General features: G+C 33.5%; 6 protein-coding genes and 4 pseudogenes across 12 annotated transcripts; 6 read left to right on the forward strand and 4 right to left on the reverse strand.

Moving 5' to 3' along the window:
• The first annotated feature begins 11,005 nt into the window (after positions 1-11,005).
• Positions 11,006-16,326, forward strand: LOC110635948 (alpha/beta hydrolase domain-containing protein WAV2). Of its 3 annotated transcripts, none has more exons than XM_021785457.2 (8): positions 11,006-11,397; positions 12,116-12,151; positions 12,289-12,367; positions 12,501-12,555; positions 12,651-12,767; positions 14,351-14,515; positions 14,864-15,107; positions 16,011-16,326. In XM_021785457.2, exons 1-8 carry the CDS (start codon positions 11,160-11,162, stop codon positions 16,025-16,027), a joined length of 951 nt encoding a protein of 316 aa, XP_021641149.2. In that variant the 5' UTR covers positions 11,006-11,159; the 3' UTR covers positions 16,028-16,326. The 3 variants fall into 3 exon arrangements, with proteins under 3 accessions (XP_021641149.2, XP_021641148.2, XP_021641147.2); XM_021785456.2 differs by lacking the exon at positions 16,011-16,326 and adding an exon at positions 15,331-15,699 and having other exon boundaries at positions 11,010-11,397; XM_021785455.2 differs by having other exon boundaries at positions 11,054-11,397; positions 15,955-16,326.
• Positions 16,327-17,137: 811 nt separating this feature from the next.
• LOC110635950 (PHD finger protein ALFIN-LIKE 4) lies at positions 17,138-20,709 on the forward strand. 3 transcript variants are annotated; one of them, XM_021785459.2, is made up of 5 exons: positions 17,138-17,562; positions 17,705-17,737; positions 18,829-19,057; positions 19,922-20,057; positions 20,196-20,709. In XM_021785459.2, exons 1-5 carry the CDS (start codon positions 17,466-17,468, stop codon positions 20,424-20,426), a joined length of 726 nt encoding a protein of 241 aa, XP_021641151.2. In that variant the 5' UTR covers positions 17,138-17,465; the 3' UTR covers positions 20,427-20,709. The 3 variants fall into 3 exon arrangements, with proteins under 3 accessions (XP_021641151.2, XP_021641152.2, XP_021641150.2); XM_021785460.2 differs by having other exon boundaries at positions 17,141-17,562; positions 20,202-20,709; XM_021785458.2 differs by having other exon boundaries at positions 17,165-17,562; positions 20,166-20,709.
• Positions 20,710-21,554: 845 nt separating this feature from the next.
• Positions 21,555-24,183, forward strand: LOC110635945 (phenylalanine ammonia-lyase-like; annotated as a pseudogene).
• Positions 24,184-24,329: 146 nt separating this feature from the next.
• LOC110635976 (protein PLASTID MOVEMENT IMPAIRED 1-RELATED 1) lies at positions 24,330-28,763 on the reverse strand. 2 transcript variants are annotated; one of them, XM_021785483.2, is made up of 4 exons: positions 28,649-28,763; positions 28,499-28,558; positions 25,911-28,186; positions 24,330-25,805 (listed from the first exon to the last, which is right to left on the reverse strand). In XM_021785483.2, exons 3-4 carry the CDS (start codon positions 28,181-28,183, stop codon positions 24,728-24,730), a joined length of 3,351 nt encoding a protein of 1,116 aa, XP_021641175.2. In that variant the 5' UTR covers positions 28,184-28,186; positions 28,499-28,558; positions 28,649-28,763; the 3' UTR covers positions 24,330-24,727. The 2 variants fall into 2 exon arrangements, with proteins under 2 accessions (XP_021641175.2, XP_021641174.2); XM_021785482.2 differs by having other exon boundaries at positions 28,499-28,741.
• Positions 28,764-35,904: 7,141 nt separating this feature from the next.
• Positions 35,905-44,470, forward strand: LOC110635946 (glycerophosphocholine acyltransferase 1). Its single transcript, XM_021785453.2, has 8 exons — positions 35,905-36,134; positions 36,245-36,364; positions 36,536-36,593; positions 36,687-36,787; positions 37,204-37,299; positions 37,391-37,484; positions 43,546-43,786; positions 43,915-44,470. The coding sequence occupies exons 1-8, from the start codon at positions 36,045-36,047 to the stop codon at positions 44,306-44,308; spliced, it is 1,194 nt and encodes a 397-aa protein (XP_021641145.1). The 5' UTR covers positions 35,905-36,044; the 3' UTR covers positions 44,309-44,470.
• Positions 44,471-45,535: 1,065 nt separating this feature from the next.
• Positions 45,536-60,464, reverse strand: LOC110635947 (myosin-17). The gene is made up of 39 exons (XM_058145955.1): positions 60,051-60,464; positions 58,348-58,476; positions 57,926-58,069; positions 57,646-57,791; positions 57,420-57,576; positions 57,237-57,295; positions 56,547-56,706; positions 56,285-56,434; positions 56,082-56,218; positions 55,830-55,976; positions 55,596-55,697; positions 55,463-55,520; positions 55,268-55,369; positions 55,051-55,088; positions 54,752-54,878; positions 54,501-54,671; positions 52,933-53,064; positions 52,679-52,788; positions 52,494-52,554; positions 51,292-51,469; positions 50,696-50,901; positions 50,401-50,520; positions 50,225-50,323; positions 49,920-50,141; positions 49,289-49,428; positions 48,822-48,939; positions 48,690-48,740; positions 48,512-48,592; positions 48,171-48,341; positions 47,883-48,038; positions 47,584-47,790; positions 47,322-47,459; positions 47,156-47,226; positions 46,924-47,023; positions 46,786-46,842; positions 46,632-46,688; positions 46,431-46,511; positions 46,207-46,289; positions 45,536-46,118 (listed from the first exon to the last, which is right to left on the reverse strand). Exons 1-39 carry the CDS (start codon positions 60,051-60,053, stop codon positions 45,995-45,997), a joined length of 4,593 nt encoding a protein of 1,530 aa, XP_058001938.1. The 5' UTR covers positions 60,054-60,464; the 3' UTR covers positions 45,536-45,994.
• An 8,432-nt stretch (positions 60,465-68,896) lies between these two features.
• On the forward strand, positions 68,897-77,161 carry LOC110635961 (threonine synthase, chloroplastic-like; annotated as a pseudogene).
• LOC110635963 (WD repeat-containing protein VIP3-like) lies at positions 76,143-78,451 on the reverse strand (annotated as a pseudogene).
• A 1,474-nt stretch (positions 78,452-79,925) lies between these two features.
• LOC110635953 (UBP1-associated proteins 1C-like) lies at positions 79,926-83,507 on the forward strand (annotated as a pseudogene).
• Positions 83,508-84,277: 770 nt separating this feature from the next.
• LOC110635967 (60S ribosomal protein L18a-like protein) lies at positions 84,278-87,600 on the reverse strand. 2 transcript variants are annotated; one of them, XM_021785474.2, is made up of 6 exons: positions 87,437-87,600; positions 86,355-86,419; positions 85,864-85,980; positions 85,061-85,187; positions 84,866-84,983; positions 84,278-84,690 (listed from the first exon to the last, which is right to left on the reverse strand). In XM_021785474.2, the coding sequence occupies exons 2-6, from the start codon at positions 86,362-86,364 to the stop codon at positions 84,634-84,636; spliced, it is 429 nt and encodes a 142-aa protein (XP_021641166.1). In that variant the 5' UTR covers positions 86,365-86,419; positions 87,437-87,600; the 3' UTR covers positions 84,278-84,633. The 2 variants fall into 2 exon arrangements, with proteins under 2 accessions (XP_021641166.1, XP_021641165.1); XM_021785473.2 differs by having other exon boundaries at positions 85,061-85,211.
• Positions 87,601-101,807: the final 14,207 nt, after the last annotated feature.

Genomic DNA, 101,807 nt, shown 5'->3' on the forward strand with positions numbered 1-101,807 from the left:
ATTGCAATAGGAATCTTAATTTTCTTATCATCCACGAATATTGTATAAATTTTATTCTAACCCAGTACAAGGCAAAAATTGAGTAATGTAGAGTTCGAGTTTACCTATGCCAAATCTGACAATTGGTACGCGTCTAGAACGTCTGAAAATGGTGGGTAGCCTATAATCTTGACTCGATTCTGAAATGGTTCCAGCAACTTATCTGCTCGGCCCGAAATTGCAGATCCGGGCGACGATCAAATTTCCACGAAATGAAAGTACATACGCGAAGTCCACAATACCAGGATTAGAATAAAATATATATTAATTATTTGAAAATTAGGGATGTTACATTCTTCCCCCTTTATAGAAAATTCATCCTCGAATTTTACACAAGGTAGAACACATAGTTGTATATCAAACTTATGATTACCTGCTGCGCATATCCTGCTCTAACTTCCAAGTGCATTCCTCCATAGATTAACTCATCGACAGGACTAACCATAGGGATTTGCCTTGATCAAAGTTGTCTCATCTGATAATCTACTATGGCTACTAGTTACTCCTTAAAGATCAAATTATCATTTAACTCCACTGTGTCTGGTCGCAGCACATGAGAATGATTGGAAACATACTTTCTAAGCATGAAAATGTGGAATACTGAGTGGACATGAGAAAGATTTGGTGGCAACTCTAACTGATAGGCAACTGCTCCCACTCTGTCCATGATCTTAAAAGGTCCTATATAATGGAGTGCCAATTTGCCTTTTCTTTCCAAATCTCATAACCCTTTTCATAGGAGAAACCTTCAAGAACACGATCACCCATTGCAAATTTTACATCTTTCTGCCTTGGATCTGCATGGATGGTTAAAAATTTTTATGTCTATCTACGCCCGTCGTGGTATGTCAACTACCATCCTCCTTTTGAGTCTAAACCATCACATCTGACTACTCGTTTACCCCTCTTTTTTTTTTGTCATCTCTAGTACTCATTATAACTCCACTACTCTCAACTTGATATCTGATAACTTTAATCAACTTTGGCGCTTACCTCACTTTTATTATGCCCTAACGTGTCTCTTGGTGACTTCAGTCCTCATTCCTTTATTTCAATAATCTTTGTTTCCCAAAAATATGACTTATGTTCCTTACCCTATAGTATCCTATGAAATGCTTTCCTGTAGCACCTATCATATACATCTCGTTCAAAACCTTTACTTGTCCTATGACCTCAATGGTCAATACCTATAAATCTTCTCACTCCCATGATACTTCAAATTTTCAATCTCTTTTGTGTCATTACTAAGGTCCTTAGACAAGCTCTTGTCCATCTTATGTAACTAGTTATGTAGAGCTTCATCCAAGTGTCAAGCGTACCCTACACCACTTATCAATATTGGAAAGTGAACTGGATCTCTTCTCTTATAGGACAAATGTATTTGTATTCTCTGACAACCCAATTAATGCAACTTTATCGTTTCCCACTTCTTCTCTGGAATGGAAATATCTAGACTTCTTCCTAAAGCTTCTTAGTATATGGCCTACTTTCGACACATTGGCACTCAGATCAAGGCTCTACTACTCCTTTAATCTATCATCTCATAATAACTTATTTCAAACATCTCTTAGTGTGTTCCTAGCATACCTATTCCTTCTTATTCTCATCATTATAACTAGCTCTACCGAGCTTTCTTCCTGTCCTTTGGATCTTATCCACTTTCTTTTCCTATTTCTGCTATTGTTGATATCTTTTCAACATGCTGTACTTATTCCTTAATCTTAGTCCTATCTCATCCTTACACCTTTTCCTTCAAGGATGTCCATCCCATCATCAACTTTAACTTTCTTTTTTTTTTTTTTTTTATTTCTTAGTCTTATCTTAATTACTAGTTCCATTACTTTAAGAATTCTAACTTTACGATTGACTCCTACCAGCACATTCTTCACATTACGTAACACTTGTAATTAACCATAGAAAATTCTTTTTGTATCCCCTTTCCCAACTTACCTATTAGAACATTATTATTCCCTACCAGCCTTAGTAGGAAATTGCTCATCCCGAATGGATAGAAGCCCCAGAAATTATAAGTTCCGTTTGAACTAACACGGCTGTGGGAAATATGTGCCATGCCTTAATTCTGAACAAGATACTTCACGTGTTCATTCTCCTTAATATAATCACATATACTGCCCATCGCTTTCCAAACTTCAGCCTCAACTTTTCCCATTAGCAACAATTTCATTCGCTGTAACTCATTAGCAAATAGCACTTCCTCCAGCTTATAGTTCAAAAGGGTTGTAAGCCCTAATAACTAGCTCGATTTAACTCTTGTCACCTCTTTGATCATTCTTTCATACTTAACATTAGGTACACCATTATCGTCATTTTCGCCTCAAAAGATTGGATATGTACTAACGCCCATCAAATTTTCAATTAATTAGGTCACTTTGACACGACCTCTCTTCTTAACATAGTCTCCTAGAATCGAAACACGAGCCAATTTGAAAAGAATGAGAAATGTTCTCCCACCATTTATAGTATACCATTGTTTGATAAACAAGATTTAGCTCATACCCCTTAGTTTTCCTTTTTAGTTTCATTATTTCTTTGTAATTATTGTGCGTTATTACAAGATATCAGTTGTATCTACCATTTGTTATACTGTTGTCCTGCCTGACATATCATCTTCGAATTTACTATTTCTTTTTCACTCTCCATTTATCTTCCATACTTATAATTATTTGTCCAATGCTCCTTATACTTAGTTATATTCCAGAAGACAAAAGCACTCACAGATTCTTTCGGATCTACTTCAATCTTACCAACAATCACTCCTCTAATCTATGTATTTCTCAATATCTTATAATTACACCTATACCTATCTTGTCCTATTCTAACTGTTATTAGCGTTCTACTACATATTATCATACTATTATTTATTTATTTATTTATTATTACTCTTTTTTTTTTACATAATTATTCTATCGATCACACTGAAAATATATGTCTAACTCCAATTTTTGACTCTAGGTGTCACCTCTCTAAATTTTAATATCAAGCATCTGTGACATTATTCCTCATCTTGCATATTTATATCCCTTATGTTGACTTTTATCCAACTTACTCCTACTGATCTTGCTTCTTTATCTGATAATACAATTCAAGTTACGACAACACGCTCAACAGTTACTACCTACTTTGGTCGCACACCTCACCTAATTTCCATTACACTGTCAACAACCAAAAGGATTCTTATGTCATTGCCCCATTATCCTACCTTGGGGGTAGAAAACAGATAAGGTCTAATCCAGATCCTGTAACTCTAAGCTCTAGGCTTAGGCTCGTAACACTATATCAATTATGACCTGCTCTAAGTCCTGTACTTCTGGGTTCCATAACTTAACAATGTCTTCCTAATGCCATCCTTTTCTACGCTCTCTATCCTTATTTTTTTTTGTTTATCTCGTTTACCCTTCCTAGAATCACATTCACCTCCTCGGTATTTTGGCTCTATTCTTCCTAATCTTATCCTAATCTATTTTTCCAGTTTATTCTTTAACCAACTCTTTTTATCTTACCTAAATCTGAACTTTCACTCTTCCATCCTTTAGCTCTATTTTCTTTTTGAATATGATTGTCATATCAAAAACTTTTACCTTTCCACTATCTCTACCACATCATTTAAATCTCAATGTTACTCAGAATTGATCCTCTAACTACCCTAGCTAGACTTCTACTGGTATTCAGGCTATCTCTCCTACTGCATTTGAATCGCACTCCATATATATATATATATATATATATATATATATATATATATATATATATATATACATATTCTATGATTTATCGATGCTAACTTTTGTCCTTTTTCTTTTACTTTATTTGGATTATACTTTAGTTTTAAGCATTAAGAAGCTAAGGATGAACTTAGGGAATAGCAGTCATACTTCTCCTGCGTGATCTCTATTCTTACCCTTTTGGACTACATACTATCCCCTACTACCTTAGGGAGGGGATCTGTAGCAACTCTAATTTTTCATATCCATTTAATTAGCTGAAACTTCAAATACTAGGTATCCAAACCCGTCATTCAATTTAAAGGCTTACATACATCTTGATCTTACATCTTATAATTCCTACATGGAATTGTACCCTCTCCAGAACACCTAAGCTAACAACTCTCTATCTCACGCTACAATCTCATTTGGGATACTACTCCATAAGTCATCATTATCAGTAATAACCTTCGATCCCTTCTGAAAAGATAGGACTATACCCTAACTTACTACAACAAAGGTACTACATTTACCACCTTGCCAAAACCATATCAAATTAATGACTCTCTTATCATATCATAGCTCTGCAAATCATCAATTCATAGTATCGACCTTCCCTAGGTAGTAGGGTTGTACTTTACACCTTGCTAATACATACAAGATATACTATTCTCACTAAGCTCTAAGCAAAACATCTGTCGTACTGTAAAAACCATCCAAAATTCCATACCGAAGACCAGATGGTCTCACTCTATAGATGTCACCATTACTTTACAACTAATCTACAACCTCTGGTCTGATGGCAACTCTTGATGTAAATCGAGCTCATACTAGGGTAACCGAGTTACTGACTCTAGTTACCACCCAACTGTGACCTTTCAATATTCTAGCTATAGATCCCTGACCAGGAGTTCCCAACTCCTCTGCAGATATAGAACTCTGTTCTTGCATAATTGTACTAAAACAGAGGCCATCAACAAACACCCTCATTATGGAGCACCACGGGGATGCACGCAACTCTACACAATAATCTCATGTCGGTACTGTAATCTGCAGCTTACAGAGCAGACATCGAGAATATTATATAGTTACTATGATACGTCTTGACAGACTAGGTCTCCTAATCTCTTATCTCTCTTGAATCTACTATTATCATAAACTTACTCTGACTGGGTCATCCATTAACGACTGCCAGCAGTGGTATCCTATCTAGTGTAATTATACTATCAAAACTCACCTTTATGTACTTATGCCTAGCACCAGAGAGGCACAACACTTAGACCCATACTGATAGAAATATAGTGTTTCTTGGAGAATGTATTTCCATGGCAGACCTCAACATATCTGCTAACTCTATTTTACACTTCTATGTACTTCACAAAACTGAGGTGCTAAACTAAAGTACTCTTATATTAACTGAGGAATAACGCATAATATAGAAAAGAAGAATTACAGAAAAAAGACGAAACAAAATCCTATACTCTGCATGTGACAACTCTAGGTGCACACTTTCCCATGAATATAAAGCCTAAGCTCTGATACCACTTTTGTCACGACCCAACCTATTGGCAGGATCGACACTAGGACCTGGGCCAGCCTAAAGCCCCTTAGGCCCGTAGTAAACCTAACTATTTCTTAACCCAACTTTAAGGCCCATTTGGGCCCAATTTCAATAATTCAACCGGACAGAGTCCGACCATAAAATGGACCATTCACCGGAGAGTTTTTGACTCGCCCGACCTGTAAACATAATATATAATAAATTGGGGAGCTCAGCTCACCCTCCACATAATTAAAATGTCATAAATCAAATAGCAGCTCAGCTCCCTCATCCAATCCCATCATGCATACAGTTAATAATTTTACAAGTCCAACATAACTTTTATAATATAGGCCCAAAATAAAAAATAAGTGCTTCTAACACATGCGAAGTCTAAAATTTAACTCAATTGTACAAAATATATTAAATACAAATAATGGACCTGCGAAGAAGAAGAGCAGGTTAGCCACAATAAATAATCCTTCTGTAGCCTGGAAAAATAGATAAACAGGAGTGAGCGTTCAACTCAGAGAGTAAAATATCAATTTTAATCATAATCTCTATAACTATCTAAAACTAATGCACCCTGTGGAGTGAAATGCAATATCGTCATAATTTTCATATCATAACAACAAAAAGGTAATTTGGAACACTCACACACCAAACACTGTAAAGCAATACATATATGGGAGCTGATCTCTTATACAACCCTTTTAATCCAACCTCTGCCAGCGAGTGTCTCTCAAGCCGAACTTTCGCTTAATAAACCAAATGCGGGGTCCCAGTGAGTGTCTCTCAAGCCGTGTCTACCCATCCTGTCCATATCCAATACCATACCACACACACTGCTCCAAATTACCACAAACAACATCCATGGCACTTCAACAATTATGAATGCAATATAAAATATGTCTAGTGTTTAACTACATAGATACATATTTATAAGTGATGCATGGACATGCTTGAACATATAATAATATCGAAATTATAATTAAAATTAATATTTTACTCACAAACTTGAATCGAGATTACTGCGGCGGCTGGGTGGAGGAGGAAGGCTGTCCTAGCTCACCTAACAATTTCATTACAATTATTTAATATATTTGACTCAATACAAGTTTAGCAAAGACCAAAGACATCCTAAGTTGTGCTGAAAATCCGGCAGAATCTCCCCTATACCTATGACCTATCCAACCTGCAAAATGGTTCAAATAACACTTCTAAACTCAACCCATATCTCATCATCATTATATGGCCCCTCCTGGGCCCTCCAAACCAAGAAATAATCACAACATCAGACAACTCAATTATAAGACTCCAAAAATAATATTTTTCAAAAACTATCCAAACTAACTTTAAAAATTCTATAAACCTGCCCGGCGATCCTTAACAATATTATAAGGCTATTGAAATAGGAATCGTAATTTTCTTATCATCCACGAATATTTTATAAATTTTATTCTAACCCAGTACAAGGCAAAAATTGAGTAATGTAGAGTTCGAAATTACCTATGCCAAATCTGACAACTGGAACGCGTCCAGAACGTTTGAAAATAGTGAGGTAGCCTATAATCTTGACCGATTCTGAAATGGTTCCAGCAGCTTATCTGCTCGGCCTGAAATTGCAGATCTGGGCGACAATCGAATTTTCACGAAATAAAATTACATACGCAAAGTCCACAATATCAGGGTTAGAATATGAATATATATATATATATATATATATATATATATATATATATATATATATAATTATTTAAAAATTAGGGATGTTACATACAAAAACTATATAAAGTTATTAAACTTTCTCCTATGATTGTGTCCTCCCATCAATCCATTATAAAATGTTATGAAAGAGATCACTTCCATCCCATTTCATGCATCTAGATTCAGTAACAAGCATAGATGTCTAAATTTAAAAATTACAACTCAAAACAAAATATAACAAAAATATTTACCTCTTAGGGGTGACGGGAACGTTTTGAGGGAGGGATTTTTTTCATTTAAATTTGATTCATCATTGATCCAAAATATAAGATGTATAGTTGAATTCACTTATTAAATATATATGAGTTTCATATGTTTGTATGTTATGAATGGATTAGGTTTAGATAAAAATTTCTATAGAGAGAGAGAGAGAACATTTTTATTTCTTACAATAGTAAAAGTGTGAGACAATGAAAATATGAGTACAATTTTTTAAAAATTAAGAGAGAATGCAGGGTCCCATAGAGTGTCTCTAAAGCCGTGTCTACCCGTCCTGTCCATATCCAATACCATACCACACGCACGCCACGCACACATACTGCTCCAAATTACCACAAACAACATCCATGGTACTTCAACAATTATGAATATAATATAAAATGTGCCTAGTATTTAACTATATAGATACATATTTATAAGTGATGCATGGACATGCTTGAACATATAATAATATCAAAATTACAATTAAAATTAATATTTTACTCACAAACTTGAATCGAGGTCACTGCGGCGGTTGGGCGGAGGAGGAAGGCTGTCCCAGCTCACCTGACAATTTCATTGTAATTATTTAATATATTTGACTCAATACAAGTTTAGAAAAGACCAAAGACACCCTAAGTTGTGCTGAAAATCCGGCAGAGTCTCCCCTATACCTATGACCTACCCAACCTGCAAAATGGTTCAAATAACACTTCTAAACTCAACCCATATCTCATCATCATTATATGGCCCCTCCTGGGCCCTCCAAACCAAGCAATAATCATAACATCAGACAACTCAATTATAAGACTTCAAAACTAATATTTTTCAAAAACTATCCAAACTAACTTTAAAAATTCCATAAACCTGTCCCGCAGTCCTTAACAATATTATAAGGCTATTGCAATAGGAATCATAATTTTCTTATCATCTACAAATATTTATAAATTTTATTCTAACTCAGTATAAGGCCAAAATTGAGTAATTTAGAGTTTGAGTTTACCTATGCCAAATCTGACAACTGGAACGCGTTCAGAACGTCTGAAAACGGTGGTGTAGCCTATAATCTTAACTCGGTTCTGAAATGGTTCCAGCAACTTATCTACTCGGCCCAAATTACAGATTTGGGCGACGATCGAATTTTCACGAAATAAATGTACATACGCGAAGTCCACAATAACAAGGTTAGAATAATATATATATATATATAATAATAATTTATTATTATTATTATTATTATTTGAAAATTAGGGATGTTACATACAAAAACTATATAAAGTTGTTAAACTTTCTCCTATGATTGTGTCCTCCCATCAATCCATTATAAAATGTTATGAAAGAGATCACTTCCATCCTATTTCATGCATCTGAATTCAGTAACAAGCATAAATGTCTAAATTTAAAAATTACAACTCAAAACAAAATATAACAAAAATATTTACATCTTAGGGGTGACGAGAACATTTTGAGGGAGGGATTTTTTTCACTTAAATTCGATTCATCATTGATCCAAAATATAAGATGTATAGTTGAATTCACTTATTAACCATATATGAGTTTCATATGTTTATATGTTGGGTGCATAACGAATGGATTAGGTTTAGATAAAAATTTCTATAGAGAGAAAGATAAAACATTTTTATCTCTTACAATAGTAAAAGTGTGAGACAATGAAAATATGAGTGCAATTTTTTAAAAATTAAGAGAGAATTTTTTTATGTGTATTCAGTAAGTCTTTTTTGTATCGTGTGTGTGTTTTCTTAAAATTAATTAAAAAAAAAAAGAGAACGTTTTTATCTCTTAAAAAAATAAAAATGTGATTAAGGTTTTTTAAATATTAAGAGAGGACGTTTTTATCTCTTAAAACAATAAAAATGTGAGTATGTTTTTAAAATATTAATTTCATTGATTAATTTGTTTTTTAATTGAATTAATCAAGGCGAATTAAAAACTAATATTTTTAAAAAATATAATATAAATTAAATTAAATAAACTAAAAAGTTAAATTAAATAAATTTAATTTATTTTTTAGTAATAACCGCTACCTACATTCTTCTTCTCACTGATAAATAATAATTGTGCCAACTATGCAAGTGATTGCTTAAAATTTGTTTGTTATTTTACATTTTAATTATTGTGCTCATTTATTTATGTGTTTGATTGATGCTTCAAAGAAATATAAATGGACCTTTGCCCAATTAGGCTTGTTTGCTTGCTTCTTTACAGGCCGAGTAGAATTCAGTTTAAATCAAAAAATTGAATTGAATCAAATTAATTCGATTTAATCGGTCTGATTTTAAAATTTAATTAATTCGATTCGATTTTACTTTATAAAAATTTCAGTTATTTTGATTCGGTTTGATTTTGAAGAGGAAAAAATCGATTAAATCGAATCATATCGAATCGAATAGTAATTTATATATTCAAATCAAATCAAATCGAATCAAATTGATTTTTGTATTGATTTATTTTTATGAAAAATTTATGAATTATATTTAATTTTATATATATTAATTGTTTAATTTTATTGATTAATGGTTATTAGGTTCAAACCAAAGTCAAAATTAGACCAAATAACTTGAAAATCAAATCTAAATTAAAAAATTAATAAAAAATAAAACCGATCAGTTTAAACTAAATCGAACCGAAATAGAGCAATTCGGTTCCATTCAATTTTTCATCCATTTCAATTCGGTTCGATTTTTAAAATTTAAAATTCAATTTTTATAATTTGATTCAGTTTGATTCGGTTCGATTTGATTTGATTCAAACTGAATGTTCACCTCTACTTTTTTATGCCAGAAATTGTTATTGGTAATTATTAAGACTTATAGTTTGGTTGGGTAAATTACATTTTAGAACGAATAAAAAAATTTATATTTAATTTATTTGTAAATTATTTTTATTTTAAGGAAAGGAAGAAAATTGATAACCTACATTTCTTTAATTAAATACAATACAATTTAATAATTTATTCTTTAAATTATATTATGAGTGTAAATGATGATCTAAGGAGTTAGCAGTGATGACCCCTTAAAATTTTAATTTTTAATTAAAAATAGATGAAAAATGAGCATATTTATAATAAATTTCATATTTATTCTCTTAAAAAAAATTTTTTAATATAAGTTTAAAATATTTATATTTATTTATTAATTTAATTAAATAAAAAATTTAATCAATTTATATTTTAAAAATTTAAAAATTATTGTTTATTGGTTAAATTAAATAAAAAAAATTAATAGTTATATTTTTAAATTTTTTAAGTAATAAAAAATAAAGTATAAAAATGCTCAAATTAGGAATGAGGTACATTAAGGTACACCTAATTTTAGATGTTATATTTGTTGCTAGTGCCATTGATGAACTTGCGTGAGAGATTTATTTTTTACAAAATAAATTTTATTTTGCCAAAAATTAAGTGTTTTCTATAAATATTTTAATTTTAATTTACTTTATCTGTACTTTGTACGTTTAACTATTAATTTAAATTTTAATAATTTATTTAATGGTAATTATTAATAAAATAAAAATAATAACAAAACTCCATAAAAATTATTATTAAATAAATTAATAAAATATATAAAATATAAATAAAATAATTAAAATTAAAATAATCATGAAGGGACCCACCTTCGTAACAGGGGACCCACATTCATCCCATTGGTTTTTCATTTTCCCATAAAGTTACCGCTTTTCTCAGCTGAGAATAAACTCAAAAGAGAGGGACAGACTCAGCTCAAAGGCAAGGCGTCACCAGCAGCGGTTCTATTGCCCATTAATACTTTGCCAGGAGTATTTGCTAAAGCATCAAATCAAACTCAAATCACGAGAGAGAAAAAAGAAAAAAGAAAAAAGGGAAAAAAGATCTAAACGGCAAGCTATCCCAGAATATGGTGTCGTACGTCAGTGCGTTGCTGTACGGAGTGGGCGGCATAGTGATGGCAGGGATGGCGCTGCTCGTGGCTTTCCAAGAGAGGTTAGTCTACGTCCCTGTCTTGCCCGGTCTCACCAAATCCTATTCTATAACTCCTGCCCGCCTCCGACTCCTTTACGAAGACGTTTGGCTCAGATCCTCCGACGGCGTTCGCCTTCACTGTTGGTTCATTAAGTTCTTTCCTGAATGCCGAGGTTTTCATTTCTTTGTTCAATTGTGAATCTTTTGATCGAATTCGTTGTGATTTGTTCTTTTTCACTGAGTTAGGGTTTGTTTTCGGACTGAAAGGTGAAAGCTCTGTTTGGGGGAAGTCGAAATGGAATTAGATTTTTTTTTTTTTTTAATTATGTAGTGATGTTCACTTTACCGTTTGGTGTGGAATTTGGGTTCATGGACCTTAAATCTGCTAGAATACAATTAGCGAAAGCTGAAATTTAAAAAAAAAATTGTTTAAATACCGATTTTATTTTCCTGCAATCAAATGCAGTCTTAGCTTATTATGATTATGTGCAAATGGAAAATTCAGCGCTATCTGGCTTCTTTTTCGCTAAAATTTCATTCAAAGATGAGAAAATCAGAATTAGGCTTGATGTGATCCCTAGTGGATTTGATGTGTTGAATGTTTGTGATAATTATTTTGGCATGACAGATCTATTGCACAACTCTTTATGATGCTTGTCTGATTTAATATCAGTTGTGTAGATGTTTGCACACATATTGAATATTTTTATATGCGTGATCTAAGATTTTTCCTGTCCATAAATTGATGCTGAAAGGTGCTTTTTTAGTTAGTTTTTCTTCTGAAAATTTTTTATTTATGAATCCTCTTTCTTCAACAATATGTTTTTTTTTTTTTTTTTATTTTTATTCCTGTTTCCCAAAGCTTAGATAGTAATGCCATTGGTATTGCAGGTCCAACCATCTTGTTTTTCCAGGAGAATGCAGGAAGTATCCTTATCATCATTTTTATTATATGGATTGATCAGCATTATGTTATGTAGTCCTTCAATCACCAATTATTTGTTTCTATTATATATATGTTTGTTCCAAACTCTCTCCTAGCAGCCTTAACTAGTATTCTGCAGATATTGCTCACCGTCTTGAAATGATTCGCATCATGATACAGAGGTTGCACTGCAATGTGTTCATGCTTTCATACCGAGGGTATGCATTTGCTCATTGTGCTTCAAAGTTTTCTCATTTATGTTATATATTCTGGATGTGAATCCATGCATGTGTACTTCTCATCTAGCTGAGTAGAAAAAAAAATGCTCCATTCCTTTTGTGATCTACGCAGTTATGGAGCAAGTGATGGATACCCTTCTCAACATGGAATCACAAAGGATGCTCAGGTCTGCATTTCTTTTACATCTTTCTCTTTAATAACTGCTGATTGGATTCTAGCTATGTTCTGAATTGGTATTTGGTATGCCTTTTTCTTTGGTAGGCTGCATTGGATCATCTTTCTCAGAGGACTGACATTGACACAACTAGAATAGTTGTGTTTGGGAGGTCACTTGGGGGTGCAGTTGGGGCTCTGCTGGCAAAAAACAACCCTGATAAGGTACTATTACACTTATCTTGGCTTTAGTTTACATTCTTTTGGTGAAAAATAAGGGTTTGTTTTCTTGTAAAACAATTTTTTGTTTTTCATTTTTTAAGAAAACTTCAGTTTTTATTTTTCATGTAAAATAAGGAAAAATATGGAAAATGCGTTCACTTGTCAATAATAGAAAAGAATTTCTAATTCAAAAAATTATTCATATCTTTCATAATTAAAATAAATCATTATAAAATATATTTAAAAATTTATTTTACTTTTAAAATTTTTTAACATGTGTAATTCATTTATTTGATAATAATTTGATTAATTTTTTATTATTGTAAATAAATATTTTCTTAAATAATTATCAAATTTTAATTATGAAAAGTTATAGTATAGTTTTAGTTATAGATTTTTTTTTCCATTTGGAAAATAGTTGGAAAATGTTACAAAAGAAAAAGTTATTTTCCAAATTTTAGTTAAATTTTGGAAAATTGAAAAACAAGTTTTCCAGTTCTCCCTTTAGAAAACTAGAATATGTGAACGCAAAACTTTATTTTCCAATTTACTTAGAAAACTTTTCCAGAAAACTGCTTTAGATTTCCACAAGTGAATAGGCTCTATGTATTTCCCTTCTTTTTACTTTCTAAGACTTTGTCTCATCTCATACGGCATCTATTATCGGGTTACGAAAATCTTGTTGTATACTTTTACCATAATACTTCAACATGTTGTCCTGCTTGTCAAACAGCCCCTTCTGTCTTTGATTAGTGAGTCTTCCAAATGACTTCACTTTGCTCTTAGCTAGTTATGGCTTTTCCCAGTGCAATCTTTTTCCAATTGCCTTATGGTGCATATACTGTAAAGGTGTAAGAGAAAAAGAAGGGGATTATTTGTATGCTTGGTGAGTGGTGACCTTTGAACTTGAAAAATTGACTCTACAGTTAATGGGCATTGAAAGACAGTATGCTTTTTCTTTTTCAACTGAAGGTTATCAAACGATGGTAAATTGGACTGGGTTTTGTTAATGTTTTGTTTGGTTTTAATTTACTTAGTAAGAATGGCCAAAGGCTCAAATTGGCTCCTAAACTGTGTGAAAAACAAATTCAATTTGACCCTTAAAAACAAAATTTGGGTTCAATTAGGCCCCTTAACTTCTATTCAAGCTCAATTTATTTTAGCCCCAATTTAATGGATTTAGTTACTTTTCTGTTAACTAGAGTATGTGGAACCCACAAAAATAATAAAATATTATCAGGAAAAAAAAAATCAATCCCAGATTTGTTCTTAATCCAAAGAAAATCTTCCCAAAAGAAGAAATCTGCAGAGCTGGAATTGATCGTGAAGGGAAGGATTTGAAAGCCCCAATCAGCGAGGCTTGGGCAAACCATAGAATCTATCACCATCGGCCTCCTTTTCTCACATCCTCCCATGGAGCAATTAATTTTAGATTCTTGCCATTTATTGCAATTGCATTCTCGATCTGGTTACCTTTGTTATTGTTTTGTAGGATTTTATTTGTTTCTAATTTCAAGGTCATCAAGTTAACTGATAGCATAAGAGGCTTTTTCAGATTCATCTGTTAACTTATCTTTGCTTGGCAGGTTGCTGGACTGATTCTGGAAAATACTTTTACGTCTATTCTGGACATGGCTGGAGTGCTACTGCCTTTCTTAAAGTGGTTTATTGGAAGTAGTTGTTCAAAAGGTCCTAAAATTCTTAATTTTCTCATCCGTTCTCCATGGAGCACCATTGATGTCATAAGCCAGGTGAGGCTACATGTTAGAAGGTCGCACAGTCGATTCTAAACCATTTTTAAATTTGTTGCACTGGTGCATCTAAATGAGTGGAAACTATGCTGTGCATTTTCAGTTGCCCATATATATTTTTAGTTATAGTTACAGTTATCCTGTATACCTTTCTAGGTGAACTAAAACTAAAGCAAAAATGTGTTAATACATACAACACAGCTTTCTGATGCTGTAATGGCTATTTCCCGAATTGCATTTACGATATTTGGAAATGATAAGTACAACTTGGTGATGCTTCCTTCCCCTCTTCTTTTCTCTACTGTTCTTTCTGTGCATAACTCGTGAAATTGTCCTTTTTAACTGCAGGTTAAGCAGCCAATCGTTTTTCTCTCTGGATTGCAAGATGAAATGGTACCCCCATCCCATATGGAAATGCTATATGCTAAGGCAGCTGCTCATAACAAGGAATGCATCTTTGTGGAATTTCCTACTGGCATGCACATGGACACCTGGCTGGCCGGTGGTGATCATTATTGGAGGACTATTCAGCAGTTTCTTGACAAGGATGTTCCCGAGAAGAAGGAAAATGAGTCACACCACATAGACCGAGGTAATCCTTTTGCTTCTGAATGATGCCTTGTCTTGGAAAAGACAAAAAGATGGAATATAATGTAGCTAACATGGTAATTATGTTAAAAAGAAAATTAGGGAGATGAATCACATTTTCTTGGGTATACTTGGGCTCCTGATTTGGTTGGGTTCTTAAAAGTCTTTTTCTTCACCGAGTTGATTTTCTGTTGCGGCTTTTCAATGACCTGCATTTGGCCAAGAAGACAAACCCTTTATAATCTGACGCCGGTGCCAAATCTCGTAGAAGACTGCTCTCCTTTTCTGCATGACTGTACTCTGTAACTGGTAAAGCGAAGAGAAACTACTTTGGTGATTTGAAAGGCTGTTTCTTTGATGTGGGACTTGAATTCAGAAACCATAAAATTGTGAATTGTATGGTTTGAAAACAGCCACATTCTGAAAATGGTCATTCCCTAAAGCAGATGTCTTATACCAATAGTCATAAAATCAACTAGGTAAAAAAACAGCTGTTTTTGGTTTCAGCCACATTATGTGGTGGTTTGATATATATTTTTTTTTGGGTGGTTGTGCAATAGTAGAAGTTTATATCTGTGAAAAAAGAGTTGAGGAAACGAGTGAAAGCCACTTTTTATGACAACCAATTTTTCTTGTTAAGACATCCGAGTGACAAAAAGATACAAGTTCCAATAATATAATTTTTTAAAACTACTGGACCTCCAAAATCCAAAAAACAGTATGGATGGTGAACGGGCCCTATAGGCAGTCATCATAACATTGTTTAGTGAGAGGTCAAGGGTAAAATTTATTGTTTTCTAGATGTAAAATTATAATCTTGGAATTTTCTTTCCCTTGTGCTTAAATTGTAGGCAGCCTATATTGCTCCATCACTTGGTTAATGGCTTCTTTATTCTTCTGCTTCCAGAATTTGAGGGGAGGTGATTTCTTGCATGTAGAATTTTGAGATGTTAGATTGGCTCACCACAGGACCTCAAAGTATTTGTGCCTTTTGTTTTTGAAGCTGCATCAATTAAAAGCTCTATGTGAGCAATTGCTGCTGGCTGAGACCATCCAGCACATTCTCGTTTACTCTTCGGCAGATGCCAGAAAAATGTGAATGCCTTTGGTATACTGTACAACTTTCTGACATACATCTTTGTTAGTTAGTCAAGTCTGACCTGTTCTCATTGTACGAATAAGAAATATCTGAAATTTGAAATATATAATTTGATTAAATGGACTGTTCGTATCTTAATAGACAATTAGGTCTTTTTAAAGTTGACCCAATTGATTGATTTTCTGTATTGCCTGGGTTGCATATTATAATCCACCAGGGGCCTTGGACAATGTTTCACCACTAGAGGGACTTGGAGAAAAATGCTTGGATTGGTGTTGATGGACGAGTATAGGCCATTAATACTAAAATTAAATTAATCCTGTAGAGACCCACCGTTTTGTTTTTCTCTGACCAAAAACCCACTCATTGAGTATAAAATTTGCTACTACTACTAGTAGAGAAATTAATGTTTTTTATTAATGGCAAAATCGTCATCTGACAAAAAGATTCCTTGTTTCGGAGGCTCTATAAATGCCCAACCGTGGACGACGTACTCCTCCACTGTGCTTCCTCCTTTAAAATTAATATTTGATGCCTCGATATGGAGAGGCGCTCGCTCAACACTTTTCCATTTTCGGCAAAGCTAATGCGAGCCACGGGTGCCCACGTTAATATTCCTGCGCACCCTCGTCGCAGATGATATAATAGAATAGAGTGTTCGCTCTGTCGGTGCACCCAATTGCGGCTCATCATCACCACCACGACGGCCGATTTTATGATCAACAGACCCGAAATGATCTACACTGATTAAGGCATGGCTCCCATCAATTCCTGCCCAAAAAAGAATACTACTACACCCTTGGCTTGCTTTAACTTCCACTCTTTTAAACTCCCAACATGAATCCACCCACGTCGCAAATCTTAAGCCAAATGGTGGATGCCACGTGTTTGAATATTTTAGACTTCTCCTCCCCTGATCTAAAGAAAAAAAAAAGAATAAATATTTGGTAAGTTGACTCTCAGGGTGTGAGTGGGTAAAGAGGTCAAGCAATAATCTATTTGGGAATGGTCATGTTTGTCTCTGTGCATTTCATTTCCCTCTTCTTTTATAAAAGAGAAAACCCAAAATTATCCACCAAATTTCTCTCTCTCTCTCTCTGCTGCTATCAGTGAAATGTTTGTTGTTGTTTTTGGCTTTCTCTAGGCAACAGTATCTCCTCCTTAGTTGCCCCTTTCAATCTGTAGATTTTGCTTTTCCTTCTCCTTTCTCTTTTCCTTTGTTCTCTCTCTGTAAACGAACTTTATCTTGAGGGTTTTTCTGACATGGACGGAGGGACACAGTACAACCCACGAACAGTAGAAGAGGTTTTCAGGGACTTCAAGGGCCGTAGAGCTGGAATGATCAAAGCTCTCACCACTGGTCTCTTACTTGCTTCATTTTCTCTTAATTGAGATTATTGTTTTCTTCTTTTTTGCCAGTTGGGCTTTTTCTGTTGTTATTTTCTCTTTTATCATAGCATTATAAAGTCTCCATTTCTAATGGGTACTCTTTTTTGTTGCAGATGTGGAAGAGTTTTATCAACAGTGCGATCCTGGTTAGGGCTCTTGTGTTTGTAACTTTGTTACGTTAAAGTTTTTGTTTCTTTGTTACGTTAAAGTTTTTGTTTCTTAGCTGGTCAGTGATTAGCTTATATGTCCATGGAAGCTCCTACGTGTGCTTTATTCAACCTTTATCCAAGTTATGAAATTTCAACTTGGAGCTTCAAATTTATACTTACAATTTCTTTATACTTGCACGGCTTAATTTTGATTTCCCTTCTAACAGTAGCACTTTTGGCATTTGTTTATAATTATTAGATGGCTACCTTTAATAGAAATCTGCGTAGAATTTTTTTTTTTCTATATAGTCATATTAATTATTAGGAGTCTACTTATGCCTTTATAGCTTCACAGGTAGTTATAAGAACATAACGGAGATCAAGTTTTAGCATTTCTTTTAAGTTAGTCTCGAAGATGAATTGACAATTGGTGATTATTCAGGTCAATTCTTCTTTTTTGGGCAGCAGGTTACATGATTCTGTTATATTGGTATACCTCACAGTTAAACTTGCTACACTTTTGTGTGTTTCGTTGATTCTACTTTACAATGCTTCTTTTAAGTGATTTAATTCATTTGAAATATGAATAAAGCAGATTTAGTCGTTTTCATTTTCAATATTATTTCTAAAAGTTGGCACTCTAGCTTGTTTCCTTTTATTTGCTTCTTTTCTGAAGACCAAAATAAAAGTGCACTGAGTTTCTATTGACAATATATTGAAGAGAATCTAATTGCAGCTAGAAGAGTAAAAATTCAATTAATTACGTCTGTTTATAAATTTTTGAACTAACCATTGATGATCATCAGTGATATGTGTTAGTTAAGCCACTGTGATTAATGAAGCTATGTTTCTTTCTCTTCAGTGTACATATTAGTTAGTGGCATCTCTGAGATAAAATACTCCTCAACTCTTGCAGCAGCATATGAGTTCAGGGCATGTTGCTTGTATTACCATTTTCTGGTGCTCTTATAAAATGGGTGATGGTTATTCCTTGTGGAATAGGAAGTTGTTCCAAATATACTCTAAATGGATTCATTATGACAATAAATTTCTTTTAACGCATAAAATAAACCTGTGCACCTGTACAGAGAAGGAGAATGTTTGCCTGTATGGATTGCCTAATGAACAGTGGGAGGTCAATTTACCTGCTGAAGAAGTGCCTCCAGAGCTCCCTGAGCCTGCATTAGGTATTAACTTTGCCAGAGATGGGATGCAAGAAAAAGACTGGCTTTCATTAGTTGCTGTTCACAGCGATGCATGGTTATTTGCTGTGGCATTCTATTTTGGTGCTAGATTTGGCTTTGATAAAGCTGACAGGTACCACCTTTTTTCCCCAACCTCTTCCAATCTTTGTATTTCAACTGGGGAAATTATCTTACCTTTGCAAATTACATAAGTGTCCAACAACCAAAATATCTGCAATTTGTGCTTTGATTTTTTATGCTTGCCAATCCTTTTTACTTTACTTTTTTGGCATTTTAGTCACACCAAATTCCATTTATGTAGAAATTTGATATAACTGCTTCATATTGCCTCTATAATGCGTGTGACAGTTTCAAGGAAAAAGAAGGGATATGTAGTTTATGATAATTAGCTATTTGTTTTTGGTCTAGTGATTGCAAGGTCTGTTACGTTGAGCATGAAATCATGAAGCCTAATACGTAAACAAACATTTGGGAAGTTTCTTTCTTTGAAAATTCTAAATTTTATTCAAATCCTTCAGATTTTTAGGCTTGATTTCAATTGTCTAGTTTAGTATGTATCTATGGTAATTTTAGCAAATAAGTCATTCCTTGATTGAAATACTTACTACATGTTGATGCCTTAGCAATCTCTTGTATGAGCTTTTTGCTGTTGAACCAGTGTGTTTTCTTCTTTGTGGTAGTTGATATTTTCAAGTTAGTAGGACTGGTTATAAAGGGACAGTGGCATGGGTTTGATGTTGTCTGTCCAATAGATTAGTCGATATTGAGTAAATGAAATACTAAAAAAAGAATTTCGTATAAATTAGCAGATTCTGCTTGAAGATATGTCCTCCTGGCAGTGCTTAGAAATTTGTGCTATTACTGTAGAGCATATCATTTACTGGTTTTTCTTTATAATTTATAGTAACTGAATGTGTAAAGAATTATGCTTTATAAGTTTCATTTACTGCAAAATAAAGTGTGAATTCTGATGCAGGAAACGTCTTTTCACTATGATAAATGATCTCCCGACGATATTTGAGGTTGTGACTGGGACTGTAAAGAAACAGTTGAAGGAGAAGTCATCAGTCTCAAATCATAGCAGCAACAAGTCCAAGTCTGGCTTGAACGGGGTAAAGTCAATTTCTTTTTTTAGTTGAATAGTCAATTTCACTAGTTGTCTTTTATAGGTTTAGCTGTCTTGTCAAACGCTAATAACTACTTTAATGACACGAAAACAGCAAGGATCTGACACTGGCAAATATTTGAAGGGGCAGCCAAAGGATGATGATGAAGGACTGGTTAAAGAAGATGAAGAAGAGCACGGGGATACCCTATGTGGGGCATGTGGAGAGAACTATGCTGCAGACGAGTTCTGGATTTGTTGTGACATATGCGAAAAATGGTTCCACGGCAAGTGTGTGAAGATCACTCCGGCCAGGGCTGAGCACATTAAGCAATACAAATGCCCATCTTGCAGCAACAAGAGAGCACGACCATGAAATTTATGGGTGGGGTGAGCTGTCACCTGTGTACTTCCCTCGTGTTCATGTCATCTAATTATTTAGTTAGGTTTTCTATGTTGTGCTATGTTGGTGCAGTATATGTTTGGGAATTGTTAGTTGTGTATGTTAGCATTTGGTAGTTTGCATAATCAGATGCGTCTACTGCTTGATTCTTAACATGGATATACATCAATTCCACTGTGTAGGAAGTCATTTTTCCTATCAAACACAGAATATCCAATTATTCTCATCTAATATCTGATCTTGATGTTTGAAGGCATTTTTGGCTTAGTGTTGTGGGCATCCACCAGTTAGTCTAGTGATGATCTGCAGCTGTGTCCTTCGCCATCCTAATCATGTCTTTTATAAGCTTGGGGTGTGGAGATCCTTGTTCCCAGTTACCCAAGTTTGACATTGATGTTGGATTTGCTATTGAAAAATTCATCAAGGTCATTAAAAATAGATTTTAAGGGTAAATTTAATATATTTTAGATATAAGAATTTCAAAATAATTAATTAATAATTACAAATCTTGTTTTCTACAAAAATGATTGAAAGAGTTTAGTCATGAATCTTACATCTTTAAGTATTACATGATTTAAAAATATTATATATTTTTAAAAATTTAATTCAAAATTATTTAGAGTTTAGAAAGAGTATTCGTGATGAAGGTTTAGTTGAATTGAGTTGAGTATAGTCATGAACGCACATCTTTAAACAAATCTGACCACAAGATGCAAGAAAAAATAAGGAAAAAAAATAAAAATAATATAAAAGTTATTTTATTTTTTCTTGTTTGTGACATTAGAGAGAAAAATAAGTAGAGAAAATAATATTTTAAATAATAAAATATCTATTTTACTTATTTTATTTAAAATTAAAATAAATAATTATAACGATAAAAAAATAATTTTATAATTTTTCTACCCATTCTCTCTTCAAAATGGAGAGAAAATAAATAGCAAATATATACTTTTTTTTCACCTTTATTTTTACTCTTTTCAGTTTTTCCTTATTTTCAAAAAAAAAAAAAATATTTATTATCCTTCATGATTTTCTTTTCTCCATTATTTTTCTCTAACCCAAACATAGCCGTAATTGCCACAAGCAAAAGCGTTTCCATTTCCCGGTGATGTAACTCTAACCTACAAAGACCAATCCTGCTTTGACACTTGTTCCACACTCGCTAGAGAATAAAGAAACAGCACAAATATCACCACCAAAAAAACCTTCAATTTTTACTTGTGTTGTCAATGGCTACACAAGGATTTGCCTCTCCCTTTGATAGTGAAAATCATCACCCCTTCTGTAATCCTCTTGTGTCATCATCCCCACCACACTGGAAGAAGGCTACGGAGTCTCTCCAATGTGCCCATTTCGATGAAGTCTCTCAAATGGTGTCGCAATTTGCCATTGCCAAAACCGTTGACATCCAGGGCACCACCCTCACTGTTGCTCGTCGGGGTGAAGTCAGGGTTCTCCTTGATGAGGTTGCAGCTCGTGACCGAGTAGCGAAGAGCGCCAATTGTGTTGCTGTGAATATCTCTCGTGGGACTGACACTTATGGTGTTACCACTGGATTTTGTGCCACTTCTCATATGCGCACTAGTAAAACTGGTGACCTTCGGACAGAGCTCATAAGGTTCCTCAATGCTGGGGTTATTGGCAAAGCGAATCTTCCTACCAGTTATTTCAAAGCAGGTATGCTCGTTCGCACCAACACACATATGCAACGCTATTCTGGTATCCGTTGGGAGATTCTTGAATCTATTGCCAAGATTATGAACGAAAATTTGATCCCTAAACTCCCTCTCAGAGGGACTATCACCGCTTCTGGAGATCTTGTGCCATTGTCTTATATTGCTGATTTGTTAACTGGCCGCCACAATTCCAAGGTGGAAACCCCTCAAGGGGAAGAGATTACTGCCAAGGAAGCTCTGAAGAGAGCTGGAATTCAGGCTCCATTTGAGCTACAAGCCAAGGAAGGATTGGTTCTTGTGAATGGAACGGCAGTTGCCTCAGCTGTAGCTGCAACTCTTTGTTTTGATGCCAACATCTTGGCTCTCCTAGCAGAAATTCTCTCTGCTTTGTTCTGTGAGGTCATGCATGGAAAGCCAGCGTACACAGACCCACTTACTCATGAGCTTAAGCACCATCGAGGCCAGATTGAAGCAGCCGCTATCATGAAACACCTGTAAGATGAAAGTGACTGCATGAAAGAAGCAAAAATTCGCCATGAAAAAGACCTTGCCCTTCAGATATGCAATTAGAACCTCTCCACAATGGCTTGGTCCACAAATTGAGGTTATTCGAGCAGCCACTCATTCAATTAAGAGGGAGATCAATTCTGTCAAATGATAATCCGTTAATTGATGTAGCTAGAGACCTTGCCCTTCATGGAGGAAATTTCCAAGGAACACCCATTGGCGTTTCCATGGACAATCTCAGGATTGCCATTGCAGCAATTGGAAAGCTCATGTTCGCTCAGTTCTCTGAACTTGTTTGCGACTGCTACAACAATGGGTTGCCTTCCAATTTGAGCGGAGGGCCTAATCCAAGCTTGGACTATGGGTTCAAAGGTGCAGAAATAGCCATGGCCGCATACTGCTCAGAGCTTCAGTACTAAGCAATTCCTGTAACTAGCCATGTTCAAAGTGCTGAACAACACAATCAAGATGTGAACTTACTTGGCTTGATTTCAGCAAGAAAAAGCGCTGAAGCTATTGAAATCCTAAAGCTCATGTCTGCGACTTTCATGGTGGCACTTTGCCAGGCAATTGATCTAAGACATTTGGAGGAGAACATGAGGGAAGTTGTGAAACAAGTCCTGCCCAGGTAATAAGGAAAACCCTTTACATTGCTGAAGATGGATCGCTACTTGAATCTGGTTTCTGCCAGAAAGAACTCTTGCAGGTTGTTAAGCATCAACCTGTATTCTCCTATCTCGACGACCCAACAAATCCTTCTTATACACTTCTGCCTAAACTGCAAGAAGTACCCTAAATCTGGACGTGCTGATGAAAATGGCTGCACAATATTCAAGCGGATACCAGTTTTCATTAAGGAGTTGAAGGCAAGACTACGAGAAGAAGTGCCCAAAGCGAGAGAGAGATTTGATAGTGGAGAATTTGCTATAGCAAACAGGATCAAGAAATGCAGGACTTATCCAATATATGAGTTTGTGAGAAGTGAAGTGGGGACTGAGCTTCTTAGTGGGGAGAAGAAAGTGAGCCCAGGAGAGCACATAGAGAAGGTTCATGAGGTATTAATGAAGGGAAATTGGGGGATATTTTGATGAGGTCTTTGACAAAATGGAAAGAGACATCTGCAATGTTATGCCTCTTTCTATGGTTATTGAATAGTGCAGTAGTATGAGATCCATATGCGAATTTGATGTTCCCTAGTAACAATTTTTTATAGGGTAAATTATAGGATGACCCCTGAGATTTGGTAAAACTCACAAGTGGATCCTTGTTTGAAAATGATATAATTTGATTGCTCGAGTTTGAATTCTTCAATAAAAATTCCTTCCATTCAAGAAGTAAACAAAATCATATGTTAGTCAAATTAAAAAATTAAACATAATATAAAAACTCAAAAGCACCATTCTTTGACTCATAATAATAATATGAAAATTAAAAAATAAATAAATAAATTTGGCCTTTGATTGTGAATATTTTCAATTTTAATTGTGTTTCTTGAATTTCTTAGTGGCCAACCCATTAATCATATGCATCATTCAAATTGATCGTTAATACTTCAGAAAGCATGAGATCACGGAACACAAAACACACAAGTTCTATCTGTTCTTTCAAACGGGAAAAAGACCAAACCTTTTTATTACTCCTGAAGGAAAATTGTGCAGCAACTGATATTATTACCTGAATTGACAATGGGACATAAATTACAATGAACATGTATTATTACAAACATGAAGATTTACAAAATGGGAATATAATTACAGCAAACTCATCAATTTAGTTTATTTTGTATCAAATGAACAAAAATTAGCAGGCTGTATCAAAAGTAAATATACAAGAACTCCTCAAGCAGAACTTATAAACATCACTGGGACTCAAGAATCATCCTGCCTGCTATGTGTATTTGCTCAGCAACCCATAACTAGTTCAAATCTACGCATTATAAATCTGAGAAAAAACAACGAAGAGATTCCTGCCATTTTCCAGTAACATGGTGAAGAAAGTCCTATGCAAGGTCAACTCACCTCAACCTATAGCAATTTCATTAGGGAATATTGCATTTGGATTCTGCTTATGTGGATTAAATGCCACCAATTCCTACTTTGAACCACTACCAAGAATATGAGATGAGATGCTCCATATCTTATCACCGCACTTTGCATATTTTGTCAAAGGGGTAGCAGGTTTAATAGAAATAGTCTTTGACTTCCTAAAGGGTTGCTTATTGCTCTTCCCCATTCCATTAGCAAGCAGCCAACGGGAACCAGATTGTTGCTGAGCTGTGGTACCCCAAAGCTTCTTCTTGCTGGGCTCAGTCTTGAGACCAGTAACATGTGCCTCACTGATGCAGAACTGAGGAATTTCTTCCTCTTCAGATGCTTTTTCCTCATCCTTTAACTTTTCCTTCACCACCAACTCCGACTCATCATCACCCTCATTGTCATTTCTTACCTCTGAAACCTTACAGTATATTTTTGGTTTTGGTGGAACAAACACTCTCTCTACTTGAATGAGAGCAAGCATAGGTGTGCCAACTGGCTCATAGTTTCTTAAAGGATCACGAAGCTGCACCATCAACGCAACAGTGAAGTTATTCCCCAGTAAACCACACTTTCTACCTGATCCTTTGCCATGCCTTCTCTCTCCTTTTGAACCCCCACGTATCAAGTCCAAGGAGCTGGCATGATGGGCAGCAAGTATCTTAGAAGTCTGCTCACTTATTTGATCTTCATCACCAATATCACCAGAATCCAGCCGCATCCATTCATCAAGAGTCAGTGACAGATCCATTAATCCATCAATATCATTGCTGCTGTCCTTTATGTCCAACAATTGTAAACCAGCAGCTCCCTCCAAACCTAGGGACCCACTGAAATTGATGCCCTTTCCCTTGAAGCTTGAAATTTCACCAATAGACTCTGCACTGATGCTTGAGGCTGCATCTTCATCTGACAAGCCAGATTGTATTCTTAATCCCTCAAAGGAGAGTGCCTCAATCTTATCCATAGCCAAGGGAGCAAGATCTTCGAAAGACACATATTCTGAGCCCATCACATTCCCTATTTTGCTTGATTTCAGCCTGTTGGATCTGGGTGCAGATGATCTCTCCTTCACGTTCTTTTGCTCACCAGATACATCTTGCCCAATCTCCAATTCATGCTGCAACGAACTTTGCCTGTGCAAAGGAAGAAACAGTACAATTGATACAAAGTTTACCAGAAGAATTAAAGAAAAAATTCATACCATAATTTCAGCGAGCAAGTTATATTCAGATACAAACCTCTCAGGTCCCTCTAGAGAAGCTGCAGCTTCCCATGCTACTTGTTGCATTGTTTTTCCAGTGATATCTTCCAAAGGCATTAACTTATTTGCCTGCATAGAGAGCTTTTCAATCCCAACCGAAGCCAACTGCTGCAGTATATCCATTATACCTGAACCCATTTCTGCAGGTACCACAACAGGACTAGAAACTTGCATGATCAAGATCCCACCGCTTTTGGCACTTCTGAAAAGTGAAGGATTCATAGATCGCAAAAATCCACCATTGTTTGTCTGCAGAAATGAACCCAATCCTTCTCCAAGAGGTGGCAATTCAAGTGGCTCTTCAGGGGACAAATCAATGGGGCTCCCAAAGCCACCCGAGTTCTCAGGTGGGGAATGCCGAAAAGCCTCATCACTCAAGCCCCATTCACGCATTAAAGTTTCTGTCTCCAAGTCTTCCAACACTTTTGCCCTTGTCTTGCCACTCTCTGCCTGAGTTCTCATCTGCTGCTCCTCAGGATCTTGGATAACTGATAACAGATCAAAATCCTCAGAAAAGTTCCCCCACTCAGATACAGTTGATGTGTTGTGGTCACATTCTATTTGGTCCTCAATGTCAACACCAAAATCAAACATGGAATAACCCCCAGCTAGGGCATCCTTCTCAAACTGTCTTAGTAAGCGTTCCCTTGGCGACTCAGGTTCACTCTCTGAACTCAAGACTAATGGACCGAGCTCAATCCCCAGCATGTCAAGAAAGTCATTTGCCACAGACTCAGTAACATCATCTAAACTAAGTGATGACTCATTCCTATTTGATTCATAATCTGTTTTGATTTCCATGTAATTTTCTTTCTGTTCAGGAGAATAGAATGCTTGAGTTTCCAAATTTGTCACATTACTCAATGCAGCTTCCAATTCTTTCATCACATACTCTTTTGAGCATATTTCGTCCTCCTTAATATTGCAATCATGCACCATAAGCTCATCTTTATTACTAGCATTTCCTTCATCATGGGGATGAAGCCTACCAACCTCTTGAGAACTTATATGAAAACTACCATCGATTTTATCATCTACTAAAGAATCATTATTAGCCTTATCAGCAACTTCCAATGGTTTCTTCTGTTCCTCTTTTAACAATTCCACTCCCTGTTCAATCACAGAAAATTCACCATCTTCACACTCATTTTCAACATTGTCTTGCCTGGATTTAGACACAGAGCAGTAATTTGACTTCATGGGGTCAAGACATTCAGTGAACGCATCAAGCTCAGGCTTATAATTAAATGATGAATCCAACTTTTCTTCATTGACTTTCTCATACTGCATAAGTACGGCAAGTTGCGACTTTGATGTTGGCAATAACTCATGAAGATCTTTTACATCTTTTACAGATCCAGATGAGGCATAATGCTGGTGTTTCAAAGCACCAGGAAGACCTTCAGTGTGACGAATTGTGCTCTTCCGATCACCTTGACCAAATTTAGGAACCGGTTTCACTGTTTTCGCATTATTCTGCTTCAAATTAAACAACTCCGGAACATTCTGGTTATTTCCAAGTGGAATTTGACTATCCCCAACCACAGTATACCCAAAACTAACATTCATCATGGCACCCTTTGCTTCTCCTGACAGCTTAAAACTTGTAGTCCACTTTCCTGAGCTCTTTTCATCCTCCAATTCCACCAGTGTAAGAGGAAGCAGCCTTGTGAGGTCAACCCTATGCTTCCCCAAATCAAGTTCCTGGACACCAATTACACTTGCATAAAGCAAGAAATGTTTCGCCTCATACTTTGCTAAGTGGTGAGGTCCAGTCCTACTCCCATACACCAAGCATGTATGTGTCAACTTCTCCTCAAACTCAGCAATACCCTCAAAAACCTTCACAGGACGCGTAACCAGCTCCCCATCCCGCCTCTTCCAGTGCACACAAATGCTAAGATTTTCAAAACTTGAGGGAAACCCTTCAATGGAGTGGACTAGGAGAGAGAAACAGCAATTGAACTTACGGTTCCTAACATTTGAAAGGGCTTTCAATGGTTTCCAATTCCAAAAGGATTTCTTGTCCTTTTGTGACGAATCTTCATTGCCATCAATTATCTTCGATTTAGGATCAAGTAACTGGGATTTTCTAGTTGGTTTTGATCGATTACCAGGCGCAGAAATTGAGGTCCTGGAAGGGTTTTTCTCTAGGTAAAGAGCTTTGCTTATGGTTTCTATCTCGCTTAACAACTTCACATCACCTGAATTCTCTCCAATCTTTTTCCTAAGTTCAACTTTGGACATCATCACCTTCCATAAATGCAAAAATTAAAACAAGAGAAAAAAAAAAAACGTATAAAAAAAATCAGACAAGAAAATCAAAACCCACTATTATAATTAAAAGAGAGAGAGAGAGAGAGAGAGAGAGAGAGAGAGAGAGAGAATTCATAACTTCACGTGATAAACTAAAATTTCAAGTATTCAGATTCACAAGGCAATCTTCAAAATTTCACGATAACCTAACAAGAAATTAAATAAAACCCACAAAAAAACAAGAATACAGATGCAAAATTACCAAAAATTGAATAATTGATTTATCACGTGAAGCCTAGAAGAGCTTACCTGTAATCAGAAACTCTTTTCCAAGCGAACCCTAAAACATCAACGACAGCGTCTCTCTATCTAAAATTCAAATTTTCGATTAAACTGAGAAACCCAAAAAAGTATTAGGAAGAACACTGAGCTGGACGAGGTGGATAGTAAGAGAGCTACCGTGTCTGAACAGCGTTTGTGCTGCCAGTGTTTTCTCTTCCTCTCCTTCTCTCTGAATTGCCGCTGCCTCTTTTTATTCCAAGTTTCAAACCAACCGCCAAGCAATAGCATAAGGCATCATTGGCTGCTGTACTTGATATTTGCCATTTGTGCTCATATCTTTTCTGAAATTATTTGTTGTGCCTGATACTTTTTGTTAATTTCGTTTTCAAGAATGCTTGCCTGTTTGAAATTTAAAATTTTACATGAATTCCATTTAATTTATTTTTTTATTAAATGAAGAATTTAATTTTTTATAATTTTAAAAAAATTATTTTTAAATAAAAAATTAAATATAATTATATAAAAATTTAATTATTTTTTTTATTTTAAATGAAGCCCTAAAGCATTAAATTTATGCATATCAAATGTTAGAGTGATTTAAATGGAGAGAAAAATATTATATATTTTAATTAATAATTTATAAAAAAATTATTTTTATTAATATTTATATTTTATAAAATTTAATAATTCTATAAAAATATTTTAATTTTATTTTATTTAAAATAAAATATATAAATATTATAAATATTATTATAAAATATATATATATATATTTCTTTTATATTTAATTAAACATTTATATACAAATACTTAACATATAAAAATTTAAATTTAACTCAAAACCGTCGTGAATATTATTTTTTAAACTCAAACATATTTTAAATTCAATTATATATTATTTAAATTCATTTTATTAGAGTTTGACTGAATCAAATATCTACAAAAATTTAACCTGTTATCATTTTTTTCTTTTAATCATCAAGAAATGTATCCTAATTGTTAAATAATTAGAATAATTATCTTCGGAGTCTCTGTAATAGCCTGAAAATTAAGAGAGTCGGATAGTGAGTTATAGGATCTCGGATCAAACAGTATACTTATAGCCCTTAAACTTAAATTTAATATCTCTTTTAAGTCTATATCATCATTAATTACTAGACTAATAAATTACTTGTATTGTAATTTCTAATGAGAGTGTAATAATTTATAAATAGTGTGGACAAAGAGTAATATAGCCAAACATTTAGGATGAAAACATAAAAAAGCCAAAATAAGATATGTTTTTGTCTCTTGTTTGGACTTAAGAGCGTTGAGAAACGTACAAGGCTTAGCTGCCCCACTTGCTCTCTCTCTCTCTCTCTCTCTCTCTCTCTCATTTAAAAGGAAAATATTTTGCTTGCGTCTAACGAGTTACACGGTTTTAAGACAATTTTTAGGATTTTTCCATTGAATAAAACATTAATTTCATTTACAATTACTTAATTAATTAATTATTTGTTTGCATGTAACATAAAAAAAATAAGATAATTTAATAAAATTTTATTAAATTTTATTTTATCACTTGCAAAATATGTATTCCACTATTATTTTATTTAAAACAAAGTAAATATTATTTTATCATAAAAAAATAAGATAATTTAATAAAATTTTATAATTTATCTAATTAAATTTTTATAAAATATATTTTTTAAATAATTAATTAAAAAAAATTTTATAAACTTAATAAAAAAATTTCTTTGATGTATTAAATTATTATTTTTTCACAGCATCTTAAATTTTAATCCAAAATAAGTATATTTTATTTAATTTTATTTATAATATTTTTTAGCATTATTATAAAATATTATATACATTATTTTATGTGAATAAATTTTTTTTGTTAAATTAATGAAATTTTCTATAATTGACTATTTTTATGAAAAAATGATCATTTTACAAAAATTATAAAATTTCGTCTAAATATTTTATTTTCTATAACAAAATAATATTTACTTTATTTTAAATCAAATAATCATAGAATATACTATTATTTAATTTACCAATTATTTGCTTGTATGTAACTTATTGCACGGCCTTGGGTCGTAAATTATTTTGAAAAAAAAAAAAATTTTGATTTTTGTCATTTACAATAATATTAAGTTTTATATAGATATATATGAAATTAATTTCCCACATAAATATATATAAAATTAATTAAATTTATTATTATTTTATTAACTTTATTAAGAAATTACAGTAAAGTTTACAAAATTTAATAAGCTGAAGATAATTTTTATTTAAAATATTATGCATTTTGGTGAGGTGTATTTGAAATGTTAACTCTATTCAATTATATTCAGGAGATGAGTTTTTTATTTTCATACTTATAAATTAAGTGTTTATAAATTAAATTAATCAAGTATTTTATTATATTATCTTCATTTAATTTTATAATTTTATTATATGTATTTATTGTATTAATTCTCTTATTCACACTAAAAAAATTATTTTCCTGTAATATTTATAATAAACTATTTCCATTGATTTTAATACATTTAAAAAATATTTATTTATTTATTTTAAAATTAAATTATATTATAATATAATTGAAATATATTTTGATAATATTATAATTAAATATTGAGATAATATAATTTATTATTTAAGAAAATAATTTAACAAATTTTTTAATTATTTTAATAATAAATATATTTATAAATTATTTTTTATTAAACACGTCAATTATTTATTTATCACTTATAAGTATTTTAATTAAATAAACCTAATTCAATAGGTTAGGAGGTGCTTGATATTTATTAAAAATAAGATTAAAAAATACACTAAAATAATCAAAACTTTTATTTTTAATTAATAAATCAAGAACAAGAACAAGCAAAACACAAATTAATTAACCGATTCTTTTATTAACCAATCTAAACACATTTTAAGGTCCAATCATACCTCCCTCTATTATTATTAAAATTATTATTAGGAAAAATATTTTTTAAATATATCAATTAAAAAATAATTTTAACGTGTTTTTAATTAAGGAATATTTAAATAATGATAATTTTTTTAAACCGTTTTTTAACTACAAGGAAAATTATGTTTTTCCTTTTTACATTGGAACTTGACGTGTCAAATGGGCCTATGTCTCTAATTGTCATGTTTGCAAGCAGTGCTTGAATCTTCATGGCAGCTTCCTACAGTCTCTCAAGCTAAATCCGATCAAGTGATGACTCAGAATTCAACTAAAATCACACCAATTTAATTAGACTTTAATTTGAATTCATCAAAATTAATTTTTTTAATAAAATTTAAATTTGAGAATTAAATTATTATTAAAAATAAATTAAAAAATAAGATGTGAATTTTATTATAACTTTATCTAGAGTTAATGTAAATTACCCAAATTACAAACCCTAGTTTTAAACCAAAAAACTGAATCGAACCGAGTCAATTCGGTTCAATCAGTTTGATTTTAAAATTTAAACGGTTTAGTTCGATTTATAATTTTTGATAATTTCTATTACTTGGTTCAGTTCAGTTATTTTCATAAAAAATAAAAAAAGCCGAACCGAATCGAAATTATTAATATATATATCAAGGAAATCAAAGAAAACTGAACCCGACCCTAAGATTTAGGTTTGATTGATTTAAAATCGAATCAAACCAAATTGGAAATCAAATGCTCAATTTATAAATTTTGGTTTGATCGATTTAAAACCGAACCGAATCGATATTTATCGGTTTAATTCGATTCGATTTTCTCTTATTAATCAGTTTGGTTTGATTTTTAAAATTTTTTATTTTTATTTTTCAATTTTATCGATTCGAAACCGAGCCGAGCATTTGCACACTCCTAACCCCAGTTATCCTATACCTACTGCATCCATTTAACACACACACACACACATATATATATATATATATATATATATATATATATAATTGCGCTTTAGGAATTTTTGAGTTTTTTTCTCTACCTTTCTATATTTTGATTGAACAAAATAACATTTATATTTTTTAAATTTAAAAATTAATATTTATTTATAATTAACTATGATGTTGAAAATTTTACCATATTTTTATTTTGTAGTTTTTAATATTTAAAATTTTGACTGATGTAAATATTATTTTAAGAGAATGTTTTATATCAAATATTAAAATTTTAATTATAAATAAAAAATAGAAATATATTTATAGTTAAAATTCTAAAAATTAAAAATTACAAATATATTTATAAATAATGAAAGTTCATTATATATTACTATTTTTTTTTATTTTGTAATTTTTAATATTTAATATTTCAATTGTTATGAAATATTTAATATATAATGAAAACCTGCATAATGAATATATGATACTAACTTTAAGAAAAATCAAGCCTTAAATATCAAATTTAGCGGACGGCATGGCTTCCGGAGAAAGGCAAATGGGTTCAAATTCAAGCCGAACAATTGCAATTTCCTTAGAGGCTATTTGTCATTTTTCTTCACAACGGAGTCGCTTGCCTTTCATAGCCCATTTGCACAACCTTACTTACTTTGGCAATCGAACCTTGGGGGTTAAACTTTAGAAAAATTCAGGGACACATGAAGAGCTAGTCCTAGTGGTGCTTATGGGCAGACTGATAATGGGATTTATTTATTGATTTATTATTATTATTAATTGTTCAAGATAAAATTTTCATTCATAGCAACAGAATTATAATACCCATGGCCCAAGTATAATGGAAAGCTCAACTCTACCCCTGCAATGTTAGTCCAAAAAGACATGCCAGTAAGCTCTTAAACAACAAGAAACGCAAAATGGGCCTTCAACTCAGAAGAGAATAAGGCAGTCTCCAGACGCCAGTGCTGCACATCAATCCACGAGCAGGGGCCTCTCCCAATCGGCGGCCATGCAAGGTGGAGAAAAAGAAATAAAGCCTTAGCTAAACAAAGGTGTCTCTAAGCCTACCCTACTAGATACGGTTGAACCAAGGACCCAATTGAGCTCTAGAGAACCATTCGTGGCTTGAGGGTCAGCGATCTAATGTTCACATACCCAGAATTACCACCATCACAAAGGTCCAGACCCTCCATGCCATACCCAGAAATAATATATAAATAAAAAAGTATTATAAATAATATGATAAAAAATATTTATATGCATAAAAAATAATTCTATTTTTTTAAAGCTTATAATTTCAAATCTTATATGTGTTGTATAATAAATTAATAATTATTTATCTATTAAATAATATAATATATACTCTTATCAATCATTTTATATTTCAACAAACATTAATTAAACATAATTTATAAAACATTTAGAATATATCAACTACAATTAGCTATAAATTATCAGCTATCAATGCAATTGATAATTGATAGCTCTTGTTGTTGACTAATAGTTAATAGCGGTTTATTTATGTTAAGTATTTTTTAAAATTATATATAATTATTAATTTATTATATCATATTATTTATTTAATTTTTAAAATAAATATATGATTATTAACATATTATATCATAGTATTTATTGTAATATTAAAATAAATATATAATTATTAATTTATTTTGTTATTATGTTATATGATTTTATTTTCCCTATATGCAATTGAGAATATTTGTATGCTGAAAGTGAAGGGCGTGATGGCGGCAAGTTATGTAGATTGTGGTTCAATGATACCCTCACTTTTCTAGTTTGTAGATTTAGAATATACTGTAAAAAAATGCTTGATTCGCCTAGTTCAATTTAATTGGTAGAAATAATTTCTTTTTTTTTTTTTTAAGAAACATAATTATAAAATAATATAAAGATTATTTTTTGTTAAAAAAAAGTAACATTATAGGGTTGATACTTGATACAAATGCTGCAAATATCACCTATTTTTTAAGGGTAATTTATATTTTTTTTTCTAGGTTTTGTCTATATTACACTTTCATCTCTTGATTTTAGGAAACTAATTATTTAATCTCTTAAATTTTATACCATATAACACTTAGTCCCTAGACTTTTAAAAATTATTTATTTAATATTTGAATTTTACACTATCATATTTTAGTTTATATAATTTTAATATATAAAATAATAATTTAATTTTACACTAAATTACTTTATTAATTTTTAAATTGATTTATTTTTATAAAAAATTTATGAATTATATGTAATTTTATATATATAAATTATTTAATTTCATTTATTAATAGTTATTATATTTAAACTAAGGCTATAATTAGACCAAATAATTTGAAAATCAAGTCTAAATTTAAAAAATTCATTCAAATTCAAAAACCAATCGATTCAAACCGAACCAAACCAAAATAAAATGGTTTGGTTTGATTAGATTTTTCATTTTTTTTTATTCTATTTGGTTTCTAAAATATAATAATTTGATTAATTCGATTTTGATAATTCGATTCAGTTCGGTTTGAACTGAATACTCAGCCTACATTTAATTGCTAAATCAAAAGCCTTTTAAAACCTTACCAACCTTTTATCATATCAACTTGTTTATGAATTGAAAGAATAAAAAGGGTGTTTGGTTTGATTTGTAAGTTGATTAAACCTACTTATAAGAAAAAGTCATAAATAAATTAGCATTTAATTTAGCTTATAAATTAAAAAATTAATAAAAATAAGTTAAAAGTTATAAGTAATAATACCTTATTTATGACTTATCTATTTATTTTAAAACTATTATTTGACCAAATAAAAAATTATATTATCATAATAATTTTCATAAATTTCAATATTATCCTCATTTTAATAACTAGAACACTTAATTATTTATTTTTTTAATAATTTAATAAATTAAATTTCTTTTAATACATTTTAATCAAATACTTAAATCATTTAAAAGTTATTTTTAAGTAATTTTATTAAATAATTAATTAATTATTTTTAATTTGACTCATAAATTAAAAAAATATATTTTAAATTAAAAATTAAATATAAATAATTATAGTCTATAAGGACCCATACCCTTATTAATAAAAGAATAATTTTCAATGCCTATGAATTGACAATGTATATTCAAATACAGAAGAATAATAGAGTCTCAAGCATGATTTGTTAGAAGTACACGTACATAAAAGTACATATGAGCAGACGAATTTTCAATGATAATAATTAAGGATTTTTTTTTTTATTCTATTTATTATAAATTTAATATATAAAATAAAAAAATATATATATTTTTTGAAAATAAAATATGAGAGTTCTTTGAAATCATCCGTTAATATTTTAAATTTAATTTAATTATTAAATAATTTATTATTATTATTATTTAAATAATAATAATATTTAATTAATACATTAAAATAAAATAAAATTATTTTATTAAATTAATTCATATATTTATATATTGATTCGATAATTATAAAAATTTTTCATTGATTAATAGGACACGTTATTAAAGACATTAAAAAAAGTACAATCAGAATATAATTTTGGTCCTAATCTCAATTAAAAAACAATGCTTTGACATTTCTTTATTTCTCTTCTGACAGAGATCTGTGTCCTCTGCAAGCCCCTCCTTTCCCCACTTTACGTCTCTTGCGCTCCTCTTTCAATAGCGAGGAAGAAGAAGACGAATAACAAGAAAATGTCTAGCAACGAAGACTCGGGTGAGGAGATAGTTTCCAATGGAGATTCATTTGGGAAAGTGAAGCAGAGGTTCAAGGCCCGATCAAAGGTGCGCTTAGTATCTGATTTCTTTTGTTGGTATTAGCCTCTCTGCTTGGTTTTTCTTTTCGGGGTGTTTTTGTGTGGTTTTATTGATCTTGGTTTCTGGTTTTTCTGCAGAAAGTGGCTCAAACCAAGGAAATATTATCAAAACAAGCGAATCAGACCAAGGAGATATTATCTAAACAGGCAGTTAAGATCGCAAAACAAGCCGAGGAACACGAGAGCTTTCTTAGTAAGGTTGGTCATTTTCTGGGATTTGTATGATTACTTCTAATGGATCATGTCGTTGAATTCTTGTTAGTTATAAGTATGTCCTATAGTTGTGCACTTAGTGTTTGGTTATATTGGCGTGTTAAAACTATTGGTTTTAAAGTTCTTTTTTTTTCTTTGTTTTGTTATTGTGTTTAGGTAACTCATCTTCTTGGTGTTCTTGGTTTTGGGGGATTTTGCTTCCTCTTGGGCGCAAGTGAGTATAATTTTTGATTGATGGAAGGATTACTACGATTATGGTCTAGAATTTTACTTTTTTTTTTCTTGCATTCTGATGTTCTTTGTGCAGGGCCGCAAGATATTCCTTATGTATACTGTTTGTTTTATGTCATATTTGTTCCTCTTCGGTGGATATACTATAGGTTCAAGAAATGGCATTATTATCTTCTGGTAAGCTTTTTGGTTGTGTAGTTGCTCCTTATAGGTACCTGAATATTTAAAAAAAAATGTGGAAATGCGTACCAGACAGATTTTAGGAATCATTTGTTTGAGTTACATGGTTGATATGTTCAGTAACTTTCTTATTACTGCAATATGAGGTTAAGGCTATGGATCATGTATTAGAAAATATGGCCTCGCAGATAGAGTGGAATCTTATAACAGGATCATGTTACTGAATTGCAAAAGTATGGTAGAAGCATTAATCAGTTTGCTATGCTCTTAATTTTGAGTATGCATGTCACAGTAACATAGATCTTTCAGAACATTTGAATACCTATCTTTCAAAAGTTTTGCTGCTTGTACTACTTTGTAATCATCTAAAATTGAGAAATGAGAAAAGTGACGTAATTGTTCTTGTGTTTCAGGACTTCTGCTATTATGCCAATACTATCTTCTTGGTTGATCTTCTTTTATACCCAAAAAATGAAAAGCTTTTCATGGTTTGCTTTTCATTTGCTGAAGTAAGACAGTAGTGCTGGGGTAGTTTATATTTTTTTATTTGATGAATGCTTTGTCTTCTACTCTTTTTGACTTATTAAAATGATGCTGTAGGGGCCATTAGCTTGGGCATTGATTGTTTGGCGTTGTAGCTTGGTTTTTAGTTCTGTTGACAAAATTGTCAGTGTCCTTATACATCTTTTACCGGGTGAGTTGGTCATTCCTCTATTGAGTTACTTAAAATATATTTTAAAAAGGTATGAATATCTTTTTTCAGGAAAATGATTTAGTCTTTTGTAAGGTTAAGGGATTATTCAAGATCAATTTCTGTTAAATGTTGCCAAAGAAGCTCAAGATGGTTTAATTGTGCATGTATTGTAATGAGATTATTCAGAAGCCAGTGATAACTATAATTCTGTTGAATTTGAAGCTAACCATTTTAGCATATTTCAAGGGAGAAACATATAATTCCATCATTGATTCATAAATCAGAATCTCTCTATCCAAACTTGCTGTTATAATCCTGTATAAAACCTTGTTAGGTTTGGCTATCTTAAGTGTTGTTGGCTGTTGATAAGATCTATGCTAATCTTCAACAAATTTTGTATTCCTGTCCTCAAGTGTCATTGTAAGTATGAAGTTTGTACTGCATAGGTACCCACTTGGGGTGATTAGTGTTCTACATTAATGCTGAAGAATCGTATTTCTGGGTTGGTTGAAGATTTTTGAACGGTGTTTGGAATATAGCTTCTTTTGCTGACTTTTAGAGAGATTACCAAACTACAAGCCCTGCTAGTCCCCAAAGATATAAAAAAAAAAAATAGTGAATTAATAGTAGTTTTGTAAGAAAAAAAAATAGTTAATAAATTATTTTTCAAAATTGGCCCCCCAAATAAATAAATTTGTTCTACGATCATTAAGTTCAACATATGGAAGTTTATTTTATTAAGCATTTATAATTTTTTTTTAATTTTATGACAATTTTATGTATATCCAAAGTGTTAATTATAGATCCTTCCCTGTGTATGTTTTTGTGTTGTGACATCAGGTTGATCTTTGATATAATTTAATGCTTTACTTCCAGGCTGATTTTCTCCACTGATAAAGCTAATTTTTGCATTATAAATAAAGTAAGAGGGAAAAGATAATATATGACAATTTTTTCTTAGATAAACTGAAAATAGAGTTTGTGACATTTTTTTTTTCTTTTTTACGGGTCACTAAATCAAGTGTTCATCTTTCATTAAGAAAGGAGCATTTGTATGGGCCTCAAGTAAAAATTCTAGTTTTTCAAAATAGTTCAGTTCTGTAGAAAGAGATGATTCTCATTGATTTCAGTTAATCTGTACATGGGTATATATATACAATTGATTCCTATAATTGTGTTCTACTAATTAGGAAGAAATCCTAAATATGAATACAGAATACAGAATATACAGAGAAATAATATAGTGATTGACTTTCCATAACACTCCCCCTCAAGTTGGAGCATAGATGTTAATCATGCCCAACTTGTTACAAATGTAGTCAATCCTAGCTCCATTTAGAGCTTTTGTGAAAATATCTCCTAACTGCTCTCCAGTTTTGATGTGTCCTGTTGAGATGATCTGTTGTTGAATCTTTTCACGAATAAAATGACAATCAATCTCAATATGTTTGGTCCGCTCATGAAACACCGGATTAGAAGCAATATGAAGAGCAGCTTGATTATCACACCACAATTTCGCAGGCAGGGAGGTCTTAAAACCTGTCTCATCTAGTAATTGAAGTATCCACATTATCTCACATACTGATTGTGCCATGGCTCTGTATTCGGATTCAGCACTAGATCGAGAAACTACACTCTGCTTCTTGCTTCTCCAAGACACTAAATTTCCTCCAATAAAAACGCAATATCCAGTAGTTGACCTTCTGTCAACCTTAGATCCAGCCCAGTCGGCATCTGAAAAACATTCAATATTCAAATGCCCATGATTACCATATAGCAAACCTCTTCCTGGAGCGCCCTTCAGATAACATAAGATTTGTTCCAAGGCTTCCCAATGAGCAACAGTTGGGGAAGACATAAACTGACTTACCACACTAACGGCATAAACAATGTCAGGACGAGTGACTGTAAGGTAGTTCAATTTTCCTACCAATCTCCTGTATCTCTCTGGATCTTCAAACAACTCACTATCCCCTGCTAACAGTTGTAAAGTTGGAGTCATTGGTGCGCTACAAGGCTTAGCACCTAATTTTCCTGTCTCTGTCAATAGATCGAGGACATATTTTCTTTGAGACAAGAAAATACCCTTCTTATTTCTCATAACTTCGATACCCAAGAAATACTTTAACAATCCCAAGTCTTTGGTCTGAAACTGAGTTTGGAGGAAGGTTTTAAGAGATGAAATACCTGCAGAGTCACTCCCAGTGATGACAATGTCATCCACATAGACTACCAAGAGAATTAGACCAGCCTCAGATTGCCTATAAAATACTGAGTGATCACACTTACTCTTTTGCATACCAAATTCCTGTACTGCTTCACTGAATCTCCCAAACCATGCCCTAGGACTTTGTTTCAAGCCATAAAGAGACTTCCGAAGCCTACAAACTTTACCCAACTCCCCCTGAGCAACAAACCCAGGTGGTTGCTCCATATACACCTCCTCCTGAAGATCACCATGAAGGAAAGCATTCTTGATATCCAATTGATGCAGGGGCCAATCATATGTAGCTGCTAAAGAGATAAATAAGCGAATAGAAGTAAGCTTAGCTACAGGAGAAAAAGTATCAGAGTAATCAATCCCATATGTCTGAGCATATCCTTTTGCTACAAGGCGTGCTTTTAACCTAGCCACAGAACCATCAGGATTTACCTTTACTGTAAATACCCATTTGCAACCAATAGCTTTCTTACCAGTGGGCAAAGGCAATAGTTCCCATGTACCATTAGCATCTAAAGCCTCCATTTCCTCTTTCATAGCATCACACCAGCCAGGATGAGACAGTGCCTCACCAACAGTATTAGGGATAGGAACAGAGTCTAAAGAAGTAACAAAACACCGAGAACAAGAAGACAATTGATTATAAGAAACAAAAGAAGAGATAGGGTAAATACATGAACGTTTACCTTTACGAAGAGCAATGGGTAAGTCTAGATCAGAATCATGATCAGTATGAGGTACAGAATCTCCCAACGAAGTAGCTGGTAGAGGATCTGAGTCAGGAATCTCCAATCTCCTGGAATAAACATGAACAACGGGAGGTCGAGTAGGTCTAGAGACAGAAGGAACAGGCTGTGGGAGAGGACTAGACATTGGTTGGACAGTATATATTAAGAGATCATCCTCCTCCCCCTGACTCTCATACACAGATGATGGAGGAAAAAATGGAGTGGACTCAAAAAATGTGACATCTGCAGAAACAAGATAACGATTAAGAGTAGGAGAGAAATAACGGTACCCTTTTTGGAGCCGGGAGTACCTAAGGAAGACACATTTGAGAGATTTTGGATCAAATTTAGTAACCTGTGGACGAACATCACGCACAAAACATGTACAACCAAAAATACGGGGTTCAATAGGGAACAAAGATTTTGTAGGAAACAAAGCAGTATAAGGAGTATCCCCATTAAGGACAGAAGACGGCATACGATTGATCAAAAAACATGCCGTAGAAACTGCATCCGCCCAAAAGTGTTTAGGTACTTTCATATGAAAAAGAAGAGCACGAGTTACCTCAAGAAGATGCCGATTTTTTCTTTCGGCCACACCATTTTGGGATGGGGTATCCACACAGGAAGACTGATGAAGAATGCCATTTTGTGTCATATAAGACTGAAATTGTGCTGAAAAGTATTCTTTGGCATTGTCACTTCTTAATATGCGCACAGAAATATTAAATTGAGTTTTGATTTCATTACAAAAGGCACAAAAGATAGAAAACAACTCAGAACGATTCTTCATTAAATATAACCAGGTAACACGAGAGTAATCATCAACAAAAGTAACAAAATAACGAAATCCAGTTTTAGAAGTAACAGAACAAGGACCCCAAACATCAGAATGAACTAACTCAAAAGGGGATGAAGCCCGTTTATTGACTCTAGACACAGAAGGCAAACGATGATGTTTTGCAAACTGACACGACTCACATTCTAGTACTGATAAAGACTGAAATTGAGGACACAGCTTCTTCATAGTAGACAAAGAAGGATGACCCAATCTACAATGAGCTTCAAGAGGTGTTAAGGTACTGGAGCAAACAAGCGATCGCGGTACATGATTTTTCAGAATGTAGAGACCACCTGACTCGCGTCCTCTACCAATAATCTGCTTCGTCGTAAGATTCTGAAACAAACACTGGTCAGGAAAAAAGAAAACAGAACAATTTAAGGTACGAGTAAGTTTACTAACAGAAAGTAGATTAAAAGAGAATTTTGGTAGACACAAAACAGAAGACAAAGAAATTGACGAAGTCGGGTTCGCAGTTCCAGAACCCATGACACAAGAAGTAGAACCATCAGCTAAAGTAACAGTGTTGGAAGTGAGATTAGACTGAAAAGCAGATAGAAGACTAGAATTACCTGTCATGTGATATTACCAACCAGAATCAATAACCCATTTGGATGAGGAAGACACAAGGCATGTAGTGGATTTACCTGACTCAGCGATCGCAGTGACAGGGGAACTGGTAGGCTTTAGAGATGCCTGATACTGGGAAAATTGTGCAAAATCATCTGCAGATACCAAAATAGTTTTCTCAGAGGAAGATACTGTAGAATTCTCTGCTGCCATATTTGCCATCTGTGATCGCTGATTTTTCTTCTGAAGTTGCGGACAATTATATTTTGTATGGCCAGGCTCATGGCAATAATAACAAATGACTCCTCTTGAGTCCTGATTAGAACTAGCCTCTCCATTACGCTGATTACTTCTGTTGCCTGTAATTCCTCCTCTACTTCCTCTTCTATTACCCTGTTGTCCATTTGGATTACGGCTAATAAGAGCACTACTGGCAGGCTGTGAAGATTGAGTACTCTCTGTACGAAGGACCCGTGTGAACGTTTCATGCAAAGAGGAAATCTCAGAACTGGAGAGAATCTGAGATTTAGCAGTCTCATACTCTGAAGGAAGGCCTGCAAGAAAACTCATAACAGCCAGTTGCTCCCGTTGGGCCTGCTGAACTTTCACATCAGGACTAAAAGGCAACAATATATTAAGTTCCTCATACACCCGTTTAAAATCCATAAAATAAGCCGTGAGAGACTTATCCTATTTCTCAGCACGGTAGAATGCCTTACAAACATCATAAATACGGGAGATATTCCCTTTACCAGAATACAGAAAATCTAAGTAATCCATCAATTCCTTAACAAATTCACAGTGATTAATTAAACTAATTACCTCACTATGAATCGAGTTCCGAAGCTGTAAAAACAACCGAGCATCCTCCCTTAGCCAAGTTTGTCGTGTATCATCAGTGGGTGGATCTTTAGTAAGGTGATCATCCTTATCAATGCTACGCAAATAGACCCTAACGATCTTACTCCACCTGTAATTCGAACCATTAAGTTTGTGTTCCGTGATCTTAGTCATCACCGGAATCACATCAGAAATAACATTCTTATTGTCTGCCATTTGTTGAGACAAAGAAAACTAACCGAAACGCTAATCCAAAGTGCTTATAGCAGCAAAATAATCCAAAATCACAAATCAAGCAAATACCGAAATAGGATCTGAGAGCCAAACCTCAGAAGTCCTTTAATGGTGTACTGGATCAGGCAACAGCACACAGTGGTGGAATGAGGGGGTTGAGACGATGCCGACGATGTTGATCGGGGTTGAAACGGCCGATCGGCGGCCAAGGTCTCTCCTGAGCTGGGTAGTGAGAACAAATAGTCACCCTAGATTGATGACCTGCTCTGATACCATGTAGAAAGAGATGATTCTCATTGATTTCAATTAATCTGTACATGGGTATATATATACAATTGATTCCTATAATTGTGTTCTACTAATTAGGAAGAAATCCTAAATAGGAATACAGAATACAGAATATACAGAGAAATAATATAGTGATTGACTTTCCATAACAAGTTCATAGTCCTTGTCCAATGATGATTCCAGAGAATTTAGCAAATTACAACCTATCTCAATGCTATTTGTCATGGATAGTCAGTGTAATAAGAGCAGAAGGGCACAACTTTTGTAGAATAGATCTTCAGTCAATTGTCATTAACTTAAAGAATTCCAGGTTTTCTAACAGAATAGTTCTCTTTTCAGGTTTAGTTTTCTTCACTATAAGATGGTGGAATCCAGTGACCTTCGAAGCCATGCATCCTGAAGGAACTTCGAGAAGAGCATCATGGCCCTATGTAGTAGAAGACAAATCCTTCCTGTTAACTTGGCTGTTCTGGGTGCCCTTATTTGCTTACACCTTGTGGCAAGTTCTCTATTTTCTCATTGTCAATGTCCTACGTCAGCAGAGACTATTAAGAGATCCTGAAGTCATGACTTCTTACAGGTTTTGAACTGTCCGCTAATAATATGTTTATATATTACATATGCATATGGCTGTTCCTGTGGGTTCCTTTTATGAATTGTTATAACTTGTTTACACTGTCTTCTTTTCATTCAATCGACTTCCATTAGGGAGCTCTCAAAAAAGGCACAAAAAGCAAACAATGTATGGTGGCGTTTAAGTGGTTTGCTTGGGGATCAGAATCGCTTGTTCATGTACATTTTGTTGCAAGCTATATTTACTGTGGCAACTATGGCGCTGACGGTCCCAATCTTCTTGTCCTATGAGCTACATGTGGCTTTCCAATTACTCAAGGTTTCTGCAGCTGTATGGAATGGAGGAAGCTTTCTGGTAGATGTAATGCCAAGACAGGTGATTCTCAAAGAGAAGAAGAAATCAGAGATGAAGCCAGCACCTATCCAGCAAGACCAGTCCTTGAACGAGCAGCAAGAACAATCCCCAAATGTGATGGAGAATACAATGAAGACCATTGATTCTGCTGACCTAGGATGCACTGAGTCTTAACGGCCGTGAGTCAATAGTTTTCTGACAATTGTAACTCACCTGTCTTACTTTGTTGAATTTTCCATGTCAAAAATGTTATCTTTCAACGATGCAAAGTAGATGGCCTTCAATTCAACTTGCTCCGGTTGATTACTCAATAGAGTTGCTTGTTTGAAAATGCTACCATGGCTTTCAGAAGAATGTCCGGGTGTTAAAAGTCCCATATACAAGCAACAAAAATAGGCAAACGAAATTTCCGTGTTAGGCTGATGGCTCCATATTTGAATCTGGCGTGCAAGCAGCGGAATCAGTCTTCTTCTTCTTCTTCTTCTTCTTCTTCTTCTTCTTCTTCTTCTTCTTCTTCTTTCAATTTTTTTTTCAATGTCTAAAGATTAAAATTTCATCAAGTGAACGGGGCGAGAAGCAAAGCTAGAAGTCACCAGAACACAACAAAAATGATGCCCAACAGTTAGCCTATTTCAAAAACAGGGCCCAAGGCCAGTACAGAAAGAACACTAGAGAAGGTAACATTGGTAATGGCCTCGCTGAAGTCACGGCATGCTGAAGGAGGGAAGTGCAGCGCCACAGGACCACTGTCTGGAACAAAGAGAAAAGGTCGTCCCTTGAAGAGGTAAAAGACCGGCCGAAGCACAAGTAGAGCCTTAGGGCCAACCACAACACTTTCATAACAATGAACAAAACCTCAAAAGCCACAGATCACAGCATCATTTTAGCCATCCGCGAGAGGTGGAAGGTAGAGCCCCATTGCATCCATGGCCTTAAAAGATTTGGTGATAAAGGGCCGACGGAGATTCCCAAGATGCCCTTTCACAACGCTAGAAACAGACTACTCTATCCCCCGTACAAGACCCAAACCCATTGTAGCTTCCTCACTCCAGATCTACCAATAAACCTCCAAGAAGTCAATGGAACCTATACGCAAGCCACAACCAACAAACACGGCAGAAAAAAGAACCCTTTCCCTTTGAGCATCAAGTCCTCTGTAAAAGAGGCGGGGAGAGAACATGGCAAAGGAGAGGGAGTTGACCCCGAAAGCTGTTAAGCTTTGCTGTAATCCTGTTTTTATTTGTTGTAACAGAATCGGTTTTACTGGTGATATAAAGAACCATCAGCTGTAATGTTCAAAGTTCTGACAATTGCCGTGTGTAGAGGTTTTTCTTATCATATTTGATTCTGGCATTTCAAGCAACCAGAAAAGGGAGAGCATCTGACATCAGGAACAAAAAGTAAAAAAAGAAATAATAAAAGAAAAGAATGAAGAATACATATTGTTTTCTCGTTCAAACAATTGCCTATAAAATGCGGCACATGCCAGTTACACTCAAACCACTAAACCCTAAAACTCGTCAAACTATATAGAAGAGGCCTGGCTAAAAAATAATATAAAAAAATATAAACGAAGCCTGTTGCAGGCTTGTGAAATTATGAGGCACCATTGCCTACCCCTATGATTTGAACATTATCACATTAAATGTGATGTGAACTCTCAAAAAATACCCCTCTTGTTTATGTAACGCGAGGGAAAGAGTAATTGACCTGGACACCAAAGATGGTAGCCTGAGACTAATGCAAAATATAATATACACATGGATGGTGATAAAAACAATGAGGTTATATGCACAGGTCTTGGCATGTTCTTGCACAGGACCCCCCACAGACTTCCATATACAGGGGGGAACATGAACATCACTCGGAGCGTGGAAGCAAGAACCCAAATCCAGAATTTTCACGAATTAATGGAGGAGGATCAATGTCGGCTATTTCTACTTTTTGCATTGACTTGGAGATGTCATCCACAGTGAATGGGATGCTGTGCAGCATTCAAATTGCAACCACAATTAGAGTCTTATCATGAAAGCAACTGCTACTGAATATGGGAGGTAGTGTTAAAATACTACCTTGAGTCATCATCTAACAGAAAAGAGCTGCTGACGGCATTGTTCGAGTCCTCAGTCATCATAATTCTCATACTGGATATAACCTGTACAACCAATTTGTTTTAGAATGCAAAAGCACAAATATTGCTGGAATTGAACTGAAAAACAAGGATAGATAAGGTTCAAAAAAAGCTCCACAGGCCACAGACATCAACATTATCATCACCAACTTCAAGGAAACTTACATCTGACGATACGCTATGAGTACCATATTTGTCATCCCAGTACATGGTACTGATCCTGTATAGTTGCTGTATGCTCAGCACCTGAAGAAGAATCAAGCAAATAATGTGGTAATATTAAAAGGAAATTAGAAAAAGAAGATGAACAGGAAATTAAATCTAGCATTAGAAAAAAGTTCATTAAAAAGATAAAGAGGTACTGACCGGACAAAGTTCTTTTGTAACTTCATTCAAGGTCTTCTTAGGCTTTTGATGTATGACCTGATTGTGATATTGAGAGGAGAAGTTGGTCAGCATACCGTGCATCAGCAAATGTTATATACAAGTTAATGAGATATGCAATAGACACAATTATTACTAGGAATCCAACAGCCTGTCTTATATGCTTCAATTCATCCCATGCCGAGCCTGAAAACTGAAGAGAAAAAATGATGTTAGGTAGATTTGTGATAAGCTTGCAGGGGGGTAAATGTTAGGAAGAATGCTATGTTCTCACTTCCTCAGTTGCCTCATAGCACCACTGCTCTAATTCAGCCAAACCTGCTTTCACATATTCTCCATTACTGAATGAGCAACACTCACGCCGCAAAAGAAGGCTGCAGATAAGTGTAAAAAGAGAACACTGTGTAAATTGCACAAGAATGATAACCCTTTATAGAGTCATGCCATTAAATAAAAGAATGAACAGAGGAGAGAGACATGAAGAGATAGGTTTTGACTGCATTTACCTATTGAATAACTGAACATTGATAAATGAGAATATTTGAGTGAACACTTTACACACTAAAAAGGGAGGCACCTGCAAAATAGCATATCAGAGGGTGATATTTCTTCAAGAAGGAAGATCACAGTTGTTGACAATCTTAAGAGCACATTATACAAGTCATGACTCACATAGTTTGCTTTCATTATCATCAAATAATTGTTTAAGCTTTTCACAATGCTTTGCCAATGAGCAATTAAAACTTGCTGAGCAACAGCATTAGCCTGAGAGCGTCCTTTTACTAAACTTGCCCGGGAAGTTCTTGGTGCCTGCATGTATGTGGACATCGAGTGAGAGTCAGTCCTAATCTCCAGTTCTTTATTTTTTTTTATTTTTTCCCTCCCTTTTTAAAAATTTCAAGGACATATGTGCCCCAAGTAAATAAGCAGCAACCTGAATGCATAAACCAAGCAATGGAGAGATCTCTTTCTTCAAATTGTCCCTTATCATTCCATATATCTTCTCAAGGAAGGCAGTAAGCTGTTGCTTAAACAGTAATGCAGGATACTTGGCCTCAACCTGTCTCAAATCATCCAGTCTACTAAGTGCTCGACCATTAAGGAATGAGAGTCCAGCACTTTGAGGAGATGCCCGTAGCCCCTAGAATCCATATAAATGATCAGAAGAAGAGAGGGAAAAAAAAAAAAAAGAAACAAATTAAAGGATTAGGGGGAAGAGAGATAAATACTCACTTGAGACATCCTTCCAAAAAGAGAAGCTGATGCTGTTCTCCGACGTTGTGGTGTTAAGCTGGCTGCTCCACTTGCTTTGAGTGTATGTTGGAGCAGCAGCAACAATGTGGATGAATTTGATAACCAATAGGCTAAGACATCATTGTTATCTGAGACCTTCAACAAAATTCAAATTTGTCAACATGTCATATAATCATAACTTGTTTGAGCTGACCAAAAAAGCAAAGGCAAATAGAGTTCATCGTATTGTGGTTAAAAAAGGCAGACTAATCTCTGGGAGGAACTTACCTCTAAGGCTGAAGCTACTGTTTGAATGATAGGATCAAACACACTAGTCCTTTCAACTTCAAATGACCTCCAGTGGAGAAGACATTTGTATATAATGCAAGCAGTAACTGGTTTGCCCCCAGAGAATCCCAAGTTTTGTGATATACACTTGATCAGTAGATCCTGGTTCTCCTGAACCGGAAAAGCATATTGCAGAAAACGAATCAGTGAACTTTAGAGGCACCAAAATATTATGTATTATTGGGGCAAATTCTTTCATGCGTCTTCTTATTACTTTAATTATTAAATTAATTGATCAATCAATCTAATAAGTCGTTTGCAACCATATTAAAACTACTTGCCTGCTGCTTTTCATTGAGAGATTTCTGTGGTTTTTCTTCGGATTCAGGTTCACGTGCTTTTTCTATAGCAACCATCATATCCTGAAAATCATAATAGAAGATAAGTAATTTAAAATAAACCTACAATAATGATGACAGTGCATTTTTTTCATTATCAAGAAGAGAAAAGTTCCCTTACAGATGCCACCTTCGGTTCTCCATTTGCAACATTTCCATTCTCCGGCGTCCTCTGCAATTTAATAAATAGAACAAATTTCCAGAAGCTTTTATGTAAAATGCATAAACAAGTGACCAAAAATCCTATTCACACCTGTATAATTATTGATTTTGGCCGCCCTGACAAGGATTTCCCTGTTGGTGACATGGTTAGTGCTTGCTGACGAAGAACTTGATTCTCTGACTCTGAGTTGGAAAGTTTCTCCTCCAGCCTGAAATGCAAAAAAGACCAGCTTTTAGAACTTTGATGTTTAGTGCAAAAGAAAGCATCCATGCAGAGAAAGAGAGAGCAAGGATTTATGTATAAGCAAGTGTGGACACAATCAAAATCATATGCAAGACTATAAATAATGAGGAAAATGTGTACTTGCAGTTACACAAGCTGCCATGACAAGGGTGAAGTTGTGGGGAAACCCAATTAACCAGACAGAAGAGGGGAAGAGTTGCACTGAATTTACTAGGCATAAGCCAAATCACCTATGATGCATTAAACATTCAATACAATTATATGGCTGGGGTTTTAGCACTCATATAGTTCCTCTTTACTAGGCATTAACAAACCTCTGCACTGATTCCTGAATTTGACCCAACTTTTGCTCTGCATCTTCAAGTTTCTTGCTCAGTTTGGAGTTTCTGGCCTCAGCATCTTTACAAGCTTCCCTTGCCTCTTTTGCTGCCTGTCTTTCTGAGAGCAGTGAAGCCTGGATAGCAATAGAGATTCAACAAGTACCAAACAATCTTCAGGAGACTTATCATTAACATTTTTTACTAAAAAAAAAAAAGATTCAAAGCAAACTGGTTTATTTACAGGCTGATCCAATAAAAGAAAAGCTAATCCACAATCATGTCCTATGAAACTTGGGTATTAGCTCACCTGATAATCCATAAAAAAATGCTTGAAAACATTTTATGCAAGATTTTAGGCAGCCACACCAAACAATTAATGAAATTCAGGAAATATGAAATCAACAAAAATGTTGAATTGTGTTTGAATCACTCTGCAATCATCCATCACCTAATAGATTACAGTTAGCCAGTACCGAAGAGAATGGCCACTTAATGACAGTAGATCCCTTCCGATTTATATGATTTTGTCAAGAACATCGTTATACTTGTCCAGGGAAATGATGGTAGATCATAGTCATTCATGTAATATACCATTAACAGTGATCATCCATGTTTGAGTGCATACCGTCAAACTCTCCACCTCAGCTGTTAATTGTTTGACCTTTTCAGTGTCTTGAACAAGAAGGGGGGTCTCCTTAACGACTGGAGGTGCCTCTTCAATAGCTTTCCGAGCTGCCTCTCGTTCTTTGATAACTCTGGCATTTGCTTCTTCTACTTGTATTTGCATTGCATGCAAAGCATCTTGTAACTTGGCAATTTCTTGGGCCTTTTCCTCTTCCAAATCAGTCTGTGATCCGAATCAAAACAAAATGAATGCTGGTGCAGAGAAGTTTGTCTTAACTAGTATTGGCAAAAAGTAAAATAAAATACCCTCAATCTCTTCTCAAATTGCAATCGCCATGTCAGCTCTTCCACACGCTTCTCTAATTTGTCTTTTGCTTCTTTAAGAGCACCTGTTTCCCTTGCAGCCTGACAAATTAATTTAATCATTATCATATACTAAAAATCTAATTGAAACAAAGTCATATTAAGGAATTTGATCAAACCATTTTAAGCTTTCTAAGCTCTCTCCGAGCAACTCTTGCCCTCCAGCCACATTGAGAAGCTAATGTAGCCTTGTGAAGCCTCTTGTAATAAGAGTATGCTAAATGGCAACGCAATTGTGCCTGAAATTCATTATAGAATTAATCAAAGTAAACAATCATATTTTCTAAGTTTCAAAAGTGAAAAGGAAACTTTGATTCCAATTATAGCAACTGAATTTCGTAAAGTAATTTGGAAGTCCACAACTTTTTTTTTTTTAACTGTAAGAGAATATGAGGAGAGGTGTGTGGATGAGACCTGGATAATAATTGCAACTTTAGTTTGCTTTCTGAATCTGAATTCATCACGAGCAGTCATTGCCCTTAAACCTGTCTGCAACGTGACTGCAGACAAATACAGAGTCAAGTAGGATTTCCTGGCAGTATATCGTCTGAAATTCCTCTGAATTTTCAAAGCTGCTGCTTCCCGTCGCAACAGCTCAAATAGTTTGCGAGCCAATACACCTGATTGTAGTTGCAAACAACAAAAATGGATAAAAACAGTAAGGCAAAATGAATTCATGAAACAAACACCAAAAAAAAAAATTTGCAAAAACTAGTTTCAACCCACCCCCCCCCCCCGGGAACACGTCCTCTCTCTCTCTCTCTGTGTGACACAGACACACACATAGAGAGAAAATCTCATGTAAATGTGTACAAGACTTAGACACAAATACATGAACATCAACACGGCTGCACATTCAAAACCACCACACCAGCATACATGAAGATCCATAGTTCACAATTGGAAGATGATGCCAATTACTTTGTGTCACAGCAAAGGTAAATGGCCAATAGTATTGAAAAGCAAAAAAGTTACAAACCAAAATGGTTTTAATAAGTTTTAAAAAATACCCCGGCAATGAGATTGCAAGTGAATAGCAGCTTGACGAAAAGCAATAAACTCCTTGCGTGCAATATACGTGCGGATTTGTCTTTGAATGGTCCTAGCTGCATTTCCAAGCACTTCTGCTCTTCTTGCATCCAGTTCAGCCATCTGACCAGCTCTGAGGAAAACCTTTGTCTTGCCTATCTGTAAAACCAACAATTTTGCACATGGTTTGATATAGGCTACTAAAATACTCCATTGGCAAGATGCAATGCAGACATAAGAAATTTATAGATGAGTAACTTGTAAGACATGAAGTGAAAAACCTAAATGGGGTGAGGTAAGGATTAGGGAGTGGGCAGGCTAGGCCCTATATGTAGTACAACCCTATAGGTTTCCAATAAAAGATAAACAAGAAGACTTTTACTGACTGGTGTCACACGGAATTTGACAGCAGTTACCATCATAAGCATTCAATGATCCTGGAGAAACTATTGAGGGCCTATTTTGGTTGGCTGGTGTGATTAGCTATTGGCAGTTGCAGTTAGGGACTCGAATCCCAAAGAAGAAATCCAGCTTTCATCTTTTCAATTAAAATTTTGAAATGTCAGTTACTAGATTTTGAAATCCTTTGCGAGTAAAATGCGTAATTAATGAAGTAAATTAAATGCTCCAAAGTAGCAGTTGCCGGTTAGGGTCCAAAACACTGTCGGCCCCCAGCCACTAATCCAAATACCCCCTCAATAACATTTTGTTCAAGACAAGACTGGTTAGTTAGGTATCTAACACCAAAAAGCCTTTAATAAGACAATAAGTGGGGGCACAAATTGGTACTGAACTAGCAAACACCAGCTGTTCATCATTCCTTGAAACATCTGAAATTACTCAGGCCACAGTGGGGCTGGTAAATTGTTCTTCAGGAGTCACCACCCCTGCCCTCCCTTTCTGGCTTTCTGCCTGCCACTCCAAGAATATATGATGGTCTATGTTTGGCAACGTGCACGAAGCATAGCAGAGGCAAGTTGCCACATTTACAGTTTGATATGTCAACGAGTTACATAGCTATACAAAGTGAAAGAAATTTAAAATAAATTTAATGCCCTTCTGCTGTGTCTCATTATCTATGCCTCCTCATACCAAGGACACTCTATTGCTATTTCTAAGAGCATAATGATGTTGCCATACATCACATAATAAGGAGAATTAGTTACACAGAAAATTTTATTACCTGATAACCTTTCAATCCCATTTTATCCAGAATCATTTGGCAAGCAACCTTGTCATCATGGCTGCACAAAAAGAAGCAAAAACGATTCACCAGGGAAATAACTTGCTGCACAATAGAATAAAAAGGAAAAGAAAACTATGCCAGAAAGTATGCTGAATGGATTTCCCCTTTGAATTATAACTTACTTTCCTTCCATAACTTCTGGAGCCAGAACACCAAAACGGAGGAGAAACTCGTAGAATGTTCGTCTTGTAGGATATCCAGCACAACTGATTCTTATTGCCTCAAGAACACCCTAAATAATTTTATGTATATTATATATGAAAAAATACATCATATTACCAAAATGGCCAGGATCATAAGCACAAATATGAAATTTAGAAGGCTTTACGAACGAAAATTCACAAAAAAGAAAAAGCTACAGGGTCATCAAACTTACACCACAACGTAGTTGCTGGATGATGTTAGCATTCTCAAAAATTGCAGGCTTGAGTACATTATTTGGCTTCACACATCTGATGTAATGGGGCTCAGTTGAATTCAAGGTCTCCATCAAAGCTTGGAGTTGTAGCTGAAATTTCAAACACATCTCCCATTGTCAAAATACGATATCTTCATAAATATAAGGAGTGTAAACAACATTGGAAAAAAGTTCCTATAAAGAGTTAGCATGTACATTATTCCATGTGTAACTAAAGCATCCTACAGTTAAAATAGACAGAGTATCACCATACATCAAAAACAGTACACATCCTTCTTGCATTATTTTATTTATTGTTTCTTAAAATGATTTGAAGTTATATCATCTTCCAAGTCCAAACTGTGACATGTCAGCTGAATCAAAATGTATTCCTGCAATAAGGTAATCCCCATGACACCCAAAAGAAGAAGGTTGTAAATCAAATCTATGACATTCTTTTGTGTGCGGATGTACATTCCAATGACACAGATTCAGGTGCAGTGCCTTTGAAGTATTGTTTAATTCAAACCTCTGAAAAGACTAAAACGGAGAAATGAAAAGCAAAGAACTTTTTTGTTGCAATTTCAAATGATAAGCAAAATGGACATGATATGATAGACTCCATTGTTCCTCTTTTCTCGCCACAATCCTCTCATGTTAGGTCCAGATTTTACTACCATTTTCTACCTGTTACAATATGTCATTCACAACTTGACAATCCATCACATCATTTGTTCTCTCAAGGCAAATGCACAACCCACAGTGCCTTTCCATCACCAAAACCTACTTAATAGAGCCTTAATCCCAAACTAGTTTTTTTTTTTTTTTTTTTTGGAGACAATCACAAACTAGATGGAAATTGAAATTACCAACCCATAGACTTAGGGCTACATCTTCAGAAAGATCCAAGAAGTCAAGCCACTAAGTCCATCTCACTATTTCTTTCCATTTTATCTTAGGCTTTCTGGCCCATTTTTCTTGTCTCCTACCACTTCAATGCTCAACCTTTTGTACTAATGCATTTGCTGGCCTACAGAGCACGTCCAGACTATCCAATCTGCCTTCTATGAACTTTTCCTCAATGGAGGCCACTTGCATCTTCCCGAGAATATACGCACTCCTTATATGGTTCATTCTTGCATTTCCACATACCCATCTCATCTTTTTCTCAATAGCAGCCACTTCACCAAAAACCTAAATGCCATAAATTTTAAATAAGTGCCACTTACATCTGCATAGCTTTTCTAGTACTTCTCTTTCATTTTTTGTTTTTTTCCTTATTTTGAGAGGGAACAAGCTTTTTCTTTTTTTGTTTTTTTGTTTTTTTGAGAGGGAACAAACGCCTATAGAATTAGACCCAAGCCTCAATCAAAAGGTATTTGTTGGCTTCGTGGGTTCAAAACACTTTCACATCTTTAGATAGCCTCGGTCCATAAGTTTTGGTCCACAACAACAGGCACAACCACTGAGCTCTTTTACTCATCAAATAAATTAGTTAATGAAACTTCACCTTGAGGAAGGCTGACCAGAAAGTAAATCGTTAGTACCTTAAAGCGTGACCCAATGGAAGAAAATTTAGAGGATTTTGATGATTCCTCTGGAGGTGGAGGAAAGAGACCAGCCACAAAGGAGCACTTTGAGGCTGTCAGAAGATCCTGATGTTCTGCCACTACATAATCTTTGTTCTTGTCAAGGAACTGATCTGCCTGATAAGTTACCTGGAATAAACATGAAAAATATTTAGCATCTATTAAAGTTGAAAGAAATTGTACAAAATATACAGGAAAAATCTGTTTACCTCCCCTGCATAGTGAGATATGGTAAAACTAGTACAGGAAAGTTTAGGTTTGATAAAGCGCTTGTTGTTTTTAAATGTCTGGTACAACTTCTGAGCAAAAGTTTCATGCGTCGATTTAGGAAACATGCTGTATGAAGCATTAAGCATACTTGAGTCAATTTTTGAAATATACAAGAATAAGTAGCAACAGGTTGTGTGGTCGGTGGATTCTGTGATCTCCAAAATAAATAAGCAACTCAATTCCTGCAGAATGTATAAGGAAAAAAATTAAAACAAGTAGAATCAAATGAGAGCTATACCAGGCTTCATCTAGAAGTGCTATAATTCCCCCAGGTTTCTGCAAAATATTAAAGAGAAAAGTTTAAATATCTTTGACCAAGTACCAGAACTATAGGACGAGTGCACATATAGATAAAAATATACAGTAAATGATACTCATAATTCTCCACGAAGCACATTATTCTTCAATCAAATGAGAATAATATAAATAAAAAGGACTGTTCGACTATATAAGACCTTCTCAATCAGATCTAGCACATCTTGGTTATCAACAAATTCTATGTAGCTCCAATTAATTTCTTCTTTTGTATATTCTTCCTGCTCCATTTTGAAGACATGCTGCAATTATACAAACACCATATGATCAAATTCGGCAAAGACAATGGTACCACAAATTAGAGGCAAAGGAAAGGACAATGCAAAGCACCAAACCTGATTGAAATGCTGCTGCAGCTTTTCATTTGTAAAATTTATGCAGAACTGCTCAAAACTGTATAGAAAGGCAAGTACTAATCAGTAAGGAAAAATGCAGTATTGCAAATAACATCTGAACTTAAAGGCTTACCTATTAAGCTTAAAACTTTCAAAACCATATATATCAAGAACTCCAATTAATTGTTTTGAGTTTGGATCCTGCCCAATTGAACTATTAATTTTATCCACAAGCCTGCAAAAAATTAAATATGAACTCATTAAAAACAAAGAGTGTATGGAAAAATGTATGGAATATTTACAGCTTCGGTGCAAATGCCACAAATGTGAGCACACACACAGAGAACTGGAATGGAAATTACTTTACCAATCAAACAAGCGGGAATAAATTGTTTTAGCCAAGGCATCCCTGCTAACCACTGCACCAACAGGATCGAGAGTCCTCGTAATAACTTCTTCTGGAGTTACCATAACACGTTTTATTAGTGCATTTTCCAAGCTCTTGGCATCACACCTACAGTACAACATAAGTTAATTGATTTATATGGTTCAAATAATCACACAGAACAAATATAACTTAAATAGATGAGAAGAAAAGGAAGGATTAAATCAGCTATACTTGAGCAGCTCTGCTGTCATATTAAGATGGAATCTAGATTTCTCATCCTTGATAACAGAAGAGTCTATCTCCTCTCCCTTTGCAAATTCAATGTTTCCAAGATGCAGAATTGCTGCTACAACCCCAAAAATTGCCTCCTAAAAAGACATAATATAGAAGTTATGAGTGCAGTAGCAGCACACTACATCTCTTAAAAAGCTAACCTGTTCCTCTTCACTAATGCCAACTACATCCATTGCCCTTCTAGTTGCAAGATATTCCTCAGCATCATTTACTCCATCCAATTGATAGCAGTTGGATTGGTTCAAGTAATGGAAAGACTTGGGGTTTCCCAACTTATACTTCTCTCTTTCCTAAAAATCCAAGGGATAGTTAACAGTTATAAATACAGGCACAGGAACAATGAAATACAACTGAAGTCGGGACATGTTTTGAACTTTCAATGCAAATACAAAGAATCACTACCTCAGGTGAAGCTGCACAAAGAAGGTAGAAACAATGATAGTTTCTTTCAGGATCAGAAATTTGGCAAACCCGAGACCTCTCAAGCAAATAAGTTCGTATGGCTGCCCCAGATATCCTCCCATTCTTGTTGAATTGGATCTCAACAAATTTACCAAAACGACTGCATTTTGATACCAAGATGAATATAAAGAAATGCTTGAATATGCTCCTTTTAGTAAAAGAGCTTATGCACACAACAGATTGAACAATATCTCTAATGAATTCAAGGAGATAATGTCTCAAAACAGGAGGAAGGAGGAAAAAAAAAACAATGGTTAAGAACCAAGGAAAAGAACACCAATCAGTATGACAGAATGATGAAGTGAACCCAGTTTCATCTCAGTTAACCAGTTCAATCTGTTACAGCTGAAACATAAAACATCAATGGCATTGCTCATATTTATGTTCTATATGCACCTATTTCAATATTCAAATAATGGGAAGAAGAGGAAAGGAATATATTCAACCTTGTGAACACTACAACCAATCAATCAAGAAAGCACTCTTGAGCCTTAAGAAGAAAAGAATTTAAATCCTCTATTATCTCTTCAATGATTAACTTGTTCAGCTACCTTGCAGTGCAACTTCCAAATCAGACCACTTACAACAATATTATTTCTATTACATTTGTCAGAGTAAAACAGTAGTTACCTTGAGTTGTTGTTCCTAACAGTTTTGGCATTGCCAAATGCTTCAAGAACCGGATTTGACTGCAAATTTCAATAGACCAGAAACCCCATATCAGAGAACAATTCCCATCTAATAATATTAATGGATATATAACTTTTCAGATCCATAGATTTTAGGCAAAGGTGGGAAAGCTCATCATCTTACTTCTAGAACTTGTTGTTCAACAGTTCGCCCTTCCACCCCAGATCGACCACCCAAGTGTGCAAGATATCGCATGAGCATCTTTGTTGTCTCAGTCTTACCAGCACCACTTTCTCCACTAACTAGAATTGAGTTGCTCTTTCCCTCATTAATCATTGCCCTATGAAAGCAAAGCACAAAGTTCAGCACAAGCATAAAACGTAAGATCTAATAAAATTAAAAATCTTGCCTGTATGCAACATCTGCAACTGCAAAAACATGAGGGCTTAGCTCTCCAAATTGGGCACCTTTATATTGTTCCATCATGTGAGTATCATACAGATGAGGTAATCTTTGAAATGGGTTTATAGCAATCAGTATATTTCCAGTGTATGTCTGCAAGACGTATATAAAAGGGACATCTTTCAATGGTTCAAAAAATGAAAGGTATTTTACTGAATTGGGAAATTTATTGATGCAATATTTACTCCGAACGTAAATTGAGAAAGAAAATTGCAAAAGTATTTTACATAGATTTCATTAAGTTCATATCTGTTAGCCAAGTTATGCAGAACTCCTGGTTCATGCAAATATGACAACTTTGTCATGTCATCTACACCTCCTGGAGGAGCTTCAGTATCCTTGGGAAACACTTTGGATATATTTGCAACAACCTGCAAAAGTTTTTCCAAGTTGAAAGTCACAAGACTATAAATTAGAAAATAATTTGAAGGAGGGAGAAGAAAATGAAGCCAAATCTCAATCTACATTAAAACTAACATCACCAATCAACTCTTAAGTTGGTAATTGCAATGCATTTTTGTAACAGGTAAATTCAATACTTAAGATTGAAGGTTCTAATTTACAGAGTAAATACCAAACACAACCATGTACACACTTGTAGATCCATGTAATGCAAATAAAATAACAAAATGAGTCGGTATGAACTCACTGTTTTCCCATTTGTGGTATGAACATGAACTTCATCACCGTTTATTTTAAATACTTCACCATCTATCCATGCCACTGCTGCATCTTCAACCCATACATGAGAACCTACTATAATATTAACTGGTGTAGCCTGAAAATAAAAAAATAAAATATAAAAAATATTAAACACAAAGAGAAGACAATAGGATTTGATTTCAGATATGCTTAAACAGTGAACCGAATATCCGTAACATGTAACTGTCACAGCCATTTTTAATGTTCCCTACCAAATTTTGACAAATATTATGATGATACAATCACACAAAGAAGGATCAAATCACAAACCTATTGGCAACTGATCTTTTTAAACAAAAACAGAATACCTTTTCGCTCTAATGTTACAATCAATGCAACAGAATACTGAGCTTTTTACCATACAAAGGTATTATTTTAGGAAAATTATGAAAACAGAGCGTGTTGTATAAAAAATTATGAAAGTGGGGTGAGATGAACAGAAACGTTGGTCTTCGTCCACGTTGTGCATGGTCAAAGTGGCAGGACACCAATTAAACTAGCGTTCGCATTCTGTTCAGTCTTGCACGCCATTATAACTGGCATCCCCTTTGCATTTTGATGTGACAATATTACAGAGAATCTCGGCAAAAGCTGTGCACGCTAGGTAAATTAGCGTTCCACCTCCGGACAAGAATTTGATTAGCGTCTTGTGCTCTGCCTTCTAGTTATATTAACATCCCCATGCAACAGCTTTCCAGCTCAGCCAACTTCACCCCATTCTCATAATATCTGTCCATTACACCCTGTTTTAATAATTTTGCACCTACGGTACCCTAGTACGGTAAATAGCCCCAGAATAATTGCCTTGTGAAAATTCATAAAATAACCATAGCTAGATGCGGTTAGCAAGAAAAAATATTGATGGCTGCATAGCACATTGATGGTTGTGGCATATCAAGCAAGCAACGCATCCAGATTTTGCCCAGGGAAATTTCACCACAGATATACCACAACATACTTTTAGGTGTTTCTACAATTGAATAAGAGCTAAGCAGCTGACTGTGAAGTCAACATCAGCAGTCAGCATTGCAGAATAAAGTTCCTAATTACCATGCAGAACTCACCAAGTTTCAGCTTTCTGAGGCTAGAAACAACAACTAAGAGGTGATAACATTAGGGTACCACCATGGACCAAAAACCAAAAATTCTTGTTTGCCCTACTAACCTAACTACATGACACTTATCTAAATCTTCATTTGCTATATGCAAAAGAAAAGCTGCCAAAGCAATAGTATTAAAAATTAAAACTTCCATCTAATTTTCTAATTGCCATTATTCATCCATGTCTTTGCTAAACAGATAGTTCTAACGCTATTCAAAATCAACAATTCTCGCGTCTCATATGCTATCTCCGGTCATCTAGTAATGCAGGTTATCAAATATGCTTGAATTGAAACACAACCCATGCTTTCTCATCCAAAAAATTCACCCAAGAAAAGAAGTCAAAATCCAAAAATAAAGAGTCGCAGTTTGCTACGAGCTAAACAAACAAAGTTCATATTCCATATCTCAGAAGCAAACTGAAACAAAAACTATAATATCTAATAGATTCAACTCAACAAATCAAACAGAGTAGAAGAAAACCAGGCCAATAAAAAATATTGAAAAAAAAAACAAAAAGAAAGAAATGTTTTCATATCTTGAAGTTACCATGGCGATCCTATACGCGATTTTCTTTCTCTTTCAACTCATTGGAAGAAAAGACCAGGAGCAGGAGAAATGAGACTCAGTGAGTCGGATTAAGGAGAATAAGACTCGGTGGGGTTTGTCTTTGTGAGTTGCAAAGCTGCTGCTACTTCTTCTTCGACGGACAAAAAGAAAGCGGCGGTTGAATTGAATTTGAGCTGGAGATGAAGATGATAACCACAAGCAAACAAAAGTTTTTTCAAGGATTTCGCCCCCTTTTCAAAGCTTTTGTTTTTTTTTTGAAATATTAAACTCCTTCAAACAATGAGATTAAGGGAAGCTTATATATCAAAAAGCAAAGCTCTAAGCTTTCTCTTCTCTGTCTAAAACTCTCTGTTACTGGTCAAATCGGGTCCAAGCAAGCAGGAGAGGCTAGTTTGGCATTCCCCGTCGTCACCAACAGAAGACTAGGTTTTTTCTTCTTTTTTTTTAATGATTAGTCTCGTTACCACAAATAAATTTAAAAAAAAATAATTAGATGGTGATTTATAGTCAAATTAGAGATAAATTATGTAATTATTTTAAAAAATTAATATTAAAGTATGTGAAAAATATTTTTTAAAAAATAATTTTTTTATATTTTTTAATTTTTAGTCACTTAAAAACATTATTAATGGAAAATATTTTTAAATAAAAATTTAAATCAATTTAAAGAAAATGCCTTCATTTCTTAACAAAAATTATTTTTTAAATTTTATAATTTTATTAGAATATAAAAATATTTATACATATATAATATAAATATATTAATTTAATATTATAATTAAATAATAAAAAATATTTTTATAAAAAATTTTATTTAAAAAATTTTATTTTCATATTTAAAAAATTCATTAATTAATTTTTAAGCTTTAATATATTAATTAATAAAAAACAAATAAAGAGGTCAAATAATTAACAAGTTATGTGTAAGAAATTAAATTATATATTTTAAAAAATATAAGAGCATTTTGATATGATTTTATGTTGGAATTGGCGATTTGAGTTGTCTGATAAAAGAATTTCAATTGTTTAAAAAATTAAGAATTTTAAATTAAATTATTAGATTTAATTATTTTAATTTTAATTTAATTTAATTTAATTTTGAATCAATTAAATTTATATTAATTTCTTAAAAAATCAATTATAATCGCTGAATCTAATTTTACTCCAACATAAGAGAGGAATAAAAAATTATTTCAATCCTAATCAAATCCTTTTAATGTTATTTTAATCCGATTCTAATTTCCAAAATAAAACCAAAACGCGGAGGTAAGGGTGGTGGAATATGTGAAAACGACAGAATCTCTGATCTCTACCTAATGAGCATAGAAGGAAAGGTTGGCACGTCATTCACCGACCAACTATCTAATGCGACAAAGATTAACCGACTTCAAGGAGCAAGTAGATTTGCTAATTAATTAAATTAAAAAATTAAATTAAATCGATTTAATTTGATTTAATTAATTTAATTTTAAAATTTAATCAATTAGATTTCATTTATAATTTTGATAATTTCAGTTAATAAGTTCAGTTCAATTATTTTTATAAAAAAAATTAAAAAAATTGAATCGAATCGAAATTATTAATATATATAAAAAATTAAAGAAAATTAAATTGAATCGAACCGAAATTAAAGAAAATCGAATCGAACCTTAAGATTTTTTAGTTTTGATTTCTAATTTTTTTATTTTTATGTTTTTATTATTTAGATTTAATGTTAAAAATATGAAATTTTATAAATTTCGATTTTATCGGTTTAAAATTAAATCAAACTAATATATATTGATTCGATTCAATTTAATTTTCTCTTATTAATTGATTTGGTTGGATTTTTAAAATTTTTTATTTTTAATTTTTGATTTTATCAATTCAGTTCGATTCGAAACCGAACCGACCGTTGCACAATACTGTTTTACCGCTTAGTAAGAATTTTTACCACTTTTTTTTTTTTTTGTCATTGGGATACAAGGGAAAAAAAGGGTGGAGAAGTCTCGAACCTAGGCAGGCCAGATTTTGAAAAGTACCTTATGTCATCAAATTACGCAGAACTAGGCTTTTACCACCGATATTAACTCTGTTGATATAAATATTACTTATTAAATAAAATAATTATTGCAAGAATTAACATTAATTTATTATTAGATTGGGAAGTTCATTTTGTTTATATTTTAGTGTTGTTAATCAATAGGTTAGAAAAAAAAAAAGTCCACATGAATTTTTTTCTAGAATCAAGGATTTTTTTTAAATGTCAATTTTAATTTTTTTTAATTTTGACTAACTGTAAAATTAGAAATTGTAGTTGTTGATATGATAAATGATGTAATTAAAATATTATTATTTTAAATTATGTTGATCAAAATGTTTTAAGTTTCAAAATAATAATATTTTAATCATATTATTCATCATATTAGTATTTAAAATCTCCAATTAAAGTTTGATAAAATTAACACTAAAATTTAAAATTAAATCAAAATTGACCATTCGTGTACAAATTTAACTTTTTTCAATGGTTTGGCTTTTTTTTTAATAATGAACACTTATTTTTTAAATGTCCTTTTAAAATTATTTAAATTATTACTTTATAATAAAAAATATAATAAAAAAAAATTATTTTTTAATAAATAAAATTATTAATATTTTTATAAGAGATTGGAAGAGGGAAAACTCAATTTAATAATTAGGTGAGTAAAAATCTTTAGTCACTGATCCATGTTAAAAAAAAATTAAGAATGAGGGAAACGCGCTGAGGGCATATTTGTAATTTTATATTTATAAATACTTGTAAAAAAAAATGAGGGGCAGGGAATTAAAAATATTTTTTCAGGAGAAAAAAAAAAATCGGAAAATTTGAGACATTACAGTATGTTTTCCGCACGCCATTTGCTGGCGCGTATATATTTTAGCTATATATTTGGGTAGGGGAAAATTTGATGTGTGGAGCCACTGATATTATTCTTCTGTCCTTGCATTTCCCTATTTAGACACGTTTCGCGTAGACCGATCCACGTTGATTTTTAGATTTTTTTTTTAATTTTATATTTTTGTTTCATTTAAAGCAAGTACGCAGCCACGAGGGGTTTTTAATTGAAAACGTAACTTCGAGGCTTACGGAAACGTAACTATTGAGTGCTGCGCACTGCACGTTTCTAAATGTTCAAAATTATGTATTTCATTATCTTTATTTTTAGAAAAAATTAAAATTTATGTAAAAAATTACTAAATTTTAATACACTCAACGTATTATATAATTAATTTAATCTATAAAATAGAAATTGATTTGAATTTTTTTATTTAATTTTTAATTATTTAAAAAATATAAATTAGATTTAATTGAAAAAATTAAATATAATTGAAACCATTATTATTTATAATTAATGAAGAAATAATATAACATATATTTTATACTATTAATTAATTATTATTAACAAAAATATATTTGTAAATTATTAATTTTAATTAATAATCTATTATAATTAATATATTAATTAATAAAAAATTTAATTACTTTGATTATCAAATTAAAAGTAATTAAATTAATAATAAAAATTTTAAAAAATTTTAGTACTACTAGGTTGGATAGGTTTTAGGTACATAACAGACTTTGACGGATTTCTAGCACAAAATTAGAGTGTCTTTATTTCTTTAAAACCTTTGATTTGGGTAAGTACTTATAGATTTATAATATAATTATCTAGGTGATTATGATTAGTCATCCGTCTCCCCTCAGCCACCGTAGTAGTTTATGGTCAATATGTGAGTAGATATTTATTTATTTACAATTTTAATATTATTATCCTTTTGACATGCTCTTGCATTATTTATACTTATATTTATATAGTTAAAGATTAGGCACGCCCTGCTTTGCATTTATATTTGATGATATTACTTTGGTTGCTGTGTTTTGATAATCTAGAGCTCTGTGTGTAAGTAGGTATGTATGTGGTATGTATGAATATGGGTAGGACGGGCTAATCGGCTTGAACTAGTCTCACTTGGGGCCTGGTCATTTTTGAGGAAGTCAGGGTGAATATGGTTTTGAGTTAATCTTGCTGACCCCCGCATATGGATTATTAAGCGAAAGTTCAGCTCGAGTTGATCTCGATTGCAAGCCTTAGATTAAGAGAGCTGGGTAGGGGGATCAGCTCCTTATATGTGTATGTGTGAGTATAGATTTGATACAGACGCATGAGTGCTCCAGATTATCTTTGATGTGACTTAATATGATATGTTTGACTTGTATAAAGATTATGCATTTTCATTTGCAGGGATGCATTAGAATTAGATACTTATAGAGACTATATATAAAATAAATATTTACTCTCTAAGTGGAACGCTCACTCCTGTTCACTATTTTTTTAGGCTACATGATGAGTTCTTTTTCAGAGTAACCTACTTTCTTCCTCGTAGGTTTAATATCAGTTATTGATTTGTTTTATTATTTTCTAAACTTGAAATCTATAACTCTGCACATGTTAGCAGTGACGTGGATCTTGTTGGAGACTATGTTAATTTAAGTTTTTGATATCAATAAATGAAAATTTTTATGATATTTAAATAGTTATAATTGATTGATTCCGGGTTAAACTGGGCTCCCCTGGTTTTAGATTTTAATAGTTATCGGGTTGGGTTGACCCGAATAAAAATATAATATAATATTTTATTTTCTTTTATTTGCATGATGGGCCTCATTTTTGAGCCCTGATTATGGATTTGAGATTAGTAAGGCTTACTATGGATTTCGGGAGCTTTATGTCGACCCATATCCTAGTATCGGTCCAACCCATGGGTTCGGATCATGACAAAATAAATATATTTTTTTAATGTTAAATGTATTTGGCATCACCTCATGAGTTGTCAAAGATATCATATTGGAATACAAGCGTCTCAAAGAGATTAATTATTAAATACACTAGAAATATTAAAATATAATGCTTTCTTAGATATAAAAAAAAGTCATAATTTTAGTAAAATGAAATTCATATTTTAAAAAAAATAATGTTTATACACTGAATACACCTAATAATTTATCAAAAATTACCAATGTATTACTCCCTGTGCATAACAATAATTTTATGTATGGATAATATATTAAATGGTAAGTTAACAAAAATAAATAAACACATATATAGATACAGTTATTATTTTCTTAAAAAATTATAGGATGATTATAATTTTTTTACCTATTCATGCATGCAAGTTTATTTGCTATTAGATTATCATTTCATGTATGTTATCATATAAGAAAAATCATTGCTTTAATTTTTCCTCCTTTAAGATGGGATGGTCAATTTTTTTAATATTTGATTCAATTAATTATTATTTAAATATATCTAATTAATAAATAATTAAATTGTAAAAGATATTTATGCAATATGTATTGATACTCATTACTTTATTTATATGAATAAATAATTAAATATAAAATATATTTTATATTAATTTTATATGTATTAAATTTTCAAATATAAATTACTAATAATAATATTTTTATATAAATTATTAATTAAAATATATAAAAATTAAATAATTTTAATTAATTTTTTAATAATAATAATCAGATTTATAACGAATACTGATAGTTTAGATTGAATTTTAATTATTGAATTTATCTAGCAAAGAGTTGAATAAAAAAAAAAATTGTACTGATGAAAACTAACTATGAATCAAGCTAAAATCAAAATTTCCCTTTTTTTTGTTAAATATTTAACAGTTAATATTTAATAAGTTGAAATTAAAACAGAATCAAATCAAAATTATGAAAATTATGAGATTTTAATTTCTCTAAATCTTAACCAAAATCATCAATTTTGATCTAATTGTGACATAAAGGGTATATTTAAAGCAGTTACCAAAAGAAAAAAGTATATTTAAATATATATAAAATTTACTTAAAGTTAAATCCTTACATACACACGTACGCGTAGAAAGTTATTTTCAAGAGTTCGACACGTGATATGCTCTTTTATAGCATTGTCATATGGTATTCCCTATTATATATCTAATAGTTATTCTTTTAATAATATAATAAATAATCATTATTATAAGACAAGTTACAATATATTAACACATATTAATTATATATATTTATATATTTAGACTTATTACATATATATATATAGATTTTAATTTTTTCTATTATGAAATTTTTATCTAAAGGTATGAGAGATAAGAAGTAATAAAAATAAAATATGAAATAATTAATAAAAAAATTTAAGACATTATATTATTTTTATATTAAATTAAAAAATATATAAATTAAAATTACTAATACATAAATTAACATGGATAATTTCTTAGGGTATATATAAAACATGAGGGTATTTTCAAAGAGTTGACACATAGTATTATTTTTATGATTTTGTCACATGATATTGTCTATGATATTGACACATAGCGTTTTATATTTTATTCTCTTTTATTTTTTTAGCTATATAATAAAATTTTAATAGTTAAAATAATAAAATAATCATATATTGAACCAACATCAAATAATTCTATATCTTTAAGCAATGTTCTTATTATGAAATTTTCATTACAAAATTTTGAAAGATAAAAAAAATAAATAAAAAATATAAAACAATATTTAATTAAAAATATATATATATATATAAATAAAAATATGAAATAATTAATAAAAATTTGAATATATCTTTAACCAATTTCCTAGTATATTATAATATTTTTATTTCTTTATTATGAAATCTTAATTAAAAATCTGAGAGATAAAAATATTAATTAAAAATATGAAACAATATTTAATTAATAAAATATAAAATATAAAATAATTAATAAAAAAATTTAAAATATTATTTAATTTTTACATATTAAAAATTTAAAAAAAATATGTGTAAATTAAAATTATTTATATATTAAAATTATCAATAGTCACATGCGTTCGTTAGCATGGGCAATTTCTTAATATAGTATTAATATTAAACGATTATTACTTAAGATGGCAATAGCTAAGCAGAGCGTCTGTAATGACAGATAAAAAAAAAAAATTAGGTCAATACATAAATGATAAGTAAAAAAATATTATAAAATTTAAAAAAATAATATTAATATTACAATATTGAAAAGATAATAATATAAATATTATAAAATTTAAAAAACTCGATTAGGCCAAATATCTGATTATATAATTATTTATGTTATTAAAAGCATTTCTCTATATATAATTAAAATAATTTATCAATTAATATTGACACTTAAATTATTCATCTTTATATATGAGTTTTTATATAATGATATTATTTAAATATTTTTAATTTTAATTAATTATTAATATGAATAAATTTAGGTGACAAACACCTAATTTTTAATTCACCTCCCTTCTTCCTTCTTCTTTTTTTTTTTTTTTTTTTTTATGCAGTATTGCATTAAAAACCCATAAAGGCAGGGATTACAATATGACCTATAAAAACACTTGTAGATGGAGGAAGCCCACACAAAAAGTTAGCAGCAAGCCCAACATATCAAATAACTTAAATCCAACCAAAACTCAATTCACAATACAAACCCATCCCTAACCTAAAAACCCTATGAATGCAGGGAAAGACACAACATTGTCAACCGCCGTAGTTATCACCATTTGAGCTATTGTGTAGAGGCCGAAGCCAACAAACATTTGCCAGCAACACAAAGGGCAACCATAGTCACTCATCGACATACAACAACTCTACTAACCAATGTCGACCTCTCAATTCATCAACAAGAACACTAAGCTCAGCTCTTCATAGACAAGCGATGTTGTTATAAAACTCTTGTGCTTGTAGTTAAACGGGATGACTATCACAACTATGGTGTGGAAGCAAATCTAGGAAATGTTGATAAGGTAGAGCAAATAGAAACCTCTTTGTGAAAAGAGCAAATCCATATAATCCAAACCAATGTAGGCATTTGGATCTATCCAAAACAGGCAGAACAAATCTAGCACACAGGTAGGGGGTGAGCAGATTTTAGTTTAAATTGAAAAATCAAATCGAATTGAATCAATTCAGTTCGGTTTTAAAGTTTAATCGATTTGATTCGATTTTATATTATAAAAATTTTGATTATTTCGGTTTGGTTTGATTCGATTTTAAAGAAAAAAAATTAGTTAAACCGAACCGAACTGAATAGTAATTTTATGTATTCAAACCAAACCAAATCGAATCGAATCGATTTATTTTTATAAAAAATTTATGAATTATATTTAATTATATATATATATAAATTATTTAATTTAATTGATTAATATTTATTAATTCAAACTAAAATCAAATTAGATCAAATAATTTAAAAATAAAATATAAATTAAAAAAATTAATTAAAAATAAAGTCTAAATTAAAAATTAAAATAAAAACCATCGGTTTTGGCAAGCGCGTTTGTTATTGTTGCCAAAATAATGAGTGGACTAAGTAAATTAAGGCGTAATATGAATTTTGTTTAAAGATTTTATATATTTATATTTTAAATTTAGATAAATATTTTTTTTTAAATTTATATAAACAAATTAATATGAATACGTTAAAATTAGTAGAATTGAAAATTTAAATTTAAATTTATATTCAAGTCAATAGAACACTTTAAAATCAATAAAATTCACACATATTTATAATTTTTTATTTAATTTAGATAAAAATTTATTTTCTTTCTTTTATACATTGTAATATATAGAGCCGTTTATATAATTTTTTATTATTCTCTTATTTATAATATTAATTTTTTTAATTTAAATTTATTTAAAAATCTCATTAATTTGAAAATAATATTAAAATAATAAAAATTTTAAAAAATAGATATTTTTATAAATTTTATAAGGATTTTAAATTTTTTATATATATGGCATCAGCAAGCAGCCAAACAACACGAGTTTCACGAGGGTTTGAACATCGGACCCACACGCATCGCATCCTGTCCACTCCTAACCAAAACAAAACCAAAGCTCACCCACGAAACCACTTGCCGTCTCTCTCATTCGCAGGCATGCCTGCTTCTTCTTTACTCTCACTTTTACCCGTCTTTGGCTTCTTCTCTCACCTACAAACGTAAACGATTCCATCAAAACAGCAAACTTGTCGCCTCCCCTCGCTGTACTACCGTAATTTCATGCAATTCTTCCACGCTTGATCCCTCCCCCTCCTCCAACAACACGCCTAAGGTGACCAAGCACCGCCGACTTGCCGACGAGAACATCAGCGACGAGGCTCGGCGTCAATGCTCTGTCTTCGTTGCCAATACTTTGTCGGCTAAGTGCGTCCCGTTCAATGCCGGGCCTGACTCCCCCGAGTGGGTCTCTCTCGACGAGATAGTGTGCAGGAGTCGCTCCGGTGGTCTCCTCGATGTCCAGCACGACATGGAAGCTCTGAAGAAATTCGACGGCGCGTACTGGCGCAACCCGTTCGACTCGCGCGTGGGTAAGACCACGTGGTCTTATGGGTCTGGACTGTGGTCTAAGAAGGAATGGATTTTGCCAGAGATTGATCCTGACGACATAGCGTCGGCTTTCGAAGGGAACTCAAATCTATTTTGGGCTGAGCGTTTTGGTAAACAGTTTCTGGTTATGAACGATCTCTGGGTTAAACACTGCGGCATTAGCGATACCGGCAGTTTTAAGGACCTGGGCATGACTGTTTTGGTCAGCCAAGTGAGCCGGTTGCGCAAGATGAAACGGCCCGTCGTAGGAGTTGGCTGCGCGTCCACAGGAGACCTTAGCGGGTCTCTCTGCGTATTGTGCGGCGGCTGGAATTCCGTCGATTGTCTTCTTGGCCGCAAACAAGATCTCAATTGCGCAATTGGTGCAGCCAATTGCTAAAGGAGCTTTTGTATTGAGTATAGATGCTGATTTCGATGGGTGTATGAAACTAATCCGTGAGGTTACATCCGAGTTGCCCATTTATTTGGCCAATTCTTTGAATAGTTTGAGGCTTGAAGGGCAAAAAACCGCTGCAATTGAGATTTTGCAGCAGTTTGATTGGGAAGTGCCAGATTGGGTTATAGTTCCCGGTGGTAATTTAGGGAATATTTATGCCTTCTATAAAGGGTTCAAAATGTGTCAAGAGTTGGGGCTTCTTGATAGAATACCTAGGCTAGTTTGTGTTCAAGCAGCAAATGCTAACCCTCTTTACTTGCATTACAAGTCAGGGTGGGAAGAGTTTAAGCCTGTGAAAGCGAATTCTACGTTTGCTTCAGCTCTACAGATTGGAGACCCGGTTTCTATAGATAGAGCTGCGTATGCGTTGAAGAATTCGAATGGGACTGTTGAGGAAGCCGTAGAGGAGGAGTTGATGGATGCAATGGCACAAGCTGGTTCTACTGGGATGTTTATATGCCCTCATACTGGGGTTGCATTGACAGCCTTGATTAAGCTTAGGAATAGTGGCGTTATAGGTCCTATGGACAGGATAGTTAGTAGTGGTGAGCACAGCTCATGGGTTGAAATTTACTCAGTCTAAGGTTGATTACCACTCTAAAGCAATGCCAGATATGGCTTGCAGGTTTGCTAGCCCACCTGTGCAAGTTAAGGCAGATTTTGGGGCTGTGATGGATGTTTTGAAGAAGTATTTGGGCCACAAGGCTCCTACATAGACTGTTTGGTGACATTGGTAAGTTCTGGGCTCGTACTCTTCAATATATGTTTGGATTTTTAATAGCTTTCCTTTAAAAGCAAAAAATAAAACAAAATAAAATAAAATAAATAAAATTATATGCTTCTTTTTTGGTGTTTCCCTTGTAAATTTTGTTGTAGTTGCCTTTGATGATGATTATTTTTGCCATATAGGTTTTTATGAATACAAACTTGGCATGCCACTGTTTGGAATTAGATTCATTACCCTTTAAGACAAGTTCATGATTGTTGCAGTAAGCTATAAACTTTTCACACAGTTATAAACCTTTTCTGAGGGAGCCAAGTTGAAGTGGGACTAGTAATTCCATTCATACTTGGAAAATTTTGTAATCTTAATACATTTTGATTTATGCCCTCACTTAAAATTTAGTTGCCTCTTTATACATTAAAAAAATTCTCCCATTGCTTACATAAAAATCTTGTCTATCAGGTCTACTAAATCCATGAGACTTCACTAAAAATATGATTCATGAGGGCAACTGAAATTATAGTCATTATTGATTGATTTTTACTTTTTTATTAATAATTCAAAAAGAGAAAAGCCAAGGAATATGCATTGTAAGTTCTAGCATCATCACAGTTATTAAACCAAAAATATGAAAATAGAAAAGGAAAATTGTGAAAAGAGTGATAGAATAGATCAGTTAGTAAAAAATGATCTCAAACTTTTAGTAGGTGGATTATTGGGTCTCTTTAGAAGTGAAGAAAGAGGAACACTTCGAAAAAGCGAAAAAAGTTTTCTATCACACACATGTTGAATGCAGGGGAAATGCTTTCTTCTTTTCTTAGATAGGGCTGTCAAATGATAAGCTGTCAGAGAGTTGCTTAAGATTCGTGTAACACCCCAAAATTTTAATATTTTATTTTATTAAATTTTAATTTATTTTTAAATTAAAAAATAATATTTATAATAAAAATATTATAATATATAATATTATATATTATAATTTTATTTATTAAAATAATATTTATATTTTATTTAAAATATAAAATAAAATAATTTAAAATTAAAAAAAAAAGGTTAGACGCTATTATAAGTAGTGTCCAACTTTTAAATTTTTTTTAATTAATTTTTTATTATTTAAAGAAAAGCTAGACGCTATTTTGAATAGCGTCCACCTTTAATTTAAAAATTTTGATGCAGACGCTATTATAAATAGTGTCCGAACCTTATAAACGCTATTATAATTAGCGTCCTGCACTCACCTCGTTCAGCTTAGCGTAACTCACTCATTTTTAATAATTATTTTTAAATTCACATTTTTTAGTATAATTTTATTTTCAATTACACCTTTTTAGTCAAAAGCCCCCGATTCTACTGGGATGTTTATATGCCCTCATGCTGGGGTTGCATTGACAGCCTTGATTAAGCTTAGGAATAGTGGCGTTATAGGGCCTATGGACAGGATAGTTAGTAGTGGTGAGCACAGCTCATGGGTTGAAATTTACTCAGTCTAAGGTTGATTACCACTCTAAAGCAATGCCAGATATGGCTTGCAGGTTTGCTAACCCACCTGTGCAAGTTAGGCAGATTTTGGGGCTGTGATGGATGTTTTCAAGAAGTATTTGGGCCACAAGGTTCCTCATAAACTGTTTGGTGACATAGTAAGTTCTGGGCTAGTACTCCTCAATATATGTTTGGATTTTTAATAGCTTTCCTTTAAAAGCAAAAAATAAAACAAAACAAAATAAAATAAATAAGATTATATGCTTCTTTTTTGGTGTTTCCCTTGTAAATTTTGTTGTAGTTGCCTTTGATGATGATTATTTTTGCCATATAGGTTTTTATGAATACAAACTTGGCATGCCACTGTTGACTTCTTTGGAATTAGATTCATTACCCTAAGACAAGTTCATGATTGTTGCAGTAAGCTATAAACTTTTCACACTGCTATAAACCTTTTCTGGGGGAGCCAAGTTGAAGTGGGGACTAGTACTCCCATTCATACTTGGAAAATTTTGTAATCTTAATACATTTTGATTTATGCCCTCACTTAAAATTTAGTTGCCTCTTTGTACATTAAAAAAAATTCTCCCATTGCTTACATAAATCTTGTCTGTCAGGTCTACTAAATCCATGAGACTTCACTAAAAATATGATTCATGAGTGCAACTGAAATTGTAGTCATTATTGATTGATTTTCACTTTTTTTATTAATAATTCAAAAAGAGAAAAGCCAAGGAAGGTGCCTTGTAAGTTCTAGCATCATCACAGTTATTAAACCAAAAATATGAAAATAGAAAAGGAAAATTGTGAAAAAGAGTGATAGAATTGATCAGTTAGTGAAAAATGATCTCAAACTTTTAGTAGGTGGATTATTGGGTCTCTTTAGAAGTGAAGAAAGAGGAACACTTCGAAAAAGCGAAAAAAGTTTTCTATCACACACATGTTGAATGCAGGGGAAATGCTTTCTTCTTTTCTTTGGTAGGGCTATCAAATGACAAGCTGTCCGTGAGTTGCTTAAGATTCGGCTTAATAAAACTTTGGTTTGATTCTCAGTTTTAAAAATAAGTCGAGTTTGAGCTTGATTTTTATACTTGTTTAATGAATGGACCGAGTTTTAACTTAATAGTATTCAGCTCGTTAAGGCTCGTGAATCGGCTCATTTACAAGCTCGAGTGATAACTCATTAAATTGACTCCTGAACAGTTTCATTTGTAAAAATATTTATATTAGTTATTGTATTTTATTATGTTATAAATATATTCATTATTTTATTTAGAAAAATTTTAAAAATAATATATTATTTAAAATTATGATATAATCAATATATAAAAATGTATTTATTAAATATCATTATTTATAATTTAAATTTAGTTTTTATAAAAATTAAATTATTCTTTTATATGAGTGTAACACCCCAAAATTTTAAATTTTATATGATTTGTCACGACCCAACCTATGGGCCGGACCGGCACTAGGACCTGGGCCAGCCTAAAGCCCCCGAGTCTCGTAGTAAGCCTAACTGTTCATTAACCCAGCTCTAAGGCCCATTTGGGCCCAATTTCAAGAAACCAAACGGACAGAGTCCGGCCATAAAATGGACTTTCCAACGGGGAGTTTTCGACTCACCCGACCTGTAAACATAATAAATACTCAATTGGGGAGCTCAGCTCACCCTCCACATACTCATATCCTCATAAAAATAAATGGGAGCTCAGCTCCCTCATCCAATCCATCAAACATACATATCATTATACGTTTACAGGTCCAACATGATAATAATATTACAGACCATAATCAAATAAATACTTCTAACACATGCGAAAATTCTAAGAGTAAATAAAATTACACAAATATTGATAAACAACCTGCGAAAGAGAAAAGCAGGTTGTAACGGACTGTGGGGACGGCGATACGTAACGCCTGCAGGTGCCGCCCGTCCCACATCGGAAATGGGAGAAGGGAATCTGGGCCATATATGTGGGGGTCAGCCTAAACTGGTCAGCGCGCTTTTGGGAGCGAAACCTCCCAAGGGGCAAATCCGTGAGGCCCACGGGCCAAAGCGGACAATCTTGGGTGGTGGCCGTTACAATTGGTATCGAGCCGACTCTCCAGACGAGTGGGAGCGAGGCGCCCCAGTGAGTTGGTGGGTTGTAACGGATCGTGGGGACGATACGTAACGCCTGCAGGTGCCGCCCGTCCCACATCGGAAATGGGAGAAGGGAATCTGGGCCATATATGTGGGGGTCAGCCTAAACTGGTCAGCGCGCTTTTGGGAGCGAAACCTCCCAAGGGGCAAATCCGTGAGGCCCACGGGCCAAAGCGGACAATATTGACTGGGCTGGGCTGGGCCGTTACACAGGTTAACCAAAAATAAAATCCTCCTGTAGCCTGAAAAAAATATTGAACAGGAGTGAGCGTTCGACTCAGAGAGTAAAATATCAATTTTAACCATAATCTCTATAACTATCTAGTACTAATGCAACCTGTGGAGTGAATGCAACAGCAACAACATTTTCACATCATAACATCAAAAAGGTAATTTGGAGCACTCACGCACCCTGTAGCATCAATCATAACATATGGGAGCTGATCCCCTATACAGCTCTCTTAAATCCAACCTGGTGCCAGCGAAGAACTCAGCTCGGACTTCCACTTAATAACCAAATCGAGGGTCCCAGCGAAGAACTCAAGCCGTGACTACCCCTCGAAGGATCGGGTCCCAGCGAAGAACTCAAGCCGTGACTACCCGTCCTATCCATAGTCCACACCACATCACACGCACGCCAATGCTCCGAATTACCGCAACAACATTCATGGCACTTTAACAGTTATGAATGCAACATAAATCGTGCCTAGAGTTTAACTACATAAATATATGCATATAAGTGATGCATGGGCATGCTGAACATATAATAATATCGAAATTACAATTAAAATTAATATTTTACTCACAGACTTGACGACAATCACTGTGGCGGCTGGGCGGAGGAAGAAGGCTGTCCCGGCTCACCTGACAATTATATTACAAATATTTAATACAATCTGACTCAATACAGACAATGAAAAAGACCAATACGTCCTAAGTCGTGCCGAAAATCCGGCAGAGTCTCCCCTATACCTAGGACCTACCCAACCTGCAAAAGGGCTCAAAATACACTTCTATACTCACAATCCATATATCCACAACTCAATCACATCACACAGCCCCTCCTGGGCCCATCAAATCAATCATCCATCACAATATGTAAAATTTCAATTTAGTCCCTATAATTGACCATTTTTACAAAAACTGCCCAAATAAGCTCTAAAAATTCTAAAATTTTGCCCCGCGGTCCTTAGCAATATTACTAGGCTATTGCAAAAAGAATCATAATTTTCTAAGCTACCACGAATATTTTATGGATTTTTAATCCGATTTAAGCACTAGAAAATTACAAAAAAGCAAGGTTCGGGTTTACCTTTGCCGATTCCGACTTTGGGGACACGCTCGGAACGTCTGACAATGGGGGGGATAGCCAAAACCTCGATCCAATTCGGAGACTTTTCCGGTAACGGATCTGTCTGGACGAAAATTCACAGATCCGGACAACTGTCGAATTTCCGCGAATTGAAGATACCTACACGAAGCCCAATAATAATATATAAAAAAAATCAGGGGTGTTACATGATTATATAAAATGGTATGTGAAGGATGAAACCATCAGTACATGCAGCTTGATGAACACTAATTGGTGATGTCATGCAGGTGGGTGATATGATGTGATGGTAAAGGTATGGATTTTGGCTGATGCTCCATAGGCCGCATCTGTAACAGTTGGAACCCGATCACGCTTATGGTTCATGCCCAGAAATGTTCATATAGATTGCTGAAGCCCAGTAACAAGCTTGGCAGAATTTGGCGATGGGTGCCACGGTATTTCAAAGGTTCAATGGGAAAATGGCAAGGAATTCTCGGATCTGCCTCTTTTGTTCACGATATCATGAAACAAAAATAAATCAAGCAGAAGATAAAGAATCTAAAACAAAACATTTCTTTGAGATCAGTGATAAATAACAATAAAAGCAGAAGTGAATCTTGCAACACAAACAGATCCTTGATGCTTTTACACCCAAAATACCATGTATGTTCAGGAATAATCATACAGTGATATACTTTTGTCGTCTGATACACTAGCAAGACGACCAGTGCGAACACCAGTCCCTCCAGGTGGCCGAAATGCTACTCCCCAGACCTGGTCTGCATGATTACTCATTGTCTGCACAGCAGCCCTCATGTTCAGATCACATAACATCACAGTTCTATCACTTGAGCCTGTTGCTATAGCTGCTCCATCAGGGCTTGCATCAACACTTGATACCCAGCCTGCATGACCTGACATTGCTGTAACCAGACTCTTCCCCTCAGCATCATACATGTGTACATGAGCATCATCTGATGCAGAAAAGAGCATCCGAGGATTAATAGGAGAATATACAAGAGAACACACAGGCATGAAATGACCTTCCAGATGGTGTAGAAATTTTGCTCGAGCTACGTCAAAAACAGAAAATACTGCCGTGCATTGAGCCACAAGCAAGTCGTCTCCCATCAGGACTCCATCCAACTGACAAGAGAAACTTCTTGCTGCTATTCTTATATGATGGCTTGGATCCTTCTAGACGAGGAATAGATAGGGAGGCAATCAGTTTCCATGTAGCAGTGTCCCATAGTTTGACTGATGCACTACCCCCACCAGCAACTGCGAGAGTGGTATCCTGTCGGTAGGACTATTGTTAAAACATAAAACCTCCGACATCTTTTCCCATGTTCCACATTTTGTCATGCCTAACTAAGAAACCATTTCTCTTGGGTTTGTTTCCAATAAGAAGGAACTGGCAGCAGTATGTATATTCGCAACATTTTCATACAAATTGTTTTAAGCTTCAACTTGGGTCTAAAAATATACTCAGGAGCAATACTGGTGAATGTAACAATTATTCAAAGAAGTGAAATCCCAAAATCATAAATAAAAAAGCACTCTTCATAAATTATGACAGCTTAAAATTGTCAAGTAATTTTCACATAATTCCCAAACTAATAATACATGAAGATCAACAAGTCCATAAAAAAATGCATTTGCTAAAGTAAAATGCTAAGTGTATGAAACATTGTTACCTATATTATCTACTAACTAATGAGGCAGTTAGTCACACCTCCTCCATGCATTTTGGGTGTAGGGATTTTTCATTAGGTGGCTACCACATCACCTGGTAGATAATGCAGGGAACACGTTCTGTAAACCAAAAAATAAAAAAATCTTAAGACCATTGTCTTCTAATCAAAAGATGACAAATAATAACCTACAGTACCTAAGCTTCCCACAAAGATTATTCTTTGAGATACCTTTTAATGAAAGTCAAATGCATGAAAATAATTCCATTCAGCAGAATACAATGCAACCCAGAAGTTCCAAACTAAATTTTTATAAATGAAATTGTGACCCATCCACTGATGCCAGTTGGAACTGGAGAGTTGATATTAGAAGGCTTATACAAATCCAATTATCCCATATAACATATTCTAGTGAAGCTTACAAGTGTTTAACAAGCCCTAAAATTTATTTAGTGCAAATGATTGCTCCTGCTTCTGCCAAATGCCTTGTATAGTATGTAGTTTTTTCTTTTTTCTTCCTAAATTCGTTTTCATAATTGTGATGTCACATATTCTCAGAGAATATAAAAATCTTCATATGATTCCCAAAAACAAATCTTCAAAAGGCCAAATGATGTCTCCTACTGAAGTCTATAACTGGTTATATGAATCCCCGTACTGCTAAAAAGAATCAAGCTCAATAAAGCACCAATTTCCCACATTCAATTAAGGGTGCCCCAACTGCTAAAATTTTCCCTTTCTCAAATTTAACACCTACAAAATGAAGAAAGTCAAGATTCCCATTCCCTTTTCCCTTGTTACCTTGGGATCGAGCTGCATTTGCCATAATTCCGATGGAGGAGCTTCGAGAGTCGCAGTGCTAGCATTAATATCAACATCGAAGACTCGAACGAAGCTATCAAGCGAAGCGGACGCAGCGATGACGCCTGAGGGATGCGCCGCCACGGCAACGACCCCGAGGCAGTGTCCGGTGTTAGTGCGCTCGAGGTTAAGCTCGTCGGACTTCCAAAGCTTGACACTCTCGTCAAGCGATCTGGTGAGAAGGAGCGCGGGTCGGCTGGTGGTGGCGGGGACCCACGTGGCAGCCCATACAGACTCGTTGTGCGCGTTCTCGATGGATTGTCGGCCTGCAATTTTCATTGATTTGGCAATGTCGATTATTGTTGTGCTTGCCTCTCCAGCTTTGACGACATGTCGTTGGATTTTTTTTTTATAATAATATTTATATAAGTTAAAATTTAAATATTTTAAGGAAATATTAAAATATAAATTACTAATAAAAATAATTTTTATAAAAATTATTAATTAAAATATATAAAATTAAATAAATTCAACACTTTTTAGATAATAATAATCAATTTTAAAATATAAAAATATTTATACATATATAATATAAATATTATTAATTTAATATTATAATTAAATAATAAAAAATATTTTCATAAAAATATAATTTATATGAAAAAATATTTTATTTTATACATAAATTATTTTAATTTATGTTAAAATTTGAATTAAAAAATCAGATGAATTTCCAAAAACTTGAATTTTTTGAATTTTGTTTGTTAAGTTTTTATTTTTTAATTTTTAAATATAAGTATATATATTGTGTATTTAATAATATAAATGAAAAATAAACATTTATTAACAAAATGAAAGATATAATTAAAAAAAAGGAATTACTTTTTTAAGTGGGAAATAATAGAGGTTAGTGGGGAAGAAATATCAAATTCCAAACACATGGACTTTTCGAAAATGATATATTAAGTATAATTATTTTAATTTTTAAAATTAATGTTTTGACAAAGTTTTCTTTCTTTTTTTAAAAAATTTTAGTCTTCTAAAATTAAAATATTTGTGGATTTAACAATGCACAATTAAAAAATAAAAATTTATTAAATAAATATTAAAAATTTAAGGATTTGAAAATAGATTTTTCTATTATTAAGAGATGAGTGAAAGACTTATTTTTACTATGTAATTATTTCATATGATAAATAGAAAAAAAATATTGGAAAGAAAAATATGGCACCCACCATATATTTCATCATTGCTCACATGTGGGATATAATTAGAAAATAAAAACCAGTTTATAAAGAAGATTTTTAAATAAATAAAATTAAATAATTTTAAAAATAAAAATATTCATAAGAAAATTATATAAATATTTATTTATGAATTTATCATTTATTATTAATCATTGACTATCAATATTAAATACAGTAAAGAATTAAAATTGATAATATATATTTAACTAATAATAAATATAAAATTATTTTTTATAAATTTAAATATATTTAAATTTCAAAATAAATTATTATTTCTTATAAAATATCAATTATTAAATTCTTCTTAATATTGTTGTCATATAATAAAAAAATTTATTTTCTTTTATAATTTCATTTTACAAAATAAATGAATTGCTTAATTGTGTAAAATTATTAATTTATTTTAAATTTTATTTTTTTTGGAAGGTTTAAAATTTTATTTATATAAATATCATTTATTTTCTTTATTTATAATGTGTAAAATTAATGATTTATTTTACATTTTATTTTTATATATACAAAAATATATAAATCCATGATAATAAACATTAAATATGTTAAAATTGTAAAATTTTAAATAATTTATGAAATAATAAAAATTTAAAATAAGAATTCTCCCCCGTCCGGCCTCTGTCCGGTGCCTGATATGGTATTCTAAATCTGACCCGTCGCCGGGCAATAGCCATTCTAGATGGAAAACTCGAGTCCAGGAGATCCAAAACGGTGCGCGTAGGGATACATTGGGTCTGCAAGCTTCTCGATCTTGTGGATCCTCGAATTGGAAAATGGAGAAAGAAAACCCTAATAATCGTCTTAAACCTCGGTTTCATTGTCCAGCTCCCACTTGCAGAGCTCGTTTTCGCGTTATTCACCTCCTTCTATCCCTTTCAATCGAACTAGGAGTGCAATAGAAATGGTGTGGTTTCAGTGTGAAGATTGCGGAGAGAACTTGAAGAAACCAAAGTTACCTAATCACTTCAGAATTTGCTCAGCGACCAAGGTCTCTATTTCATCATTTCATTTTTTATTTTTGTCAAAAACAATTGTATATCTGTTTGATTTTTGAGTGTTAAATGCTGTAGCTATCATGCATTGATTGTGGAGAGATGTTCGGGCAGGAAAGCGTTCAGGGCAGTGTATTTCAGAGGCGGTTCGGTTCCTCGTTTTCTTTTGCATATAATCTCATCACATTAAGTTTAAATGCTTTGCCTTCTCTTTATAATATTTGTGATATCAGGAAAAATATGGTCCCAAGGGTCAAGGGAAAACTTTAAATGGTGCGACTCCTAAACCCAGCAAGAACACAAAGCAACAACCTGATATTGATATAAATATTGGGTTATCTCAACATCCTCCTTGGTTTTGCTGGTGGGTTCAAGTTGTTTTACGCTTTCTTATTTGCATTGTGTATGCTTATTCCTTTATTCATCATACTGTGTCCAATGGGAGACAAAAGTATGTGCATCTCTTAGCTTGTTTATACATGCATGGTATAAACTAAAGAAACTATAATTTTCATGTTATAGCAGTTCTTTTTCCCAGTAAAAGTGCTCCTCAATTGGCTTGAAACTTGATGCAGTGGGTATACGCTCAATAAATTACAAATATGTATCGCAGTATAGGCTCTTGTGAGTAGATGTAGGGCTGTTCTAGTGGAAATGTCTCTCTCTATGGTAAAATAAATGGATTGAATTGAGAATGCGAGGCAAGCCTTTCCACAAGGTTTGCATTGTGTTGTTAGTTCAATATTTGTTGTATAACTAATCTAATGGCAAGTAGTCAGCAATGAAATTTGTAAATCTTAACTTATAATGACACTATGTTTAAACCATAAGACTGATGCATGTGGAAGGGTGGAGATTAATTTTGTAAAGTCACTTGTAGGTGCTTCTATTTCTTATGTCATCATCATCCATTGTAAATATCTTGTATATTTACAGTCTCTGCAATACCAAGGCTACTAGTAAGCAGACTTTGCTTCTCCATGCTGATGGAAAGAAGCACCGGGCAAAGGCTCGAGCATTTCATGCTGCTAAGCTGCAACAAACTAGACAGACAGAATCTGCTCAAGATAAAACTGCCATGAATGGAAACACTATACAAATGGTGAAATGCTTGATAATGAACATATGGAGGAACAAAAAGTGCAAGATTTGCCAAAGTGTGACAGGTTAAGTGCCAACTCAGAAACAGAGACTGGAAAGTTGCAAACAAATAAGAAGAGAAAACTTGATGAATCTGGGAGTGATGGTACTGGGCAAAAGACTGGTGGTGATGCCACAGACAAAATAGGGAATGGTGTGTTTCAAGTTGAAGGAGCCAAAGCTGAGGACAGTCAGTTGAAGAAAGCTAAACACAATGGGCTTAAAGATTATAAGGTGGTAGAATCGGTCTCTAAGAAACAAGATAGTAAAAAGAAGATGAAGTTGAAGAAATTGATAAAATCAGCCTTGAGAACTGTATGTATCTTCGATAAATATCTTATCTTCCTTTTCAATTCCTTTGTTCTTTCCCTTTTTTTTAGAGTGCACCTTTTCAATTATATCTTGATATCCAGTAAATGAGGCATCTTGATCAAATATGTATTTTGGCTATTGTGATAAGCTTGATGGCATGAACACAGCTATCTAAATTCTAGATTCTAGATTCTAGAGAATGGGTTCAAGGAAGTCTTTCTAATTCTATGATATTGAATCAGCTTACACAGAACAGTATCTTCCCTATCCTGATTTTTCTATTTCATGTGTTATGGTGTGCAAACACAGAATCCAGATGGGTTTTTGAAGATGAAGAAACTGAAAAAACTTGTTCTTAAGTCTCTCCAGGAATCAGGCATGACAGAGGGTGAAACCCAAATCAGTGGAATGCTTGAGCAAAAGGTCAGGTCTCCAAGGGTTATAATGTTTCTTTCTACCTTTTAACTTTGATCAAGGGTTGATGACCAAAAAGGCACAAGCTTTAGCTAACTTTTTTATCATAGCAATTCTTTAGAAATGTGTTATAATAGCATAACTTTGTGTTAGTTATAATAGTAGCCAGTATCCAAAATTTAACTTTTAGGTTATAATGTGTTTATTAAAATAATAATTTTCTAATAAGAGCCGAAGAGAATCTTATGTTGGATGAATAATATAATAATGTTATTTTAATGTTAAATCATTTTTTGAAATGAAATTTTAGATGAATTCCATTTGATTGAAAAAGGAATATATCATTTGATAAATACTATAATTTTGATATTTATGCCATTAGTCATCTCCATCAGAATTCATATCACAAAAAGGGGGTCTCATTAAACAAAGAGAATTTCTTGTTAGATGAATAATATAATAATGTTATTTTAATGTTAAATCATTGTTATGCATTCCATTTGATTAAAAAAGGACTATATCATTTGATAAATACTATAATTTTGATATTTCTGCCGTTAGGGCCAGCCACAGTCTGGTTCCGGCTCTAGGTCCAGGGGATTGGAAGTGGACTGAAGGGCTCTTGGTTTCGGTTTTAGTTCAGTTTAATTTTGATCATTTCCAAATGGTCAAAATTTTTTTTCCTTTGTTTTAGAGAGAAAACTTCAGTTTTGGCCCAGAACTGGACAAGTTGGTTTGGTCCGTTTCAATTAAAGTTTTGATTAATCCGGGTTTGTCCAGTTTTGGTTCAGGGTTTGATCAGTCTTGTTCGGTTCCAAACTGGACCGTAAGCGGGGTCTACATGTCTTGAATGGAAGTTTCAACTTTGGCTATAATTGTAATTGGCAAATAAAATATAGGATATAGGAATAAAATTACGAAGAATTGGCCAGTTATCGTAATATCTGCAAAAGTATGTTCTATTTTTAATAGCTAACCTACTTTTGATGTCGTGGACAGATCAATTCAAGTTCCAGGTTCAGTGTTGATGGCAAATATGTCAGGCTGGTGGCAAAAGATTGAAATATGAGCAATTTGATTGTGTAGAAGATAATTTGCTTGTTGATAGCTTCATCAAATTGCATGGAGCTGGACGTTCGCTTTTTTTCTGGACAAACAATTTTGGGGACCTTTTGTAGCTTGTTCTATTATTTAGTGTCGTCTCATTTTTGCATTCAATAGGGTATTGTCACAGAGAGAGGTTTCCAAAGACTCGTTAGCCTTGCAATTTTTTTTTTTAATCTTTTCATAATTTATAATTTTTTTATTCAAATTCAGGTTTTATTGAGATTAAGGGAAAGGAAGTCAATAGATTCACCTAATTAGCTAAAGACTGGTTAGACATCAATCCATTATTTTGGCCAGTGATTGAAGAAACAAATATGTTCTATTCAATTGCAATCCCATCTTAGTTTTAAATAATCATCATGGAACAAGTTCAAATCGCCTCACGGCATACATTATTAGAGGCACCTTCTACATCTACTGAATCCTCTGGAATTTTTCTTTTAATCAAAGATAAATATGTATATATTTTTAAAGAAGAAACACCTTTTTTTAATAAAGCCATGATAATTTTACCAAAATGCACTAATCCATATGAATTTATACACCTATTCACTCTATGCCCTAAATAATAGTTTCTTCATTATTATTTTATCACAACTTTTCAAATCATTAATTTAATATTTAAAATAATTTATAAATTTTATATTCCCATTTTATCTTTATATAATTTATAAAATTTCAATTATAACCTATTCTTTTATCTTCACAACCTTTCCTTATTCTCTCATTTCAATATAGGATATTTTAATAATTTTCATATTTATTTAATTATATTATTTAAGTAAATAAAAAAATATTATTAAATCATTTTGTATCATATCATTTTTCCAAACATGTTAAAACATGTTAACAATAAACGATGAGCCACGTCATCCAAAGTGGGTGCAGCTACTATAAAAGTGGCTGTGGCTGAATTTCTCACTGCAGAACCAGTGAATTTCGTCTATTTTCAAGATAAAAGAGTATCCAGTCACATGTCCACATATAAATCTACTTGATTGAACCCATAAGATTTCCTCACATACAAACAAAGCCTCAAACATCTACAGTAAATTCGTAAACACTTGTGTAAATATTATGCTAGTTGACAATGGTCCCTAACCACACAAAACCATAGGTACATCATAACATAATGAAAGAAGTTTCAAGTTTTTGTATACGTTTCTGAAGTGTAGGTATCTGCAATTGTTGAAGAATGAGCTTGTAATAGCATATTCTTTGTGCTCTTCCACCAGAACTTTCTTATCTACATTTGCATTGGCACTTTCTTCAACTGAGTGTCTGGTTTCGACATTTACATGTTAAGAGCACACTCGCAAGGAAGTGCTGGGCTATAAGAGAATATAGCAAACTACTATGACCAACAACACAACAGAACACGCCATTGCCTGCATTAATTATTGCATAAAAAACTTAGTGTGTTAAATTCAGTATAAGATTAAACATATTTTCGAAGTTTGGGCAGAGGGGACTAAGGATACATTCATTTAACACCCTGGTTAATGGTTATTTGGAAAAAAAAAAAAAAGAAAATCCAATCATTTGATACCAGAAACCACTTACAGCAATGGCAGCTGCAGCAAGGCCTGCTCGCTCCCTAGGATCTTTTCGGTAATAATTACCAAAGTAAAGTATTGTGGCATAGTACCACATCAATGGGAACACAAATCCTAAAAGAAAACTGCAAAAGAAGAGAGAATCATGAGAATATATGCAATTGTGAAGGAAGCAGTAGTTTGAACTTTTAAGAATACTCACGAAAACCATCCTACACCGCAGCCAAAGCATGGAAGGGGTTTGTCATAAATCCCAACTTGGATGTCCTCGGGATCCCTTAGAAGGATATACTTTCCCTTTTCACGGTCTGCACCATCTGAAGCTTGCCCTACCATTACGACAGTGCCTTCAGCTGTTTGGATAAACGCTAATACATGCTATGAAATTTATTTATCTAACAGAATTAGCAGTCTGAATGGCAGATAAAACATGTTCCACAAAATGGAATAAGGTAATTTGACAATAAATGAACTGTACAGAAATTTCATTATAAAAGTAATCAATCACATTAAACCAATAAACAGTATCCAGGTAAAAAATGAAGGATAAACAGGATTTCAGACAATGATATAATTGAAAGTGAAAAGAAAATGACAGTTTCTACCAGAATTGCATATTGAGAAACTGTGCTAGATTCCAATGATAAAAAAAAGCACAAGAATGAGAAAATTAAAAAAATGGAAGATAAAATTCCAAAGAATATCAAAGTCCTTAAGATTCATGGTCCATCCACATGGATCCCTAGAGATGTACAAAGGGAAAATAGTCTGTAATTTGCATCCATACAACAATGACTCTTTTTTAGTGTAAAAAAGGGTTGTGCCATTCTGCAGTGGCTCCAGGGTAGCAAATAAATCGGGTATCAATGCATAAATAAACATGAACAAGAGTGACAAGAAATGAGCATGCCATAGTCATATGCAAATGAAATTCTCAATATATGCGAGGGATAGCCATATGACAAAAACTTACTAAGAAGGTTAATGTCTGGACAGGATTACTACCTCTAGACGCTGAATAGTATCGAGCAGATGGCCTGAGAAGATCGATATGCTTATCAGAGGCAGATTTCACCATCTCAAGGCCATTCCGTGAATCCTCATTCTCCTCGATAGCAACACCTGCAGCGCCAAGAAGTTGAACTTATTTTGAAATAACTTAATTTTGACATGTTTACCAATTTGCTTTTTAATGTTCAGCAAGAATTAATTCTCACTGAAGAAATCTATGGTAAAAAAATCATCTATCGATATTTATCCTGGATTGTCCCACAAATTGCTGTCTCTTAGCACATGAACACATCAAGAGATAAAATCTTTTCATACAAGCAATATACAAATGAAATGCATAAACTTCGCACAATGTACCCTAGCTCATTAAAGAAAACCAAATTACTGCAGAGGCCATAATGATAATGATCATCATCATCAATTCTAAATGATCATATTTATCCCAATTCAAGGAGTGACCAAATAAATCAAGAGAGGTACAGTACTTTGCTCCATTAATGCTACAGCAGCAGATTGTACTCCTGAACTTTTTATTGACCTCCAAAACTACCTGCTTCAGAAATCAAAGATGCGATTAATATTAAATTATATACCCATTATTTCAATGATAATTTAATGTAACTGGATGCAATCCACAATGGCAAAAAGCTAATTATAGAAAGTAATAGCATGACCATTTGTGATTTGACAAGAAAAAGGCCTAAATTGCAAACAAAATTACCATGGAGCAAGGAAATTCAAATAACTGTGATGAAGAAAATATACTTTTTTTTTTCCCTATATTTCATGTGAACAAGGTCAGGTCAACCATTCCTGTAAAACATATGCATTCATATATAACAACTGAAAGCATTAGAAAGGGTGATTAGAATTTGGGAAGGAGCATCATCAACATGATAGGATAAGTTTCTCTGGCTATTTTAAGCGGAAAAGGCAAACAACTCCAATAGTCCCAATTTCATACCCCAAATTCTTCATTACACAATTGCGTATTCCTATGAGGTTTACATGTCATGGGGTAAGAAATAAAACTTATAAAGTTAAAACAGGCACTAAAGGTCTGCTTGCATAAGAGGCTAAGCAAAAATACTTTCCCCTAACAGCAGTGTTTTCAGGAGCTAGGCTAGAATTTTTAGCATTTTCCCTTTAAATAATTTAAGAAAATCCTTCAAAACGTTTCAATATGTGCATAAATATAATACATAAATAAGCCTTCCATGTGAAATTCTCACACCGTAGTATTAAACTTCCATTGAAATGGTAAGTCATAGCTGCATATTCCAATAAGCTAGCCCAAAACGTAATTCAGTTCAATTAAAGTAATACTCAACAAATTATCAAGATAAACACATAAGAAGCAACCCACAAAATTTCATCACTCGCTAAGCCAAAAGAACAACTTCAACAACCCAATAGCAAACCAAAAACTGCCAAATTACCCACACAATCAAAACATTAGATACCCGCAATACCAATAATTGTCTACTCATATCAAAACATAAAGAAAAAACTAAACATTGGATTAAAACACCAAACCAAAAAAAAAAAAAAGGAAAAGGGTTATTACCTGCCAACACCAGGAACTGAATTGTGAAAGTTTTGGGGTAATATTCCGTTTAGATCAAAGAGGAGATAGGTATTGTGTTGTTTGGTATCAATCCCTCACTAGAGACGCTGAGCGAAATGGACTCTTCTTGTGTCCCTTCTCATCTGACGACGAAAATAAAACGACCTCTCCAAATGATTAATAATTATTAATAGCTACAAATAGGCAAATTATAAAAGTGAATTCTTATTGGCCTAGAAGAGTTAAATACCATTATACCCCTATTGTTTATGGTATGTTGTCCATAAAGCTAAGGACTTTTATTGGTCAATAGTGTCATTGTGGTTGAAAAATCATATTTTCATTTTCTTATTTTATTTATTTATATTTCCAAATTATTGCCGACTCATAGCCGGCAATTATTGGCTTTATCTGTAACCCAATACCTTTATTTATTTATTTATTTTTCAAACTTGTTAGTTGTTAAAGCATTATAATTTGAGTGAAATTACTGCTAACCCCTCTATCTTATATGTAATTAAAATATAATTATATAAGATTTATATATTTAATAAATAAATTTTTTATATATTTTATATTTTATATTTATAATAAATTAAATATAATAATTTAAATTTTTAAAAATATAAATCAATATTAATATTAAATTAATTAATAAAATATATTATTATATTATTATTAACTTTAATTCTAAGATTTAATTTAATTGTTATTAATTTGATTATCATTATTATTATCAATATTATTTATTATATTTTCTTTATTATTTAATTATAGCTATATTTGTATTTTGGGGGCCAATTGAAAAAGATTTTGAACCTATTTGAATATACCCAAAAAGTTCAAAGATTAAAAGAGTAATTAAAAGTTAAAAAAAAATAAAAAATGCAACAGAACCCCCCCCCCCTTTTCTCTCTCTCCGACCTCACTTCCTCTCTCTTGTTTTTCCTTCGACTGATGAACTAGTGGCGTTGATAGTGGACAACCAGCCTCCAGTGACGACCGGTGAGCTCAACGGCAACAAGAACAGCAGTGGCAACGTTTGGACGGCGAGGAACATGAAGGAGAAGAGAGGAGTGCCACAAAGCCTTCTTTATGCGTTTCTTGCGATCGCGACATCGGACGGCCAAAATCTGACCGGCAGTAGACCCCTCGCATGCCCAACTTCAAGACTCGAGCTTCCTCGTCGGATTTCATGATGTTTTCTGGCGAGAGAGAGGAGAGAGAAAAGTGGGTTAGGCAGTAACTTTTTGGTCAATTTTTTGACGATTCAACCATCAAATCAGCGATCTAAGACTACCATTGAGATCAGTGCGACAAAACCTTCGAGATGGGATTGACCCTGCTCTGATCGGACACTGTTTGAAAAAGGTGATCATCACACGGTCCACATCGCTTAGTGAGATTTTCGACCCTTTTCGATATCCATAATGTCACAACCCAACCTATGGGTCGGATCGGCACTAGGACCTGGGCCAGCCTAAAGCCCCCGAGGCCTGTAGTAAGCCTAACTATTCCTCAACCTAACTCTAAGGCCCATTTGGGCCCAATTTCAAGAATTCAACCGTATATAGTCCGACCATAAAATGGACCATTCAACGGAGAGTTTTTTACTAGCCCGACCTGTAAACATAATATATAATAAATTAGGGAGCTCAGCTTACCCTCCACATAATCAAAATGTCATAACTCAAATAGGAGCTCAGCTCCCTCATCCAATCCCATCATGCATACAGTTAATAATTTTACAGGTCCAACATAACTTTTATAATACAGGCCCAAAATAAAAATAAGTGCTTCTAACACATGCGGAGTCTAAAATTTAACTCAATTGTACAAAATTTATTAAATACTATTAATGGACCTGCGAAGAAGAAGAGCAGGTTAGTCACAACAAATAATCCTTCTGTAGCCTGGAAAAATAGATGAACAGGAGTGAGCGTTCAACTCAGAGAATAAAATACCAATTTTAATCATAATCTCTATAACTATTTAAAGCTAATGCACCTTGTGGAGTGAAATGCAATATCGTCATAATTTTCATATCATAACAGCAAAAAGGCAATTTGGAGCACTCACACACCCAACACTGTCAAGCAATGCATATATAGGAGCTGATCCCCTATACAGCCCTCTTAATCCAACCTCTGCCAGCGAATGTCTCTCAAGCCAAACTTTCGCTTAATAAACCAAATGCGGGGTCCCAGCGAGTGTCTCTCAAGCCGTGTCTACTCCGAAGGACTGAGTCCCAGCAAGTGTCTCTCAAGCCTTGTCTACCCGTCCTGTCCATATCTAATACCATACCACAGGCACGCCACGCACACACACTGCTCCAAATTACCACAAACAACATCTATGGCATTTCAACAATTATGAATGCAATATAAAATATGCCTAGTGTTTTACTACATAGATACATATTTATAAGTGATGCATGGGCATGCTTGAACATATAATAATATCGAAATTACAATTAAAATTAATATTTTACTCACAAACTTGAACCGATGTCACCACGGCGGCTGGGCGGAGGAGGAAGGCTGTTCCGGCTCACCTGACAATTTCATTGCAATTATTTAATATATTTGACTCAATACAAGTTTAGAAAAGACCAAAGACACCCTAAGTTGTGCTGAAAATCTGGTAGAGTCTCCCCTATACCTATGACCTACCCAACTTGCAAAATGGTTCAAATAACACTTATAAACTCAACCCCTCCTGGGCCCTCCAAATCAAGCAATAATCACAACATCAGACAACTCAATTATAAGAATTCAAAACTAATATTTTTCAAAAACTATCCAAACTAACTTTAAAAATTCTATAAACCTGCTCCGCGGTCCTTAACAATATTATAAGGCTATTGCAATAGGAATCGTAATTTTTTTATCATTCACGAATATTTTATAAATTTTATTCTAACCCAATACACGGCAAAAATTGAGTAATGTAGAGTTCGAGTTTACCTATGTCAAATCTGACAACTGGAACGCATCCAGAACGTCTGAAAATTGTAGAGTAGCCTATAATCTTGACTCGGTTCTGAAATGGTTCCAACAGCTTATCTGCTCGGCCCGAAATTGTAGATTCGAGCTACGATCGAATTTCCACGAAATGAAAGTACATACGCGAAGTCCACAATACCAGGGTTAGAATAATATATATATATATATATATATATATATATATATATATATATATATATAATAATAATTATTATTATTATTATTATTATTTAAAAATTAGGGATGTTACATTCTTCCCCCCTTATAGAAAATTCGTCCTCGAATTTTACACAAGGCAGAATAATGACACATAGTTGTATATCAAACTTATGAGTACTTGCTGTGCATATCCCATTCTAACTTCTAAGTGCATTCCTCCATAGATTAACTCCTCCACAGGACTAACCATAAGGATTTTCCTTGACTAAAGTTGTCTCATCTGATAGTCTACTATGGCTACTAGTTGCTCCTCAAAGATCAAATTCTCATTTAACTCCACTGTGTCTGGTCGTAGCACATGAGAAGGATTGGGAACATACTTTCTAAGCATGAAAATGAGGAATACTGGGTGGACATGAGAAAGGTTTTGTGGCAACTCTAACTGATAGGCAACTGCTCCCACTCTGTCCATGATCTTAAAAGGTCCTATATAATGGAGTGCCAATTTGCCTTTTCTTTCCAAATCTCATAACCCTTTTCATAGGAGAAACCTTCAAGAACACGGTCACCCATTGCAAATTTTACATCTTTCCGCCTTGGATATGCATGGATGGTTAAAAATTTTTATGTCTATCTGCCCCTGTCGTAGTATGCCAGCTACCATCCTCGTTCTGAGTCTAAACCATCACATCTGACTACTCGTTTGCCCTTCTTTTTTTTTGTCATCTCTAGTACTCATTATAACTCCACTACTCTCGACTTGATATCTGATAACTTTAATCAACTTTGGCACTTACGTCACTTTTATTACGTCCTAATGTGTCTCTTGGTGAGTTCAGTCCTCATTCCTTTCTTTTAATAATCTTTGTTCCCCAAAAACATGACTTATGTTCCTTACCCTATAATATCCTATGAAATGCTTTCCTGTAGCACCTATCATATACATCTCGTTTGAAACCTTTACTTGTCCTATGACCTCAATGGTCAATACTTATAAATCTTCTCACTCCCATGATACTTCAAATTTTTAATCTCTTTTGTGTCATTACTAAGGTCCTTAGACCAGCTCCTGTCCATCTTATGTAACTAGTTATATGGAGCTCCATCCAAGTGTCAAGCGTACTCTACACCACTTATCAATATTGGAAAGTGAACTAGGTCTCTTCTCTTATAGGACAAATGTATTTGTATTCCCTGACAACCCAATTAATGCAACTTTATTGTTTCTCACTCCTTCTCTGGAATAGAAATATCTAGACTTCTTCCTAAAGCTTCTTAGTATGTAGCCTACTTCTGACACATTGGCACTTAGATCGAGGCTCTACTACTCCTTTAATCTATCCTTTCATAATAACTTGTTTCAAATATCTTTTAGTGTGTTCCTAGCATACCTATTCCTTCTCATCCTCATCATTATAACTAGCTCTACCGAGCTTTCTTCTTGTCCTTTGGATCTTATCCACTTTCTTTTTCTATTTCTGTTATCGTTGATATCTTTTCAACATGCTGTACTTATTCCTTAATCTTAGTCCTATCTCACCCTTACACATTTTCCTTCAAGGATGTCCATCCCATCATTAACTTTAACTTTTTTTTTCTTAGTCTTATCTTGATTACTAGTTCCATTATTTCGAGAATTCTAACTTTACGATTGACTCCTACCAGCACATTCTTCACATTACGTAACACTTGTAATTAACCATAGAAAATTCTTTTTATATCCCCTTTCCCAACTTACCTATCAGAACATTATCATTCCCTACCAGCCTTAGTAGGAAATTGCTCATCCTGGATGGATAGGAGCCCCAGAAATTATAAGTTCCATCTGAACTAACACAGCTGTGGGAAATATGTGCCATGCCTTAATTCTGAATAAGATACTTCATGTGTTCATTCTCCTTAATATAATCACATATACTGCCCATAGCTTTCCAAACTTCAACCTCAATTTTTCCCATTAGCAATAATTTCATTCGCTATAACTCATTAGCAAATAACACTTCCTCCAGCTTATAGTTCAAAAGGGTTGTAAGCCCTAGTAACTAGCTCAATTTAACTCTTGTCACCTCTCTTATCATTCTTTCATACTTAACATTAAGTATACCATTATCATCATTTTCGCCTCAAAAGATCGGATATGTACTAACGCCCATCAAATTTTCAATTGATTGGGTCACTTTGACACGACCTCTCTTCTTAACATAATCTCCTAAAATCAAAACACGAGCCAATTTGAAAAGAAAGAGAAATGTTCTCCCACCATTTGTGGTATACCATTGTTTGATAAACAAAATTTAGCTCATACCCCTTAGTCTCCCTTCTTATTTTTATTATTTCTTTGTAATTATTGTGCGTTATTACAAGATATCAGTTGTATCTACTATTTATTATACTGTTGTCCTACCTGACATATCATCTTAGAATTTACTATTTCCTTTTTACTCTCCATTTATCTTTCATACTTATAATTATTTGTCCAATACTCCTTATACTTAGTTATATTCTAGAAGATAAAAGCACTCACAGATTCTTTCAGATCTACTCCAATCATACCAACAATCACTCCTCTAATCCATGTACTTCTCAATATCTTATAATTACACCTATACCTATCTTGTCCTATTCTGACTGTTGTTAGCGTTCTGCTATATATTATCATACTATTATTTATTTATTTATTTATTATTACTCTTTTTTTTTACATAATTATTCTATCGATCACACTGAAAATATATGTCTAACTCCAATTTTTGACTCTAGGTCTCACCACTCTAAATTTTAATATCAAGCCTCTGTGACATTATCCCTCATCTTGCATATTTATATCCCTTATGTTAACTTTTATCCAACTTACTCCTACTGATCATGCTTCTTTATCTGACAATACAATTCAAGTTACCACAGCACGCTCAATAGTTACTACCTACTTTGGTCGCACACCTCACCTAATTTTCATTATATTGTCAACAACCAAAAGAGTTCTTATGTCATTGCCCCATTATCCTACCTTGGGGGTAGAAAACAGATAAGGTCTAATCCAGATCTTGTAACTCTAAACTCTAGGCTCAGGCTCCTAACACTACATCAATTATGGCCTGCTCTAAGTCCTGTACTTCTGGGTTGCATAACTTAACAATGTTCTTCCTAATGCCATCCTTTTCTATGCTCTCTATCCTTTTTTTTTTTTGTTTATCTCGTTTACCCTTCCTAGAACCACATTCACCTCCTCGGTATTTTGGCTCTATTCTTCCTAATTTTATCCTAATATGTTTTTCCAGTTTATTCTTTAGCCAACTCTTTTTATCTTACCCAAATTCGAACTTTCACTCTTCCATCCTTTAGCTCTATTTTCTTTTTGAACAGGATTGTCATATCAGAAACTTATACCTTTCCACTATCCCTATCACGTCATCTATACCTCAATGTTACTTAGAATTGATCCTCTAACTGCCCTAGACTTCTACTGGCATTCAGGCTATCTCTCCTACTGCATTTGAAACCCACTCCATCTATATATATATATATATACATATTCTATGATTTATCAATGCTAACTTTTGTCCTTTTTCTTTTACTTTATTTAGAGTATACTTTAGTCTTAAGCATTAAGAAGCTAAGGATGAACTTAGGAAATAGCAGTCATACTTCTGCTACGTGATCTCTATTCTTACCCTTTTGGACTACATACTACCCCCTACTACCTTAGGGAGGGGATCTGTTACAACTCTAATTTTTCATATCCATTTAATTAGCTAAAACTTAAAATACTAAGTATCCAAACCCGTCATTCAATTTAAAGGCTTGCATACATCTTGATCTTATATCTTATAATTCCTACATGGAACTTGTACCCTCTCCAGAACACCTAAGCTAACAACTCTCTATCTCACGCTACAATCCCATCTGGGACACTACTCCATAAGTCATCATTATCAGTAATAACCTTCGATCCCTTCTGAAAAGATAGGACTATACTCTAACTTACTGCAACAAATGTACTATATTTACTACCTTGCTAAAACCATGTCAAATTAATAACTCTTTTATCATATCATAGCTCTGTAAATCATCAATTCATAGTTTTGACCTTCCCTAGGTAGTAGGGTTGTACTTTACACCTTGCTGATACACACAAGATATACTATTCTCACTAAGCTCTAAGCAAAACGTCTGTCATACTGCAAAAACCATCCAAAATTCCATACCGAAGACCAGATGGTCTCACTCTATAGATGTCACCTTTACTTTGCAACTAATCCGCAACCTCTGGTCTGATGGCAACTCTTGATGTAACTCGAGCTTATGCTAGGGTAACCGAGTTACTGACTCTAGTTACCACCCAACTGTGACCTTTCGATATTCTAGCTCTAGATCCCTAACCAGGAGTTCCCAACTCCTCTGCAGATATAAAACTCTGTTCTGGCATAATTGTACCAAAACAGAGGCCATTCGCAAACACCCTCATTATGGAGCACCACGGGGATGCATGCAGCTCTACACAATAAACTCATGTCGGTACTGTAATCTACAGCTTACAGAGCAGACATCAAAAATATTGTATAGTTACTACGATACATCTTTACAGACTAGGTCTCCTAATCTCTTATTGTAACATCCCTATGTTCGGTAGTGTGTTTTACTGTTTCGGTGACAGTGTCTGTCCGGATAGCTAGGATGCTTGGAATTATATTTAAATGTCAGTGAGGAGACATAAAATAATAAAATACAAGAAAGGAAAATACAAGAAAAATAAAGGAAAAATAATAGCAATGAAATGTAACCAAGCTAAACGAGCCAAAAACCGTAGCGACGGGTGACTGCACCGGGAAGTTGCGGCGTGGGCCGTTGACTAGCCTTGGACCGCGGAGAACCCTAGAAAATATTTTTGAGACTTAAATAAACATCTATTGAAAAATAAATGGTAGTAGAAATGTCAAAGAAAAATTAAATAATTAGTACAAAGAAAAACGAAAAATCGAAAAACCGATAAAAACTCAGTGTTACTGAAAAAGTTGAAAAGCAACCCGAATAGGGGCATTGTGGTCAATTGACATCCCGAGTTACTTTTTGACCTAAATGTCCATTAAAAATAAATGATATTACACTTTGAAAATGTCATGAAAAATTAAAATGAGATACATTATATAAATAGTGAAAGAAAAGAGGTTAAATGTGGGAATTATGGAAAATTTGATTAAACAAACATTATAATTGATTTTAGTGCTCCACTAATATCTTCAAAGTGGACAATTAAGCAGATTTGTGGCAGAATATGCCTTCATCTTTTTCATTTAGCAAACCAACCGAAAACCCTTGGGAGAAAAACTCCATAGCCAAAATCTTCCAAGCTCCATGCAACCTTAGTTAAGTCACTTTTTCCACTAGGTTTCTTTACTAAACCTTATCCACACACCTTGGGCAGCATACTTAGAGCAAGAAATATAAGTTTTGGTGAGGTTTTGAAGAAGTCCAAAAGAGGTAAGTGGGTGTTTTCAATCCTTGTTTCATTAAAAGTATAACCAAGGTTGTGGGTAGTTGATTTATGGAAGAATTTTTGTTGTTGATGAATTATTGGAGTTGAGCCATTTAGGCAGCCATGAAACCTCACCATGAACAGCTTGTCCTTGCATGTAAATAGTTGTTTGGATGATGATTTAAATGTTTAATTGTATTGAAGTTGAATTCCATGTGTAAGGTTTGATTTGTTAGCTTGAAAAGTGAAAATGGAAGTTGATGGATATGTGTAAACTTGTGGCAGCCTCATGAAGAAGATTGAAATGTTTAAGTTCATGAAATATTGTTGAATTATATTGCTTATGATGGTAGCATGTGTATGTGAATAATTGTTTGGATTTGGACATGTGAATGAGGTACGTTCATGTGGTTAAATTATTGTAATTGGACTTTGAAAATTCTGAGTTATAATGTGTATATTGAGAGTGGTTACAAGCTACCCAAAATAACCAAAATGTGATGTAAAGTGTGTTAATGTTATGGTACCAAATCAGAATTGGCATGAAAGGTAAACTTGGTAAGTATTGAATGTGTAATTGGTAAGTGTTGAAGAATGTGTAGCAGGGCAGTGTGTGTTTTAGCTTAGAACCTTAAGTGTGTGACTCCAATTAATATGAGACCAATTGGAAGTGAAATTAGGCACAAAATGTGTCAACTTTCATGAAGGAAGCTTACCTAAATTCTGCCTAGAAGGTAACTTGAAAAATGACCAAATCCAGATTAGTGACTTGAAAGCCTGAAAATTGACCATTTGGGCAGTAGTTAGTGTTTTGACCATAACTTACTCAAAACAGATTCAAATGACCTGAAATTTTTACCATGAATATTTTAGACATAGATCTACAATTCTTATGAAGACACCAAAGCCCAAAAATGGCCAGAACCAAGCCAAATAGCTTGCACAAGTTCAGGTACCAAAACTGGCTGAAGTGAAAATGACCTAAGCCTACCATTTTGGTGTATTCTGTCAAGCATTGGTAAATTGACCATATCTTGGTCTACACAACTCAGAATGACCTAAAATTTTGCCCTGCATGCAATAAGACATAGACCTACAAGTTTGTAGTTTGGACCGAAACTCGAAAACCAAAGGAACTAGGTCATCTGGCTAGGTCAAATTAGTATACTGAAATTTGGCAAATTACAATAAAATGCAATATACTTGAAAATGAATTTGGTAACATGTTCCAACACTAAAAGGCTATAAAATGTGACATATTGGTAACATTAAACCTAATTCACTTAGAGTATTATAGGTTGACTAATGAAATGAATTGAAGGGAATAGTACCAAGAAAATTTAAATATTGGATTTTATTGTTAGAAACAAATTCATTGAGTGCTGAAATACTTTAAATTGTGTGTTTCAGTTGAAAAGGATATTGAGAAGCATAAGAAACACTGAGTCAGGGCCAAGAGGCATATATCAGAGGTCTGTGCATAATACTTTTTATATTCACTGCTTTTACTAGAAATTTTATTTGGAGAAATGAGTTATGAATAATCTTGATTGTTTTGGCTTTGGGAATATTATTTGGAAATCATTGTGTTGCATACTTTGCAAATGGAAATTTTGAGATAAAATATGATTTGTGGTTTGTATGAAATATTGTGATTTGGAATTATTTTGATTCACACTTGGCATGACAATGTTATTATGTTCCTCCTCCATTTATGGGGTGAGTGTGATTATATTCCTCCCTCTTTGACTTGCCAGTATGAGGTGAGTATGGATGAGTTCTCATTATCTAGCTAGCTTCCTTCCTCATTGATTTTGATTATTGGGGTAAGTGTGCCTTGTCGTGATGTACACACGGCATGTTCGGAAAAATTTATGTCATGGCCTAAATTGTGTTATTGATTGGCAAAACTGTGTTATTCAGTTATTTGATCAAATTGTGTTATTGATTGGCAATACTGTGTTATTCAATTATTTGATCAAATTTGTGTTATATGAGCTTTGAAAAATTGTGAATTGTTTGGATTGTAAATTATCAATAAAAGTTTTACATACTGCATTTTAAATTATTATTGTGCACCACTGAGTAAATTTTACTTAGCGATAGCTTTTCATTGCTGTCGTAGGTAGACAGACTGACAGGGTAGCAGACTAGGCTGCTAGTGCTACATTGAGAGTTTATCGGGTATATTGAGTATACCATATTTTGCATTTTGTATTGTAATGTATGTTCACTGTATGTATATATTGTTCTTAGTTTTGAGCAGTTGTAAATTAAAATTGTAAATTAAAATTATACATTAAAATTATACATTAAAATTGTACATTAAAGTTGTAAACTAAATTTGTAAATTATTTTGGCTTGTAAATATTGTGATATATTTCTTTTATCTCAGTTTTTCAAAACACTGAAAAATTATTATGGATTTGAGTTGACAAATATTGAGAAACTTGTTGTGTTGATTGGATATTAGAGTTTGGGGATTGAACAAAATATTGGAAGTGTTTTTTACAGGTTTTTGAAGAATTGTTTTATTCAAAATACATATGGTACTCTACCAAAATTTTTACATAAATTATTAATTCTTCAAATGTGTTATCTGGTTTCACTTCAGTTAAAAAAAAAATAAAATTAACACCTATAAAAAGTGCTCACCACTGTAAAAAGAAGTAAGAAAAGATTTAAAATCTCTTGTAGTGTTTTTAATGGGTTATCAGTAGACGAAGTTTAGTAATTCATTAGGTATACTACGGGATCATGTTATGCCTTACAGAGGAGTAGGGTGTGACACTTATCTCTCTTGAATCTATTATTATCATAAACTTACTCTAACTGGGTTATCCACTGACGACTGCCAGCAGTGGTATCCTCACCCTTATCTAGTGCAATTATACTATCAAAACTCACCTTTATGTACTCGTGCCTAGCACCAAATAGGCACAGCACTTAGACTCATACTAATAGAAATATAGTGTTTCTTGGAGAACGTATTTCCATGGCAGACCTCAACATGTCTGCTAACTCTATTTCACACTTCTATGTACTTCACAAAACTGAGGTGCTAAACTGAAGCACTCTTATATTAACCGAGGAATAACGCAGAATCTAGAAATGAAGAATTACAGAAAAAAAAAATGAAATAGAATCCTATACTCCGCATGTGACAACTGTAGATGCACTTTTTCCCATGAATCTAAAGCCTAAGCTCTGATACTACTTTTGTCACGACCCAACCTATGGGCCAGACCGGCACTAGGACCTGGGCCAGCCTAAAGCCCCCGAGGCCCGTAGTAAACCTAACTATTCTTCAACCCAACTCTAAGGCCCATTTGGGCCCAATTTCAAGTTCAACAGGACAGAGTCCCACCATAAAATGGACTATTCAACGGAGAGTTTTTTACTCACCCTACCTGTAAACACAATATATAATAAATTGGGAAGCTCAGCTCACCCTCCACATAATCAAAATGTCATAACTCAAATAGAAGCTCAGCTCTCTCATCCAATCCCATCATGCATATAGTTAATAATTTTACAGATCCAACATAACTTTTATAATACAGGCTTAAAATAGAAATAAGTGCTTCTAATACATACGGAGTCTAAAATTTAACTCAATTGTACAAAATATATTAAATACTATTAATGGACTTGCGAGAAGAAGAGCAGATTAACCACAACAAATAATCCTCCTGTAGCCTGGAAAAATAGATGAACAGGAGTGAGCGTTCAACTCAGAGAGTAAAATATCAATTTTAATCATAATCTCTATAACTATCTAAAGCTAATGCACCCTGTGGAGTAAAATGCAACATTGTCATAATTTTCATATCATAACAACAAAAAGGCAATTTGGAGCACTCACACACCCAACACTGTCAAGCAATACATATATGAGAGCTGATCCCCTATACAGCCCTCTTAATCCAACCTCTGCCAGCAAGTGTCTCTCAAGCCATGTCTACCTTGAAGGACTGGGTCCCAGCGAGTATCTCTCAAGCCGTGTCTACCCATCCTATCCATATCCAATACCATACCACACGCACACCACGCACACACACTGCTCCAAATTATCACAAACAGCATCCATGGCACTTCAATAATTATGAATGCAATATAAAACGTGCCTAGTGTTTAACTACATAGATACATATTTATAAGTGATGCATGGGCATGCTTGAACATATAATAATATCGAAATTACAATTAAAATTAATATTTTACTCACAAACTTGAACCGAGGTCACTACAGTTACTGAGCGGAGGAGAAAGGCTATCCCGGCTCACCTGACAATTTCATTGCAATTATTTAATATATTTAACTCAATACAAGTTTAGAAAAGACCAAAGATACCCTAAGTTGTGCTGAAAATCCGGCAGAGTCTCCCCTATACCTATGACCTACCCAACCTGTAAAATGGTTCAAATAACACTTCTAAACTCAACCCCTCCTGGGCCCTCCAAACTAAGCAATAATCACAACATCAGACAACTCAATTATAAGTCTTCAAAAATAATATTTTTCAAAAACTATCCAAACTAACTTTAAAAATTCTATAAACCTGCTCCGCGGTCCCTAACAATATTATAAGGCTATTGTAATAGGAATCGTAATTTTCTTATCATCTACAAATATTTTATAAATTTTATTCTAACCCAGTAAAAGGCAAAAATTGAGTAATGTAGAGTTCGAGTTTACCTATGTCGAATCTGACAACTGAAACACGTCTAGAACGTCTGAAAACGGTGGGGTAGCCTATAATCTTGACCCGGTTCTGAAATGGTTCCAGCAGCTTATCTGCTCGGCCCGAAATTACAGATCTGGGCGACGATTGAATTTCCATGAAATGAAAGTACATACGTAAACTCCACAATACCAGGGTTAGAATAAAATATATATATATAAAATAATTATTTAAAAATTAAGGATGTTACACATAAATTAAATATAATTATATGATAATTATTAACAATTTATGGACTTTTTTTAGATGCAATCGGATTGGTGATAGCTCACCAACACTCGGGACCGATTTTTCAGCCCGATTTGGTTGTCCAATGGGCTGTCCTGGAAAGGAGTCATGTTTACAGTCATTTCTAGTATTTTCAGACGTTCTAGACGCGTTCCAAATAGCTGAATTTGCAAATGTAGTCCCTAACTCAAGTTGGATAGTTTGTGCTTTGATTAAGTTAGCTAATTAAATTTGTAAAATATTCCTGGCTTAGAAAATTAAGTAAAATAATTAATACAAAGATAATGTGAAGGACCTCCATGAATATTTTTATAATTTTTGATGTGCTAAAAATAATTATTTAGACTATAAAAGAGTTAGGGACCCGAGCTAGAGTTTGGAGGATTGGACCTAGATTACAATTCTTATAGGCCCCGGATGGGCATTGTAATTGTTGTTGTGGACCTGAGGCCCTATGTGTTGCTGTTGTTGTGTGTTTTTTTTTTTTTTTTGCAGAGAGGGTAGGTTCAGTTATAGGGGAGACTCTGCCAAAATTTTGGCAAAACCTTCTGAATTATTCTTGCTTCTTTGATTAAATTAATTAATTAATTTTGTCAGTGAATGTCTGTGTATCTGTATAGGTGATTGGGGCTGGCTAGCCTTTCTTCTCTGCAGCCGGACCATCTGTAATCGGGTTGACGAGTCTGTGAGTTAAATATTGATTATTTTTGTAATTTTAATATTAATTATATATATATATCTGGCATGTTTATGTACTTTAT

This window comes from Hevea brasiliensis, chromosome 4, assembly GCF_030052815.1.
Source record: "Hevea brasiliensis isolate MT/VB/25A 57/8 chromosome 4, ASM3005281v1, whole genome shotgun sequence".
In the NCBI taxonomy this organism is placed as follows: Eukaryota; Viridiplantae; Streptophyta; class Magnoliopsida; order Malpighiales; family Euphorbiaceae; genus Hevea; species Hevea brasiliensis.

Bases quoted from the DNA above. Each gene is read 5' to 3' on its own strand.
- LOC110635948 (XM_021785455.2), top strand. From the start codon at position 11,160: ATGGTGTCGTACGTCAGTGCGTTGCTGTACGGAGTGGGCGGCATAGTG. The intron at 12,556-12,650 runs GTCTGCATTTCT...TTTCTTTGGTAG, and splicing joins GAATCACAAAGGATGCTCAG to GCTGCATTGGATCATCTTTC. The intron at 12,768-14,350 runs GTACTATTACAC...TTTGCTTGGCAG, and splicing joins CAAAAAACAACCCTGATAAG to GTTGCTGGACTGATTCTGGA.
- LOC110635967 (XM_021785473.2), bottom strand. The intron at 85,212-85,863 runs GTAGTAATCCTG...TTATCCAAACAG, and splicing joins ATACTATTCAGCGTCTAGAG to CTGAAGGCACTGTCGTAATG. The intron at 84,984-85,060 runs GTGAGTATTCTT...CTTCTTTTGCAG, and splicing joins TGCGGTGTAGGATGGTTTTC to TTTTCTTTTAGGATTTGTGT.
- LOC110635976 (XM_021785483.2), bottom strand. From the start codon at position 28,183: ATGATGTCCAAAGTTGAACTTAGGAAAAAGATTGGAGAGAATTCAGGT. The intron at 25,806-25,910 runs GTTTGTATCTGA...TCCTTTGCACAG, and splicing joins TCTCTAGAGGGACCTGAGAG to GCAAAGTTCGTTGCAGCATG.
- LOC110635950 (XM_021785458.2), top strand. From the start codon at position 17,466: ATGGACGGAGGGACACAGTACAACCCACGAACAGTAGAAGAGGTTTTC. The intron at 17,738-18,828 runs GTTAGGGCTCTT...GCACCTGTACAG, and splicing joins TTATCAACAGTGCGATCCTG to AGAAGGAGAATGTTTGCCTG. The intron at 19,058-19,921 runs GTACCACCTTTT...ATTCTGATGCAG, and splicing joins GGCTTTGATAAAGCTGACAG to GAAACGTCTTTTCACTATGA.
- LOC110635946 (XM_021785453.2), top strand. From the start codon at position 36,045: ATGTCTAGCAACGAAGACTCGGGTGAGGAGATAGTTTCCAATGGAGAT. The intron at 37,485-43,545 runs GTGAGTTGGTCA...TTCTCTTTTCAG, and splicing joins CCTTATACATCTTTTACCGG to GTTTAGTTTTCTTCACTATA. The intron at 43,787-43,914 runs GTTTTGAACTGT...GACTTCCATTAG, and splicing joins GAAGTCATGACTTCTTACAG to GGAGCTCTCAAAAAAGGCAC.
- LOC110635947 (XM_058145955.1), bottom strand. The intron at 57,577-57,645 runs GCAAGATTTTTA...TTGCTTTCATAG, and splicing joins GTTGCAGATGTTGCATACAG to GGCAATGATTAATGAGGGAA. The intron at 47,460-47,583 runs GTTGCTGCTTAT...ACATACATGCAG, and splicing joins TGCTTGGTTTATGCATTCAG to GCACCAAGAACTTCCCGGGC.